The sequence below is a fragment of the Numenius arquata genome, chromosome 5, assembly GCF_964106895.1.
Source record: "Numenius arquata chromosome 5, bNumArq3.hap1.1, whole genome shotgun sequence".
Taxonomy (NCBI): Eukaryota; Metazoa; Chordata; class Aves; order Charadriiformes; family Scolopacidae; genus Numenius; species Numenius arquata.
The window spans coordinates 1-132,900 of record NC_133580.1 but is presented as its reverse complement, the minus strand read 5'-3'; the positions used below and the strand labels follow the sequence as shown (position 1 = coordinate 132,900).

Sequence of the window (132,900 nt, the reverse complement as noted above, 5' to 3'; positions counted from 1 at the left end):
CGGTGCCACAGCCTGGCTGAGCGAGGCCAGGAAGGGGTGCTGCGGAGCTGCCCTCAGAAGGATCTTTTGTGGCAGGGGACACCCCAGTGGCTAATGGGGACCTTCTCCTCCTGCCTGTTGCAGTCACACTGAAGGTAATGCCAGGCAGCAGAGGTGGTTTGCCTCAGCTTTTGGCACTGTCTCCCACAGCATCCTCACAGAGGAGACGGCAAAATCCGGGTCAGGTAAGTGGGCAGTGAGATGGGCTGGACACTGACTGAAGGAAGGGCTGTGATCTGTGGCACAAAGTCCAGCTGGAGGACAGTCCACGGGTGCATCCTGCAGGTTGGTACTGGGGGCGGTTCTTTTTAACATCTTCATTAATGACCCGGTCGATAGGACAGAGCGCACCCTCAGCACATCTGCAGTTGATGCAGAGCTGCGAGAGGTGGCTGATAATGCCAGAGGGTCGTGCTGCCATCCCGAGGGACCCCGACAGGCTGAGAGGGACCATGTGGAGTTCAGCAAGGAGAAGTGATGAGTCCTGCCCCTGGGGAGGAACAACCACAGGCACCAGGACATGCCAGGGCTGTCCTGGTCAACACCAAGTTGACCATGAGCCAGCACATTGCCCTTGTGGCAAAGGTGGCCAACAGTGTCCTGGGCTGCCTGAGGCGGAGTGTCACCGCAGGACCCCCTTCCCCTGGGGCCACACCTGCAGTGCCATGGCCAGCATTCTGGCTCCTGGCCCAGGCTGGCACACGTGGCCAGACAAGGAGACGAGTCCTCGTCCCCCTCAAACAACCTGCTTGACATTCACGGGATCTGCAGACCATGCTCAGGCTCTCTGTCCCATTGCCCAAGGAACAAACACACCTCGAATGAGCTGCTTTGTCCTTGTCACTGTCTCCCCATTCAACCCAGACCTTCTACCGACAGATTTTCATCTGCCTGATGGTGCAGTTGTCTTCATGTCTGAGAGCAAGCCTCTGGCAGGACTCCAGCCATCCAGGAACCTCCACCAGGCTCTGTCTGCGCTGGGGGAAGGGGCTCGTGGCAAGGGTGAGTCCCAGAGCTCAAGGTGACCTGGGCCCACAGATGGGGCTGGTGTGGGGGCACATGTGGAGGGGAGCAGGCAGGAGGATGCTCTTGGAGAGGTGGGGGGTTGCATCCAGGACAAAGGAGTGCTGCAGGTTAGGTGTCCCCAGGGAATCACAGAGAGAAGCAGGTGATGGTGCTGTGTTCCCTCTCTTTCTGACATAACTTCCCTTGGCTCCTGCCCCCCACGCTGGACTCATAGCCCCTGCATGCTCATGGCATTTCATTATTTTTTTTAATTTTTTTTTTTTCAGGAAATAAAAGCACCCTCCAGGAGGATGTCCCAGACCGTTCGGTGAGTGGAGGTGCCTCTCTGGCCTCGGGGAGGGTGTCCCAGAGAGACACTGCTGAGCAGGAGACCCCCATGGCCAGCTCCCCATGAGGTCCCAGCAAACCCCATCCCTGCCGGCCAGTTAATGGGGACTGAGGCAGTCCTGCTCGGGTGCCACACTGCTCCCCTCCCTGGTCCGGCAGTGAGGGGAAGGGGTTTGGGGGATGGTTTTGCCAGATGGGCACCACACAGGGGATGGGGCTGCTGTGCCGTGGCAGGTGGAAGACGTTGATGAAGTCCTATGGAAGATGGTGGCAGTGGGTGAGCGCCAGAGCCAGGGATTTACCGAGACAGACCAGGCCCCTGGGCAACCCAGCAAGAGAGGTGAGTCCTGGGACCTGACCTACCACTGACCTGCAGAGGCCATGGCAAGCAGGGGCCGGGCTTGGGGTGACGGGTGCCCATGGTTTGGGGTAGAGGGTGCCCATGATCTGGACTAAGGCATTCAGCTCCCGGGCTGCGCTTCTAGAACTGACTTCAAAGCCGAAGGAAAACCTGGGAGAAAAGATGGATATCTCCCTTCCTTTAAACTTTTCGGCTGTGGCTAAGCACTGCTGCAGCCCCTCGCATGGCTGTCTTCCTTTTTTTCCAGCTTGCTTCTGGAAATACTGTGTCAGCAAATGAGGGGTACGGGAGGGGCTCTGCCTGCCACCTGCCTGCCAGCCCGCTCCCTGCCACCGCTGCCTGCCGGCGGGACCATCCAGGCGTGACCCCGCACCTCGCTGTGGGGTGGTTTGCACAGAGCTTTGAAAGGTCTCCGGTCCCTTGGGGGGAAAAGGGGAGAGGGTCTGCAGCAGAGGAGGGGTGTCGTGGGGTACAGGGACAGTCCCATGAGGATCCGGGGTGCAGGACAGTGTTTCTCCCATACCAGGGAGCCTCCAGGACCCATGTCAAGGCAGAGCTGCCACCACGGCCTGGCAGACACACGCTGGCTGCCACCAGGAGCTGAATAAACCCTCTCACTGGAGCAGCGTCCTGTGGTTACTCCGTCCCCACATCGCGGGGTCCTGCACCCTCCCACCACCGCCTGCATGGCGTGGGCAGATGTCAGGGCTCCCCAGGGAGGGGAGGACATCGCTCCTGCAGGCAGGGCAGGGGCTGCCACCCGCATCCCAGCGATGGCAGAGACTGGGGTGTGCGGCTTCACTTATGCTAAATTTCAAAAGTGTTTCTGCCGCAGGGAAGCCCCCTCCGCCCCCTGCAGCACCCTCCATGCCCGGTGGCCCTGGCCCGTGCACTGACAGGAGACAGCAAGGCATATTAAAATATAGTTTATTGCTGTTCTTAGTTTAAAAAACCCAAAGAAACCAAAATCCATTAGTAACAAAACCCGTCCCCAAACCCAGTGCTATCAGAGGCAGGCTCGCGAGGACACACATTTTAGTGCAAAGAGGGAAGTGGCAGTGAGGGCTGGAGGGGTCTCTGCCATCACTGTGTCCCTGCAGGACCCACCTCACTCACTGTACAGTATTTTCTCCATGGGACTGGCTGGGGGGGGTGGAGCTGGCTGAATTCACAGCACTGGCAGGAGCCCCTGCCGGAGCCGGAGGGATTGGATGGGGGAGGACAGGATGTCATGGCTGTGCAGAGCTGCTTTGGCTCCTCTTGCACCAGCGACACTGGACGGGAAGGCACAAGGCTGAGCCAGAGACCACCAAACCTGCCCACGTATCTCCTACAGACACGGTGCTTTGCAAAGCAGCTTCTACCTGCTCTTTGGCTGCCTGGTACTAGGGTGCAGAAACCGGACAGATGCCCTACCCCGTATCTCCGTCTCCCAGTGAGGCACCTGAAGTGCTGGTGGGGACCGGGAGGGGTGGTGGGCTGGAGCTGCACGTGGCTGCGTCCCCTGCAGCGTCCTGCAAGGCAGGGAGAGGTTTCTTATCTCACAGGAGCCAGATGGGACCCTGCAGCCAGCAGCACATGGCCCTGGGTGCTGGCACGCATGAGAGAGATTCCCTAATCCTCAGCCCTCCATCCTCAGCCCTTCGTGAGTCCCTGCACCCCTCCTTCCCTCCGACAGCAGGTCCTGGCACTTTTGCGCCAGGCATCATCCCCGCCATGTCCCGATGGAGGGCTAGACACAGGTTACAGCTCTTTACCAGCAAGAACAATTTGTCACTGCAATAAACTACCAGGGCAGAGCCTTTCAGTGGCTTCAGATGGAGCCTGGATGCTTTGGTGGAAGGAAGGGCTTGCCCAAAGCAGGCTGCGGGGTGCTGTGCAGGAGGGTGACTGGGTGAACTCAACCAGCTCCAGCCCAGGCTATGCGCTGGGATCCCGGGATGCCTCTTCCCAAGCACAGGGGACAGCCGGGGCTGCGCAGGGCCAGCAGAGCAACTCCGGCAGCAGAGGGGGAGGCCCAGCCCCGGGGGTCTCAGCTCTGCCACCAGAGCTCTGCTGCAGAAGGCCAGCGCTCGGCTTTTCCCACGATGCATGGTCACAGGCCATGAGAGCCATTTTTGGGGACAGGGATGCAGTTGCCACAGCAGCCGGGCAGGGACTGGTGTGTCCACGCAGGTGCTTGGCCGGCGGAGGGGGAGGGGGCGGTGGGGGGCTGTGAAGCAAGGCGCTATTTCTGAAAGGCGGGGGGTAGCGATGCCGTGAGCCCCATCCAGTCCCTCCCTTGGCCAGGGCCCGGTTGTGCCAGGACTGCGGAGGTGGGGGGCTCAGCCGGGGGCAGCGCTGCCGGTGCACCCCGCGTTAGGTCATCTTCCTGGCGACGCTGGCGTAGGTGTGCTCGATCTCCTCGTCTGCAGGACACGTGTGGCTGAACTCGTCGCAGGCGTAGGCGTTGTTGAGGTAGCGCCAGACACCCGTCATGTCCTCTGGGATCTCAAAGTCACGGTACTTTTTGGCTGCGATCTAGAGAGGTGAGGAGGAGGCTCAGACTACCCAGTCCTGGGTAAGATTCGCTCTCTGGTTTGGGTGGGGGGGACACAAATACGGGACCCCCAGCCCCCTGTGTGCACCCTTTCACCCTCACTGCCCCTTGGAGGGGGTGCTCCCCCCCGGCCCCTGGGAGCCGGTGTCATTACCTTGATGATGTGCAGTTTGGGCAGGAGGTTGCAATCAGCCAGCGTCAGGTGGTCCCCGTCCAGGAATTTCCTCTTGGAGACGGTGATATCCTCCACACTGTCCTGGTCGATCTCCTCGGGGAGAGGCGTGTTGAGGTAGACATCCAGCCGCTGAAACTCCCGCAGCAGGGCCTTCTCGAGATCTGGGTGGGCAGGGGAAGAAGCGCAGTGAGCCCAGAGCCCAGGGCTGTGCCAGGGTGGCTGAGCTCCCCCAGGCCTTGCATACAGGGACAAAGCCCTCAGGCCCACACCATGGACCCCTGCCAGAGTCTCTGCTCCCAGGGGATCCCAGCAGCATCGCCCGCCCCAGCTCCCCTCCAGGACCGCTCTCCCCAGCGCATGCACCCAGGGCCGGAGCCCTGTGGAGATCAGGGCTGCCTTCACCCGTCCTGCCCGCTCCTCCACTCACTGAGGAGGCTTCAGGAGGATGGCAGCAGGAGCCCTAACCTGGTGGCAGGACTTGCCCACAGAGAAAAGCATCCCTCCCCCCACCCCGGCGTGGCAGATCATGGCCCCACAGCCCCCACACGCATTTCTTACTGATATTTGCTTCCTTGCGCGGGTTCTTGATGTACGCTGAGAACTTGGCAAAGATGTCACTCCCCACATCGAAGGACTCCTTGTACTTGGGGCTCAGGTGCGGGTACCTTTAAAGAGACACTGGTGTCAGCACAGGCAGGGATGGAAGCAGAGGTTCAGCCGTGGGGTCCTCAGCTGCGTTACCTCCTGGGCCGCAGTGCCCAGGGCTGGTATGGGAGGACGCAGGTGATGTTCAGCTGGTTGTGGGAGAACGGTGATGCTCTAAATTACTGCAGCTGCCACCCTGGGAGCTGTATGATCTTGGGTGTTTGCTGGGGGAAAATCACAGGGCAGGAACTCCACGGTTTGGGGATGCTGGTGGCAGCAGCTCTGGCCCAGCCTGGAGGATGTGAGTTGGCACTGGGGGGACGTGGGGGTGCCAGGAGCCCCCATGACTTCCTCAGGAACAGCCTCTTGTCTGCCAAGGCGTCCCAGGGCACGCTGCGAGGGCAGGCACGGCCCAGGAGGCAGATGATAAATGTGTCTGAAGCTTCCTCTTTCGCAGGCGAGGGAGGTCTTGGGCCACGCAGGGTGGGGGGGTGACTTGGTGCGTGTGAGCTCGGGGGGACTGCATCCTCTGGGCCACCTGCATGGCATCAGGCAAGCCAGGGTGCTCGCTTTGGTTCATCTGAGCGCACCGGAGTGGAGCGAGCAAAGGGGGGGTCTCAGTTCCCCCTCTGCCTTCACACCAACTGCCACAGCCAGCTGCAAAACCACCCGTTCCAGGGGTCCTGCAGGGCCCTCCCCAGGCCCCCCCAGCCCTGCCTGTCCCATTGTTTTCCATCCCAGCCTGTCGCTGTCCCCTCACAGCCCGACCCGCTGCCATCCTCGGGGACGCAGCCCCTCAGCATCGCAGACCCTGGCCCTGCAGAGCACGGCTCAGGGTGCCGGGTGGGCACACAGCCCCCTCCCCGAGCTGCTCTCGGGCACCTCCTGCCTCCATTTTCCGATCCAAATGAAACGCTGCGACCATCCGCCCCAAAGGGGGGAAGGAGCGACATTGCAATTACGTGGGTGGGCCCAGGGTCTGCTCCAGGAACTCCTCGATCTTAATGAAGTCTGTTTTCAGCTCCTTGTTGAACAGCAAGAAGGGTGGGTTGGTGCCCGGCGCTAAATCTTTCAACTCTTCAGGTTTTCTGGAGTGGAGAAAATAAGTGGGCTCAGAACCTGCAGCTGGCACGTGCCATCCTCCCCGGGGCGAAGGGACAGGGATGGGGGGGGGTGGAGATGGGACTGAGAGCATCCCCACTTGCGCTCTGCTGGGTTTGGGGGGCTGAGAAGTGCCCCCCAGCTTCTCTGTCTGCCCTGTGGTGCCTTTAACTCATACCCACATCCAACAGGACAGGAGGTCCCTGTGCCATGCAGGTGTTGGCATGTGGCTGGAGCTCCGTGCTGGCCCACCCCTGCACCCCATGGCATGACAGGCAGTGTGCAGGAGGGACTGTCACCCCCATCCTTCTCACGGTGCCATGGTGGCTGCTGTTCAGGTGGGAGGGAAGACAGTGCTGGTGGGGGGAGCTGAGCTAGGGCTGGGCTGTGGTGCCATCTCACCTGGTCATGTCCACCGTGGTGACATTGAACTTGACCCCTTTGAGCCACAGCACCATGAAGAGGCGCTGGCAGAATGGGCAGTTTCCGATGTTTTCTCCATCCAGACCAGCCTGCCGGGAAAGCAGAGAAACAAGGATTTAACCCATTGGCTGAGCTCACCCAGCCAGGATGGAATGCCTGGAGGTGACGAGCCACCAGAGCTGGTCTCACGAGGAAGGCACACGGAGGGCCCAGCACCCCAGGATTGCATATGGCAGGGACGCCCTGGCACCGGGGCTCGGCTGTAGGATCCTCCCCAGCCCTGCTGCCACTGGTAAACATCGTAGAGTATCCTCAGGACGGCCGGGGTCAGATCCTTCCTAGAAATGCGAGATAAAGCTGGGAGGAAGAGGAGAAGGAGGCGGGGGAAGGAGGTGGAGGGTGCTTGCTGATGGATGGGGAGGAAGGGAGGGTCTGCTTGGCTGGAGAGGGAGGCAGGAAGGGAAATGTGCTCATGTTTGCCAGGAAAAGAGCAGTTTGTTTTCATGTGTTGTTAGTGTCTGCCTCCGGTTTTGTGTGCATTTAACAAACCCAGGCATGACTTCCCCGGGCTGACGGTGGCCAAGAACCACCCAAGCAGGGATTCTCAGCCTCAGGGGAGAAGAAGGGGCTGGGGTGAGGGGGCTGTGCAGAGGAGGATTCACACTGGCATCCCACCCAGCATCAGTGGGGAACAGGGCCATGTGGCAGCCCCTAAAGCTTCGATCATGTGCAGACAGTCCCTTACAGCCCCTCTGCATGAACACAGCGACAGCCTCCCAGCACTCAGGGGGCTGCTCTGTCACCAGGATGGGGTCAAACAGCAGTGGGGATGCGGGACAACCTGCTTGAGTCCCACCAGGGCTCCCTCATCAGGATCCCACCCAGATGATGCCCGTTCAGCAATCCCAAGGGAAAGAAGCAGCAGGTGGAGTGAAGCCCATTTCCTTGAAATATCAGCTGAAAATATCCTTTGCTGAAACTCCTTATGATGAGCTTGGTCAAGAGGAAAGGGGCAGGTTCCCCCCAGCGCATGAAAAGTGGCATGGATGCTGCTCGAAGAGGGAAGTTGCGCTGTGGTGTGAGAGGTAAGATGGCTCACAGGAAACTCGACTTCTTTCAGAGAATTAACTGGTTCCTCAGCTGCCTGTGAACCACGATCCCCCGGCGTGTGTGACAGCCCTGCTGCTGCAGGGAGGAGCTGCAGGGGTCACACTGCTCCTGCACGGGGAGATGCTGCTCCTCTGGAGCAGCTTGTGTTGGCGCACGAGCCCTGGTGGGACAGCTCAGGGCTCTGTGCTACACCGTGGTATCAGTGGGCAAGCTGAAGTCCAGAGGCTCAGCAGGAGGGTGATGAGCTTTGGGAGGATCTGGTGGTGCAGAAGTCAAGTAGCAGCAATAATGTTCAGGGAGGGCAGCTGGAGGTGGCTCCAGAGCTCACACCTCGCTAGGGTCCCAAAGACAGGATGGCAGAGGATGCTTCATTAGCAGATGGTGCTGAGACCTCTGCCTGGCTCTCCTGGGCGGGAGGTAAATGCTACCAGTCACCTGTCTGTATCTACAGGTGCCCAGAAACCTGTGGACTCTGGAGTGTTCAGCTTCTCCAGGAGAGATACGCCAGCTTAAAACTCACCCTAAGGGAGAGGGTAAACTGATCAAACAACACCCCGGAGTGGTCAGCTGGGGGTGACCGTCTGCTTTTCCACTATGCCAACAGCTTTCAGTCCTTCCAGAGGAATTAAAATTACTTTTAACCAGTATTTCCTATGCTCAGCTGTCATGAGATGATGCTCCTGAGAAAGGAAATGGGAACTGAGAAATGTATTGATTCTCTGGGGTATACCCAGAAGCGAAGCTGAATTAGCACACGAGGCTTTTTCCTGGCTATTAATAAGAATGCTCTCAGGTAGCTGCTGGTCAGGAGTGTCCCGTGTCAGCTTATAACAAATCAGGCTTCTTTGGTAACAGGTCAGCCTGTGTATCTGGTGCTGTGAGGGAGCTGGAGGGGTCACAAAACAGCCATGAGAGCACCTCTGCTCCCTTGCCCCTCTCCCTCCTTCCTGGCACCTACAAGCCAAAACTGATGCCATCCTTTGGAGCATCTCCAGCACGAACAGCTCGGAAGGTGCTTTTGTAGCTGCCCAGCATGAGGACGGACACTCTCCCTGCTCTGCTGCGATGGCCCTCGCTGGTGGCAGAGGGCAGTGAGCCAGCCACGCTCCCGGTGCTGTCCTCACTCAGCACAAGGCTGAGAGTGAGGGGACTTAGTCATAATTTGTCTCCTTGTCCCACCAGAGCTGTTGAGCCAAGCCAAGGCAGCAAGTGGCTGCGGTGGAGCCGGAGGGGATGGTTGGTGGGTGGGATGCCCCTTGCCAGGGCTGTGCTCGCCCGCCCCAGGCTTCTCCAGCCTTTGCACAGCTCAGGCTGGGTTTCCCCATCGTCTTTTAAAAACAGAGAGGTGGGGAATTTTGGACCAGAGTGAGAGGAAAATCAGGATGGCCTCTGCAGGGGGAAAAAAAATAAGCCAGGCCCATCCTAGGATGCTCAGAGCCAAATGTTTATCTGGAGGAAGCGGAGGGCAGCTCCACCAGCACTCGGGTGCTGCCGGGGGGGACACCAGTCTCTGGCATGGCCCTGCTGGCAGCCAGGTGACCGTGGAGAGAGCCCTCCAGGACCCAGGGCAGCCCAGGGGAAAGGGGCTCAGGGACAGGAGCCACAGGCCCTCCCTCCCAGCAGAAGGCAAGCAGCATGGCGGGGAAACCATCGCTCTTCACTTCCTTCTTTCCCCGCTCCCCCCGCAGGGACTGGGGGGGGGTGTGTGTGCAGAGCCTGCAGCCCCCCCAAACTGACTTTTCTCACTCTTTTCCCCTCCAGATGCTGGATAAACCCAGCGTGGGCTACCACAGCATCTCCAGGGAGGTGCAGGCTTTTAGCCCCAACTCTCTGAAGCCCCACAAGGCTGCACGAGGCACTAATACCCCAAAGTTTCGTAGCAGTTCCTGTGGTTTCCCCTCAGTGAAACAGCTTGAGATGTGGCGGGAGGAGGGAGCAGCCCTGCGTGCACCCAACAGCAGCTCTGGGGCACCCAGCACCCACCGGCACCCACCCATGGATCCTGCAGCCACCCCAAAAGCTAGGAAGCAGCCTTGGGGGTGACTAATGCCTCACGGGGCTGAGTGGCAGAGACCCCCACCCGGTAGGATGATGCTGTCACCAGGAGCACGGCAGGGTGAGGCATTGCCAGCACGGTGGGGACTGCCTGCCCCAACCCGAAGGTGATGTGGGAGCTGCTCTGCACCCTCCTCATCCTCCCCAACCCAACGTCAGCGTTTGCCGAAGCAAAAACCAGGCAGAGCTGGCGCGTGGGGATTCACGGCTGTCGTGGGTCACACCATGTCTTGGGGCAGACCCCAGCCCAGCAGAGGTGTGAGGTGCCCATGGTCTGCAGCCAGGAGCTGCTGTGACTTTGGTAAAACTGAGTCCTGAGTGGTAGGAGGAGGCACAGCACATATTTGTCTGCTAGCAGACAAGCCAGAAGGGCTTTTTCATGCTAAATTAAGGCGTAGGGGAAGTCCTGACGACGCTGCGACTTTGTTTTCTGTTTCCCTTCCCTCCAAAAACCCCCTTAACATGCTGCCGCCATTGCAGTCACCTCATGTATCATTTTCCTCTTCTCCCCAGCCATTCCAGGGAAAAAGTGGTGCTACAAAGGGAATTCAAGACCCGAATTACTTTCAACGAGAAAATACACTTGTCTGGATTCAGCTGAGCCAAGCTCGGTGCCTGGCAAGCACCACCACAGCTGCAGTTTTGACAAGGAGATGGGGGAGATCCCTCCTGCGAAGGCTCAGATAACCCTTTCCCACACGAGTTTCCAACTACAACCCATGCGAGGTGCCGCGCAGTGCCCAGCACAGCTGGGTGGCTGCACCGGGGACACCGGCCAGGCACCATGGTCCTTTGGGGCACCAAGCTGCCCACAGAGAGGAGCGAAGCTGGCAGGGAAACCACCCCTAAACCTTCAATGTGGTGGCACAGGGAGGCACCGCTGCCTTGGCCACCATGACTTTACAGCCTGTCCCGGCGCCCCGCCGGCATCGCTGCTGGCACAGGCAGTTACCAGCCACCAGCTTCAGCTCCTCTCCTCCTACACCCTGCGTGTCCGCTGCAGATCATTTGAACTGGAGGGTTAAAGTGTTCCAGGGGAAGTGTTCGGAAAATTGCTTAACAAGAAGAAAAAAAAAAAAAAAAACCAAAACAACAAACACAACATTTCCAGCAAATAATCCCCCCAGGCTGCTCTGCGAAGCCGCCCCATCCCACCCACGCGTGGGCACCCGCCGGCTCCTGGAGCCCTCCGCACTCTGTTTCGCAACCTTGGCTGGCAGGAGAGGCTGGAGTGGTGGCTCTCAGCCCTCCCGCTTGCTGTTCCCAGGCTGGGGCTTGTCTTATCTGGGTTTTGAGAGGAGCGTGTGCGCCCGCTCCTCCGTCACACCAGCTGCCAGCACCGCTGCTCCCCAGGGTACATGATCACCGCCACACCAGAACATCCTCTGGGATACTGGGTGTGACACCCTGCCGGTCCCCTGCGCCACCGCCTGCCTGGTCCCCTCCTCTGGGCACCCGCTCAGCCAGCCCTCATGGTGAGGAGCCATCCCAAACTTGGTGCTGGTCTCCAGCCTCCCGAAACGTGAAGACATGAATTTCCACCGCCCCTGCCCAGCAGGAGCCTGCTGAGGATGAGCCTGTGCGAACTGTCAAAGAGCAACCGTCCATGCCGCAGGGACCTACCTTCACAAACAGCTCAATCTCAGGCTCCTTGGTGGCGTTGTGCTGCCGATTCTCCATCCTGGCAGCCTGGGGAGGGACCGCTGGCCGCTCACTGCTGTGGTGAGTTGGTCGGTCCTCTGCAGAGCTCCGTCAGGATGGCTTTGGGGGGGCTGGCGGCTGGAGCACCTCGTCTGCGCTCACCCTGCGGAGGGCTGGGGCTCGCCCTTTCCTTCCTTTTGAAGCGGGGAGGAGCGATGGGGTGTGCGCCGGGACCTGCCAGCGGGGAGGGGGAAGCTGCGGGGCCTCCCAGCCGTGACTCAGCACGGGTCTATCTGGACAAGTTCATGGGTCCCCTTCCAGTCTATCGCAGCCTCCCAGGCGCAGAGCCACTGACTCGAGCCCTGGGCTGGTGGCCCAGGCGGCCACAGAGCCGCTGCCGTCACCTCCTGGCTGGGAGCGGGGGGGTCTGTGGAGGAAGCGTCTTGTCATGCTGATCCGCTCTGGTCTCACCCCTTCGCCATCCTCCCACCCTCGTGCCCACACACCAGGGCTCAGCCACTTCGTTATCTCTTTGGGGTGACCCACGCTGACCTTCCCACCTTTCCCCTCCCGCTGCTGCATCACCACGGCCACCGCTCCTCTCCCTGCCCACCACCCCAGGGGTGCCCCTGGGTGGGCTCCCCTGAGCGCCCCCCAATGCAAGGAGCAGCGGCCAAGTGGGGCCAGGGGTCTGGGAAGCCGAGCAGGGCAGCCTGGCCACCAGCCACCAGCTCTTCGCAGTGAGCCCAGTGCTGCCTGGGTGCAGAGCTTGGGCAGGAAGGATTGCAAAACACCAGGGAGGGAAGGCAAAGCATCTGGAGCCTGTTGGGGTGCGGCACGGAACCCCAAGTGCCGGCAGCAGCCCAGCCAGGGCAGGGTGATGGGAAGGGATGTCCCCAAGGCTGACCCCCCAGCAGGGGCCCGTTCCTGGAATTTGGGCTGTTTCACAGGAAGGATGACCAGCTTACTCTCCTCCCCAGGATGGGAGGGAAACATTCGCCGTCAGCCTGTCCTGGCAGCTGTCCCAGCAGAGGCGGCTTCCCAGCACCCACGGGCTTGACTCCTCTCCTGGGCAAGTCCCGTCTCCCACCTTGGGACCCCAAAGCTGGTACCGAGCTTTGCACAAAATGGGGATCCTGATTGCTTGGCTCAGCCCCACCCCAGCTCGGGTAAGCTCAGACTTTCCTAAAAATAATCAAGCTCTGATAAGAAAGCATCCACCCTGAAGTGACTGGGCTGGGAAAGAGTTGTGCAGGCTCCTTGAGGAGTCTCCCCAAGGGAGGTGTTTCTCCTGGGTGCTGCTGCACAGCCCAGAGCGGGGCTAACGCTGGCGGCTCCTTGGGAGGGGCTGGGGGGCATTTTTCTTTCTGCCCCATCAAAGCTTTTGGAGAACTCGGAACTCCACCCAGTGTGGACAGGAAACTGCCTGAGGTCCTCATGAGCAAGGGATGAATTAACGGTGTTGTGGGTGCCAAGCAGGGCCATGGCAGCACCCTCAGCAGGCAGGAGCTTGGTACTCGTCTTGCACCCCTCCCTCCCCCCCTCCCCAGCCCTTGCTGCAGACCCTCAGGTGATGTGTGCTGGTCCCTGCGGCCCCCCACCCCTCCCGGGCCACCGCTGCCAGAGCGATGCTGAGCCCAGCCGGCTCCTGGCACTGCCGGCTGCTGCCATCCCTGCTGACCTCAGCCCCACAGAGCAGCAGCTCCTGCCCCTTGTGTCCCCTCCAGCTGGGCCAGGGATTCAGCTCCTGCAGGGCAGGGGACACGGGGGTGGCACGGTGCCCTCCTCGTGAGATGTCACAGCACCCAATATCTGGCCCTGCCGAGGCTGAGGGGGCAGAAGGGCAGCAGCAAAGAGGTCCCTGCCCATGGTGTTTGATGCAGGGATGAGGTTTGCCTCTTCTGCAGGAACAGCCGCCTTGGGACGCAGCGCAGGCAGCCCTTCCCTTCCTCCTCAGACGCTCAATGGCCGGACATTTGCTGAGATGGAGATTAGGGCACACGTGTATCCGGATTTGTGCCTCGCCATGTCCGTGAGAAAGCGGGGGGCACGTTGGAAACTTGGCCAAGCCCCATCCCTCTGCTCGGGGGGAACGGAGGTGGGAGGGAAGGGGCTTCCAGTTTCTCTGCCAGCAACGGTGATGCCAAGGCACGACACACACTTGCCTGCCACGGAGCGCCTTCAGAAGCATGTCCCTCCCTGTGGGAGGTGTCCCCGTGCTGAGGGTGTCCCAGCTGCCCAGAGCAGCCCCTTACCCTGGGAGCAGACAAAGCGGGCACGCAGGCGCCCCAGCGCTTTGGCAGGGCAGAGAAGCGAGCCATTGTCCCCGCACTGCCAGCCTCAGCACCAGCCGCCGCCGAGGACCGGCAGAGCTGCCTGGTGGGACACACAGAGCCGGCAGCAGCTGCACCATGGCCGGGCTGGTGGGGCCAGCAGCAACCCTGGTCCTCCTCTGCCTGGCCGTGGAGCTGGAGGCCAGCCCAGAGCTCTCTGGTGAGTTGGGGTGCGGGCACGAGGGATGCTGGGGACCACACACCAGTGTGAGGGGAGGGTGACCCAACAGCCGAATTGGTGGGGCAGGGGCAAGCAAGGCACAAGCCAGTGCAGGCCAGAGAGAGTCTGCCAAAAAACTGGGGGGTTTTATCTCCATGGCAGAGCTGGGATCTGAAAACACTGCATGCAAGTTCCATCACCCTAGTATGAGAGGGGAAGCATCTCCCCCCACTGCTGCCATGCTCCCTTGGACAGTTTTGAGGCAGAAGTGCAAAAAACCCAAACCTTAAGACAGTCCCCAAGCTTCCCTGAGACCCAGGAACCCAGACTTTTCTGGCCATGACGCTCATGCCCTTGGTGCTGGACGGTGCGTGGAGCTGAAGGCTCCCGGAGCACCTGGGGCTCCCTGGAGAAGGTGAGGGAGGAGATGGGCTGAAGCTCTACCCCATTCCTGGCCGGAGCCGGTGGCTGCAGTCCCCAGCCAGAGCCACGCGTGAGCAGGGGAGCTGCGGGCACAGCAAGGGCCACATCCTCTCCCTGGGACAGCACCCATGAGCCTTATCCGTGTAGCTGAGGCAGGAATTTGGGATCCCATGTACCCCAGTGCTTGGGACAGTCAGGAGGGGTGCGGGCAGGCTGGGCTCCCAGGGCAGCCCTTCCTCTGAGGGATCCTCCAGAAGCAGCCCTGCAGACCCTCCATCCCGGCACGGTGCCGCTGAGCACGGCGGGGCAGAGGATGTGATTTCATCTGGGCAGAGCCAACAGCACGACTGCACCGTCAGGGACTGAGTCAGCGGCACCGGAACCACTCGCAAAATCTGCCCATGGCCTCCTTGCCATGGTTTCACCCAAAAAAACCCATCTTCACAATTGCTCACTGCTCCAAAATGGTGTGATGGAGAAACCTCTGGCCCTGTTTGAGCCTTGGTTTTAAAATACAACCCCCCGGTGCTGCCAGCCGGCACGGCAGCAGAGGAGGGTGCCTGCTGCAAGGCAGGCTAGATTTGGGGAAACCCCTTTCTCTCCTTGTTCCTCCCCATGTCCCCCACCATCCGCAGGATGTGGTTCAGCTCTCTGTGCGCAGGGCTCTCCCAACAGGGGGGGATCTGGGCAGCCCCGCCGTCTCGGGGATGGGCAGGTAGGTTGGGAGTTGGTGCCAGGCAGAAGTTGAGCCCTGGGCAGCTCTGGAGCCAGCACAAGAGCCTGGTGGCTGCTGCAGCTGTGGGTGCAGAGGAAGGAGAATGGGGACCAGCAGCCCAGGCAGGGTTCCATGCCCCTCACAGCCTCCAGTGTCCTGTGACATGGGACAACCAGAGGAGAGGGGCAGGACAGGGCTTGTCCTGGCCCCCTCTTTGTGGGCACTGCACCCCACAGGACTGATCCAGCTCTGTGTCCTCCAGAGAGCATCTTTGCATCTCACTGGAGCTTTGATCTGGCTAAAAGAGCTCGTCTGCTCCCATCCACCCTCCTCTGCCTTTCCCCTCCTCCAGCGTGCAGAGGGGCGAGCAAGGGCTCACTTGCACCTGGCTGTGGCTCTCCCACTCCTGCATCCCATGCTTGCAAGGAGAAAGGACCTGAGAAATGCCAGTGGCTGCTTGTGCCCAAGGGAAGGATTAACTCAGATAACTCGGAGCTGGGGTAGGTCCCAGCCACGTCTACAGGCATCGCCGGGGAGGGATGCTGGCCACTGCTGCCAAAGGGTTAGCGGCAGCCGGGAAGGTGAAAGGGGCCTTTGTGCGGCTGAGCCTGGCACCGGGTTGCGGGGGAACGGAGGGAGAAGTGTGGAGCTGGAAGCCATCATTCCCACCTTCTTGTATTGGTTGGGGGGGGCTGACATGCTGCGGGTGGGGGGTTGGGGTGCGGGTCCCTCCAAGGACCCCAGAGCTGGGGACAGGTCTGTGGCTCACCCAGCAGCCCAGGGTCCTGCCAGGAAGAAACCAGGCTGCCCTGTCCCCACCTCCCAGCCTAAAAATGATGCTTCCCCTCTGCTCTTGTTTTATTCAAAGGCCTGATGCAAGCTGCTCTGTCCAGGGCCCTACACATCGTTTTTTGTCAGCTTGTCCTGATTCCTCAGCCTTCTCCAGCAAACAGTGCCTGCTCAGAGCACTCCGGCAGCTTGGTGTTTTATTACAACAGCCTCGTTGCTCACCCAGCACAGCTGAATCCAGTCAGAGCTGATAGCTGTGTGTTAACTCTCTTAAGGGCTGGGCAGGACAGCCCCACCATACTGTTCCCTGTAGGGAAAGCAACAGGGTGAGTGGTTTGGGACACAAACTAGGCAGGGTTAAAAGACAGAAATACCCCATGCCAGGAATTCAGGGAGAGAAGGGCCAGCGCCTGTCAGAAAGGCTGTGGTCTGGGAATGGTTCTCACCAATGCGCTGGGCTTCTGCGACAGAGAGACCCAGGGTCAGCTGGGCTCAGGTAGTGGGTGGGTGACTCACACCCATCTGTACTGACCCCCCCAACTGCAGGAGCTCGCAGCAGCTGCTGGACCCCTCTCTCCTCCAGCTCACGGCTCAGCATCGTGTGACAGAAAAGCATTCTCCTCTCCCTGACTCTGGGGACATCACCGGGTGATCACCTCTGGCTTATCTTTGCTTTCTCTTCCCCATGTCTCCATAACAAGCCTGATTTTTCTCTAAGCCCTTGACTACTCCTCATGGGATTCTTCTGTACCTGATTGTTCTGACCTGTTGTCCTGCCTCCACCTTTCACCTCCCTTTGCAAACCAGCTCAACTACTACACGCTGCTTTCCAGCCTCCTGACTGCAACACTGGGTGTAAGATTTGGCACAAGCCCACCTTCTCTACCACGGCCCCAGTCTGGTCCTGCTTGCCCCGCAGATGCCCCAGCCCAGGACATCCTCACTGCCACCAGCTGTCAGGAGCCCAAGTGCCACCACCGCCATGGTCGTGCTGTCTCCTCCAGCCAACACTGTCTGTGCTCTCCCCGTCCAGGGTACCTGCGCAAGGTGCTGAGGAACCACACAGCCCACACCTGCGACGGGGAGCAACTCCTCATCGTCTGCCCTCGCAAGACCACCATCAGCATCCTGGGCGCCTTCTATGGGCGCCGCGTGCCCAGCTCCAGCCTCTGCCCCAGCCCTGGCGATGCCTTCCAGGAGAGCACCGAGTGCTCATCCGCCACTGCCCACCTGGTAAGTGGGGGGGGGGGGGTCCCCAGGTCACTGGGCTGCCTCCTTGGGCTGGGTGGGGCCAGGCAGTGCAGCCTTCCCATGCCCCACCAGCATTCACCCCTGGGGTCCTTTTCCTGGAGCATTTTTGGGACATAAAGGGGGTGAGTCCCAGCGTGGGGCAGCCCTGCCAGAGGAACCTGGCAGGAGGCACCACCACGTCCCCAAGCTGGCTTTTGGGATAATCCCATGGGGGACAGTCCCTGGCAGGGTCCCAGGAGAGGGATGGTGCAGCTGCCAGGGTGCCGGGCTCAGGAAGCAGGTCAGGGACCCCAAGGGATGCTGCGGGTGCTTCCCCTGGGGTTAGAACAGAGCTCGGCTCTTCCCCAGCCAGGAGAAGCACCCATCCGTGCTAGCAGCTCCCAAGAAGTGGATTAATGAAGCAGGCCCAAAGTAGGGTCTGTTGATTGCAGTAGCTGGCACAAGGAGAGGGGAGAAAGGCAGGGGCTGGCAGAAGGGAAGGGACCTCTCCAAAGATGATGCCTGGCTGGAGGAAGCGCTTGCTGGGCTCCTGCAGAAGCTCTGCAGCCTGCTCCATGCTGTGGCTGTGCTTGATTCTGCTTTGTGTTTGAGGGAAAACCCTGTGCCTGGTGAAGACATCAGCCCTCCACCAGCCCCACATGAGGCATCATGAGCAGCTTGAGGAATGGGGCAGAGAGGAGCTGGGAGGGATGTCCCTTGGCATCCTGCAGCTTTTCCCTGGCTTCTGGCTCTCCACACCAGTATGGGTGGCCTCCACATCCCTGGCCTTGGGATGCTGTGGAGCAGACAGGCTGTTGCAGCTGGCAGCAACCCAGCCCGGGCATCACAGCAGTCACGCGGGAGGGAGCAAGGAGAGCAATAACGCTCATTCTGCCTGTCCTTTGCCAGCCAGACTCCTCCAGTTCTCAGCAACTTCAGCCTCGGCTGAACGTTGGAGCCCGATCTTCCGGGGGCTACACTGGCCTGTCCCTCCTCCAGGGCTGGAGTTGGCCTTGTAGTTGCAGGAACACAGGTTAGGTGTGGACCTGCTGGAGTCAATTTCTGAAGAGAAAGATCTGGGGGTCCTGGTAGACAGAAAAATGACAATGAGCAAGCAGTGTGCTCTTGTGGCCAGGAAGGCCAATGGAATCCTGGGCTGCATAGGGAAGAGTGTGGCCAGTAGGTCGAGGGAAGTCATTCTCCCCCTCTGCTCTGCACTGGTGAGGCCACAACTGGAATACTGCATCCAGTTCTGGGCTCCCCAATTCAAGAGGGATAGGGAACTACTGGAAAGAGTCCAGCGAAGGGCAACGAGGATGATTCAAGGATTGGAGCATCTCCCTTATGAAGAAAGGCTGAGAGAGCTGGGACTCTTTAGCCTGGAGAAGAGAAGGCTGAGGGGAGACCTTATCAATGCTTATAAGTATCTGAAGGGTGGCTTGAAGGAGGAGGGAGCCAGACTCTTTTCAGTGGTTGCCAGTGAGAGGACGAGGGGCAACGGGCACAAGCTGGAACATAGGAGGTTCCACTCAAATATGAGAAGAAACTTCTTTACAGTGAGGGTGACAGCGCCCTGGAACAGGCTGCCCAGGGAGGGTGTGGAGTCCCCTTCTTTGGAGATTTTCAAGACCCGCCTGGATGCAGTCCTGAGTAACATGCTCTGACATGCTCTGGGCAATCCTGCTTCGGCAGGGGAGTTGGACTAGATGATCTTTATGGTCCCTTCCAACTCTAAAAATTCAGTGAAATTCAGTGAAACCTGATCATTGCCTTTTTTCGAACCCTGCTCTGCCGGGCAACGCTCCTTGGCCCCAGCTGCAGATCACTGGTCCAGCTCCTTGGCTCTGACCATAGCTGGGGAGATGCTGCACTCACCGGCTGCAGGAGAGCAGGTGTGATGGGCAACGCACCGTGCCCGCCTTTCGCTCCTGGCCACCAGGCTCTGACAAACCCAGGGCAGCCAGGATGCATGGTGGGGGCCAGCAGGAGGGTCCCTCAGTAGGGACAGGGTTTCATGTCCTACTTTTCCTGCTCCAGCCTCTTGCTGGAGCTGGGGCAAAACAGCAGCCAACCCAGCTGCGTGCAGCTGCCTGTGGGGAAGGGGAACGTTGGAGCAGGACAAGAGGAACAAGAGCTGAGAGGCCAGTTCCCTGCTCTTGGGGCTCACGAGGCTTTGGTGCCTGGTCCTGCCCCAGCCACAGATCCCTTCCCGGTGTCCCGCATGTTCCAGGAGCTCTGCAAGCACTGAGCTGCACCATGCGGGCATGGCACCAAGCCAGCCCTGCAAACAAGGGTCAGGGTCCCAGAGCTGGTGTGTCAGGCGGAGGGTGGAGGATATGGCCCGGCACAGACATCTGGAGACCGAAGGGCAGGTCTGTGAGCGGGGTCACTGCTGCTCAGGTTTGCAGTGAGATGGAGCCGCTCCCCCGGGGACTGCGATCACACGGGGCTGGGTTCCCTGCATCCCGGAGGCTGCTGTGGGAGGAGAAGGGGTGTCTGGACAGCAGAAAGCAAGGCGGCTGCTGCAGCTTAGCACTGTTTAGCCAAAACCTGGGGAGGGACATTAATTACATTTCCTCCTCAAATTTCACGTCTAGCAGCCGGTGGAGACCAAGAGGAGGCTCAGCCTGTGCTGGTCCGGCGGGGACAGGGACAGAGGAGGGGAAGGAGACATGAAATGGGGCTCCATCGTCTCAGGTGGGGGGATCCCAGGGCCCGAGTGGAAGGGCAACTTCCCAGAGGGGCAGCACCGAGGGTCAGGAATAAGCCATGGCCCTGCCACCGCTGCCATCAGCAGCCTCTGCCCGGGCAGAGGGTTTGCTGCTGCTGGGGCCGGGGGGCCACTTCCCCGCCGCCAGCCCAAGCCCAGGCTGCCGGGAGACCCCTGCCGGGGCCACCCCGCGGGTCTGGCGGCGTCGCCTTTGGGCTGGCAGGGACACGGACACGGCCACCCCGGTCCCTGCCCGAGCCGCCCGGTGGTGCGAACCCCCGTCCCCATCTTGTGGCCGCGCCCGAGCATCGCACGGAGCCCCGGGGGCTGTGTCGGAGTGTGCGGGTGTTACACGGAGCTGTGTCGGTGTGCACGCCTGTGTGGGTGTTGCACGGAGCCGTGTCAGTGTGCACGCCTGTGCAGGTGTTACACAGAGCTCTGTCGGTGTGCACACCTGTGTGGGTGTTGCACGGGGCCGTGTCAGTGTGCACACCTGTGCAGGTGTTACACAGAGCTCTGTCGGTGTGCACACCGAGAGTGTTGCATGGAGCTGTGTCAGTGTGCACGCCTGTGCAGGTGCTGCATGCACGTGGTGTGGTGCAGTGCTGGCCTGCCTGCTGGCACAGGTACCGGCAGAACCGGGCTGGCACACAGCTCTGCGTGGGTGCAGGGGAGGAACTGGTTCAAGAACCGGCACACGAAGCGGGGTGACTGCAGCGGGGGTGCGAGCAGCCACGGGACACCTCTGCCAGGTGGGAGGCCATTTCCCTGAGCCTGGTGATGGCACCAAGGGAGAGGAGGTGAGAGCAACCTCAGGACTCCTCGCCCACCTTCATATCTGTCCTGTTTTGCTCTTCTGCTCTCCAGAAGCTGCTCTCTGAGTGCCAGGACCAGCAGTGGTGCCAGTTCTCCGTGCACAGCCAAGTCTTTGGCCCGGACCCATGCCCTGGGACACACAAATACCTCATCGCATCCTACAAGTGTCGCCCAGGTGAGGTGGAGGGCTCTGAGCAACATTGCCTGGGCTCTTACCCAGCCTCAGCTGCTCGGGAAGGGGCAGAGGGGCAGCCAAGCTGCTCCTGTACCTCGCAGCCCTCCTCCAGCCTGCCCTGGCAGCTCCCAGACACTGGGCTGGGCTAAGGGAGGAAGGGGCTGCAGGTGATTTGGGATGCATTGAGACACTCTGCAGTGTCACTCCCCAGGGAACCATCGGGTCAAGACTGTGTGTGAGAACGACAAGTTGAGGCTGCAGTGCCGATCAAAATCCGTCCTGGCCATTTATTCTGCAAATTACGGACGATTTCTGAGGGGCAAACCAGAGTGCGATGCCCTGAACACTGAGGGACCCCATATAGGTACACCGGAACAGTTCAAGCCAGAAATGGGGCCAGGGTCCATGCAGAGAGTATGGCACAAGTATGGTATTGGGCTGTACCTGTGCCTCTGGCCCCAGGCAGCTGGTGCCTGGTGGGCAGGGGCAGGCAGGTCTGCCTGCGGGTCCATGCCCTGTGTCTTTGCAGAGTGCTTGGCTCCGGATGCCCTGCGGAGAGTCTCCAAGAAGTGCCACCGCAAGGGGAACTGCACCGTGGCTGCTGACCAAGCCACCTTCGGGGACCCGTGCCTCCCTGGCATGAAGAAACAGCTGCGAGTCTCCTACACCTGCGGTGAGAGCCGCCCACGGGGCTGGGTCAGGGGGCCCACCGGCTGAGCCCCCGCTGTGCCCACCCCATGCCATGCTGGCAGGGGCACGGGGCTCCTGGGGAGGCAGGGGGCTGCTGGGGATGAGCAGAGCGGTGATGCTCGGTGTGTGCTCTCCTTGCAGTGCCCAAGCAGCTGCTGGAGGAGGTGGGCCCGGACACCTCTGACCCCTTCCTGCTCTCGGACTACATGCACGGTAACATGGGGGGAGGCTATGCCAAAAGCGGTACAGCATCGTGTCAGCACCCATGTGAACCCCCTCTTCCGTGGTACCCCCGCCGGCAGGAGCCCTGCAGCTCCATCCCAGCATCACTGCCCCGTGACTGAAGCTGCCCGTCGGTCGGTGCCCATGTCTGAGGGGCTGGAGAAATGTGGTCTGCTGGGAGCAGGGGAGAGGAGGACCCGCAGGGAACATCCCCGTGGGCAGAGGAGCCTGTGCGGGAAGGAAGGAGCGTGGCGTGGGGCAGCAGGCAGGCAGGGCAGGCAGCCAGGCAGCGGGGTGCTGGGGAGCACCTCGCGTCTCAGCCTGCATCCCCTTGTTCGCTGCAGGTGGCTGGTACAAAGGGCCCAGGTTCTCCAGGCTCCGGGAAGACCGGATGATTTTTACTAGCTCCCTGACAGCTTTTGCTCACCTTTGGGGTACGTGCCCTCCCCAGCTCTCACGCAGCACCCAGGGGAGCGGGATGGGCTTGGGAGGGTGGCTCAGGTCCCGTGATGGTCTATGCTCAGCCAGGGGCTTGAAGGCAGCCAGATCCCTCCACAGGGTCAGCAGGTATGTGAGAGAGAAGGGCGCCAAGCCCCATGCTGGGTTTGAGGGGGAACCGCATAGGGCAGGAGCTTGGAGGCTGAACGACCCCCGAGATCCTGCAGCATCACCGGTCGCAGTGCTGCTGTGGTCCTGCCTGCAGACCTTCCTTCTCTGACGAGCTGAATTACTCGCTGGGTCTCCTTCCTTCCTGCCCTGTCTGCAGGGGCACTGATGGAGAGCACCCCTCCGCAAGAAAAAATTTCCCTTGCCAGGGGAAATTACTCATCTAAATCCCTGGCAAGATGATTCATCCCCCTGTGCTGCCTACCCTGCATCCCAATGGGGGTTTCCTATAGGAAAAGGGGCATTTCGGGACACTGGTGGGTGCTGATGAAGCTCTGGGTGACGCTGCCACCATCAATAGGGCAGGGTCTGTCCTGCTCCTGCAACCTGGGTGCTGAGGGCATCCCTGCTCCCCTCCTCTTCCTCCCATGTGCCCGGCAGAGGAGGTTTTTCAGACAGTGGTACCCCCACAGGCTGTGGAGGTAGTTTGTACCCCAGTGTCTCTCTGCTCTTCACCCTTCAGGTGTCCCAGAGAAAGTTGGCCTCTACTTTCTCTGCGGGGTCTCGGGAGGCCTCATGCTCCTGCTGTGCATCATCAGCCCCAAAACCACCTTCCTCCAGGAGGTGGGGGAGGCTCTCAGAGACACGGAGCTGGGGAGCAGCTCTGAGCTGAGCAGGACCAAGCTGCGGGACGAGCAGGACGAAGACCTTCCTGATGACAGCTCCTCGGACTCCTCCTTCCGCCGCCTCACCTGCACCTACCGGGCCACCGACAGCATCTTCGGCCCTGAGCTGACAGCAGCCATGGAGGGAGCAGTGGAGCACCAGGGCCGCGCTGGGGAGGAGATCTGGATGCCCAAGGAGTCGAGCCCGTATGCTATCCAAAAGATCAAATCAGCCACCAAATAAGAACTGAAAGAAAATGGGCAGAGAGCAGTGGGGAGCAGAGACTAAGTGGGATCCAACATTGGAGGGACACAAGAGTTAGGGCTCCTCAGGGTGAGTGGGCATCCCGAGTGGCAGCAGGGCCACGGCAGCCCCAGTGTGGCCATCAACCTACTGCTCCACTAGCCTGGAAACTTCTAACCCGGGGGTAAGATGAGGTCCCTCGGTGTGATGAGGGGCGGGCTGCAGGATGGCTCATGGGGCCGCTGGCTCCTTTGCCGCCAACACGCTGCTAACGCTAAGCTAACCTCCCTGTTCTTGGCTCGCATCAGCTGGCTCTAGTCCTTAACCCCGCTCAGCCACGCAGAGCCCACCCTGAGTCTCTCCAGGCTGTTTGCTCGTCTTTATTCTTAGGTGCTGGCTTCCACCCCTGGTGTGGCAAACACCCGGCAGCACTCAGGCAGCGTGCCAGCGGCGGAGATGCAGGAATGGCCAGGATGCGAGGGGGGTGCAGGCAGAGTGGGTGGGAGAGCACCACAAGCATCACCCAGTGTGGCCCTACCACGCTGCATCCCTTGCAGCCCTGGTATCCCCAGGGGAGTGGCACCCCAGGGCTGGGGCAGCCGGCAGCTTGGCACAGTGCTGGCTGTCACCTCCCTGCAGGCACTCGGAAGCTCTGTCACCCTGTGCAGTTCTGCACTTTCCTTCATGCTTCCCCCACCGGCAGGAGAGCCCCAGGGTTAACTTGTTGGGGCTTTTTCCAGTAAATAAATGCAACAGCTCACAGACATGACTGTCCCTCCCTGACCTCTCCCATTAATAGTGAAAAGGGAGGAAAAAGGAAGCAGCAAATCTCAGCCCTCCCTGTGCAGATCAGCTCCTTGCCTGCCACAGGTGTTGCTGGCGCTGGGCCACGGGGAGCAACAAGTTGGGCCTGTTTTAGCTTGGGAAAGGATAAGGTTTTAGCCTGGGGAAGGGAAAGGGGGGAAAAGCAGTCTGTGTGGGTCCCATGAAAGATGCTTCCCTGCCCTTGCTCCTTCTCTTGGGCCTGAGGCTCTCAGTCTGGTAAGCGAACGTGCCCAGATGCCATGCAGAGAGGTTTCTCAGCAGCCCCACGGTGCCAGGGAGCTGGGCTGGGTCTGGGGCTGCTCCAGCTCCAGAGGGCAGCGTGGACTCCTTAGAGCTGTGGGAAGAGGCTGGATGGAAGCAGCAACCCAGCTCTTCTCATCACAGGGACACTCTAGGCACCGATGCTCTTGAGACAGCAGGTAGCGGGTTCTGGTTTTGCATCCACCACCGCACATGTGCGCCTGGGCTGGGCGCAGCGAGAGGGGGCTGTGGGGGATGTTGGTGCTCTGCAGGGGGCCGGGGAGGCACCGGCCCCACCTCTGCAGCCAGAGCTGCGCCGTGCTCAGCGGTGGATGCTCTCCCAGTGTCCTACCTGAGGGATGCCGGAGCCCAAGGAGAGTTTAGGGGGCTCTCACCTCAAACTGGCCCCCAGCATCCCTAGATAACAGGCAGGACTGAGACCAGACTCAGCTGGCACAACCTCTGCTGCAGACCCACGACGTTCACCTTGCAGGGCCCACTTCTTGCTCTTTCATCCATTACCCCCTGACGGCCGGGAGGGATTTTGGCGCGTGTGGTGTGAGCCACAGGCCCCGCCGAGGGGCTTCCCGAGAGCCTCCCAAGGAGCACCAGCACCCCAGGGACTGGAAAAGCTGGCTTCCCCCTGCCAAGCCTGGGCAGGAGGGGCAGATGTAGACCCATCCCAAAGTGGGCAGCTCGCCCAAGCGCCCACAGAGCCGCAGGCAGATTTGGATGGGGGTTTTTGGCTGGGGATCTTATCCCACACGCTGATGTACCATGTTTCCATTGGCAGTGGGATGTGTCCCAGCTCTGCCTGGTGAGTATGCACCCAACTTGTATTTTTGGCTGGAATGTGCACTGCCCCAACATATGCAAGGAGAGTGTGAGCCGATGCAGGCAGGACGCAGGAACAACCACAAAACCATGGATTAAAGGCAAAGAAAAAACTTAGTCTCAATACCTCATGGATCTGGGAATCTCCAAAGCAGCACCCGGGCAGAGGCAGGCGAGCAGGTGATGCAGGCACTGCGGAGTGGGAGAGAGTCCTTATGAGCAAGACAGTCCTTGTGAGCAAGGGACTGAGAGAACGAGAGCTCACACTTGTTGTTCTGGCCTGTATTTCAAGGATTTGGGCAGGCAGAGGTTTCCGCTGTGCTTTGATCTCTTCAACAGCAGGGCAGGAATCTCGGGCATGTTCCATAAGGTGCCCCTGAGTCCATCCCAGGCCTGTGTTACCCAAGTGCAGATGTTCTACTTGTTGAGCACACAAAACTAAACAACACTTAGTGTGATATATGTGTTTTCCAGCACCCCACATGCGAGTCACTTGAGTGTGTTTACAGTCCTCCTCGCCAATCTTCCATTACTTTCCCATAGAGGCAGACACCTGGATCCCACAAGGATCCCAGACCAACAGCGAGTGAACCTCGGGGAGCTCCCAGGCCAGGGACAGCAGCAGCAGCACCAGGGGCGCTGGGGCTGGAGAGGACAAGGTGCCGAGGAGGAAATAAGATGGGCTGGTTTTGGGGACCAAATGTACCTGGGATCTGTGGGACCCGGGTTTAAACCTCCACCGCCCTGTGAACACCCCTCAGCCATGCCGCATCCCAAAGCCATTCTGCTGCTCCTGGCTGTCGACAGCCCCAGGTCTTTCTGCTGGAGACGTGGCAGAGCCACCCGTACACAGTGTTCTGCCTGGCAGCGAGGAGAAGGGACTGATCCTGCCCACACGGGAACTCCGCTGGTTCCAATCTGTTCTCTGAAAACCCACAAAGGAGCAGTGGCACCGTGAGCACTGACACATATGAGCTTGGAACACCAATCATGCCATTAACACATGAGAAGTAGATAGGTTTTCCAAGACTCGTTTAGCAAGGAACAAAGTTGTGGGTACCTCATGCCTACCTTTCCCATCACTTGTCATTTTGCTTCGAGCCAACAACTTTATCCCATAAATACAACAGCCAAAGTGTGCCTTCTCCGAGCTCCCCCTGCCCGGCTGCGGGGTGCATGGTGGTGATCCCCCATGAGCTGGGATACCCTCACGGTGGCTCCTCGACGCAGAGCGAGCTCTCACTGAAGGCAGGGCTTTGGTGAGCAGTCAATGCCGCAGAGCCCTGCATTACAGTAACCCCGAGTTGTGCCTTGGCAACTTTGATTCTGCCTTGGTAGTTTTGAATCATCGTTCGAACGACTGTACAGTACAGGAACAGAGCAAAACTTGTTACTGCACTTTGTTAAATGGCGCAACATCACACCAGAACCACTTCTGCCGATACCTTTGGCAGCGTTCTCTAAGCCATGTACATCACCCATTGGGCTGGTGACCAGCCTGGTCTGGTGGGAGGTGTCCCTGCCCATGGCAGGGGGGTTGGAACTCGATGATCTTTAAGATCCTCTCCAACTCTAACCACGCTATCATTCTATGACACTGGGCCTCAGGAGCTGCGTGGCCAGCCCGGGTACACCCTGTCCCCAAACCCGGTGCCTGGGGGGCCGAGGGGTGACCCACAGCCCAGGCAGAGGACAGCAGACCGGGATGGAGGCCCCCGTGGAGGCGCTATCCCCTCCATGAAGTGTGGGAAAGCTGTGGCTGCTTCCCCAGAGAGCCCGGTCCCACCAGGGCACGGTAGCGGGTAGCGGCCGCTCCTCCAGCGGCTCCAAGCCTGCTGGCTGCCATGACACCCCCCCAGCGGCCCCCGCGAGACGGGTTTAAACGGCAACCTGGCCCACCAATCACCGCCCGTCTCGGCCGGACCGCCCCGCCCCCGCCGCAAGCTCTCCCTTCCATTGGTCGCCGGGGCTGAATTTTAAACCCTGCCGCCCTGCCCCTTAGCAACCGTATCTCTGCAAGCTCGGCCATTGGCCACCGTCTGTCCCCGCCCCGCGCTCTGATTGGGCAACGCTCGGCCAGTGCTGGCCGGCCGCTACCGAACTGCTACATTCAAAAGATCCGGGCCTGGCTGTGCGGCAGCGGCGGCGGCGCAGGTGAGCGGGGACCGCGACCGGGACCGGGGACGACCGGGGTTGGGGGGGGAGGGGGGAAAGATACCCTGGAGCTGGAGAAGGGTACAGGGACCCGGGAACTGCGATTGCGGAGTGGCTGCTCGGGGGGGGTCCCCTGAAGGCTGAGCCCTTCTCTCCTGGGAGGGTGTCTATCCCCCGCACCTCCATAAGCTCGTGCCCCGGGGGCGCACAGGGGCGCAGTCTCCTGTTCTGGGGGCTCCCCGGGGGTGCGAGGGTATCCCTGAGCCCGTTTCCCCACCCTGGGGTAAGGGAGCAGGAGCATTTATGTCCCTCCCTGGAATACAGGGAGCAGGGAACTGCCCCCCCCCCCCCATTTTTCCAGCAGGGTGGTTTTGGTGTCCCCCCCTCCTCAGGGAGGAGAACACCAACCTTTCCTGCACCCCTCAGCCAGATCTGCACCCTTCTCTGGGCACCATCTGCCTGCCATGCTGAGGGCTGGGATCTGTCCCTGATGTGCTCCCCCAGGAGGGACAAGTGTCCCATAGCTCTGCCCTGGCCTTTGGGGTGTCTCTGGGGCAGGCAGCCCCCCTGCATCAAGCTCTGCTCTGCCCCAGGCTTGCTCGTAGAGGCCAAGGGAGAGGATGCCATTGCCACGCAGTGCCAAGGTGCTGAGCACCAAGCAGCCCCGAGCAGGCAAGGTGCGCTCTGCTTTGGAGAATGCCAACCCCGAGAAGGTGAGTCCCCAGCCGGGTGAGGAATGGGAGGGCTCCTGTGGGGCAGCTGGCCCCCCATCTTCTAACAGCCTCTGTTGCAGGAGGAGAGCTGTCAGGCCAAGAGGTCTCCATCCTCACCTCAGGGCGGGCCCAAGAAGAGGTCGGCATTCGGGGACATCACCAATGTGAGTACTTCTGTGGGGCTGGGTTTTCCCCCCAGTAGGCAGAATTGGGATGTCCCATGCCCTGTCAGCAGGAAGAGAGGTCTCCCTGCAGAGCACACCTCGCTTCCCTCTGCGCACCCTTCTGTACGCCCCCATTCTCACCCAAACAGGCTCACAAGAACCAGGTGGTGGCTGGGAAGAAGGAGGCCTTGAAAGTGGCACCACACAAAGCACAGAAGGCCCATGCTGCCCTGGGGGTGGCCAAGAACAATGAGATCAACCTGAAAAAGTGAGTAGCCAAGAGAGATGGGGACAGGGACAGAGACTGGGGCAGGAGGGATGCTGCAGACCTAAACCTGCCCCATAGGGAATAACAGGCAGAGGTGGGGGCTTCCTTTGGATGATGGAGACCGTGAGCCAGGTGGGGAGGCCAGACAGTAGATGAAATAGCCTCAAGTTGTGCTAGGGGAGGTATGGATTGCATATTAGGAAGAACTTCTTCACCAAACGGGTTGCCAAGCACTGGAACAGGCTGCCCAGGGCAGTGGTGGAGTCCCTATGCCTGCAGGAATTTAGAAGACGTGTAGACGTGGCACTTAGGGACATGGTTTAGTGGTAGACTTTACAGTGTCAGGTTTACAGTTGGACTTGACGATCTTAAAAGTCTTTTCCAACCTAAATGATTCTAAGAGTCTCTATGGGGGTGTTTTAGGGGTGGTTTATCCCCTTTCTGAAGCAGCAAGGGGCTCTGGAGAACCCCTTTCAGCCAGGAGATGTGGCCTCCTCCCAGCAATGACTTACACTTTTCTCCTGTCCAGGTCAATGAAGAAAACTCCCCCAACAGAGGCTCCTGCAAAGCCCAAGGAGGATCCCGTGCCAGAGGAGCCAGTGCCTGCACAGGTACAGAAGCCCCCCGAGGAGAGGGCAGGGACCCTGGCCTGCAGCCTGGCCCCCAGGCTCATCCTGATGGCGCTGGTCTGCGTCTGCCACTGGTGATACTGGGGCACCAGGCAGTGCTTTGGACCTTGGAGATACATGGGCCAGTGCGATAGGAAGCTGGGGAGGGAGCCAGACCCCCCCACCTTCTTCTTTCAAAAGATCTCCCATGGGAAAGGGTGGGGTGGGGGCTGCAGAGTGATGGGGACAATGGGTCAGGGGTGCAGCAGCCTTGCCCTGAAGAGGTGACCAGCACCTGCAGAGGTTGAGGTCTCCCCCTTACCGCTGCCTCCATCCCACCAGCTACCAGCAGTGGAGGACGTAGACAAGGAGCAGCTGGGTGACCCCTATGCCAATGCAGAGTACGCCAAGGACATCTTTGAATACATGCGGGGAAGAGAGGTGGGTGATGCCTGGCCAGGGGCTGGCAACCCTGTCTGGGGAAGGGGTGGCCATGCATGGGGTGGGAGGGGGCTCGTTTGAGAGTGGTGGTGTCCAGTGAGTCCCTGACAGCTGGTGCCTCGGCAGGAGAAATTCATGCTCCCTGACTACATGAAGAAGCAGCCAGACATCAGCGGGGACATGCGTGCCATCCTGGTGGACTGGATGGTGGAGGTGCAGGTAGGTGGGCATGGGGAGGGCCATGGTCTTCTGCAGAGCAGCCCCCACCCTGCCTTTGAGGGACCTCAGTATGCTCGCAGAGGCTCCTGCGAGTGTCGCCAGTGCAGAGCTGACCTTCCCCCTTCCCCTCGCATCCCTCCCTTCAAGCCTGGCCCCATGGGCACCTCTTGCCCCTGGTGAGGGGACCTGCAGGAGGGCCAGGTGAGCTTAGCTTCTGCTTGACACCCCCTCCTATCCCCCTCCCTGCACCCATGCAGGAGAACTTTGAGCTGAACCACGAGACGCTGTACCTGGCTGTGAAGCTGGTGGACCACTACCTGGTGGAGGTGGTGAGCATGAGGGACAAGCTGCAGCTCATCGGCTCCACCGCCATCCTCATCGCTTCCAAATTTGAGGTGACTCGTCCTGCTCTGTCTGGGGATGCTGGGTCAGAGGGAGTTGTGCCTCACTGGTCCCCAGGGGTTGTTGGAGAAGGCCAGGTCCCCATAGTGCCAGGCCACTGCCCTGAGAGTTACTGGGGCAGTACGTCTGTCTGTCTGTCCTCATGTTACCTCCCCTATCTGAAGGGCTGGGAATGTTGTCCTGGTAGGCTGGATCCTGTCTCCTGGTGTCACTGGAGACCTGGCTCTGCACTGCAGAGGCCACCAGGACACCTGAGCTCACCTCATGCAAGCAAGGCTTGGAGTTAGAACCAAGGGCTTGGGGGAAAAATAGGCACACAAGCCCCACTGGACTGGTGGGCTTTCCTGAGTGTTGCTGGGATGAGTCCGTGTTAGGGTGCTGAGCAGTTGTGTCTCGGTAGGAGCGGTGCCCACCATGCGTGGATGACTTCCTCTACATCTGTGACGATGCTTACAAGCGGGAAGAGCTCATTGCTATGGAGATAAGCATCCTTAGCACCCTCAAGTTTGACATCAACATCCCCATTGCCTACCGGTTCCTGCGACGCTTTGCCAAGGTGGGTGCAGCAGGTGGGCAGGCTGGTGTCAAGGTGCCTGCAGACCCCCCTTGTGTTGGCTCCTTGGCGTGGCTTTTGCATCCCCAGGGCCATGGGCTCCCAGCTGGCACCAAGGAGGGTTTGGCCAGGCCCCATGTGACAGGGCTGAGAGGTGAAGATGCTGGCCTGTGGCAGGCTGGGGGTGTGGGATCTGTGTCCTGCACCCCAGGGGCAGCGCTCTAGATCCCAAAAAGGTTGGCGGGGTGGGTGGGAGGAGGGGCAGCATTGCTCAAAAGGCTGATCCTTTCCCTGTCTGCCTGGCTGTAGTGCGCCCGTGCCACCATGGAGACTCTGACGCTGGCCCGATTCCTCTGCGAGATGACCCTGCAGGAGTATGACTATGCCCGGGAGAGCCCCTCCAAGCTGGCTGCCAGCTGCCTGCTGCTGGCACTCACCATGAAGAACCTTGGTGGCTGGGTAAGTGCCTGCACAAATCCCTGTCTCCCCGAGACACACTGGGAACCACCAAGGGGATGCAGGAGTGGAAGGACTGGAGTGTAGGGGTGATGCTCTGTAGCTACGCTCAGATTTGGGGGGCTGGAGAGTGAAGATGGTGGCTGTACCACTACCAAGAGGACCCTGCTGTCCCTCTGCAGACCCCCACGCTGGAGTACTACAGCGGGTACCGCTCCCAGGACCTGCATCCCCTGGTGAAGAAGCTGAATTTCCTGCTGACGTACCAGCCCCGCGACAAGCTGAAGGCTGTGCACACCAAGTACTCGCACAGGTGAGGATCAGGGAGCTCTGTCTTGTGCCTGTCCCCTCTGCAGAGGGTGGCACCACCAGCCCACACCCTTGGGTGCTACGGAGAGCTGGGGAGCGCACTGGTGGGTGTTGGGGCTGTGGCTGAGCTCTAAGCCAACGTGGTTCCTTCTAGGGTTTTCTTTGAGGTCGCCAAAGTCACCCCCATGGACATGCTCAAGCTGGAGGAGATACTGAAGAGCTGCTAGCCTCAACTCTGTAAATAGCCTGTAAATAGCTGGGTGCTCTCTGGCAGGGGAGCACCATGTACATAAATAATAGCAATTTTAACTGAAGGAGAGGGAGGGGAGGAGGGGGGGGGGAAAAAAAAGTCATGTGGAGTTGTTAATAAAATGTTATGTTTGTCTTGTACACTGGTGGCAGCTGCTGGGGTAGGGAATGGCAGCAGAGATCACACGGAGCCCTGGAGCTGTGTTGGGGCAGAGGGTGAGTGGAGGGGCTTGCATGATGGGGAGCAGGAAAGGGGGGTGAGAGCTGAGGGGTGAAGGCTGGAAGGGGCCAGGTCGCCATCACCCTCCTCCCCCCTAAGTAATGACATTACACAAGCAGCAGCAATGAGTATCTTTTCTCCAAATATTTACACAGCTTAAATACCCAGGTGGGGAAGGGGGATCGTTGCTTTGGCCCCTGCCTGGGCACACATATGGCAGCCCAAGCTCCTGTCTTGACCCTGTGGGGGCTGGACTAGGGGTGAGGCCACGTTGCCTATAGGGCTAGACCTCTGCTTTAGTGTTTCCAGCCCACAGGCTTGGGAAGAAGCAGCGGCTCCAGGGACACTGGGGGATAATAGACGAAGCAAGGCAAGCAGGGGGTCTCCACACACACGGGGCACAGTGGGGACCGGGAGCCCCCCCTGCCTGCCCCTGGTCCAGGGGCCAGCAGCCACCCTAGGGTGGGCTGCTGAGCTCCTTAATGGCCTGAAGGATTCTCTTCATGTGGCCCACCTTGGTGATCCCCAGGTCCTGCAGGGAGGAGAGGGGAGCTGAGGTGCAGGAAGAGGCCAGCCCTCGGCTCTCACTGGCAGCAAGCGGTGGGGGATGAGGCTCCTCATGCTGAGGCCTCAGCACGGCCCTCGCCAGGAGCCCTGGGGTCTCTCACAAGCATGTTGCCATGCTGGGGCGCGGGAGAGGGCATGGTGCTGTTGATCCTGCTTTGGGCAGGGACACAGAGCCTTGCAAGCTGGGGGCCCAGGGCTACCCCCCTCCCCTGCATGCAAGCTCAGGGCTGGGGACAGGTGCAGGGTCAGCGCCTGCCTTCTCCCCCGAGGCGGGCCGGGGAGAGGAGGTATGGAGGACGCTGTGCTCCCCAAGGGCTGGGGGTCCCTCAAGGGGCACACAGAGGGTTGTACCTTCAGGTCTCTCCTCTCCAGCAGGATCAACTCAGAGCCCTGGATGTCATGCCGGACAAAAATGTCTCTGTACTCCCCTAAACCGAGTGCTTCCAGCCAAGCTGCCACCTCCTCGGAGCCCCACTTGTCTGCTGGCAGGGAGGAAAACTACAGAGGTGGACGGGACCGGTGGAGGCAGCCAAGGGCAGCTGTGGGGGCTGCAGCCAGTGTCCCCCCTCCCACGCCCAGCTCTAGCAGGGCCCGACCCATGGCAGGCTCAGGCTGGAGAGGCTTCTCCTCTCCTTGGCTTACAGAGCACCTGAGCTTCTCCCCATCACCAAGACCGCCCCAGCCCTGAGGCAGGGACTTACCCAAAGGGCTGAGCTGTACCACAGCTCCCTTCTCCCCCCTGCTGGAGTTAGAGGGCTGGGGGGCTCCGCCTATCCATTAGCAGAAGAATTTAGCTCTAAGGGGCTGGTGGTGACAAAGGTGACATCCCCAGGCAGCCAGGACATGCCCTGCCCCCCCCCCGCCCTCCCCAAGGGTACCTCTGCAGCATGCCCAGGTCCAGAGGTCAATGGACATGCTAGCACATGAGGGTCCCCACCAGTGTGGGCTGTGCCTGTCCCCCTCCCCACTGCGGCCCCCCGCTTTACCTGGGAGCGCGCTGTTGGTCTTCTGCTTTTGCACCTTGTCCTTGTCCTTCCTGGGCTTGGGGATGTTGAGACGAAGCTTGAAGCTTCCCTTGTTGGTGCTGCCGGCACTTTCCTATGAGAAGCCAGGCTGAGTGGGGTGCTGGGGGCACCCAGTGGTCTATCCCCCCCGCCCAGCGGTCCCTGGGCACCTACCTCTTCAGCAGGGTGGGCAATGGGTCCCAGCCAGTGGATGTCCAGCAGCCTCTGCAGCTCCTGGCCCAGCACACTCAGGGGGCCATGCAGTGCCTCCTCCTCCTGCGGCGAGTCCAGCTGGGGGGAACAGAGACCATCCCCAGCCCTGCTGCCACCCCCAGAGGTGCCGGCCAGGGGCATGGACCCTTCCAGTGAGGGTCTTGGGGTGCTCTCCATCCCCGCACTCACCGCCTTCCCTTCCAGGAACGCCCTGGTCTCGGCATACAGCTCCTTGATGCTCAGCACTACCTCCACAGCCGTGTTCCTGCTGAGAAACTGGGGGGCATGGAGGGGTGACCCCTCAAGTGGCGGGGCTCCGGAGTGGCCAGGTGCAGGTGGCATTGCCCCCCTCAGCCCTGGCTCACCTCTGAGGTGCCAGCGGCTTTGTTGGAGAGGGCTTCGCTGAGTGCCAGGGAGCTGGTGTTGACGGCGTACGCCAGCTCCTGCTCCACAGCTTTGTGAGCCTTGGCTGCCTCGTGGATCCTGCAGGTGAGAGGGGAGAGAGATGCCGGGAATCCTCAGGGCTGGACGGGACTAGGAGAGTGCTGGAGCTCTGGGGGGCCACAGCGAACATCCCCCTGCCGTGCCCACCACAGCCTGACCTGGCGATGAGGGTCTCGGCAACCCGTGAGACCTGCTGCAAGAGGCTGCTCTCCTCCTCGGTCAGGTACTCCATGGACTGCTGGGAGCTGAGCCGCGGCCGGGCAGCCGCTCGGTAGCTCTCCCCCTTCTGCTTGTCCTCCCAGGACTTGAGGGTGCTTTCAAATGCCTATAGGGGATGGAGATGGTCCCCCTCAGCCTGTCGCAGGTCCCTGTGCCCCAGCACGGGCCCACTGCACAGGCTGCGCAGCCCCGTGCTTACCCGGTCCCTTGTCAGCATCTGGGCTCGGTTCTTGTGCTGGATCTTGATGATGCCAGGTGGCTGGATCCAGGCTTCTCCATCCACCTGCACAGGGACGCCCTCGTCCCCCCGGATAGTGATCTTCACCATGCGGCACTGTGGGACAGTGACCCTGGCCTTAGCATTGTGGCTGACACTAGATGTGGCTTCAGCTGCTGTGCCAGGGCTGGAAAGGCTCCCAGTGCCAGCCCAAAGCCCTGCTGGGCTGCGCTGCCCAGGTTCCACTGGCGCCCCAAAAGCTTTCCAGCGCCACACAGGGTCCCTTGCCCCCACCTGTGCAATGCGATGGTGCTGGAGGTTGATGACCCGTGACACAGCCATCTGGATGCTGCCGAAGACGGCCACCACCTCCAGCTTCTTGTCATCGAAGGATGGAGCCCCAAAGTTCTGTAGAAGATTAGTGAGACCCCTAAACTGGGCTCGTTTTGGGACCCAGCTTTCTCCCCCATGTGTGCCCAAAGCAGAGATACCCCAGACCTCTGCCCAAGGGACCCCAGGTTCCCTGGGACCGTGGGAAGGATGTCATGCGCCCCCTCCCCACGGTGCTGGCACTTACATTGTCCTCCTTGGTGCCTCCCCAGAAGTTGATGCCACCGGCATAGCTGGGGATGTTGAGGACAGCGATGCCCTGCAGGCTGGGCAGCGAGATGGGCACCCCATCGCACTGCAAGAGAGGGCTGAGCCTGGGGGGCTGCCACACCGCCGCCACACTGCCCCATCCCTGTTCCCCCCAACTCCCTACCTCCAGCTGCACCCGCTGCTCCAGGTTCTTGTAGGTACGCTGCAGGAGCTCCTTGGTGCCCAGCACCCCATACCACATCATGTTCTTGGTGCGGCTGCTGCAGGGAGACAGGGGTGGGTGAGAGGGGCCACGGGCTCCCCCCTGCCTGCCCAGGGCTGAACCAGCCAGCCTGGACTGCTGGCCCTGCGCCTGCCTCAGTTTCCCCACCCCCCGAGCAGGGTGTCCCCGCTGCCTGGCGGGAGATGTGGGCTGCAGCATGTGGCACCCATACGTGCACCCTTCCACGCCAGCACACCATGTCTCTTCTATCCAGGTGCAAATAAACCCCACCAAGCCCTCCTGTGCCCACTCACACCTGCAGGGCATCGGCAGCCAGAGCCTCGCAACAGCCCTCCCCCTTCCCGGGGTGTTAGCCCACCCAGGGATGCTCACCATGGCACTGGGTGCAGGTGGAAAACGCCCCCAGCATGTCCCCATCCAGGCACCACAGCCCCGAGCCCACCCCATGGCTCCTGGCATCCTGGCACAGCCATCAGAGAGCCATGGGGGTGGTATGTTTTCCTGGGGGAATCTGGGGGAGGGCACAGTCAGCTAACCTGCACTTCTTGGGGTGCTCATCCCGTTTGTTGTTGAACTCCAGGGAGATCTTTGCATCCAGGCCGATACCGAAGTAGTTATTCATGACGCATTTCTCTGAGAAGAGGCTGAAAGCAGCAGAGAGGGTGGGCACATTGGGAGGTGGCTGCACACGGGCAACCATGGGGCTGGCACTGGGGAAGGGGCACATAACCCGCCAGAGCTGCAGAATGAGCTCCCAGAGGGGCTGGCACTGGGAAGCCAGCAGGGCTGGCTGGAGCCCCCTCAGTCCCCGTGGTGGGACACCCATGGTGCACCCAGGACCTGCCTGCACTGGGCAGCGGGGAGCCCCCAGCATGAGCATAGCGCTGGCCAAGGGGCTGGCAGCACTGGGCACATGGTGGCTTCCCTGGCATGGCCAGGCCAGTGAGGGCTGGGCACAAGGGATGCTGCACTGGTGGGCAGAGGTTGCCCCAGAGGCCATCTCCAAGAGGCAGCGTGGTCCCAGCTCTGCTCCCACTCTGTGATGGTCAGCAAGGGTGGGCTAGGGGCCCTGGCGCGAGCAGGACCCCAGACTTACAGGGCACTGGGGTCTTCGGGGAACTGCAAGCTGCCAAAGGTGTCTGGCCGGTCCAGGATGATGGAGGAAGATGCAGAGGTCACTGTCTCCCGCCGGGAGTCTGGCCGGGGGGAAGAGGAGGCAGCTGCTGAACTGGCTCTTACCCTGAGCCCATCCCACAGCTCACCTCCATGTTCCCCCCCAAAAAGCCACGTTCCCCATTGGCATCTTACTGAGCCTCTCCTCCTCCTTGTTGAGCTCCTCCGAGCTGTCCTTCCTGCTGGGGCCTGCGCTGCCCCGGTAGGCTTGGGTCTGCTTGTTCTGCTCATCCACAGCTGGATGCAAAGAGGGACATGACAGTGTGTCCCCGGCAGCCCCATGGCCCTGTGCCTTCTCCCCGGATCAGCCCTGTGGGCTCATGCCAGGCAGGGACCAGGGTGGCACCTCTGCCGTGTGTTGGGGACCTCCCTCAGCCACACCAAGTATCAGAGAAGGGCTGATTCCCCTGGACCACACAGCACTGCTGCCGGCCCAAGGATTCAGAGGGAGAAGCCAAGGCACGGGTCCAGCACAAGCTGTGGTGGCTCCGCAGCCCGTGCCAGGCTGCTGCAGTGCCACGCGAGCTGCCAGCCTCTGCCACCCCCTCACCCTTCTCTGCCTGCTCGATGATTTGCCGCAGGGCTTTCTTCAAGCTGTTCGCCCGCAGCATCAGCTGCTCCTTGGATTTGAAGATGCGAGGCACAGGGCTGGGGTTGAAGCTGCCACCTTTCTCCTGGTCCTTGGTGTCGGCAGGGATGGCCTGTGCCGTTCCCTCAGGGACCATGATGGCCTGAGCCTCCTCATTCAGCTCCCGCACCAGGGAGTCCAGCTTCTCGTTCAGCATGGCACACTGCGGGACACCCACCACGCTCAGCGCTGGGTGCCCACAGCTTCCCTGGGCACCCCAAGGGCCTGGGTACCCCAAGCACAGCACATCCCTATGCATGCAGAGGCCCTTGGAGCAGACCCTTCCGGGGCACCCTGCATGCCCCAGCCCCCCTGCAGCCCACCTTCCGCGCCATCAGCTCGGCCTCCTGCTTGTTCTCCGTTGCCCTCTTGTAAGCCCGGCCGACTTCGGCCACAAAGTCATTGACGGTGCCACAGAGGAACCTGCCAAGGGAAGCAGCAGGCACATGAAGAGGGGCATGGCATGACTGCTGGGGGGCTGCTGGGCTAACACCCCCCTGCACCAGAGTGGCAGTGCTGGGGTTGCCTGTCAGCCACCAGCACAGCCGGCAGCCGCTGGTGGCCAGACAGGGGACAGCCTGGCCTGGGGGGTGCTCAGCACCCCTGGAGGCATGCTCCCCACCCAGTGGAGGGGCTCTGGCACCCCTATGGCCAGCCGCCTCCTTACTTTGCAGATGAGATCACCACTGAGTGCTTGTCCGACTCCAGGATCTTGGCCAGGTGAAAGGCGACAGAGTCAGCGTAGTGGGAGATCTGAGCCTGGGGGGGGCAGGGGAGGACAGCTGGAGCCATGACACCCCACTGGGCACCCCAATCCAGGATGGACCTTTGCCCAGCCAGCCCTGGACCAGGGATAAACAGCCCTGCTCGATATGCTCCCCCAGCCCCGAGGGCAGCCGTGCCTGTGCCACCAGGCAGAAGGGATGTTCAGCCACGGCAGGAGGGAAACTGAGGCAAGGGCTTGAGGGGAGCACAAGGAAGAGTCTCCAAAATGGCCTGTCAGTAGCAGGCAGCTCCACTCGCTCCTGCTGCCTGCTCCCAAGTGCACGTGCCAGGCTGAGACCTGCCAGACCCAGTTCATCCCACGCAGCCAGCTGCTAACCCCCCCACAGCCCCAGGTCCCCAGGGACCCCCAGCATGACCTCCCGCTGTGCGATCCCGCCCTGCATGCCCCCAAACCGGCTGATGGGGTGAACGAGGACCTGCCCCCCAGCCTGTCCTTCCTCATCTCAAGCTCTCAGTCCCCAACGGTGCCCACCTGGATGTTGGAGTCCCCATTCTCCTCCTCCTTCAGGGCTGGGGGGGACTGCTTGGGGGCCTCATAGGTCAGCACGCTCCACCTGCCAAGCAGAGACCATGGCTGCCACCACCTCCTGGCATCCCAGCATGGGGACACACGGGCAGGGGACAAGGACAGGCTGCCTGAGAGGTGCCGCGGTGGTGGCAGGAGGAGCAGAGCTCCATGCTCACCGGTCCAGCATCTTGGTGGTGGCCCTTTCCAGCTTCTCCAGGATCTGCAGCAGCTGGGTGTCATCGTCGCACAGGCTGCCCCAGCCCAGCACTCGCGCCAGGTCATTGCCAGTCCCCAGGGGCAGGACACCCAGCTGGCACTGTGGGAGAAGGACAGGGTGGGGGGCTCAGCACAGCCCCCCAAGGCACCCACAACAACCACAAACCCACCATGCCCATTGCTCGCAGCAACCTGGGGACACAGGGGGGCTGCCTGCTGCAGCGCTGGGGATGCTGCCAGCCTGCGCCGGCAATGCCCAGCACTCACTCACTTGCTTGTGGAGACCAAGGGCGTCGATCTCGGAGAGCACCCAACCCACGCTGCCGTCCCCTCCACACACCAGGATCCGGAAGGTGGAGAACTTCTGGAAGAGGCGCAGCCTGTAGGGGGGGACAGGAGAGAGGGTCTGGGGGCCGTGCCAGGACCCCGCTGGGATCACCCCAGGGCGCCCAGGCCAGTGCTTACCCCAGATGCGGGCCCCCATTCATGAGGTCAAAGACTTGGGCTGGGTTGAGGAACTGCTTGAACTTGCGCAGGAATTTGACACCCTGGTTGTCCCCGCTCTTGGAGTTGACAAAGGCCAGGAGAGGGCTGGAGCAGGTCGAGGGACAGGTGGCCTTCCAGAAACCTGTGAGGAACTCAGGTGCGTGAGCCCCCCGCCCTGGCTCCCACCTCCCCAAAGGACACCAGTGTAGACACCTTAGGAGAGCAAGGGCAGCGTGGACACCCTGAGTGTGCTGTGCTCGACCCGCAGGGTGCTGGGGCCAGGCAGGAGGGACAGTGATCAGGGTGCCCAGGGCATGAAGAGGAGTGGGAGGAAGAGTCAGAGATGGGAATGATGACGGGGTGGGGTGGCAATGGGCAAGGCTAGCACTAGGGCAGATCCAAGTTAGGTTCCTGCTCCATCACGGTCCCTGCAGGCACAAAGCGTGTCACCGAGCTGACTCGTGCTCCCGGCTGCCACTCCAAAAGGCAGTGGGGGCACAGGAGGGCCCATTCCTCACTGAGCCAACAGCACAGCTGGGACCGACCAGGCCCAACCACACAGGAACAGGGCACCTGGGGGTGCCAGGGATGGCACTGGCAGCCGGCATGGCCACCGGCGACCACTCGCAGACCCAGGGGGCTGTACTGTCACACCCCAGCTCTGCCGCCTGCTCCTGCCAGGGCTCCGGCTGGTGGGTGCGAATGACGCAGAAGCCTCAGGAGGCTTGGCAGCCAGCACCGAGCTTTTAAAGAAATGAGATGGGGAATGAAATGTGCCTGGGGAAGAGGAGGATCAATGGCTGGCCCACAGCCCGCACCTGCCTCAGGCACATCTTGGCCATCCTGGGCCACAGGCCGTGGGCCAGTGCCCGCTGGCTCCTTCCCTTGGCAGACCTGGCAATGTTGCAGCAGGGGAAGCATCAGCCCTGGTTGCCACTGGCAGCGGCCCCACAGTCACTGCCCCAGAGCCCCCGGGGGGTGACCGGGAGCCCTGGTGCCTTCACCGCATGGGGAGCAGCATTCCCACAGCCCACCACCACCCAACATCGCTCCATCTCCACTCCCAGCCCGGCGGAGTGGATCAGCAAAGCAGAACACCGGGGGCTGCTGAGTCAGAGCGTGGGTTGCTGCAGAAGAGCCTGCTGCCAGCGGCACCCGTCCGCATGGGGACCATGCGGCAGGAGGAGGGGGCTGCAGCCCTGCCAGGCTGCTCCCCACAGGAAGCCCAGTCAGGCTCAGCCACGGTCACAGTCGCCGGCCCTGTGGCTGCACTGGCCTGGGTTGGCTGGGACAGAGCAGAGACACTACCGGGAGGCAGCCACGAGCAGCTGCGGCTCGGAAGCCGGAGGAGAAGCCGCGTGATGGTTACCCTGACAGCATCCCGATGAGTAACGAGAAGCAGATGAGCCACCAGCTGAGCTGAGCAGTGAAAATCATTAAAGAACGAGGAAAGAAATATCCGGAGGAGAAGAACAGATTTTGCTCAGCGGAGGCCAGTTGGGCCCCTCCGGAGAGGGCGAGGGAGGCGGTGGGGGGGTCCCCCCTGGGCTGTGCATTGCTTCTCCCCCCAGCACCCCGTAACCACCCGCACCAGGGGGAAGCTGTGCTCTGCACTACCAAAAAAATGAGAAATAACCCATGCAAGGGTCTCATCCTGCTCTGCAAGGTGCTGAACCATTGGGGTGCAATGGGGGGCACCCCACATCAGGGGCTCAGGACTGGTGCCACTGACCCCAGCACAGAGGGACCATAATGAAGGCCACCACTAGAGGCAGCCTGGCAGGAGCAACTGAAGCTACCCGCGGGGAAAAAGTGCCACCCCAAAGCATGGCACCGCTGCAGCCATGGGGCAGAGCGCAAGGCAACAAGCAGTTTTCAACCCATGGTGCGGCAGGGAGGGGCGTTGACTCTGGAGCCTACTGATGGTGGTGTTCCTGCTGCCCCTTGGGAAAGCAGGCACAGTGCCACAAGTCAAAGCCTGCAGAAAAGCTCAGAGAGCTCAGAGCCCTGTCCCAAACAGCCTGTCCCCCCCACCCGCAGCCCAGCCCTGTCCCCTCCATGACTCACCATCCGAATCAATGCTGTTCAAGGCAGTTGGAGGGATGATGGACACTTTGTACTGGCCCAGGGGGCATCTCTTGCCAAAGAGCTCCTTGCAGGCACTGTGAACCTGGGGACACAGGGACACGTGCATAAGCAAAGCTCGGGACGCAGGACCAAAGCCCCCAGCCTCAGTTTCCCCAGCAGTGCACCCAGGAGGGGCAGTGCTGCCGGTGCCGCAGCAGGGGGAGACAGGGAGAGACACATCCTTACAATGGCCTTGCACCAGAGGCACCGCCAGTCCTGCAGCCTCCGGACACTGCCGCAGGTGCGGTCGCAGACGGCGCAGCGTGCGCTGACAGGCAGGTTCCCCTCCAGCCACTGGTGGGGCATGGCCACCTGCAGAGAGGGGCAGTCGCCAAGGGCACATCACCCCTGCCACCACCCCACACTTGGGGGACAGCGACACAGGCCACCCCACTCCCCAGGCACCACAGAAGGGGTGGGCAGGGGACAATGTCCCACAGCAGGGCAGGGCAGCCCTGGGACCTCTCCTGTGCCTTCCCAGCCCCTTGCAGCCACCAGCGCGTAGGGCAGGGCAGGGGTGTTCCCCAGCGAACATTTGGGGGTGGCCCCACTTGGAGGGCAATAAGGGATTCTGATGCCGGGTGGCAGAGGAGGTGTCCACAGGCCATGTCCCCGCAGAGCCAAGCTTGGAGGCCACGCAGTGCAGGGGACAGCTGGGGGTCAGGGTCCTCCATGGTCCCAAATCAGGCACAGCAAGGCCAGCTCTGCTGGTGGCTCTGTTCTGCCAGGGTCCCCCCGTGGGGACTCCCCTGCTTACCCCATCCTCATCCTCGATGATGTCGGTGCCAATGGAGGCCAGGGTTGTCCACTTGCAGTTGTTGGTGGCTCTGACAGCGCAGCGCTTGTGTGCCTTGAACTTGCAGACTGTGCCGGGGGGAGCAGGGACAGTCCCCATGGGATGCACAGCCCTGGTCCCCTGCCCCTCCGCCACTGGTGACACTGCAGTCCCGGCAGCCGGTGGGCACCACCCCGCATCCCTCCTGTTCTGGGCCAGCTGGGAAGAGGGTCCCCCAGCCCACCCCCCAGCCGGACCCCAGCGCTGACCTTCACAGGAGAGGCCGTGGGAGGTGACCCCCGGCAGGGCTTCGCGGCACACGTTGCAGAAGGTGGGGCGGGCGTGGGAGCAGGCGTACCAGTTGTGCATGCCTGAGAAGTGCTCCATGTTGAACTGCGTGGCCTGCTGGGGGGCACAGCCCTGCCCCATCAGTCCCCTGGGACTCCCAGATGGCATCCCACCCTCCTACCCCCCTGCCAAGGCCCCCTGGCCCCGCTCCCGGTTCCTGACTCCCCCCCAGGCTGTGCTGAAGGCAGCAGCTCCTCTCTGGCAGCCGAAGTGTCTTCAGGGTGCCCCCCGGCTCCAGAGCGGTACCCACTCACTCACAGCCCCCCACCCGCATCACCTCATGGATCTCCCACTTCTGGACAGATTTCAGGGCACTGATCCAGTCCTCCATCTCCTTACGGTTCTCTGCACACAGGATGAGCTTCCGGAATGGCGTGATCACCTGCAACAGCCACCATCCCCATATGTCCCCTTGAATAGCCACCCCGCAGCCAGCCAGCCCCAAGGAGAGCAGCACCCAGAAAAGTCTGGCACACAGTGGGGTGTCCCACAGCTCTGTGGGGAGGGAAGGGGTTGGGGTGCCTCCCCACAAGGTGCTGAGGTGGAGAGGCGGGGCGGGCAGCCCCACACCTCCCTCACCGTGAAACTGTTGTTGATGTTCTTGGTGCTGGTCTCGGCCACGCTGGCATCAGACAGGTCCACCTCGTCGAAGATCAGAGACTGTGGGGGAGATATCGGAGCCCCAGTCTACCCCAGGCAGGGATTTCGGGCTCCTCCCCGGGCTTGCAGGCTCAAGCCCCCCGAGCTGAGCATGCTGGAAGCCCCCTCCCCAGCCTACCTTGGCATCCTTGGCATAATAGAGCGTTCTGCCCCGCAGCTTGAAGTATCGCCTCTTCCACCTCTGGAAGGAGCTCGTCTGCTTCAGCAGCAGCCCCTCCTTCACGCTCTTCTGCAGAGACCACAGGGTTGTGAGCTCCCACAGCCCCCTGGACCTCCAAAGCCACCCCCCTCCTCTGGTGATGCCTGTCCCTGAGTCCCCAGGAGCTAAGTGGTGCCCAGAGCATAGATGGGACATCCTGGGGCTCACATTTTGCTGGACGTAGCACGGTGACTGACCTCCATCACCTGCCATACCCTGGCCATTGGGCACTTCATGTGATTTGGGGGGACGCTGCCGGCCATGGCAGTGCTGGTGGCTGGAGGCCTCCAGCAGCACCGAACCACTGCCGCCAGTCACCTCCTCCCCATCCTCAGAGCTGTGCCCAGGACAGCCTGGGCCTCCTGCAGCTCCCCAGAACCCAAGGGCAATGCTGGAGCCAGGAGAGCTCCTTCAGAGGACACCAATGGCCCAGAGCCACCAGGACTGCACTGGAGGTGGCACTGGGGAGCAGACGGATGGGATGTGGCCAGCCCTGCCCGGCACCCACAGCTGCTGGAGGGGACAACGTGGGGACAAAGGCAGCCCGCGGAAGGCAGAGCATCTCCTCGTAGTGCAGTGCATCACTGCAGCCCGGCCACCCAGCCCCTGCTGTCCTCGATCCACAGCACCTGCCAATATTTACCCTCTTTGCAGTGGTGTTTACAAGGCTCAATTAATTAGTGTTTGCAACGCGGCCACGAGCCTGTGCCTTGCCCGGTGGCAGAGATGCTCTGGCACTGCCTAATCTTTGATTGTATCTCTTTAAACACCGCCGGCAGCCCCATTCAGCTGCTCCTCTGCAATTAGCCGCAACAGCGGTTGTATCAGATGCCGGCACACGACGACAAAGCACATTTAACGGTGAATTAGCACCAGGCACCAAGGGCACCGTGAGAGAACTGCAGCCCTGGGTCTCCATCCTCCGTGCCCAGCCCGAGTGCTGCAAGCGGTGGCACCCACCCACCTGCAAACACACCGGCCCCTGCCCTCGGTGCTCACCCACTGCCCCACGGCTCCAAACGAGATGGCCAGAGCACCTGGAGTAGCAGGAGCCTCCAAGGTCACAAAGAAGCCAAAACCTCACCTAGGGTACTCCCCGAGCCTCAACACTCCAGTGCCTGACCCCTCCCCGAGCCCCCCAGGGCACATACCAGGAAGTCTCTGGCTCCCTGCCAGCTTGTAGCCCAGAGTTTGGAGAGTTTTATGCCTTTATCTCTCCCTATCAACGCTTTGCGCCCCCAGGACTGGTTGACCCCCATGCAGCCTGCGAGTGTCGGGTGCAGGTGCAGACAGCTCTGGTGTCCCCAGGGCCAGGACCCACAGATCCACCGCGTCCCCTCCCCGGCCTCTCATCTGCCAGAGCACACAGAGGAGATGGTGATCCCAGAGCTGCCCTGAGCCCAGGCTGTGACACAGCCAACAAGGGCAGCAACCCCCAGATCCACAAACAAACCGTGTACCTTAGCAGTCCCTGCCCCACGTCAGGAAGGGACAGGGCAGGGTCCTGCCACAGCCAGGTGGGATCAGCCACAAAGGCCACTTCCACCACGTCTCTCTGTATGCGGTGGCCGCAGGCACGGGCTCTGGGTTTGCTGCAATCATTGCTTCTGCTGCAAAGGACAAGCAGCGTGTGACAGCAAGGAGCGGCGCGCGGAGCCGGTGATGGTGAGGAGCAGAACATGATGGCAAGGAGAAGGAAGAGGAGGCAGGTCCCTGACAGTGGCTTGGGGCTAATGCAGCGGGACAAAAGCCAGCGGGGCAGCGGGTGCTCAGCTCTGCCCGGCTGCAGGGACACCTCCTGGCAGGATTTGGCCAGGAAGGCTGCTGGGGGGACAGCATCCCCTGCTGCAAGGGGCTGGAGCTGAAACACCCCCAGCCCACCCCGCTGCAGCTGCTGCAGCAATTCCTCCTGGCAGCCAGTGGCAACAAGGCATCACTCAGCCCCAAGGTGTCACAGCCCCCACCATTTTGGGGACGGCAACACTGCTGCCAGCATCCTGCCAGTCTCAGGCTAGGGCAGAGCCTGAAAGGCAGAGCCCCCCACCATCTCCACCATGACACCCATAAGAGTTTTACAACACACACAGTGCAGTGCCTATGGGGGCCGTGCCTCAGTTTCCTCCCACTGCATACTAACCCACTGCCAGCATCCCAGAAACTCAGTCTCAGCCAGGTCTCAGCTGGTCTCAGTCAGGAGCACCCAGTGCCACCCTGTGCCAGGAGCAGCTCCCCAGTGGCTCGGTGGCTTTGAGTCCCTGCTTTCAGGAGAAACTGGGGGGGAACCTGATGTCCAAGGCCACCAGCAGACCTGGCCGTGCTGTGAGAAGCCACGCTGCAGTGGTCAGCACAGAGCAAGCCCACCGTTTCCCCTTCACAACCAGGAAAGGGGTGGGGAGGGCAAAGGCCAGCACTGGGGCGAGTGGCAGCGGGATGTGCCAGGGTGGCATTGCCCCTGCCGTGCTGGCTCCCCCGCAGCCCCAGGGTCACCGCAACAATACAGCCCCCCCATAGCCAGAGGCTATTAGGTACCCTATAGCGCCCAGCAGCAGGAGCCACACGCCCGTCATGCAGGGTAGGGGCTGCCTCCTCCTCCCGGAGAGCTTTCAGGGACATTGACAGCCCCCGGCCATTGCACAGCCCCGAGCATGGGGTGCCACCTGCACCCCGAACTGAGCCCCAGTCCCTCCGGTCATCCCAACCCCAGCTTTTCTGGCTGGCAAGCCCCAGCCAGTGCTGCAGGGAGTCACAGCGGAGCCAACACTGGCTCTGTCCCAGCAGGAGCAGCGGTGACATGGTGTGACAATGCCCAGAGCGATATGCCCGGTCACCAGCCCAGGGCTAGCTCTGCCCCAACCCTCTCCTGCCCTATCTCGGGGACCCTCCCTGCTCCCTCCAGCCCGGGGGGTTCCACATCACCTGGGATGTGCCTGGCACCAGGGGGTCCCAGAGAGGCAGGGTAGGGAGGCGAAGGCAAGCACAAAACCACCCGGGGTCTGCAGAGAAACCGCCACCTCCAGCTCAGCCACAGCTGACGGAGGGCAAGTGGCACCAGAGCCTCAGAGGGGACACAGCTAAAAATAGCCCTGGGAGGATGGCCAGCCACCAGCAATGTGCTCTGCCAGGACCAGGCTGGTCCCCAGGGGCCACCATGCCTGGGGAGGGCCAAGGAGGACCCCCTTGCTCAGCACAGGCAAAGGGGCTTGAGGTGCAGCCCAAGGGGACCCTCCAGGAGCCCACCCCAGCAGAGCACCCCAAAATGACAGCTCTTCCTTCAGCCCTAAGGCAGAGATGCTGCTTTGAATTCCCGCCCCACTCCCCCAGCTCTGCCACCGCCATCCCTGGGAAGAGCCCACAGTGCAGCCAGGTTTGACCACAGCACAGGCGGGAGGGTTTTCCTTCTGGGATCAGCTGGGATCAGCTTGGACAGCCGAGGAGCTGCTGGAGAAAAGCCAGGAAGGCCGAGTTACTCGGGAATGCTGGCATATATGGCTGGTGGGCACTGCACTGGCTGCCCACCTGGCTGGTAGCCCTGCACCGCTCCCAATGGGATCTGCTTGGCCCCGTGGTGACACGATGCCTTGCCCAGGGAGGAGGAGAGGGGACCAAACACCCGCCAACGCACCAACCTGCATTGCACCAACATCACCCCAGGCACCTCCTCCCAACGCCGCAGCCTGCCGGGAATGTGCCAGGGTCCAGTCAGGCCAGAGCTCACCCCCCTCCTGCACCGGCAGGTGCCAGGAGAGCAGGGGAGAGCCGGCAGCGCTGCAAACAGCCTGGCCATGGGGCCGCGGGCATCTGCTGGGGACCCTGTGGGCTGGAGTCGGTTGGAAACCTTATCAGGCTTTGCGATATGGCAGAGCTCTTCCGGGACCAGAGTGCTTGGTTCCCCGGGGGTGACACAGCTCTGCAGGCTCAGATGTGTTTGTGCTCCCCAAGGATGCAGCCTGCTGCCATTGCAGGACCTCAAAACCCCCTCTTCCCAGTGCTTGGGGGAACCTGGAAGGAGATTCCAGCACTGGTCCTGACATGCCCTTACATGGTGCCACAAGGCACCGCTCAGGCCATCAAAAGGGGACAGAGGATTAACAGGGAGGAGAGGAATGAGGGAAGCAGCCCCCAGAAGATGGGCGAACCCCCCCTACACCTCATCCTCCAGCAGTCACAACCTTCAGTTCCTTTTCAGAAACGAGCTCATGCTTCCCTATCTACAGCCACACCAGTGCCTGAGCATCCCACCAGCAGGCATCCCACGCCAGCCCACCCCACACCAGCCCCCTCACCTCGTGCCCGGGTACCACGGGCACTGCCACAGCTCTCCCACCCTGCCCGGCCACTGACGGGCGAGAGCAGCGCTTGCATAATGGAAAATGTGAGCGGGGAGAGGGCAGCGCGTCTGAGAAACCTCACAAACATCCGGCTGGCGACACTGGGGCTATCTTTACACCCCAGGCACCGGTGTGGCGAGCCCTGATGAACAAGAGCGAGCCCAGCCTTCCCTGCCCGGCTGCAGCCTCCTCAGCAGGGACGGTCCCCGGCAGCCTCGCTGTGCCCCGCACTATGGTCCCACTGCAGGGGTGACCCAGTGACTGGCCAGTCCCGTGACCAGCCCCCGGCAGGCCACATGCCACCGGGCTGGGAGCAACGCAGGCACAGCCAGGGCGGAGATGGGCTTTGGTGTCAGCTGGCCACAGCGTGGCTGGGCTGGCAGGGAGTTCTGGGATGGAGTCCGGGGGGTCACCTGGAGTTGCCCAGGATCATGGAGATACTCAACCCACGGGTTCTGAATATCTCCACGGAGGGAGACTCCACAGCCTCTCTGGGCAGCCCGTGCCAGTGCTTGGCCAATCTCACAGTAGAAAAAAGTTTTTTCTTGTGTTCAGATGCGATTTCCTACTTTTTCATCTGTGCCCATTGTCCCATCAGCAGACACCACTGAAAAGAGCCCAGTTCCCTCTTTGCTGCACCCTCCCCTTCAAATATCTATGCGCATTGCCGAGGTCCCCCCAGCCCCAGCCTTCCCCCCTGAGGCTGAACACCCCAGCTCTCCAAGCCTCTCCCCATACAAGAGATGCTCTAGGCCCTCACCAGTGTCAGGACAGGAGAATGCACTGCCCAGGAGCCACGTGCTACTCTCCCACTGCAGGAAGGAGGTTTCCAGGCCTGGCCCCAGGGGCCCTACCTGGCTTTCCTTGTTTTTTTGCCAGGGTCCGTCCCTCAGCGGGCAGACCTCCCCACAGCCAGACCTCCTGCAGCACCCCTACATCCACATCCACCGCTCATCCCATCCCTGGGGCACCCTGAGCCTGCGGGGTGCCCAGTGCCTCCAGCAAGGACCAGGAGCACTCATCCCTCGGGGTACCAATAACCCCACTGACACCACCCAGCCCTCCAGGAGGATGCTGGCAGGTCCCCCACCCTCACCAAGTAGCTGTAATGTACCCCAGTATCAGGAATTTGGGAACGTGATCCCCGCTTCTAAATGGCAGACAAGCCATGCCTCTGGCCGCCATGGCCATGCACATTGTGCCCACCCTGTGGGCAATGCTCCTATCCCTGGCATGCAGCCCTGTGCCCCCCTGGCTCTGGTGCAAGAACCTCAGGACCTGCTTGCTGCAGCTCCTTGCAGATGGAGTTGAACCGAGTAGAGCTGCCGGATTGCTCCCCGCCTCCGCTCAGCTGCCAGGAGAGCCCGTGCCGAGGCAGCGCTGGGAGCCAAGCGCCCGGCCCACACAGGCAGGATGTGTCGTGTGTCCCCCTCCCATTTTCCAGCACCTCAAATGTCTTCATGCACCCCAGTGCTGGCACTCCCTCCTTCCCCCTTTCCCCCCTCCCTCCATGCCCGGCCCTAAGGGGACCGGTGCCAGGATGCAACACAGAGTCTCCATCCCACTCTGCCCCCAGTGCAGGCAACCGACAGCCCCCGGCCACGGTGAGGAGGAGGAGGAGGAGGGGGCGGCAGCAAGACCCCATCCATCTTGGGGCCATTCAGCCCAGTGGGGGCACCTGTGCCTGGCAGCTGTCATTGTCACTGAGCACAATGGCCTCGCCGCCTCCGCGCCGAAGCCGGCACAAAGCGCCCCACGGGGCGCCCCGGAAATTACAGCCCAAAGAAAGCCAAGCTGGGGGTGTGGAGTGGGGAGACGTGATTGATGGGGAGGTTTGAGAAGGGGATGGGGGAACAGGCATTTGTGGGGGGGTGCTGGGAATGGTGAGCAGTGATCAGGAAGGATTCAGCAGATCCCAAATTGATCCTCACCTGTTCCTGTCCCCACGGGGCTGGTCAACACCCTGCCATGGGGGAAGCTGCTCGCTCCCATCAACAGGGACCAGGGTCCCCCCAGTCAGTGTGGGAGAGCAGTGGGGCAGGGGTCCCGACACTTCCTGGCTCCCCAAGATGCCAAGCTCCTATAGACCCCCTCCAGCATCCCAACCACCACCAAAAAATAGGCCAAGCACCCCCCACCGCTAACCCGGTTATCTCTCAGAAGCTGCAGCCCTGACACTAGACTCTCCCTTACTCATTAACTGTGTGCTAATTAGGTACCTGCCCCCGTCTCTGGGGTGCAGGCAACGGTTCCCCACCTCCTCCATCCCAAACCCACAGGGGTGCACAGGGGTGTTGAAGCGGCTCAGAAAGGTGCCTGCAGCTGTGGCCATGGCCAGAGGGACGGGCAGCACATGTGCCATGGCACGGCTTTGAGACCGGGACAGCCCAGCCTGGGGGGAATCATAGAATCATAGAATGGTTAAAATTGGAAGGGACCTTAAAGATCACCGTGTTCCAACCCCCCTGCCATGGGCAGGGACACCTCCACTAGAGCGGGTTGATCAAAGCCCCATCCAGCCTGGCCTTAAACACTTCCAGGGATGGGGCATCCACAACTTCCCTGGGCAACCTGGAAGCAATCGCATCCCAAAATCGTCATGTCCGTAGGGGAGAAAGGAGTCCATCTGGTGAGGAGCCAGGCTGGCAAGCGCGGTCCTGCCCATCTGGACCAAGGCAAAGGAATCCTTGGGGAAAACCCTGAACCCCAACACTGATAACACTTAGATTTGGGGAGGGGGAATGCACACGCGGCCCCCTCCCCTCCAGCACCAGCCCTGCCAGGCTCTTGCCCCTCTCTCCTCTCTCCCAACTCCGCAGGCATTAACCCAGCCATGTCCTTTCCACCTGCCCATCCATCACGTCGCCCGCCTCCCCCGGCACGCTGCCGGCATCACCTCCTGCATGGCTAATTGCCGATGCTGGGCAGGATGCAGGCAGCGGCGGCAGGCAGGGAGTCGGCAGCTCAGCCTTTCCCCATGCGTGGCCATGGCAAGTCAGCCAGCGGCACAGAGGGGCTTTGACGGCTGGGCTGGGGGCTCAGGGTGCACTTGTGTCTCTGTGCTGCTGCTGCAAGACATGGGCACAGCCCAGCCACCCACCCTCTTCTCTTGGTTCCCTGGCACTGACAACTCCCTGCAATATCCCCTGTGCTCCACAGCACGGCAAACCCTGCCAGCACAGCAAATGCTTCAATGGCAAATGCCAGTGGCTGCTGCCACCCCTCCAGGAGGGTGCTGAGGGCTCGCACACAGCACTATTCGTCCCCAGCACCCTGTCCACCATGCCCCCCACGCAGCACCCTGCACCCCAGCACACCCCCTGGCACCCACCTGGCAGCCAGGTCGGAGCAGGCAGAGGAGGTGCCAGCCTGCTCCAAAGAAGGGGAAACTGAGGCACATTCCTTGAGCAGACAGAGGGACTCAGCAAGAGCCCCCCCGGCCCAGCACTGCCTGCCCTGGAAATGTCTCCTGCCAAGCGGGAAAGCACCACAGTGCCAGGCTGGGAGCACAGGACTTCCGCACCCCTGGACAAATGCCCTTTGCCCCCCTCGTGCCCTGTGCCAGACTTCGCACAACAGCCAGCCCCGGGCCAGTGGGAAGGGGGCTGGACCCAGCCCCGAGCTGCCCCCAGACCCAGCACAATGCCCCATCCCTCTGTGCCCCCAGCACCCAACTCCAGAGCCCTGGGGTACACCCCCAGCTCCACAATGGCATCCCCCTGCCCTGTTTTCTCAGCTGTCCTCCCTTCCTGGGGGGGGGGCACGGCCACCAAATCCCCACCGAGGGGAGCCTGGGGCTGGAAGCTGGCTGTGGGGGGATGGTTCTGGCATGGCCCCACGGTGAGGGTCCCCCCGTGGCGCGGCAGCCCCTGCCTGCCCCACCAGCACTGCAGGCACTGCCTGGACTCACACCGCCTCCTCCCCACAGCCGGTGGATGCAAAGGGACCACTCATCCAGCACGTCCCCCAGCGCATCCTCCCCACACCGTGCCCAGGTCTCCCCTCCCTAAAACATCCCCCACCAACCTCCTCCTCTCCCCGCTTCCCACCTGGCCATTCAGCCCAGGTTATTTCTCCCTGCGCTTCAGGCAGGAGGTGCACCCCCACCTAGGGTGTGGAAGCTCCTGCCTAGGACCTATGGCCACCCACCTAGGACACCTATGGCCACCCACCCCTGCCTGGCCAGAAGGCGCTGCACCCTGCATTTTTGTAGGTCCTACCAAAATAGCTTCCTCTGAGCAAGCTGCACACACACACACAAGCTGCCCTCACACCAACAGCTGGGAGGCAAAGGAGTGTCACATCCAACCTTAAGGGTGTCCTCATCCACCCAGCACACCACCACGGGGGACAGGATCTAGGGAAGGCTGCGGGAGCCTTGCACAGCCAAATTTATCTGGGGTGCCAGGAAAGATACTGGCTCCATTTTGCCACCCACCCAGCCCCACATGCGTGCTGCCCGCGGTGGGGTGCGGGATCCCAGGAGCCTATGGCACCACGATGACCCTAAATCTCACCCCCAGAGCATCCGTGGGGCAGAGCCTTCCTGAAAGAGCCCCCTTTCCCCTGGGGCAGGCAGATTACAAACATGGGATGAAGGCAATTGGGGGGGGGACCTGGGTATGGGGCCAGACCCCTGTTACCGCTGCCCCGGGCACTGGCTGGGTTGGGTCTGCAAGCAGCAAGTGCCTGGCACTGATTTACACCCCAGAGCGGGCAAAACCCCACCACCACACCTTCTCTGCAGGGACTCCCACACACTGGCCAGCCCCTCGCCCCAGGCCCCCACGCCCCTGACCTTGCTTCTCATCTGCCCCGAGGTGGACACCTTCCGGATGAGCTTGTGGGAACTGTCCTCCTGCTCGCCCTCGCTGTCAGACGACTCCTCGCCGCCCGCCTCAGGTGAGATGGGTGCCAGCTTGTCCGAGTCCAGGGATGACACCGATTCCCGGGTCTTCCTCAGGAACAGGTCCCCGGGCACCAGCTTCTCAGCCATCTTCCCACCCAGCTTGGCTCAGGGCTCCGCCGCCTCCTGTGACAGCCCTGGGAGGACAAGGACACACAGGAATGGAGGAAGAGCCCTGAGAGGGGGTGCACGGCCCCTCACCCTCTATGGCTCAGCCAGCCGGGAGGTGCAATCCTGGAAATCAGGGGGGATGGTGCGTCCTCACCCAGGAACTCCGCTCAGGCTTCCTTTGGCTTCCTTGCAGGCAAAGTTTCCTTCCTTGCCTTTTTTTCGTGTCCCAACTCTTCCTCACCCTGCCTGGCATCACAACACTGTCCCTTGCTTCGCCACAGGAGGCTGTGGCCACCCCCTGCCCTGGCATCGGGGTGCACCTTCCGCGCCGCAGCCTGCACCCCCCCCACCTCTGGTGCCTGTCCCCAGGGTGCTGGGCTGCTCTCAGAGGCTGGGCGGGGTAGGGGGAGAGAGGGGGTCTCCATGAAAAGCAGCAGCTGCCTCCCACCATCCACCCTGCTCCGGTAGCCGGGAAGGGCTGGGAGCATCTCCCGGCCCCGCGCCGCTGGGTCGCCGGTCCCAAGCAGGTGGCTGCGGGATGGAGCGGGGGGGCCGGGGCTCCCTGCATGCGGGGGGAGCCATCTCCCCACGGCATCCTTGCCCGCCGCGAAGGCTATGAGCGGCCTGGGGCGGGGGGGGGAGGGCACCTACCTGGGCGAGCGAGCCTGGCCGGCTGCGGGGCTGCCGTGCCCGGGCCGGAGGTGGCGGGGGGGGCCCCCAGGGCGCCGTGCCCGGCCCCACGCGGCTCCGCCGTCGTCGTCCCCCCGCCCCCGCGCCTGCCGGCAAACGTGGTGCCGTCTCCCCGCGCAGCAACAAGCGTCTCGGGGTGGGGGGGGGAAGCGAGGGCACCGCAGCGCTGCCGTCCCCCTCCTCCCGGGCGAAGCCCCCCGCAACCCCCTGCTATGGGCCTCGCCCCCCCGCTCCAGCCCCGGGGCTGCCGGGCGCCGGGTCTCCGCCGAGCATCCCGCAGCAGGGCCGGGAGCGGGGAGGCGGAGCGGGCCCCCCCTCCCCGCACACACCTTGCGCACCCCGCGCCGCCGCCGCCGCCTGTGCAAGGTCGCTCCTCCTGCGGCCCCCGCCCGCCGCCCCGCAGCCCCCCCGGCCCCGCAGCGCGGCCCCGCCGGGATGTGCCTCTGCAGGCAGCCCCGGCCCTGCCCCTCGCCGCAAGCCCCGGCCTGCTCCGGCGCGGCGGGCGCTGCGGCGGCACCGGCGGCCCACGCACGGCCGGGCACGCGGGCAGGCGGGCACCCGCACCGCGCGCGGGCGGCGAGCGACCACCGGGCACGGGCGGGGGGGGCACCGCACCGCCACCGCGCACATACGTGTGCAAATGCCCACACATGCACGGGCGTGGGAGAGCACATGCGCTGCCGTGCACAGACGTGTGCACATGCACACGCGGGCACAGCCCCAGCACGGCAGAGAACATGCACCATCGCCGTACACATACGTGTGCGCCTGCCACACGTGCACGGGTAGGCACAGCCCAGGCATGGGCATGCACATGCACTGCTGCCATGCACATATGTGTGCACATGCCAATGCACACGCAGCCCCAGCACAGGAGAGCACACACACTACCCCCGTGCACATATGTGTGCACTGCCCACATGGGCAAGGGCATGCAGATGGATGGCACAGGCAAGCTTACACACTGTGGCCATGCACATATGTGTGCACGTGCCCAGGCAAGCGTCAGCATGCACAGCTCAGGCACGGGTGAGCACATGTACCACCTCCATGCAACTATATGTGCGTATGTATGTGCATGGGTATGCCCAGGCACAGGTGAGCACACGCACTGGTGCCTCCACACACTTGTACACACTCATGCATGCACACAAGCTATAGGAGTTGGACACGTGCACTCACACCCCAGAAAGCCCCCCGTGTCCTGGGCTGCATCCCCAGCAGCGTGGCCAGCAGGGCAAGGGGGGGATTCTGCCCCTCTGCTCTGCTCTGGGGAGAACCCCCTGCAGTGCTGCCTCCGGCTCTGGGGTCCCCAGCACAAGGAGGACATGGGGCACAGACACACACGTGTGTCCCCCTCCCTGTGTGCCTGCAGTTAGTGGTATGCATGGGCTTGCAGAAGTGGCCCTGCCCACACACACGTGTGCACACATTCACCCATGTGCGCTTACCTGCCTGTGCATTTGCTCACCTGCATGTGCACACGTGTGTATGCATTCACGTGCACATCACACATATGTGGACACGTTCACCTGTGTGTGTGTTCACTCATACGTGCAATCACCCACCACTAGTGCTCGTGCTCCCCGGCGTGGGGCTGTGCTTCTCCCTCTGCACATGTGCTCACATGTATGGTGTGTACTCACCTGTGTGTGCACTCCTCACATGTATGTGTGTGCATTCACCTGTCTGTGTGCATATTCATTTGTTGTGCTTACACCCGTGTGCCTGCATTCCCCTGTGTGTGCATGTGTTCCCCTGTGTGCACTGACGTGCACGTGTCTGCATTCCCCCATGCAGCTGGTTGTTCACACTCAGCACGCTCTCAGCTGTTCATCCACATGCTCCCATATGCATGCACGCTTTTACGCTGGTGTGTGCTCACACACATTCATACACACTCACCCCTGTGCACATGTGCTCACCTGCACATGCATGGGCTCATACGCAAGCATCCCTCCGTGTGTTCATGCTAACATGCATATGCATGAGCTCCAGCACATGTGCCCACCTACACATGTGTATGCTCAGCCCCCCCATGCTCATGCCCCCACATATGTGTGCGTGTGCTCAAACCCCCCTGCCCTCATGCCCCCACACGTGTGTGCATGCTGACACACATGTGGTGGGGCCACCCAGTGGCGTGCTCTGCCTTCGCACTGCGACTCCCCCCACCCTCCCCATGGCCACGGGGCTGCCATGCATGGGCAGGAAGCCTGCACTGCCCTGACATAGGGAGCGGGTGCCCGGCCCCTCTCCATGGCACCCGGCTGGCACGCAGAGGCCCTGGGAAAGGCATTTGGCCAGCAAGGGAACAGGGGCTGTGCCCACCCACACCTCCTTGCCATGCTGGGGTGAACCAGGGTGCCTCGCAGCCAGCTCGGCAGCAGCAGCACCACGCCACCCCTCTCTGGCACTGCCACCTGCACTGGGCCATCCCCTTCCCGGTGCCCCCCCAGACGTTCTGGCAGCAATGCCATAGCTATGAGTGCCAGGTACAATGCGCACCCATCACCCAAATGCTACGCCCCTCCCATCCACCCCTGGGGAGGGGTCCAGGCACAGGCCCATGCCCAGACCTAGCCTGGTGGCACTGGGTGCAGAAAACCCTCTGCCCACAGCTGCACCCCAGGTGCCTGCAGTGCCACAGGGGCATTTGTGGTCACCAGGGCTTAGCTCACCCCAGCTGGAGCATCCCCCAGCCCCAGTGCCACTGGCTGGGGACACAGGGACAAACCACACCAGACAGAACGCAGACAGTTGTGCAGCTGCTGCTGCTCCTTTACTGTGAGAGAGGCACAACGGCACAAGGCAAGGCATGGGCACCGGTACACACCCTGGGTGCTGAGGAGGGCTGCCGGTCCCCCCCCAAGAGCAGCATGTCCCCCAGCTCCTAGTGGGTGCGGTCTTTGGTCCTAGCAGTGTACCTGGGCAGGCACAGGGGTGGCTGAGACAGGGGACATGCAGGGGACCCCACTCCTGCCAGGCACCATCCCAGGGCAGGGCCAGGCAGGTGTGGGGTGTAGTGTTGAATGGGCTGGGGGAGCCACAAGGGGAGCAGCCACTCAGGGGGGCTGCTGCGGTGCCAAGGGGCTCGCTGGACCCTGGGGCTGGGCTCCCTGGACCCGAGGGGCTCGGGCTCACCCTGCCTCCCCAAAAATGCTTCCCCTGCCCCGCCGGAAGCTGCTGCTGGTTGCGTGAAATCCCTGTGCAAAAACACCATTGAGGTGCCTGCCCATCCCACGGGCACAGACAGTGGTGGGGTGGCAGAGTGACACAGGGTGAGGCCAAAGTGCTATTTGGGGCTGCTGCGGTACAGAGGAACAGGTGCCCTGTTTCGTCCTTAGCATGCTTTTTCCTCTATTAACCCTTCCTGGTGCCAAGGCAGAGGCTGGAAGCGGGGGCTGGATGAGGCCGGGTGGTCCCAGTGCCCACAGCACTGGTGGCTACAGCTCCCAGCACCCCATGCCCTGGCAGGGCACCATCTCAGGGGCACCTACCACAGTGTACCCTGGGAGAGGGGTGCACAGCAGCCACCAGCACCCGCCTCAGCCCCCCCATGGTGGCTGGGGGCAGTGGTGAAGGGGTTAAGGTCCCACTGGCCAGGGCCATTGTTTTGGACACAATGGAGAGGAAGAGGATGCTGGGGGCCAAAATTCCTCCAGCTCCCACCGGACAGATGGACAGAGCTGGACAAACAGACATGATGGAGGGCGAGGATGGTTTAACCCTTCCAGGCACTGTGTGGGGAATGCCCTGGGGCAGCCGGGGGACCTTTAAGGCACATGGTGCAGCACAGGCACTGCTGTAGAGGGACCCCCGCAGGCACAGAAAGATGGGAGGTTGCAGGATCCGTCCATCTGGTTCTGCTGGGCCACAGGGTGCTAGGCGGCCATCGAGCCCAGGGCAGGTCTGTGGCAGGACGCCCCCTGCCAGAGCCTGGACTGGCACCCCCTCCCCTGCTCGGTAAACAGGAAAAATAAATAAAAGGCAGGGGCTGGACAGATGGACGGATGCAGGGAGAGCCCCCAAGGGGCCGGATTCACTTTGGCAGCAAGCTGGGGCCGTGGCCAGGGTCCTGGGGGGAGGCTGGGCAGGGGGCTAGTAGCCCTTGGGGGCCTGGCCAAGGCTCTCGCGCAGGCAGCGGAGCTGCTCCTGGCCCAGCTTGATCTTCTCCTCCAGCTCCCGCTGCTCAGCAATGAGGGCTGACTTCATCTTGACAAAGTGCTGGTAGTCCTGGAGGTGCTCGGCGGGCAGGTACCGCGCCACCATGGCGCCCACTGCCTCCTCACGCCGCCCTACGTGCTCCTTCAGCTCCTTGGCGTCCTCCAGCTGCGCTGCCAGCAGCCGTTGCTTTTCCCGCAGGGCCACCTGCAGGCGAGACAGGTGGTGTTGGCAGGGTGTCCTGCACCCCAACACCCCGTGGGTGTCCCCCTGCCCCATGCCCACCTTGTCCTCAGTGGGGGCGTGCGGCCCCAGGCTGTCGAGGGCGGTCTCCACCCGGGCCAGGCGCCCCGAGAGGGAGAGCAAGAGGTTGACCACCTTGTCCAGGTCGCCCACGAAGAGGCGGTACTTGTCAAACTCCCCCGGGGTGCAGAGGGCTTGCAGGCGGGCAGCCACGTCCTCGCCCAGCGCCCCATTGGCACTGATGTCCTCCTGCAGCCCCCGCTGCGCCTCCCGCAGCACCGCCAGCTTGCGGCTCAGGCTCTCGATCAGCTGCAGCTGCCGGAGAGAAGGGGTCAGGGGCAACCGGGGACACCCCCTGCTGGGACTGGGGGATAGGCACACGGGTGCCGGTGTGCCATGCTGCATGGGACCCACAGACTGTGAGCACCTGACAATGCCCCCAGTTCCCATGAGCTACCAGCAACACTCCCAGTCCCTCCGAGCACCAGGCAGTCTCAGTCCCTGTGAGCTACCAGCAACGCCACCAGTTCCCACGAGCACACAGTGATGCATCTGGTCCCCACAAGCACCCAGCGATGCTCCCCATATCTGTGACCATCCGGAAACGTCCCAGTCCCTGCAAGCACTGAGCAATGCCCCTGGTCCCTGCGAGCATCTGGTGATGCCCTTGGTTCCCACAAGCCTTTGGTGACATTCCAAGGCCCGCAAGCACCCGACAACACCCCAGGTGCTCACATGCATCTGGCAATCCCAGTAGCCCCTGTGAGCACCCAGTAACATCCCTGGTCTCCACGGGCACCTGGTGATGTCCCTAGTTCCCATTAGCAACCAGTGCTGCCTCGGTCCCTGTGAGCATCTAGCAATGCCCCCAGTCCCCGCAAGCACCTGGTGATGGCAGAGGGGAACCCTGAGGGCATCGTCCCCAGTAGTGCCCGCTTTACCTTCTTCTCCACCAGCTCGCGGTCCACCTCCTCCTCCTCCTCTTCCGAGCTCCCCTCCACCACCTCCGGCAGCTCCTTCACCTTGCCGAGTGGCTCGGCTTTGCCAGCTGCCGTGCCGTAGTATGCCGGGTAGGCAGTAGAGCTGGCAGCACTCCCGGGGGGTGGCGAGATGGGCTCGAAGCCCTGCCTGTGGGGACAGGGGCTCAATGCCGAGGGCAGTGGGGGCAGCCTGTCCTCGGCATGGCGCCCAGTGCTTCACCAGCCCTACCTGTCCTGCACCAGGGCCTCCAGGTGCCAGTCCTGCTGGAAACGTTCCCGCCAGGCCTGCCGCTCCCCTGCCACCAGCAGCTCGCCCATCACGTCGGTGGTGGGGCCAAGGGGGGCCAAGGGGGCCAGGATGCTGGTCAGGGAGTGGTCCCTGCCTGCCACGTCCCACAGCAGCTCCTCCGAGCCCACGCGGTGGGGCTGGGGCTGGCCCCCCTGGCAGCTCACATCCTCTGCTGCTCCGGGGCTGGGCTCGGGTGCTTCTGGGGTGGTGGGGCCAGGGCCACCATGGAGGGGCAGGGAGCACTCACCCACCCCGCGGGGGGCAGCCCAGCCCCGCTCCTGGTTCCGGCCGAGCCTTTGGGGCTGCTCCTCCATCTCCCAGGGGTGCTTTGCCTTTGGCCGCTCCTCCCCAGCCCCCGCAGCCCTGCTGACACCCGCCCGGGGGCACTCACATCAGTTCCCCTGCCTGCCCGTCGGGGATGGGGACACACTGGGCCAGGCCACCCCCAGGGAAAGGTCAAGGACACCCCTCACCCTGAGAAAACCCCACAGCACATCCCAAGGGGTGGATTAGGAGGTTCAAAGGGCCACATGGCCCCAAAAGCCACCCCATGTCCAGGCTGTGCACGCAGCCCCGCTCCCATCCCTGCGCCACAGCGGTACTTGCCTGCAAATCTCGGCGCTGCCAGCATCAGGCTCAGGCGTCCTGTGGAGCGAGCCAGGGGGCTCAGGTCGGGGCCAGGCACCCGGCAGGGCAGGAGGGCGAGCGGTGTGGCCCCGGGACCGGCCCCCCTGCTCCCCGGTGAGGCTCTGTGACCGCTCACGCACGGCCTCGGCGATGCTGCGGGTCGGCACCGGGGCGGCAGTGAAGGCAGAACCGTGCCCAGATCCGTCTGGCAGGCGCTGGGACGTCCGGCGCTGCCTGTACTTCTCCCAGTTGGGGGGAGGCGGGCGGGGAGGTGGGGGGCCCTTCTTTTTCGGGACACCAGTGGGGTCCAGCTTGGCACGGAGAAGGTCCCTGCGGTCGCGGCCCCGGGGGCTGGCAGGCTCCAGGTTGAGGTGGCTCTCAGAGAAGGCTCTGCCCCGTAGCGGGCGGTGCAGGGGCTCTGAGGGGCTCTCAGGGGAGCGCGCCAGGCGGTCGCCATCCCACGAGAGGTCGTGCGTGGACGTGGCCCGGTAGCAGGGTGGCCACTCTGTCTCCGAGCTCTCAAAGCAGGGGCGGAAGGGGCCGAGCCTCGAGAAGCCCAGTTGGTAGTGGGAGAGCTCACTGGGGAGAGAAGGAGGCACCCATATTCCCCCCAGACAGTCACCCCCCCCGCAGTTCATGCCCACCCCCTGCCTCAGTTTCCCCAGCTGGAGTCACCATCACCCAGCCCCACTAGTGGGGGAATCCCGGAGTCGCCCGGTGCCCTCGCACTGGGCACAGCCCCCCAGAGATGCCCCCAGCCCCCATGGGATGAGTAAGGAGGGACCCACCCACACCCCCCCAGGCACCTCCTCGTACCCCCAAGCCCCGCTTGCCCATGGAGGCATGTGCACCCACTTCACAGGGCACAACGTGGCTGTGGCCAGGACACTAAGGGAGGCACTTTGTACATCACCAACTAAAATCACACTGGTCCCCACGCCCCACTGGCAGAGGTCCTTCCCAAGTGGCGTGTACATCCTGGCACTGGGCATGGGCTCACCTGATGGACTGGCTGGCTTTCCTGGTGACCGCTGGCGGTTCCCACTCATCCAGAGGAAATTCCTGCGTGGGGGAAGGAGAGAGAGTGTGAAAGTGCGGTCAGCATCCCCCTCCCCAGTGCCCTCAACCCATCCCCGTCCAGGCACAGGAGGCATGCAGGGGGTCTGCAGGACCCCGCCACGGGCACAGTATCCTTCATCCCAGCCCTGGGGGTGCACTCTCTGGGGGTGCAGCGTGGTGCCAGTGCTGCTGTCCTGCGGGGGGGTGGTTCACTTACCGGAGCGAAAGCTCTCCGGGGGGGCCAGGCATCACTCTCCTCCCGCCCAGGGCGGGGGGCTGGGCAGCAGCAGTCAGGGCAGCGCACCCAGGGCTGGGGGTGGCAGCGGCAGGCGTGGCTGCGGGGCAGCGGCGGGGGGCACAGGTCCCCCCCGCAGTAGTGGCAGGGCTCAGGGCGCAGGGAACCCCCATAGGGGTAGGAGAAGCCCCGCAGGTACTCCAGCTCCCCTAGCCTGCCCAGAGGCTTGTAGCAGGGGGGCTGCTCCCGGCAGCACTCGGCGTAGGGGCTGGCAGAGCCAGGGCGGCCGGCCGAAGGGGATCCGTAGGGCTGGTCAATAGAGAGGCGGCGGGTGTCCCGGCGCTCAGGGGGCTGGAAGGCACTAGGGTCGCCTGCCGGGGGCTTGCCATGCCGGGGTGGCACCAGCCGGCTGCTCTCCTCGAAGAACCGGCGGCGGTCGGCAAAGGGCAGGAGGACGGCCTCATCGCTTCCCTGCGGCGGGGAGCTGGTGGCCGCCGGCCCCTGGCCATAGCCCTCCAGCTGGCTGGGGCTGGGTGAGTGCTGCCGCTGCAGCTTCCGCTCCGGAGACCAGCGCCAGCGCCCCCGGCCCATCGGCACCACCCGCTCGGGGGATGGGGGCCCTTTGGGGACTGGCAGTGGGTCAGGCGTGGGGATACCCCGGTCCCCCAAGTGGCTGGGGTTCCTGCCATCCTCGCTCGGTGCAGGGCTGAGACGCTCAGCTGGGGTGCGGGGTCCCTCTGCCGGCACGCTGCCCTCGGGCGGCTCCTCTGCCTCCTCCACGGGCTCCTCGCCCGGCGGTGGGGCGCCGGGACCCCGGCTCTTCTGCAGCTGTGCCTTGCGCCGCTGTATCTCGTTGCGCAGACTGGTGGCGAAGCGGTCACTGCGGCGGCGCATCTGAGCAGAGCGGTGGGGAGGGCCCCCAGCCCGCCGGCCCCCCACCCGGCTCTCCTCCTCTGCCGGCCCCTCAGTGCTGCGTGCCAGGCTGGACCCCGGCCCGTCCTGCCCGCAGGCTTGCTGTGGCTCAGGGCAGCAGCGGCAGGGTAGCAGGCGGTGGCACGGTTCCAGGCAGACAGGGGGGTCCTGGGCAGCCGCCACGGACCCCGGCCGGCTGCCCTCTGGGTGCAGCGGGGAAAGGGTCCAGCGGTGCCCGTCGGGGGCTGGCGAGGCTCGCCCGCTGCTGGTGCCCACCTGGAGGGAGCGGAGCTGTGAGGCCAGCAGCTGCTCAGGAGCACTGTGCCGGTGCGGCGCGTGGCCCTTGAGTGGAGAGAGCAGTGGGTTGTCACCCACTGCCGCGGCATCTGGCGCTCGGTGCACGCTGCCATCTGGGTACAGCCGGTTTCCAGGCTCCGCGCTCTCCCCCCCGAGCGGCTCAGCTGGGCACCGCTCCGAGTGGGAGCTCAGCATGTAATACTGGTCGGCAGAGAGTCGGTCCTTCATGGGGTGCGGTGCCGGTGTCCTGCCGCCCGCTGCCTCCGCCTCCACGTCCCGCTGGCAGAGGAAGGTGTCGGAGATCCACCGGCCCTTGGCATGCAGCATGTCTGCTGACACCGACACACGGCGCCTGTCCCCTCCTCCGGACGGGGCTGCCCGCAGGCTGTCCCTCCTGACAGGGGGTTGGGGGGGCACGGGCGCCCGCCAGGCCTCAGGGTGCCTGCTGGTGGGCAGCTCAGTCCCCGTGGTCAGGTAGCGCCCATCAGGGGGCTTGCAGGGGCCTTGAAGGCTGGAGTCAACAGAGGCAGCCTCCTCGGGGCGGAGGGAGAGGGCGCAGTCGGAGGCGATGGAGCTGGCGGAGAAGGAGCTGTAGGCCGAGTCCCGCTTGCTGTGGTACATGACCTGGTCAACGGGCGAGGGGTCCCCTTCATAGTAGGCCTGGCCGGGCTGGTCCAGGCTCTCCATGCTCCCGATGGAGCTGCTCCGGTCGGTGCTGCAGTGCCGGGACAGCGGGTTCCACTGCAGGGACAGCTCGCTGCCGCCCGGCCCCACGCCGGTGTTAGGGGCGCCTGCCACCCCCCACCCAACTCCCCGCCAGCCCCTCCAACGGGCACGAGATCCTGGGGAGCCAACACCCCCCCACCACATACACCCCTCCAGGGACAGAGGGGCACAGGCCAGCACAGCCCCAACCTGCCCTTCACTGCCAGGTTTAGGGGCAGCACCAAGGCTGCCCTGGCACTGGCAGGAGGAGCGGGGACCGGGACACAGGGCGTGTGTGGCTCTGGCTACTCGGGACCTGCCGGCTCTGGCAGGGGGGGCACGGGGACTCAGCAGCTCCTGGTCGGCTCCGGGGGAGCCACCGCCCCTTCCTGCCGGGATCTGGCGAGTAAACAGTGAGGGGAAAGGGCAGCGCAGCAGCAGGATGGGGGGGATGCGCAACAGCAGCCTGGGGCGAGCATCCACCCTGCACTCCCCGGCCCAAGGGGGTGCCCCGTCCGCCCCCCTCCCCTTGCACGGTCCCAGGGATGCCCCGGGGGTGGGTCGGGGGTCTCACCTGACATCACACCCCGAGGGCCAGGAGAGGCTGAAGGCGTCAGCGGGGCAGTGCATGGTGGGGGCGTCGGGGCGGCTTTCGGCGAGCTTGGCCACGTGCCAGGAATGGGGCCGGAGGACGGGCACGCTCCTCCTGCCAAGAGCAACAGCGGGAGAGGACAAGAATGGGGAGGAAGCCGGGCCGAGGAACCGGGGCTGAAGTCACTTCCTACGGGGCTTCCTGTCCCCCCCAGGCCAGCACTCACCCAAGGGGGACGGCGGCGAGGAGGGTCCAGCCCTGCCTGGCGCTGGGCAGGGGGATCCCACAGTTCCCCACCACTGCCGGGGCTCCCCTGCCTGTAGCGTCCCTGCTGCCAGCATCAACAGGGGTCTGAGGACGTGGCCACAGCACAGCCCACGGGCAATGCCCCGGCAGGGTAAGGGTCTCTGCTGGGACTGGACCAGCTCCACAGGCACCCCAAGAGACCCTGGGGCCACATCTGTGTCCCCAACGCACGCCTGACCTTCCCCCCTTGCTCCTTGGTCCCTCAGCATCTGCAGCAAGAACCGGCCACATCACGTCCCCTGGGAGGGGTCCTGTGCCAGGCCCTGTCCCACCCCCTGTGCCAGTCAGCTGTGGGGGTTTCCAGTCACCCCCAGTGCATACAGACAGCAATGTCCAGTGCCACCACACAGACATGTGGGCAGATGCTACCTCCTGTACCCCCTAAGCGCCCGGTGCTGCCCCAGCCTCCACTGGGTGGGTAGGGAGAGTGGCGGGCACGAGCTGCGGGGTCAGCACAGGGGTCCCTCCCCCACAGAGCCCCCAAACTCACCATGGATGATGCTGAGCCCTGGCACAGCCCTGTGGCACCCCCTGCCCCGTGGACAATGCCCTGTGCCGCCCCAGCCCCGGCGTGCGCCGAAGCTGGAGTCCAGTCGGGACGCAGCCGGGGAGTGGATGTGGGTCGGGGGGGGGTGGAAGAACTGCCTCTCCTTCCTCTCCCGGGCAGGCAGTAGGCAGGCAGCAGGCAGGAAGGGAGAGGAGCGGCCACGCTCCAGGATACCGCCCAGCAAGGGGGTGGCGAGCCTGCCGCGCTGCCCCGGCTCTGCTGGCAGCACAGCAGGCTGGGGAACCCCCTACCACCACCACCATGGGGTGCTGGTAGCCACGGTGGGGCTCCCCACTGCTTCCCACCCCATTCCAACATGGGGCACCCCCAGGCTGGAGACAGGGGCACCACCAGCTCCCGCCAGCCCCCCAGGCAGGTGATGCCCCCCAGGCCACCTCCACCCCCCCCCAGCTCGCAACACTGCCAACCTGCGGACGATCATCTTCAGGGTGCGGTAGGAGCCCTTGATGAGGATGAGAGCCTCCTGGCGGGACCCATACAGCGGCGTCCCGCTGATGTTCACCAGCTCGTCACCTGGCTGCAGCTGGCGGGACAGCGCAGCCTTGCCCCCGTCCTCCACCTGGGTGACAGAGAGGGGCGTCAGCAGGGGCACAGACCCCCAGAACAACCTGGGGAGGGTGTTGCTGCCGCTAGGTGCCAGGGGAGAAAGAGGCTTCAGAAAAGGGGTGTCTGCGTCCTGGGCACCGCAGAGCGATCTGCGGCGCCGGGCTCCCCCCCTGCCCTGGTCACATGAATTTCTGAGCAAGAAAAGGGCATTGGGGAGGGGGGGGAGAAGAAAAATGTCCCGTCCCAGCAGATTCCCCCGCGGGCGCGGGCAGCACAAGGGCCCTTTGTCCAGCGCAGATGCCAGCCCCCCGACGCTGCTCCCGGCCCCACATCAGCCCTGCCTGGGCACCCGTGGTTATTTTGATGCCCAAAGGGTGCCATCACACTGTGCGCACCCAGGAGAGCCAACAGCAGGGGAAGCACCAAGCTGTGCCCAGCCCTGGCACCCACGGCCAAAGTGAGCCTGGTACCCAACAGTGCTGCGGCGTGGAGGACACAGACACATGCTGCTGCCGGCACAGAGGGGCCCATCCCATCCCCTTCACCCCAGCAGGTAGGTACAGCGCGGGCAGCCCTGAGATGGGCAGTGCCCAGCCAGGGCAGGCAGAACGCCCGGTGATGGCATTTATTTCTGCCCATCCTGCTGCTCCTGACAGCTGGGGATTGCTCTGCCCAGCCCCTCACACTGCAGGGCTGGCAAGCGAGTGGTGGCGGCGTGGTGGCAGTGGCAGGGGGCATGCAGGCGCAGGGGGCATGCAGGCACATGGGGCATGACCTGGGGTGCCCTGTGCCCCCATGCCCAGCATGGATGTGGAGCCCGACCCAGCTGGACCCTAGAGCTGCTGGCAGGGTGACATGCAGAGCTGGCCTGGCCCCATGCCAGGGCTCCTGTGCCCACCTTGCCCATGGCTCCTCACCCTGCCCTGCCACTCCCAGCCCGGCAGAGAAATGAGCTCTGCCTGCAGCACCGTCTCCACAGCCCAGGCTGGGCGGCAGCCAGGCCTCAGTGCTGGGGGGCACCTGTGGCTCCCCAGCCAGCTGGCCACCACGTAGGTGCCCCCAGGCACCCCTTCTCAGCCCTGCTGCCAGGCAGGGCTTGGGAGGCATCCCCCTCCCCTTGGGCAACATGGCACCTGGGGAGCCAGGCAGGGGCAGCCAGGCCTCCTGCCTAGCCCAGCACTGCCCCATGGCTCTGCCAGGCATGGCTGTGCCCAGTGCCCCATAGCCCTCCCAGTTTTTCAGGGGCATGGATTGCAATGACACTACACGATGCACAGACAGGCTGCCCTCCCATTCGGGAGTCAGCCGTGGGGGGGCTGCCTTCCTGGCAGGGGCCCCCAGCTGCCTTGAGGGCTCCAAGTCCCACCATGCACTGGCTGGAACACCCAGGTTTAACCCCTGCCATGCTGCTGCCGCTGGGCAGCCCCGGCAAAGCGAGCAGGCAGGGCAGGCTGCACCTTCACTCCAGTACTCTGCCCACCCAGTCCTACCAGCCACGGGGCTGAGTCAGTGGTGATGGGTCATCCCCCCCCAGTGCAGGACACCACTGGGGCTGCACCCGCGCCTGGGCCACCCCATGCGCCAGGACAGACACGACTCAGTCCTGGCATTGCTCACCAGGAGCTAAATCTGGCACAAACAGCCCCTTGTTCTGCCTTCGCCACCAGTGAACTCACCGCTGGCAGCCAAACCCAGTCGCCTGCTGCCCTGCCTGGCTGCGCCGGCCCCGGGCACTTCCCTAACACCGCTCCTGGCGTTCACTCTGAGCCCTAATGATGGGCATCAGCTCGCTCAGTATCTGCCTGCCCCAGGAGAGACTTGTCTTAGGAGGAGGCACAGCCATGGCAGTGCCCAAGCTGTGCCTACCCTGCCCCACGCAGACCGCCCTCCCTGCCCCTGACATGCCAGGGGGGACCTGTGCCGGCGGACACCCAGCAGCCCCACGAAGCCCACGTCAGCCCTGCCGTGGGATTCTGCCACAGGAAGGGATCCTGCCTGGAGCAGGCTCAGAGGCCAAACTGTCTCACTGAGCGCCAAGACCCTCTTCCCCTTTCCGGCGCGGGGCCCGGGGCCCCCTGCACCGCAGGCGGGGGCTACCCCCTCCCCGCACACACCTCGGCCGGCCACGGCGGCGGAGCAGGCGCCCCGGGGGACCCTCCCCTGAATGCACAGAGCGCTGGAACAAGCCCCCTTTGTCTACAGAGCACACGCGGCGGCGGCGGCCCGGCTGGGGGAGCGCGGGGGCCGGCACCCCCCAGCCCGCAAGGACCCTCCCCCCCCCCATTCTCGGCGGCGATGGGGAACGTCCCCCGGCTCCCCTATCCCCCCCTCCGGACCCACTGGCACCCACCGCCCCGGAGCCCAGCAGCGAGTCGCGGGGCGGGCAGCGGCCCTCCCAGCAGGGCCCCGGCTGCCGCCCGCCGGCGGTGCCACCCCGGGGCGCAGGGCAGGGACCGGAGCCACTTTTCCAGCTCCCCCAGCCAGACCACGCTGCCCGCGTCCCGGCGCGGGGCGTGGAGGGCCCCGGGGGGCGGCCAGCCCGGCTCGGGGCAGGGAGGCAGCCCCGGGGCCGCGGCGCAGCCCGCCCCGCCAGCACCGGGACCCGGCAGGACGGTGGCACCGGGCGGGCGGGCAAACGAACCCCCCGGTGACCGGCCGGGCTCTGCGGGGAACAGGGTGCCGGGGCACCCCCGGCTGCTGCTCGGCTCCCAGCGGGCTTCCCAGGAGGGCGACGCCCCGGCGGGAATCCGTGACCCCCTGCCTGGAGGGACGTCGCGGCCACGGGGCCCCCACCCGCGCTCCCGCGGCCGCGGAAGGGACGCGGGCGGCAGACCCCGCGCCTCCCCAGCTCGGCACCGGACCGCGACGGCAGACCCCTGTCCCGGAGACGGCCCTGTCCACGCGTGTCGGGGGTGCCGAGACCGGGCGGACTCCGGTGTCGTCCCCCCCGACCCCGTGGTCCCCGCCGTCCCCGCAGAGATCGGTGCCGGGGGTGCCCGTGGCCGCGGTACCCGCGGTTGGGCACGCGAAAGGGTGCTGCCCTCCCCGACCCCGGCTGCGCCCCGCGGGACGGGACCGGGGGGGACGCGGGGGGCTGCCCCCGCCGCCAGCCCAACGGATGTGCCGGAGGAATTTCTTCCTGCCGCCGGGCCCGGGCTGTCCCCCCGCCCCTCGGCCCCACAGCTCCCGCTCTCCCCCGCGGCTCGGGGTGGCGGGTCGCGGGGGTACGTGGGTGCGGCGACCGCCACGGCCCAGCTCCGCCGCGCCGGGACCGGCGACCCCACGGCCGGGGCTCCCCGTGCCCCCCTTGCCGCCGCGCTCCCGGTGTCCTCCCCACTCCCGCGCCCCGCCGCGGCTCGGGGGCCCCTGGCGGGGGGACACCACGGAGCCCACGAGGGACCGCGCCCGGCGGCGCCCACCTTGGAGACGATGAGGGGCTCGCCGTGCTCCAGCCCGCCGCGCAGCGTGAAGCCCCAGGGCGCGCCCCCCTGCAGCTGCACATGCACGTACTGGGGGGCGCCGGGCCGGCCCTCGGCCCGCTCCATGGCCGCTACCGCCCCATCCCGGCCCGGCCCGGCCCGGCCCGGCCCCGCGCCGCCGAGGAAGTGACACCCCCGCCCGCCCGGGCGGAGCGGAGCGGGGCCGAGCGGCGGGGCGGGGCCCGGCCGGCACCGGGGCTGCTCCGCCGCCGCCAATGGGGCGCGGGGGGGCGGCGGCGGTCGGCTCGGCATGGCACGGCACGGTATGGCACGGCATGGCACAGCACGGCATTGCACAGCAGGGCACGGCATGGCACAGCTCAGCTTGGCACAACATGGAACGTCTCAACTTGGCTCAGCTCAGCTTGGCACAGCTTAGCATGGCACAGCTCAGTTTGACACGGCTCAGCTTGGCTCAACTAGGCACAGCATGGCTTGGCTCAGCACAGCATGGCACGGCCTGGCTTGGCTCAGCCCAGTTCAGCACAGCCATGGCACAGCTCAGCTCGGCACGATTCAGCTCAGCTCAGCATGGCATGGCTCCGCATGCAATGGCACAGCACAGCACTGTGCTACTCAGCTCAGCTTGGCATGGCACGGCTCAGCTCAGCCCAGGGACCTGCACTGAGCTGCTTGGTTCAGCCTGGCATGGCCCAGCCAGCACGGTTTGACTCGATCCACCACAGTTCAGTTCAGCACAGCACAGCACAGCACAGCTCAGACCTGCACAACTTGGGATGGCAAGGGGTCCATCATGGGTTGGCTGGCCCGGCATGGCTCGGCCCAGCATGGTTCAGTGCAGCTCAGCTGGGCTGGCACATTCTGGCATGGCTCAGCATGTCATGACACAGAGCTGGCATGGCTCAGTTTGGTACCACCTGGCACAGCCAGGTACCTGACCTTCTCTGGCTCTACTTGGTTCAGTGCAGTTCAGCTTGGGCTGACATGTACAAGCAAGGCTGGCAGAGTTTGGCTTGGCACAGCGTGGTGGGCCTGGCTGAGCTTGGCCTGGCACAGTTCAGCACAGCACAACTCGGTTTGGCCCAGCACAGCATGATGTCACCAGGGACCAGCACCAATCGGGCCAACCTGGCACAGCTCAGCCTGGCATGGCACAGCTCGGTTTGCCACAGCTGGGCCCAGCACAGTGGCATGGTGTGGCCAGCGGTTCAGCAGCGCTCACAGGGATGCAAAGGGATGCCTGCTCAGTGGCAGCGGGGTGATGCAGCCCCTACCAGAGCCCTGGGGCAGGAGACTCCCGTGACTCCCCACCCTGGCAATCACACTGGCGCCCTGAGCCCCGCTGCCTGCGGGCGAGCACGCACTGCCGCCTCCTGTCTGGCCTGCCCGGTCCAGCCCCCACCCTGTCCTGCCGGGACACCCCGGGGTGTGCGTGGCTGTATGGCCGTGCTTCTCCTCTGCCTTTCCCCCACCAGGCCCAGGAGAGGCTGCTGTGCCCCTTTGAGGAAACTGAGGCAGGGGAAGGAAGTGGCAGGTGGCATCTGGGGGCAGTGGGAGTACATCGGTGGGTTCCCGGGAGACCCTGGGAGTCCTGCTCCTCCCATTCCCACCCGGGGCCCCAGCTCTTACTCATCTCCTTCCCAGACATCACAGCCGGCTGGAAAGCTCTGCCCTGCCAGCAACGCCTGCGGCCCCGGCTGCCTGCAGGCTGGCTGGGTGCAGCGCCGTGGCCAGGGAGGTTGGGCTTGCTGTGCCGGGCTGGCAAGCGACTGTGCCCAGGCTGGCTGTGCCCGGCCTTGCTCAGCCCCGTGCAGGACGGGGGCTGAGCAAGTTTGTATTGACAGCCCCCATCCATCAGTGCTTGCCCTGAGCCCTGCCTGCGCCCTGCCCTGCCCAGCCCAGCTGCAGGCAGCCCAGGACATGTGCCCTGTCCTTGCACCGGGGGGTCTCAGGGCATGGGATTGGGGTGGTACCCGGGCTCTTTGTGGCACTGGACCCCACCCAGCAGTGATGCACGGCCCGCCTTTGCTGTGCCCCCAACTCGTGGCCTGTTCCTGCCTTGCTTGGACTTTTCCCAGCCTCCTCCGGGCTCAGCTGCCCCCGTGCCCTTTCCCAAATGAGTAACCAGGGCTGCCTGGCCAGGCGTGAGGGCTCTGTGCCTTGGCTCATCACGTGGCCCCACACCCCATTAAACACCGCATCCGCCACCCCCACCCCGGCACCCCCCCCGAATGGCCCTCCCTACTGTGCCCTTATAGCACTGGGAAGGGTGGGCAGCACCCAGGGCAAGGCAGGCATGAACAGCCCCCCCCTGCCTGCACCAGTGGTTCCCAACCAGAGCGTCTGTGTGTCCCCCTGGCTCCCTCTGTCCCGGCAGGGGAGCAGCAGTGTCCTGTGGGGGTAGGCACTGTGACAGGCGCTTTGTGGGGCGCATGGGCTGCGGCTGCCTGCACCCTGCACTGTGGCGCGTCCGTGGAACCCACCTCGGGGAAGCACCACGGAGCCACAGAGCAGCACCGGGGCCGGGGAGCAGCCTTCCCTGTGAGGGCAATGCCTCAAATGACCTGTGCCAGCGAGAGAGTGGGCGTCAGCCTCACAACCCCTCAGCCTTGGGCAGGTGCCGGGAGAAAGACCTCGGAGATGGGATGGCCAAGCCCGGCGAAGTTGTGGGCACGGTGATGCCCGCAGGGTGGGTACCACCGGCGGAGCCGGCCGCCCTCTGCGCCGCCGGGCCCCGTCTGGCTCCGCCACGCCGTGTGCCTCGGTGGCACGGCCCCTGGGCTCGGTGCCCACCTCCGGCTGGGGACAGCGAGACACTGGGCAGCCTGGCTGCGGGAGCGGACCCCCAGGCTCTGTGCCCGCTTGCGGCAATGAGGACAAAGGTGCCGACCACCACTGCCGGAGGCGGGGGGCGGGCCGGAGGGCCTCTCACCGCAGCGGACCCCACGCCGGGCTCCAGCTCCCTCCCCTAGGACCCAGGGAGCTCCTGGCCCTTTAAACCCTGATTGGGGCCGTGCCTTTAAAAGGGGCCGGGGGGCTGGTCCCTCTCGCCCTGCAGGAGGAGGCTAGCCAGGAGCAGGTGGGCTGAGCGAGCTCGTCCTCCCAATCCACCCCATTTCACCCCCCTCCACCTCACTCTCCCTCCCCGGCACTTTTACAGCCCCTGTAGCCAGGCTCCTGGCCGTCTGGCTCTGCCCCGGTCTGGGTTTTAGTCGGGAATTTGCACCGCTTTTTGCATAAAGAGAGGCCCTCTCCCCCCCCCCCCCCCCCCCCGTTCCTGTGCCACGCTGAAGCAGCTGGCATGGTTGTTCTGGCTTGATAGCAGCTGGCAGCGCCCTGGGATCTCCTTTTGCTTGTGCCCACGACCAGTTCTGCCTCTCCGGGCTGGGGAGAAGCATGACCGCAGGCTCCCCCTGATCCTTCTGCCAGCCAGCCTCACCTCACCCCCCTCACCACCCCTCCACACCTATCATGGCTCTGCTCCGTCCCTTCACCAGCCTCCTCCTCCTCCTCACGGTGCCCCTTTCCCAGCCTGCAAACCGGTCCCTGCTGCCCCCTGGCTCCCTGCCTGCTGTCCCCTCCCTGCCCCTCCTGCAGGCTCTGCAACTGCGGGCACCGGGCAGCTGGGGCTGGAGAGCGGGGCCAGCAAGCAGGCAGCCCCTCCGCTACATGCTGAGCCTGTACCGGCGTGCTGCCGACCGCGAAGGCCGGCCCCGCCGTGGCCGCAGCCTGGGCACCAACACCATCCGCCTGGTCCGGGCCAGTTCCCATGGGGGTCAGCCCTGGGCAGGTAAGGAGCAGGGAGGCAACCGAGGGCAGTACAGGGGCTTAGCGGAGCCGGTGGGGTGGACTTGAGCCCTGGGGGGGTCTCTGCCTGCCTCCTTCCCCCTCTTCGGTGTCCTGGCCAGGGCTGGCACATCCTCTGCCCTGTGGGCCTGCCCTTGGCCATGGGGTCCCCCTTGGCAGGGGGCCCAGGCTCTCCCTGCCCCAGAGCTGAAATTGCATTGCTGGCCCTCTGTGCCCCTTGCTATCCTGCCCGATGCTTTGCCAGGCCAGCGGTGTTGGTGCAGAGGTTGGGAATTGTCCCTGCCCTTTGCCCATCACCCTGCTGGCACCTGGCTGTCATGGGCTTTGAAGGTGGTGGTGCCACGGGCTCTGCTGCACCATGTGGGGCTGCAACAGCACCCTGGGGGAAGGCTGTGCCGGCGTGGTGCTTGCTGTGCTGTACCAGGGGGCACTGACTGCTGCTTCCCTGCAGGTCGCTGGTACACGCAGCCCCTCACCTACCACCTGGAGGGCCAGCCCGAGGCTGAGCACCTTCTCCGAGCCACTATGGTCTACCTGCCCAGCCTGCCACTGGCTCGCGGCCGCCTCCTCTGCGCACTGGAGCTGGCATCCACTGGCAAGACACCTGGGACACTGCTCAGCCCTGCCACCCGTCCTCGTCATGGCTGGGCCGAAGTGGACGTGACCCCTTACCTGGTGCCAGGGAACAGCAGCGTGGGGAGCCTGGCACTGCGACACATCTGTGTGCATGCTGGCCGGGCAGGGGGCAGCGATGTCCCAGTGGCCCCCAGCCACCCCTTCCTCCTCCTCTATCTCAACGACACCCAGGTGGGGCTAGCACCTCCAGCAGCAGAGCCCCACCGGCACCGGCGCGACACGGGGATGCTGGCCCATGACCTGCCCGGCTACCTGCGGGAGCAGGGAGGGGAGAAAAGCGACTGCTCCCTGCGCCCCTTCCCTGTCAGCTTTGCCCAGCTGGGCTGGGACCACTGGATTATCGCTCCCCACCGCTACAACCCGCGCTACTGCAAGGGTGCCTGTCCCCACCTGCTCCGCTACGACTACCACGCACCCAACCATGCTGTGGTGCAGAGCTTCGTCCATCAGCTGGTGGATGCCAACGTGCCCCGGCCCTCCTGCGTTCCCTACCGCTACAGCCCCATCAGTGTCCTCATGATCGAGCGTGATGGCAGCATCCTCTACAAAGAGTATGAGAACATGATTGCAGAGTCCTGCACCTGCCGGTAACGCTGATGCCCTGGCACATCACCCTGGGCTCTGCCTGTCCCTGCTGGATCCGGACTTTAGGGTTTGTCTTGCTCTGCTTGGGGTGGGTTCGTCCCCCCTCCCCGCGTGGCACTGCTCTGCGGGAAGGTTTTACAATGGCAGTTTTATGTAAATTGTAGGTTTTTAAAGGCAGGAGCCTGTGCTGGGGCGGTTGCCCCATGGCATCTGTCCTTCCTGCAGCCCCACAGTCACTGCCTGTTTTTGGGGGGCGGGGGGGGCTTGGCCTGATGCTCCCAGGGAAGAGCTGGGTCCCTGGACTGGAGCACAAAGCTCTTAAGAGGTAGCTGGGGGTCTCCTGGTGGAGCCAGGGCAGGGAGGGCAAGTGGTCCAGGTGTCCCAGTGCTTGGCACTGAGCTGGTGCCGTCAGTATCTGGTGCAACCCTGCCCGTGGGACTCCTTTCCAGCTCGCACGCACCCCCTCCTGTCTAGTCCCAGCTGTGGTAGCACCTCACCAGGCTGGGAATTGGGCTGGGGAGGAGGGGGGGAAGCCCCTCTCCTCCCCTGCAGTTTTGCTCTGGGGGGCTGGGAAAACTGGAGGACCTGAGCTGCCAGCTCTGCTCCTAGTGCCAGGGCCAGGCAGCTGCCTGCACTGGGCTCTGCCCGCTGCTTCCTCTGCCACCCCTGTCCTTCACCTCCTTGGCTTGCCCTCTAGCAGGGCTCGGGTCTCGCCCTATCCCAGGGGTTAGACCCCCGTCGTGGTGTCCCTCTGCCTTCTCGCACCCTTGCTGTCCCACGGGGCTTGGGCTCTGCTGGACTCCCGGCCTGTCCCCGTTCTGGAGGGGTCGGTCCCACTTCCAGCACCCCTGCTGCCTGGCTTTTCTCTATTTATTGCTGACTGTGTAAATAAATAAATTGATGGATTTTGCTAAAGACCATCTTGGCCTGTTCTTGCTCTGCCCCCGGGGTGCAATGGGTACCCCCCTGGGACAGGCTGGTGTAGACTGTGTCACCGTGCTGCCACCCTTGTTCTCGCACTGGAGAGGATGGGTGCTGCTCCCTGCTGCATGCAGGGGGTGAATCCCAGCTGGTTCAAGCAGGAGCTGGGAGAGGAGGCTCCCCTGGGAGCATCGATCCTCCCTGGGGCAGGGGGAACCACATGTGGCTGCAGGCAGCTGCCTTGGAGGAGCTGGTGACAAGAGATGCCCCACATCCCCAGGGGACCATGAGTCTGTCACCACAGCCAAGGCATTTATTTGGCTGCCAGGGTTATTTTGGGAAGGTGTCTGCAGGCAAACCCGCCTGTACCTGTGTTTGCAAGTCTGGAGCAAAGTTCTTCTTTGAGCAGTGAGGCATGGGTGGCAGATGTAATCTTTGTACCCAGTGCTTGGTGGCACTGCCACCTGCCAGCTGGGTACTGCCTCTGCATCCTCAGCTTGTGGCTCCTGCCAGGGTCTCATCTCTCGCTTGGCCTCCAGCCCCGTTGCTGGCCCAAGCTCTGTGGGGATGTTTCAGCACTTCTTCCCTGCTGTGTGGCAGGGTGCTGCTGGCCCCTAGCCCTCCCCTACCTGCCAGTCCTGAAGTTTGTCCCCCATCTTGGCAGAGTGAGCAGCTGCAGAGTCCCAGGCTCTGCTCCTGCCCTTTGCCCCCAGTTGGCTGCATAGGAGCTGCCTCCAGCCCGGAGGCTGTGGGGAGGGGAACATCTTCTGCTTTTTTGGAAGCTCATGGGCCTGACCCCAGGGGGAAGATTTTCCCTTGTCAATCATTAAGCGTGTGGTGTTGACTCACCCGGGCAAGCAATGATGAAAGGCATGGGAGCTGGGCATGCTCCCAGCCCTGGGCACCACTGGATGCTGGTGTCTGGTGCTGCCCCTGGCAGGAACCTGCACCCCTCGGACCTGCTGGGTGCCCAGAGATGGGTGGGCACTGGGGGGGTGTCTGTCCTAGCCCTGTGTTCTCATACGTACCGTGTCAGTGGCTTTTGTGCCCGCTGGGCCGGACCCCTTCCCAGGGGATGCCCAGGCACCTAGGGGCTGCCCCAGCACTGCGATGTCCTCTGTGCTGGTGCTGGGGCAGGCACTGCTGAAGGGACAGAGGAGCAGCAGTTCAGGGAAAGAGCTGCTGTCCCCGACTGACCGCAGCACCATGCGTGTGTCAGTGCCGGGGGTGCCAGGGCAGAGCTGGGTGGAGGGAGCAGGGCCCCCGGCCATGCTCGGAGGTGGCTCTTCCTGGGAGTCTCACACCCATGTGAACCCCTCGGGCACAGCTTGGCACCTCACCAGCACCAGCCCTGAGGGGAGCACCAGTAGCCCTGGCTTTGGGGACAAGCCCCCCTCTGTTCTGTGGCAGGGGTCTTGCCTGTGGGGCTGCTGCCCGCGCTGGGAACTGCACCAGTGCCCTACTCTCCCCTAGACCAGCCAGTGCATCCCTGCCCCCTCCTGCCCTGCTCCCAGCCCCTTCTCCTCCCCCAAACCCCACTCTGGGGCTTTGTTCTCTCTCTACCCATCCCCATTCGCTACCCCACCTGCTGTCCATCCCAAGCGGGCACTGCCACCTTGCACACCCCATCCTCTGGGGTGACACCGGGCAGGGAGGGGGGGACCTGCACCATATGCCTTAGCAGCATCTGGGCAAATCGGAGCTGGGCATAGCATAGGGGTGGAGCTCAGCCAGCTGTGGGGTGCAGCTGCCCCCACAGGCACCCTGTGGGGACTGCAGCTGGAGGCAGACAGTGATGCCCAGGCACCAGGTACCTTGCAGGTGCCCCATGGATGCCCCGCAGAGGCGCTGGCAGCCCCAGCCAGGGTGTGGGGGGGTGACATGGGGCTGCCCTGCCACCTGGGGCCACTCAAATATTTGTGCAAGGCCGTGACCGGGGAGGAGCAGTGCCCAGTGGAGGCACTGGACGGACGGAATCAGCAGCACCATGGCAGCCTCAGCCCCTGTCGTGCCGGGTATCAGTCGAGGTGGCAGGACCAGCAGGGCCCTCTCTGCCCCCCCCCAGGCACTGCCACCGGCCTGGCGCTGCTCCTCTCCCTCCTCTTGCTTGTCCCCAGCTCCCTCCAGGTGGGTCTGGGCATGGGGGGTGGGCACCAGGGGCCAGGGGGCTTGGCACTCACCTCCCTGCCCCATCTGCCCCTCTGGGTGCTGCAGGAGCGTGGGGGAGCGGGGGGTCAGGCAGCCCCCCCGGCTGCCCCGCGTGACGCATTTCTGGAGGATGGTGGGCAGCAGACCCCTGAGTGCCCACCGCCAGCACAGCCTCGAGTGCATCACCAGGGCCTGCAGGTGAGCGGGGACCCCTGCCCGTCCCCCGCATCACCCCGTGCCCAGCCCAGCCTGCGTCCTTGGGATCCTGCACGTCTCCATCCCTACAGTGTCCCCAGCACTGGGACCTCCCCCCATGTACCTCGATGTCCCCAGCCGCAGAGCCCCACTAGTATCCCAACCCCACCAGCCACCTTTGCTTTGGAAATCTCCACGCTGGGACTCCCGCTGCCCTCGGGGGTTGCCCTCCCATGCACCCCAGCCCCTGTTGTCCCCCATGCCCAGCATAGGCACCCCTTGCAGCCCAGTCCCAGCGGAGCTCAGCTTTGCCCCCATCCCGGGGGTGCCCCCCTTGCAGGGACCCTAGTGCAGTGCTCACGGCTGCTCTGCCCGCAGGGCCGGGCGCTGTGCCCCACACTACAAGTGCTGACAGCCACCAGCAACCCCCAGAGAGTCCACTCCATGCTGGGACCACCGAAGACCGGGGTGCACCCTGCGCTCACTGCCGGGACAGGACTGCTTGGGGAAGGACCGTGTCCCTGAGCCCCCCGGGACAATGCCAGGCTCGGACATTCTGTGCAAGCAATAAACCCACTGCCCCCCTGCCTGCATCTGGCAGCTGCCTGCACCTGGGCAAGGACAGAGTACACGTGTGCCAGGGACACCTGGGTGGCACAGGGAGACAGGTGGCTCCTGACTCTTGCCTGATGGGTGCTGAGTCCGCCGCAGCACCCACATGGCCCTGCCCTGACCAAAGGGGTCCCCAGGGCAAGGGGTGCCGGGGTGGCCAGGAGCCCACCGCACCCACACACTGCCGGTGTGTGTGTGTGTGCGTTTGTGCATACGTCTGTGCCCATACATGTTTGTGTATGTGCCTGTGCATGTGCGTACATGTGTGTGCACATGGTTATGAATGTGCACAGAGAAGTATATGTGTATGTTCTGTGTACGTATGTCTATGCATGTATAGATGTGCGTGTGTGTGTATATGTGGGTATGTACATGTGTGTATAGATGTGGATGTACATATGTGTGCATGTGCATGTGTTCCTGTCTCTGTGTGTGTGTATATGTGTGTGCCTGTACGTGCCGTGTGTGTGTGTGCTGTGTACACATCGAAGTGCAAGGGTGTGTGTGCACAGACGTGCATGGATGCGTGTGTGTCCAGATGGGTCTGCCGGGCTGTGCCCGTGTGCCCATGCAGGCAGGTGTGCGTGTGCAGGTGTGCACAGAGCTACGTGTGCACAGCGCTATGTGTGCACGTGTGCGTGTCCGTGCCTCTGTCCGTGTGCAGGTCTGTGTGTCTGCTCAGGCACCCACACCAGCAGCGTGTCCGTGTGTCCATCCATGTGCACACACCGGCACTCCTGTCCATGTGTGTGTCTGCACAAACCCACGCCCGGGCGCGTCTGGCCGCGTCCCCGTGTCCGGCCGCAGCGCTGCGCGGCCTCCGCCCGGCAGGGGGAGCTGTCCGCCGCCCTCCCGCCATGTCGTGTCCCCCCGCGTCCGCCATGGCGGCGGGTCCTGGCCGCTCGGTACTGAGCCCCACGGGCAGGAGCAGGGGCCGGAGCCGCTGCCGCCGGCGGAGATCGCGGGGCAGCGCGGCTGAGAAGGCGTCTTTGAAGGTGTCGCGGTGCTCGGGGCAGCGCTGCGAGGGACAGCGAGTGGTAGGCACCGCGGGGCGGGGGCGCTGCCAGGACCCGGGGCGGGGCGGGGCGGGGCGGTGCCCGCAGTGCCGGTGCCCGCAGTGCCGGTGCCCGCAGTGCCGGTGCCCGCCGCGCCGGTGTCCGCAACCGCCGGCGCCATGCGCAGCCGGAGCAACTCGGGCGTGCGGCTGGACGGGTACGCGCGGTTGGTGCAGCAGACCATCCTCCGGCACCAGGTGCGGGGCCTGCCGAGGGGCGGGGGGGGCAGGATCCGCCTCGCCGCGGGCCCCGGTGCGCACCGCCGGGCCCGGGGGAGCCGCCGGCCGGGCCGGGCGGAGTTAACCGGGAAGGGGGGCCGCGGCCCCTCGGTGTGTCTCCCCTCGGTAGGACGCGGTGACGGGCCTGCTCCCTGCCAGCGCCGACCACCGGGATGCCTGGGTCCGGGACAACGTCTACAGTATCCTGGCCGTCTGGGGGCTGGGCCTGGCTTACCGCAAAAACGCCGACCGCGACGAGGACAAGGCCAAGGCCTACGAGCTGGAGCAGGTAGGAGGGAGCCGGCGGGAGGGAGGGTGGTACCGGGGAGCTGGCTGGTTCGCTTTTGGCACAGCCCAGCCCTGGGACCAAAAGGCGATGGGAGACTGTGCAGTGAGGACGGGGACAGGGCTGTCCCCAGGCACAGAGGGCAATAGGAAGGGATGTCAGAGTCTGCTCTGCCCAGAGCCGAGCTGGAGACCCCAGCCCTCTGGCACCGGGGTGATCTGGGGACGCAGCCCTTCTCCCAGGGGCTGGGGACCTGCATCCTGCAGCCATGCCCTCCCTCCCCTGCACGGCACAGCAGCTCGGCCTTGATGGCAGGCCAAGAAATCTTGCTTTCCTCTGCTGTCGCCTAGAGAGTAAGGGCCATGGAAATGTGAGCAGGGGCTCCAGTTACAGATGCCGGAGCCCTGCAAAGGTCAGGGGCCAGCTGATATCCTGAGTCAGGGCTTCTCTTGGCTGTGTGGGGATTAACAAGGCTGTTTTCCTTGTTCCTGCAGAGCGTGGTGAAGCTGATGCGAGGGCTGCTTCAGTGCATGATGAGACAGGTAGGGGCTGGGAAGTGCCTCCGAGAGTTTTGAGTGATCTCCCCAAGGGAGGGCCCCTTCCAGTGAGGCTTGAAATAAGCTCTGACTTGGCATCTGTCCCTGGTGTGATGGAAGTCCCAGTGCTGTGGGCTGGTGGCCAGCGGAGCCTTTGCCAGCTGCTCCCTGTCTTGTGGTCTGGCTGGCACTGGGACTCCACAGCCCTTCTCCCTGAGGGCGTTTGGGTTGACCCTTTTCTCTCCACACGGTTCAGCTGTAGCTGTGGGCCCTCCATGGCTGCAGCCCTGAGCGCGCGAGGGTGGCACTTGAGCCTGCATTCGCTGCTTTTCTGCGTGTAGGGGGTCAGCCGGGGGCCTGTAGGGTTTCTGCCCTGCCAGGCATGGCTCCACATGCTGGGCTAAAAGCATGGGGCAGCCCTTGGCTGCCAGACCTCTCTGGAGACAGGGTTTGATAAACCCCTGCATCTCCTTGTCCTTCTCGAGGTTGACAAAGTGGAGGCGTTCAAGTACAGCCAGAGCACCAGGGACTGCCTGCATGCCAAGTACAACACCCACACCTGTGCCACCGTGGTGGGGGACCACGAGTGGGGTCACCTACAGATGGATGCCACCTCCCTCTACCTGCTCATGCTGGCACAAATGACAGCCTCAGGTGATGCTGTTGGGGCACTTGATCAGCTTTGAGTGTGCTGGTCTCCAGGGCTCTCCAAGTTCTCAGTCTGGGTGGCAGACTGCTTGATGGCCTCCCAGACCTCCCTGATTTCTTATGCTCACAGCACCCGAGGTAGATTTGCACCCCTCCATGTCCCTCTCTCTAAGAGCACCCATTTGCCTGAAGCTGCAGCGCTGCCTTGGGTGGGTGGGAGTGGAGATGGGAGGATGTGGCTCCCGTGGGGCAGGCGTGCAGTGAGGAGGAGGGGTCCAGCTGGGGTTACTGCAGCCTCTTCCTAGAGATGCCTGTGGACTCAGAGTGATGAATGTAAATTCCTCCCCCTGCTTCAGGCCTCCACATAATTCACAGCCTGGATGAAGTCAACTTTATCCAGAACCTAGTGTTCTACATCGAAGCAGCCTACAAAACTGCGGTGGGTAGCCTGTGCTGGGGAAGGGGAGCATACCCTGGGGGTGCAGGTGGTGGGCTGGTGTCTGGGGGCAGCGGTGGGTCCCTCCTGAGCCCCAGTGGGCACAACCCCACGGTGTCTGCTGGGAGCACCACCAAAGGGTGGGATTCGAAGGGTTTCTGGGTGTGCTGTGAACTGCTGCCTGCTCCAACGTGGCACTGCCTCTGCGCAGGACTTCGGAATATGGGAGCGTGGGGACAAGACAAACCAGGGCATCACCGAGTTGAACGCTAGCTCTGTCGGCATGGCTAAGGTGAGCCAGGGAGAGGTGCTGGGCAAGCACCAGTGGCCCTGTGCTGCTTTTTTACAGGGAAGGCTGGGTATGTTGAACTATTGAGGCTGAGTGCCCCATGCAGTGATACGTTCCTGGGGAGGAAAACTTTTCCCCTTCTGAGCTGGGATAAAACTGTGCCACTCTTGCCTGAGTTTTGCCTGAATGGGGAGTGAGAAATTACTTGGGGTATGTGGCAGAAGTATCCAGGGTCCTGTTGATGTCTGGCTACCTGTGACTTTGGAGATGTGGTCACATTCTGATCAGGGGTGTGTTCTGCAGCCACAGCAGGGTTTAAATTTATTTAAATTTAATGTTACACAGAGTGGCTGGCATGGGGGGAGGGCTCTTAGAGATGAGCAGTGTGGTGGAGGACTTGCTGCTTTGAGTCTTGCCCTGCTTGCAGGCTGCCCTGGAGGCACTGGATGAGCTGGATCTCTTTGGAGCAAAGGGAGGCCCGCAGTCGGTGATACGGGTGCTGTCGGATGAGGTGCAGCACTGCCAGGTGAGACCTGCACAGGCTTTACACTGTTGCAGGATGAACTGTGATCTGCTGGGTTTGCAGTGTGAACAATGCCCAGCCTGGCAACCTAACCACCCTCCCTCCCCTTTGCCCAGTCCATCCTCCACTCGATGCTGCCCAGGGCCTCCACATCCAAGGAGGTGGACGCCAGCGTGCTCTCTGTCATCTCCTACCCGGCATTTGCTGTGGAGGACAGCGAGCTGGTGGAAATCACCAAGCAAGAGATCATCACGAAGCTGCAGGTGAGTGGCTCTGCCCTTGTCTCGCCTTTCCCGGGAGACAGCTGCAGGTCAAACTGTTGTAGCCCTTCTCTCCCCAAAAACGTGTTCAGGAAGGGGGTGCTGGGGCATGTCCTCTCCCAGTCTCGGTGTCCTGTGTGCTGTGGCCCTAGGCTGTGATCATGGTGCCTGAGCACTAGGTGAGCAAGTGAGGGGGTATTTGGCTGGAGGACACCACCCCCCTATACGTCTGCATTGAAGGCACAAGGTATCTCATGCTGTGCTTCCTGCTCAGCGCCTCTTTCCCTCCCTTCCAGGGGCGCTATGGATGCTGCCGCTTCCTCCGGGATGGGTACAGGACCCCCAAAGAGGTGAGTGTCCCCAGCCCAGCTGCCTGCCAGAACTTGAGTGCCAAGCAGTAGCTCCCCCAGGTGCAGTGCAAAGGCTGTGGTGGGGACTACTGGGGAGATGAGCGCCCTGAATAGCCCCAGGTAGTGTCACAGGTCTGGGCAAGGCTTCTGAAAATGCCAGAGCCCGTTGCAGAGATGGTACACCCCACTAGTGCTCATAGCAGATGGGCAGAGGCTGTCTCTGCCCCCATCTTGGGACCTGGTGGTATGCCTCTTAGGCTGGGGGAAGATGGGACCACTGCCCCGCATGGGCACCCTGCTGAGGTGGGCCCTTTCCCTGGCTCTCCCCGGGCTGCACAAGCCCTGAGCAAGGGTTGGAGGCCTGTGCAGGTGACCGTGCAGTGCTCCTCCCTGACAGCCTTGGCTCTGCGGCAGCACTGGAGGTCACAAAGATACTTCTGCCTCTCCCACCTCAGGAGGCAGCTTGTGTACTGCCATACTTGGCTCTCAGTGGAGCCAGCGGAGACTTTATTCTGCTGCTTTGGGGAGGGAAAATAGGAAACTTTTATAAGCAACAGTCGTATTTGATAACCACAGAACCAGGAGATGGTACTTGGAGGCTCTTAAATCACCACCAGCTGTTGCGCCCATAACCTTTGGGCATGAGCGTCTCTGAATGCTTCTCCTCTGCTGTGCCTCTTCAGACCTGACCATAATAGGCAGCAGAGCAGCAACATCTCCAGTCCGACTCTCCTAGCGCTCATGAGCTTTGCCAGCGCGCAAAGCCGCGGGTTACGTCTGGGGAGCTGGGAGGCTGGAAAGGGCAGTGCTGCCTGCAGAGGCCCTGCAGCTGACTGGAGTCAAATGGGAGCTTGTGCCCAGAGTGCAGGCACTGCAGGAAACATCTGCTCCCTCTGTCCTTGCTGTCCCCTCTGCCTGACAGCCTGCTAAGGCCAGCTCTCTTCCTTATCTGTAGCAAAAAGAGTTAAAGCGGTTAGCAGGGAGAGCTGAGCGTAGGTCTCTTGGGGCATTACACCATGCACATCTGTGATGGGAGGATTCAGCAAAGGCGGCTCTCCATCCTGGCCTCATGCCTTGTGACAGGCTCACAGTCACACCACGTGGCTGAGGGACCCTGCTCTCTGTCCCTGCGTGACCAAGCCCTCATACCCCGTTGGGCCAGCCTGGTGATGCTTGAGGCAGCAGGTGCTGAGGGGCTGGGGCAGAGCAGGCAAGGTGGCAGGGACACAGGTGTCCCCAGTGCAGCTAGTGGGACTGTTGTACCAGGCTCTGGGGTGCTCTCCTGGACACTGGGTAGGCTCCCTTTGCCCAGGAAGGGTGAGTCCCTTTGGCATCAGTGCCAGGGGGCTTGGGAGGGCATGTTTGATGGAAAGGACACAGCCTGGAGGTGAAACTGCTTTTGGCTCTGTCTCAGCCATCATCTGCAGAGGAGGACTGGGAGGGCATTTGAGTCTGGGGTCTTGGGGGGAGTAGGAGCCCTGTCAGTTTGAGAGGATCCTGCCACCCACCACTTGCCTTGCTGTTACGCCCTCCCTGCAGGACCCCAACCGCCTCTACTACGAACCTGCTGAGCTGAAGCTGTTTGAGAACATCGAGTGTGAGTGGCCTCTCTTCTGGGCGTACTTGATCATCGATGGGATTTTCAGTGGAAACATGGAGCAGGTAAGGGAGGCAGCACCTGCTGGGCTGGTGGAAAGAAGTCCCTGGCAAGGGAGGTGTAGGGGGGAAGGATGCAAGGAGCCATTACCGGGGGCAGATTCCCTCCCTTCTGTCCTCAGGTGCAGGAGTACCGGGAAGCCCTTGAGGGGGTTCTTATCAAGGGGAAGAATGGGGTGCGCCTCATGCCGGAGCTGTACAGCGTCCCGCCGGATAAGGTGAGTGATCCTGGGCTACGATAGGAGTGGGAATGTCTCATTACCAGATAATTAGGTTTTAATTGCTTATTAAATCATTAGTAAAGCAGCACATGTAGTGCGTGGAAACCCTGTGTGAAAAAAGTGTGGATTGGAGCTGTTATAAAACCATGTTGTATAAAAAAATAAACTGCTTTTTTTACCCAAGGCATTTCTTGCTCCCATACACAAGGGTGCTTTGCTGACAGTCTGCTGGCCTGGAGGCAGAGTCCTCTGAGAGCTCAGGACACGTAAAGCTGGGCTGAGGAGGTTGTGCTGAGCTCCCGTTCGGTGCTGAGGGTGTTTGTGTGGGCCTGAGCTGGGAGCAACAGCCTCCTGGTGCCCACGTGGTGCAGGAGAGATGCTCTCCCTGCCAGCATCTGAGAGCATTGCCCTGGTGCTCCTGGGGCATGTCAGTCGTTCCCATGGGATGGCCTGTGTTGGGAACGCAAACTCAGTCTGAGCACTTGGTCTGTCGTCTGACATGGGTGCCTGGGGCAATTGTGAGAAGAAGGGAGGAACGTAGCCAGGATGTTTTGGACCCTCTTTGGCAAATGCTTTTGTAGGCTCTTGTGTTAAGCCTTAAACTGCTGGACTTCAAAATGCAATGATGATGCTTCCTTCAGCATCCTGTGTCTGTGGATCCCTCACTGACCTCCTGGCTTGTCTTCCAGGTGGACGAGGAATACAGAAACCCCCACACTGTGGACAGGATACCCATGGGCAAGCTGCCGCTCATGTGGGGGCAGTCCCTCTACATCCTGGGCTGCCTAATGGCCGAGGTATGGTCACCCCTGGTGATGGGGAGGGCTGTGGGGCCAGGCTCTGAGCTCTGAAAGGGCAAATGCTGCCACCCTGAGCCACCTACCATGAGGAAGTTGTCACCTTCATCCCCCAGGACCTCTTAGAAGTGGGTTGTTTGTAAGCATCACCCATTCTGCCCTGCCCATGGAATGTTCATCTCCTCATATCTCTCTTTCCTCAGGGATTTCTAGCTCCTGGTGAAATAGATCCGCTCAACCGCCGTTTTGCGACTGTCCCCAAGCCTGATGTGGTGGTCCAAGGTAAGGGAAAGGGATCGATCTCAAACCCCTGTGCCAGGCAGGCCTGGGGACTCTGCCCATGCGGAATTCACGGGGGTGGCTCTAGGGTGGCTCTGCTTGCTGGTTGGCAGCCAGTGTAACCAGATCTCAGCCCTGGCGAGGTGGGTATAAGATGGGGTGCAAGTCCTTCCACTCCACTCTGTGTTACCCCAGAGAATATCACCTGCTACAGCCTCCTCTGCAGAGAAGTTGAAAACTGTCTTGTTCTCCTGCCACTCAGCAGGGAATGCTTGGGTGTAAGGAGTGTCAGGAGAAGCAAGGCAGACCTCTGCAGTGAGAACTGGTTCCCAAAGGGACCCCAGGCAGCTGCCTCTACGTGATGTGGCACCTTGTATGTGTCCACAAAGGCCGGGGTAATGCTGTCACCCTTGTGCTCCTGCTGTACTGAGCCTGTCCTCTCTCCTCAGTGTGCATCCTGGCAGAGACGGAGGCGATCAAGGCTGTCCTGAGGAAGGAGGACATTGATGTGGAGACTGTGGCAGAGGTCTACCCCATCCGAGTGCAGCCTGCCCGCATCCTCAGCCACATCTACGCCCGGCTGGGTGAGCTGGGCTCCCTCTCCTGCAGCAAAGGGGGTGCAGAAGGGTCTGTCCCATCCCCTGGTACTCCTGCTTATAGGTGATAATGTCCTGCCCTCCCGCTGCCTGCCGGGCTGGTAAGGGCTCTGCCACTCATTCCTGGGCCTGGTAAAGCTACTCCTGCACCAGGGGAACTGGGGTGGCAGGCAGTGCTGTTCAGAGTGATTCTGAAAGGGATAAAGCTTTGGCATTGCATTTTCACAGTGGGGACAGGCAGAGGCTCTGATCCATGTAGGATGGAGCTGGTGTGGGCAGGAGCCAGCTTCTGTTCCTGTACCCGGATCTCCATGGGGGAGGCAAGCGAGACCCCAGTCTGGCGGTCCTTGGTTGAGAGCACCTGTAGCTCAGGTGGGACGACTGTTGTTGGAGGGTTGCCAGGGCTGAGTGTGAGGGGAAGGTGTGCTCCAGAGCTCTGCACACTCGTTCCCTGACACTGCAACCCTTTGGGCATGGGGCTTGTTGTGCAGGAGCTGGAGATCCAGCCTGGGCCAAAGGAGAAACCTGACCCACCGCAGGCTGCATGCGCTGGCTAATTTAAGACACCAAAAGGCCAAGTGTGACATGGGCAAAGGGAGCAGGGGAGCAGCGGAGCAGCCTGGCAGCTGCCAGGGCTGACATCATCAAGGGGCAATGCTGCTGCTGCACTGTCCTGGGCTCTGGGAGTAATCCAGGAGCAATGGGAATGATAGAGCTGTCAGCTTTGCAGGGCCAGCCCTGTGCAGGGGGGATCCCCCGGCCCTGCCCCGGCTTCTGACACCCACAAAGACCTGGAGGTGTGGCATGTTGCGGAGGTCAGGACAGGCTGTATGTCCCTGTTTCAGCAGGAGTTCCTGGGGAGGGCCTGGGTGTCTCTAGCCCCCTGGGCAGGTCTGGGGGACAGATTGTCACTGTCCCCTAGAGCCGTGCCAGCTCAACACAGGCTTCTGGGGTACCCCGACCATAAACCAGCCTTTTCCTGCTGCGTGGTAGCGCTGGGGCCTGTCTCTCATTGCTGCTGCGTCCCCTTTCGTGAGGGGGCTTACACTGAAACCTCCTCTTCCTGTCCCCCTAGGCCGCAACAAGCAGATGTGCCTGACAGGTCGGCCCTACCGGCACATGGGTGTCCTCGGGACCTCCAAGCTCTACAAAATCAGGAAGAGCATCTTTACCTTTACCCCACAGGTGAGTGGCATTGCACAGGCTCGTTCCCAGCTGTTCTGCAGTCTGGAACTGGGCAGGAGGTTTCTCCACTGTCTTGAGCACTCGAGTTATTCTCTCTCATAACTCGAGAATAACTGGAGTTATTCTCAGAGGGTTCACCCTCTGAACAGCCTGGGAGGACAGAGCAGCCCCAGCTCCGTGGCGTGAAGCAGAAGAGTTGGTGGTCCTGGCGGTGTGCGTGCTGGGAGGAGATGGTTTCAGCCTTCTGGTGATCAGTGTTGGGTGAAAATCTCTTAGCTTACCATGACAAGGACATCAGGAGGAGGCTGATGGCAGGATAGGAACCCCTCTGTTCAGCATGGTGCGGGGATGAGCAGGGTTGTGAGAATTATGGGAAGCCCGTATTTGCTTGGGATAGGCACAGCATGGACCAGCTGTGTGGGGCCTGGCTGATGTTGTAGTGTTATCTCCTCATAGTTGTTGGTGGCCAGTAGCTGCCCTGGGGTTGAGGGTCCCTTGCTAGACTGTACTGGCACATACCAGGCGAGGTGGGATGAGCTGTGGGTGCAAAGGAGCATCTCCCCTGGGTGCACTGTCTGGTTGTCCTGGATGAGTGCCTGCAGGAAGGTGTGGGTGGCACTAAAGGAACCTGGTGGCTGCAGGATGGGCTGCTCACGTCTCCTGCTGTCCTTGCAGTTCATAGACCAGCAGCAGTTCTACCTGGCTCTCGACAACAAGATGATTGTGGAAATGCTGAGGACGGACCTCTCGTATCTCTGCAGCCGCTGGAGGATGACCGGGCAGCCAACCATCACCTTCCCCATCTCCCACACCATGCTCGGTATAGATCCTCCAGCCTCGCAAGGCATTTGGCTAGAGCAGCCTCTGCGGGAGGAAGGGGGTGGGCACATATGGGACTGTCTTGGTAATGGGGACACGGTGGGACTGGAACAGCCAGTAATGTCCTGCAAAGAGCTTACTGCTCAAAGGAGCCACATTGAGTTGGCAGCTGTCCTGGCAGCTACTGGGGCTGTCTGCCAAGCACTAGTGCCTGCAGCCCAAGGGGTGTTTGCTGCCATGGAGGTATTCAGTCTCTGGGCAGCTAGGCTTTTTGGGAGGCCTTTTGGGAGTAGGACCGAAAATATAATCCCCCTCTAAAAGTGTTCTTGGGGCTTTTCATGCATCTTGACTCTTCACTAAGACTGGTGAGACCTGCTTTCCTAGAAACAGGGAGGGGAGAACAGCAAACCGGAAAGAGCAGAGAGCTGCGCAATGGTGCAGAGCAGAACTGGCTTCTCTGAAGCAAAATAGGCTTCTCTGGAGCTGCTCACAGCTTCCCTATGAGCTTGGTGCAGGGAAGGGGCTCTGTGTTGCTTTGAGGCCTTTTTGGCTCTCCTTGTGTACTTGAAATTCCCTTACTGTCCCGAGCATGCCCTCTGCTGTGGTGTCTTTGCCCTTGACAGCAGCACCCCCTCTGCTGCCTCATGTGAAAGCCAGGGACAGAGCAGAGGGCTGTTGGGGTCCTGCTTTCTGCTACTGTCAGCTTCAGCCCAAGGTGAAATCTCTGGAGCCTGGCGTGCATCTTGGCCTGCCTTTGCTGGAATCCAGCCTGGACAGTCCTGAATTTCCCTTTTTGGGTGGTGCTTTTGGTACAAAGCCTGGCTGTGCTCCCCAAAACAAGGGTTTGGCTGATGCCATAGTGCTTTTCGTGTCTGAATGCCCACCTGGCCCTGTGTTACCTTCTGGGAACCTGACTGCCTGTGTCTCTGTCCCCAACAGATGAAACCGGCAGCAGCGTGCACCCCACAGTGCTGGCAACGCTGCGGAAGCTGCAGGACGGCTATTTCGGTGGTGCAAGGTGAGTGCAGCTTCCTGCGCTGCAGGAGCAGAGGGGGCCCATGAGGGTACCTGCTGGTCCTGAGTATCAGCTGTTGGGGAACAAGCTGTGGAGGATACATTGGGGTGTGCTAGGCTGTAAGTGCACCCAGGGGCTACAATCCCAACAGAGGAGATGCAAGAGAGGGCATATCTCTTCATGCCATTAAACTTATGGCTGCAGGATCCCTCTAATAGCTTTTGGGCAGCCCTTCCATGTCCACCTGCAGCTGGAGGAGTTGCAGGCAGCTAAAGCAGGCACTGGGGCCTGTGTATACTCCTTGGCGAGTGCATCTCAGCCTGCCCTGGATCCAGGAGGCAAAGCCAAGGGTATTGCCTCCCCCTTCCTCTCTGTGTGACCTCCCCTCCTCTTGCCCAGGATCCAGACGGGTAAGTTGTCGGAGTTCCTGACAACGTCGTGCCGAACGCACCTCAGCTTTATGGACCCTGGGCCAGAGGGTAAGGTCTTTACCAAGAGTTACGAGCTCAGCATTGACAGCTTTGAGGAGCTAGACGCCGAGGAGTGGCTGCATGGCTTGCAGATAGCAGAGGATGGTAAGGGGGAACAGGCCGGTCACTTCTGTGGCATGGCAAATGCCAAACTCACCCGTAAACCCGTAACACCCAACCTCCCTGCCAGTATCTGATGCTGTGTTCTTCATACACTTGGGTTTTCACCATGTGTCTGTTCCCATCCGACCCTCCATCAATTAACCTTGTCTGGGTGATGCTCATGGTGACACCGGTGGGGTGGGACTGGGTGAATTGATGCAGCTGTTGCAGCCTCCTGGCCAGAGGGGTTTCCCAGCCAGATGGGGCTGAGGTGGGTGGATGTGGCCATGGAGAGCGTGGAGGACGCTCTGGAATGAGCTGCTCTGACCTTTGTAGGCTGTTGTGTGGGAAAGAGACAAAGGCTCAGCAGCCTGCCTCGCTTGGGAGATTTGGCTGAGGATCTTTGGTGCACAAGTGTCAGTGCAGAGAGTGATGGCACAGTGCCCGAGATGGTGGGGAAGAGCCACTGCGTCCCCAAGCAATCTCTAAGTGTTTGCCTGAAGCCTTTGACCCTCTCTGGGCAGAGCTGCTCCAGTGGGTGCCAAATTGAGGCCTTCCTGCTGTGGACAGGGTGCCTGAGAGGGCCTTGGCCCATCACAGCATGATGGACCCACCTTGTCCTGAGACCATTTTGCTGCTCCCCTTGCAAGCACATCTGGGTACAGCCTTCTCCTGCGTGACCTAGCGTTGGTCATCTTCCGAGCCTTCCCATCAGTCTGCTCTGCCTCTGCTGCTCCTGTAGCCAATGTTTGCACTGCTGTGACTCTGAATACTTAGTTCTCTCACCTTCCTCTCACTTTGCCTGCGGTCTCCTTGCAGGCTGCACCTGGGCTTCCTCAAGGTGTCTGCTTCCGCCCAGCCCTGATGGGAGACAGGGTCTGCCTGGCCTCTCTACAGCAGCTAGAAGATACTCAATTTTAAGTTTTTCCTGTGATCAGATGCTGCAGCCAGGCAGGATAATGTTCTCAAGCCTGATGTCTGGGGGACTCCTCCGGCCAAGCCTGCAGGCGCTGGCACAAGGCATCCCCACCATGTGTGGAAAGGGGGTGCTGTGCTGTCGGCCTCGGCTACAGTCAGCAGCTCACCTCCTGGGGCAGACGCACCCTTGCCTCTCTGCCAGCTGGAGAGCAGCAAGGCTTTGCCCTTGCCCACTGGCTGGAAGTGCATTGGCACTGCATTGTAGTGCATTGCCTTGGCATGGGGCATCTACCGCCCAGGGCATCCCACTCACTGCTGGGCAGCGCTGTTATCTCCCGGTTGAGCAGAGACCTCTCCAGCCACCCTCCTCCATCAGCAGTTAGTGAGTGGTGGCTCTGGCACCCCTCGTGTTGCATTGGGAGCAATAAGAGCTGCTGGAGGTGGGGCAAAAAGCAAGGCAGGAGCCATAACTCCACCTCTGACTCCTAATTAGAAGTGACTGGTAATTTCTAGTTAGAAGTAACTGTTGCAGAACCCACCCTGCCTTGCTCCCATGCTGGACTGGCTCTTGCTGTGCTGGGGTGCTCCTGAGTGGTCTCTGCTTGGACAGGCTGCCCCTGGCTGTGCCTCCCCTTCTTTCCCGGAGGGACAGAGCGCAAGGGTTTCTCCATGGGGTTTGAGCAGACCCTGCTGTCCTTGTGCAGGCTTGGACCAGACATGCCACAGCCCCATCACTTCCTTTGTGCAGGCGGAACTCGGAGGGAGCCCCAGTTTAGCCCCAGCTGGCAGCCAGTGTCCCAGGCACTGGAGTAGTTCAGGAACAGGGGTGCCACGGCCACCATGCTTTGTGAGCCTGGCTGCTGGTGCTGGCTGGCTGGCTGCCAGCACTAGTCCCGCATTGTTGCTTTGTGCAGCCAGCAAAGCTTTGCCCTTGCCGAGGCACAGCTGGGGAGCTCTCCAGGGCCTGGGGGTGCCCCAGCACAAAGCAGCTGAACCCGTTCTTCTTCTGCCTCCCCTTCCAGCGGACACCTACGATGAGGTTGCTCAGTACTTGGACCACCTGCTGCAGCGCACAGCTCCCCAGTCGAACCTGCCTCCCACCGCCCAGCGGGGAGGGCTGAGCCGCTTTCGGGCTGCTGTCCACACCACCCGTGACCTCATGTCCCTGGCGTCCAAGGCCAAGGACCTTCATGTCCAGAGTGAGTAGCTCCAGCACCCTCAGCACCTTTGCTCAAGCCCTGGGGTGAGGCCGAGGTGCTTTGGGAGCTTTCCTAGCTGTGCGATGCTGGGGCCCCAGGGGACTGTGCCATGGACTGCAGAGCAACCCATGTCCATCATGTTAGTGCTGGCCGTGGAATATCTTGGAGTTGGTGCTTGTGCAGTCCTCATGAAAACTGCTGAGCAATAAGGGATGGCAGCTCCCCATGGCGTTCCTCTAACCGGGTGGGCAGGGGCTGCTTTTCCTACAGCCGGCTTCATTGCAGGGACCACTGAGGGAGCAGAGTGTCAGATGTGAAGTATTTTGGGGCACAACAGCGGTGGCTGGGGTTGAGGAGTGTGCACCAACGTTGGCTTTCTTTTAGATGTTGGGATGTACGTCCCCAGCAAGATCTTCCAGGCATCCCAGCAGTCAGTTAAGCTGCTGAGTTCACCCCACCAGCACGACATGGATGGCAAGGTGAGCCCTGTCCCTCCCGGACTGGCCAAGCAGGCCATCCTTTCAGCTGGAGCCAGAGGGCCCTTGCAGGGCTGCATAGGGAAGGCTTGGTGTTTGGCGAGGGGGAATATCCATGGGGTGAATGGCCTTGGCTCCATAACCAGACCGCACTTGGTGCGGGGTGCTAGTGGTGCTAACCAGGAGTGTGGGTCTCCATTCTCCCAGAGCCACACACTCTATGCGGAGATGAACCTGCCCCGTGATGAGCATGGTAACGTGGACTGCAAGGCACTAGTGGACCAGCTGCGTATCTGCCCCACGCTGCAGGAGCAGGCAGACATCCTCTACATGCTCCACATCCTCAAGTATGAGACGCTGGCTCAAGTCCTGCTGGCTCAGCCATGCATGCATCCCAACCCACAAAGCCTGGGGGCTGCTGCAGGGTGAGTGGCTGGCTAGAACCCGGCATCTCCCTTACTGCAGGGGGCCTGAGTGGCACACGGGACTTGACAGCGAGCCTGGCCCCACTGTCAAGGAGCTCCTCACAGAGCTGTACGTGCGTGTGGGGGACACGCGCCAGTGGGCACTGATCCGCTACATTTCTGGCATCCTCAAGAAGAAGGTGGAAGCTCTGGATGAGGTAACAGCCAGGCAGCCAGCATCTAGCGGGCTGAGGCCTGTTGGAGGGGAGGCAGCAGAGTGGGCAGGAAAACTATAGCTGCATCAGCTCTGTCTCCCTCTGCCTTGTGCCAAGGCCCCAAACCCTGAGCTGCTGGTGATTCCTGGGGTGACCCTTTCTGTCCTCAGGCCTGCACTGACCTCCTGTCTCACCAGAAGCACTTGACGGTGGGGCTACCCCCGGAGCCACGTGAGAAGACGATCTCTGCGTGAGTGTGGCACCTCTCCCTCCCCAGGTGTGCTAGGCTGGGGCTGGATGTGAGCCTGCTGCTCTGGAGTCTGTGGGCAGGAGCAGCTCTGGGTGGCTGTCCCCAGGCTGTATCGCTGCTCTCTGACTGTACAGACCAGGAGGGAGGCAGGGCTCGCTCTGCTCTCTCTCACCTGCTCTGCCATTCATCCCCTCCCCAGCCCAATCCCCTACGAGGAGCTCGTTCGCCTCATTGATGAAGCCAGTGAGAAGAACCTCAGTGTGTCCATCCTCACCCAGGTGAGGGACCGGGCTGGTGGGGGACACCACAGCTGGGTGTCTGCCTTGGCGAGCAGCAGTGGGATGATCTGCCTCTTCCCCTCCAGGAGATCATGGTGTACTTGGCCATGTACATGCGCACACAGCCTGCACTCTTCGCTGAGATGTTCCGCATCCGTATTGGGCTCATCATCCAGGTGATGGCGACGGAGCTGGCGCACTCCCTGCGCTGCTCAGGTGTGTGCAGCAGGAATGGTGCCCCAGCTGGGGCGGTGCTGCGGTGCCTGGGGCCCTCTCAGCCGGGAAGGAGAAGTGCTGTTAAAAATGGGCAGCTCGGCACCAGGATGAGACCCTGCATGAAAGTGCTGGGGTCTGCACATGGAACTGTTCGCGGGCAGCGCAGGCAGGTGATTTCATGGCAGTTTCTATTCAGGCATGTGTTGGGCTGGCATGGGTCTCTGTTGTAGGCAGTACCTCGCATTAGTGTATGTCCTTGGAGGATGAGCTGCTGTACCAGTGCTTCCCCTGGTAACAGAGCAGGGTGCAGGGTAGAAATGTCCCAGGCGTGCTGTGAAGCAGGGCAGAACCTCCCAACTCTGTTTTCTCCAGCTGGAGAAGCCACCGAGAACCTGATGAATCTCAGCCCGTCAGACATGAAGAGCCTCCTCTACCACATTCTCTCCGGCAAGGAGTTTGGGGTGGAAAGGAGTGGTGAGTCTCTTGGCTGGGTTGCGAGAGCATCTCTGGGCAAAGCTGGGTACTGGTGTGGGGCATGGCCAGCTCCCGGTGTTCCCAGCTGTGGGGGTCGTCCCTGTCTTCCTGCATGTTCAGCACAGTTGCTTCTGCACCGCATTGGTCCAGCGAGAAGCTGTGTTCTTCAGCAGCGTGGTGCTGAGCCAATTTCTGTGGATTGAGCCCAAGTCCTGTGGCTCTTGGGGCTTTGCTTACTTCGGCACTTGGCCCTGTCAGGCCTGAACCGAAGCAGTTCTGTGCTGTGCTCATGGATCTCTGGTGCTGGTTGGGATAGAGGGAAGGGTGTATAGAGGTACCAGTGCCTGAGCAGTGTCCATGCCCTGAGCCATGGTACCCACTCTGGACCTCTCTTCCCCTCCAGTGCGATCAGTTGACTCATCGCTCACCACTGCTGTCTCCATCTGTGAGGTAGGGGCTGTCGGGGCCACGAAGCCTGAGCGTGCTGGCATCGTCAGGCTGAAAAGTGAGATCAAGCAGGTGAGGGCATGGGGTGCAGGCTGTGGCTGCCAGGTTTTGTGGGTGACAAGCAGCTACAGGATGGGCAGGATTGATGGGAGAGCAGGAGGGAGCTCACTCCTGGGCTTTAGAGAGCTTACGGCTGCTTCTAGGAGCTCCTGTTGGCCCCGGTCCTGCCCTGGGGGGGACAACTGGGGTAAATCTGTTAGTGGGGGTGGGGGTTGCTCTGGACATGCAGTATGGGGGCAGCACAGGGGTACTTGAGAAGATGCAGGGGTGGGGAGGACCACGCAGTGTCCCAGGCACGGCTGGTGTCCTGGTGGGCCTCTTCCAGTAGCAGAAACTTCATTTCCTTCTTCTCTTGCAGCAACTGGATAAACGTAGGCAGTCTCTGACTGGGAGTAAGGTGAAGCCACTCTGGTCCTCCTGCAGCCTCAGCTTTTATCCTTCATGCTACATACCAGGGCAGCTCCCGAGCATGCATGAGTCTGAGCTTTCCTAAACAAACCCGCTGAGCGAGCTGCAGAAGCAATTAGCTGGCTTCCCCTCTCGACAGGCTCAGGGTTGCTCTGTTCAGGATGGGGAAGGAGGCTGGCTCCCTGGGAAGAGATCGGCATCGCTTAATATGCGGTGGGGGCCCAGGGCTGGCACTGCCCCACAGCCTTCAGGGAGCTCCCCTCTGAGTGGGACCGGCCGTGTTTGGACTGGCCAGGAGGAAGGCTTCTCTGAAGCTGTGGGTGTATTGGCATTACAACCAGCTGGGAGCTGTGCTCCATAGCTGCTATGGCTAATAGATCCCATTATACCAACAAAAACTTGCTGAGTGGGATGGCATGGGGTTCCCAGTGCCATGACCAGCAGTAGCCCTGGTGGGCAGGTCACTGGTAATCACTGGATCCTGCATGTAGCCTCCCCAGCTATTTCTTCTCTGCGGGAAGAGGCTCTTGCCCAGCTACAAACAACAAGGACCTTTTCTGGTGCCTGGTGTGTGTCCAGGAGGAGTCCTGAGCTCTAGGAGGGGGCCCATCCTCGGAGACAGGGCCTGCGGGGACCAGGCTGATGCAGCGGGTTTATGGCCAACCTGCTGCAGCGTGAAACCTGGCGTCGCAGAGGGACCACATATGTGGCGAGGACGGTTGTCCACAGGCAGCGATCTTGCTGCTGGCCCTCCACTCTGCCCGAGACTAAACCCCTGCCCGTACCAGCAGCCCAGAGAGCAGTAGCAGCCCTGCCCCTGTGCGCTGACTGGCACAAGCTCACTGCTGCCGCAGCACTGGCACATGGGGCCCCGCAGCTGCTCCATGCCCTGGTGGAGTCCTTCCCCTCTGATGCTAATCTGAGAATTTCCACAGCTCGCCTTTCAAAAGTACCTCTCAATCTCCAGCTAACTGCAGCCCCTGGGATAACTGCCCTGTGACCTGAGCTTGGTCCATGTTGCTGCTGCTCTGCTTGCTGTGATGGCTGCCCCGCTCTGGCACAATCTGAGTTTTGTCTCTCATTTTCCTTTAGCCCATCAGTTTACAGTCTGTGGATGCCGACCTGAAGTCCTCTCTGGTAACCTGCGTTTGTTGTCTGTCCTGTTTGGCTGCAGAAAGGAGCTGTGCTCTGGGGGGTGTCACAGTGAGCTGGGGCTGCAGGGTGTGCTTTGCTGGGGACAGGGGGTGGCAGCTCTGCCCTGGGAACCAGGCTGGGCGAGCACAAACTCTTGGGCACCAGCAGGCTGTGTTCTCGTGCGGTATTTACTTTTCAGCAGTCTCTGTTGTCCTTGTTTTGTTTGCCCAGTCTGCTGGGCACTCAGGGCTGCTGGGCAAGGGCTCCTTTTCAAGCATGCTGGAAGACCAGGGCAGTAAGGACAGCCGCCAGGGCCAGTGGCAGCGGAGACGGCGGCTGGATGGGGCCCTGAACCGTGTTCCTGGGGGCTTCTACCAGAAGGTCTGGAAGGTCCTGCAGAAGGTGAGCTGTGTGTCTAGCTGGCTCCTCTCCGTACATGTGAGCCTGTGGTCCCAGGCACCAGCCTTGCCAGGGACACCTTGGGCACCTGGGGCTGGTCCCTGATGTTGTGTAGATACGTGCTTCATGGACAAGGCCTGCAGCTGGCTCTAGAAAGCTGGGGAAGAGCTGGAGCTCCCTTGTAGGCACGTAGGACTGACCTCATACTGTGCTGACCTGTGCAGAGGGGAACTGGGTCTGCTCAGGTGCTTTATATATTAGGCAGGCAGGGGCAGGGCTGGAGCCCCAGCTGAAGCAGCTCCAGGCACAGCTCATCCTTGGCACAGTAAGTCCAGGAGCAGAATCCCTTTCTGTGTGTAATTGCTGGATCCTGCGTGTAGCCTCCCCAGCTATTTCTCTGCGGGAAGAGGCTCCTGCCTGGACCTTTTCTGGTCAAACAACAAGGACCTTTTCTGGTGCCTGGTTTGTGTCCAGGAGGAGTCCTGAGCTCTAGGAGGGGGCCCATCCTCGGAGACAGGGCCTGCGGGGACCAGGCTGATGCAGCGGGTTTATGGCCAACCTGCTGCAGCGTGAAACCTGGCGTCGCAGAGGGACCACATATGTGGCGAGGACGGTTGTCCACAGGCAGCGATCTTGCTGCTGGCCCTCCACTCTGCCTGAGACTAAATCCCTGCCCGTGCCAAACTGATGGGAAAGCCCGTGTGGCTGATGCCAGACTGGTGGGAAAGTAGTGATGCTGTGCAGCGAGTCAGGAGGTGGAGCTGGGGTGTGTGGGCAGCACCCACCAGTGCTCGAGTAGGAGCAAGCTGATGGGCTGGACCTATGTGTCCTCGCACAGTGCTTCTCCAGGCCATAACCATGGTTATTCCTTGTTTTGCAGTGCCATGGCCTCTCCGTGGAGGGCTTTGTTCTCCCCTCTTCAACAACCAGAGAGGTAGGAGGTTTATGTGAAGGGGAAACAGGGCAGGTGGGTTGGTGTTGGGCAGGTGGGTTGGTGTTGGGCACTGGATTGCCCTGGGTGAGTGTCTAGCATAGCACAGGACTTGTGCTGGCAATATGAGGCTCTAGATGCGTTTCCTTCTCCCTCCTCACAGATGACCCCAGGGGAAATGAAGTTTGCTGTGCATGTGGAGTCGGTCCTCAACCGTGTGCCCCAGCCAGAGTACAGGCAGCTGCTGGTGGAGGCTATCTTAGTGCTCACTATGCTGGTGGACATGGAGGTGCACACAATTGGTGGCATCATAGCTGTGGAAAAGATCTTGCAGACAGCCAACGACCTTTTCTACGAGGAGCAGGTAGGGGCCAGGCCTCACGCAGAGGCCACAGACTGCACCCAGGGCTGCTGGCTGCGTTCCTCAAAGCTCTTCAGAGTTCATCCTCTGGAGGGTCCTGCCTGTTGTTCCCGTTGTGTTTATGGGGCACAGCAAAGATGTAGCATCCTCCTGCTGCTCACCATTTGTGTGTCACACTGAGTGCAACAGAGGATGCTGGGGGGTAGAAGCTGGTGAGGGGTCTGCCCTTATTCCTAATGCTGCCTCTCTCCTCCCCTGTCCAGAAAGCCCTGGGTGCCGACGACCACATGCTGGAGAGGGACCCTGTGACAGGCATCTGCAGGCTGCTGTATGACAGTGCTCCGAGCGGCCGGTTTGGCACCATGACCTACCTGTCCAAGTCGGTGGCCATGTACGTGTACGACTTCCTGCCTGCTGACGGCTGCTCCATGCAGTAGCTCTCACAGCTCCTCTCCCCAGTCCGCAGATGCTGCAGGAGGGTTGTTTCATACAGCTTTTAAAGATGGGCATTAGGCTAGTGTGCGGGCAGCCTGCGTGGCCGTCTCTCCTCCCAGTCCTGGCCTCTCAGTGAGTGAGGGCTCTCCCAAAAAGCTCCGCAGGAGGCACACGTGCTAAGCTGACCTGTGCCTGCCTGCAGCCTGCAGAGCGAGGGCTGGCAGGGAAAGGCTGAGCTTTGAAGCCTGTTTGTGTTAGACGTGTCTGCACGGCTCCTCCCGGGCCATTGCCCCCAAAGGGGCCTGTGTTTCAGGGAGGTGGAAAGGGCCCCCTCACCAGGTGTGTGTGCTTTGCACTGCAGCTCAAGCTTTCCCTGCCTTCAGCAGATTTGAGGTTTTTAACCTGTTCTGTGCTGCTTTTTATTCCAAATCCACAGGGTTATACTAGTGTAGGCTGGAGCTCTTGCTCTTCCTGCTGCTAATGGAAAAGCTTGGTTAGGGGAATGCCACCTGAGCCTCTCCCAGCACACCCAAAATCAAAATAGTCCAGCCCAGCCACCACTGTGCTGCTTGGACGCAGGTACCCATCGTGTCTCCCTCAGGGGAGGCGGTGCACAGCTGGGTGGCTGTGGGAGCCAGGAGCATTCCAAGGTGGGAACAGTCCCCTGTTACCACCACACCACACTGTGAGCACAGGGTTTCTGGCTGCCTGAGGGATGCTGGTGGCAGTCCCTCTGTGCCCTCTGCCCTGTCTTTGGCAGTGTCGCTGATGGCTAAGTCGCAGGTTCCTGAGTGGATACGCGTCCTGTGAAGCAGCTCCGAGCTGGCTGCTTGGCTCGGCGTCAGCTGTGCCATCACAGACGTGCTCTTAACACTCAGTTGTGGCCTCTGCTCCAGCTCCCACAGCCTTGCACAGGAGAGGGGTGGCAATTTCAGAGTGAGTCCCGGATCTGCTCTATCCTGCTGGTCAAACCCCGCACAGGATAATGCAGTTGGACTTAACGGGGATCAGGCACACCCATCACAAAGTGGTGGGGGAGTGGGACTATCAAATCATAGAATAGTTTGGGTTGGAAGGGACCTTCAAAGGTCATCTAGTCCAACCCCTCTGCTGTGAGCAGGGACACCTTCCACTAGACCACTTTTCTAGTGGTCGGGCTCAGAGCCCTGTCCAACCTGACCTTAAATGTTTCGAGGCATGGGGTATCTACCACCTCTGTGGGGCAACCTGTGCCGGTGTTTCACCACCCTCAGTGTAAAACATTTCTTCCTTATGCCTAGTCTAAATCTTCCCTCTTTTAGTTTAAAGCCATTACGCCTTGCCCTATCACAACAGGCCCTGCTAAAGTTTGTCCCCATCTTTCCTGGAGCCCGTCCAGGGACTGGAAGGGGCTCTAAGGTTTCCCCGGTGCCTTCTCTTCTCCAGGCTAAACAACCCCAACTCTCTCATCCTGTCCTCACAGCAGAGGGGATCCAGCCCTTGGAGCATCTCTGTGGCCTTCTCTGGCCCCACTCCAACAGGTCCATGTCCCTCTGATGGTGGTGGTCCCAGAGCTGGGGTCTTCCCAGAGCAGAGGGAATCTGCGGAGCGGAGCAGAATCCACACCCCCCCCGGCCCTGCTGGCCACACTGCTGGGGATCCAGCCCAGGATGCGGGGGGCTTTCTGGGCTGTGAGCACACATTGCTGACTCATGTCTAGTTTTTCACTCCCCAGCACCCCTAAGCTCTTCTCCTCAGGGCTGCTCTCTTATCCCTTCAGCCCCAGCCTGTGCTGATAGCGAGGGTTGCCCCGACCCATGTGCAGGAGACTGCACTTGGCCTTGTGAAACCTTATGAGGTTCATAGGGGCCCACTTCTTGAGCCTGTCCAGGTCCCTCTGGATGGCATCCCATCCCTCAGGCATGTCAACTGCACCACTCAGCTTGGTGTCATCCACAAACTTGCTGAGGATGCACTCATCCCACTATGTCATTGATGAAGATATTGAACTGTACCGGTCCCAGGATGGACCTGTGCATTTCCTTGTGGCCCTTTAGTTTGACCAGCAGGTCTCGACTCAGCCATGCCGGTCTCTTGCCCTCCGTTCCTGATTTCTTACATCTGGGGATTGAGATCTGCCAGCTCTGTTCTGCTCCTTTGCCCCTGAGGGCAGTTTCCCAGGGGGTCTGTTGACTGACTCCTTGAAGAGCTGGAATTTTGCTTTCCTGAAAATCAGGGTCCTGACTTTACTCTTCCCCTGATCCATATCCCTTAGGACTGTGAACTCCACCAGTGCATGATCACTGCAGCCCAGGCTGCTTGCAATCTTGATGTCACCGATTAGCTCACTTGTGTTGGTGACCATCAGGTCCAGTGTCGCATCTCCTCTGGTGGGGGTGTCTATCACCGGCCTGAAGAAGTTATCCTCGATACACTCCAGGAGTCTCCTGAATTGCCTACAGCAACAGGCTGAGGGCCCTTACTGGCACCCCGTCCCTCTAACCTCGGTGTGTCGTTCCACAGCTTGTCACGGGTGAGCCTGATATTATCCCACTCCCCTTTCAAGCCCAGTTTAAAGCTCTGTCAATGACCCCCCCTAGCTCATGAGCAGAGACCCTCTTCCCCCTTTCAGAAAGGGCCCAACTGATGCCAGCATGCCTGGCACCGTGCAGGCCATCCCATTATTGAAAAATCCCAAATTGTGGCAATAATACCAGCCACGGAGCCACATATTAATAGTCTGGGTCTGACTGTTTCTTTCAATGTTGTTGTCCATCAACACCACCATTGGAAGAAATAGGAAGACCTAGTCTGTCTGTTCTGAGAGGAAAAACTAACCTGTGCTCCAGATTCCCTTACCAACTGTCCCAAAGCCCTGAAGTCTCTTTTGATCCCCCTTGGACTACGCATTGTGGCTTCTTCGCCACCCACATGGAAGAGCAGTGGTGGGTAATAGTCCAAGGGCTGTATCAGACTAGGAAGTTTCCTAGCGATAGCCTTAATCCAGGCCCCAGGGAGGCAGCAGACTTCCTGAGAGGAGGGTCTGGCTGGCACATTGGACCTTCTGTTCCCTTCAGAAGGGAGTTGGCTACAACTATAATCTGTCTTCTTCCTTGTGGAGGTGGTTGTGGTACAGGGGTCAGCCTTTCTGACCTTGGCAGCACCTCTGGTGAAGATGCACTGTCATCCACATCAACATCCGTACAGTGCCCTTCCACATCCAGAGCCTTGTACCTGTTGTACAGAGGCACCTGGGAAGGTGAGGTGGGCAAGGAGGGTGTTCGCCTGCCACTCCGAGTGTGGACTTGCCTCTATTCGCTCCTCTCTTTTAAGCTGCTGCCTTCAGCTTGGTGGGGGGGAGGATACAGGATCCTCTTGATCTTGGTTTTTTCCTGGTGGCTGTTCCTGTTTCTATCTCAGGGAGGGCAGAACATGGTTCCACCAGTCTATCTCTTTCTCGGACTCCCTGATGCTCCTCAGCCTTTTTACTTCCTCCTGTACCTCTGCCACCAGGCTGAGCAGATCGTCACCCTGGTCACACTTCACACCGCTGTTCCCACAGCTGCCATCTGTCACCAGCGGCAGACTGTGGCACTCCCTGCAGGCCGAGACCTGGGTGGCTGCATGTTTTCATGGGAGCTCTGTCTGGGTTGCCACATGCATTCTGGCGAGTGCTGGGGACATGGCTTTCTGCCTGGTAGGTACCACAGTTGACCTCCTGAGAGGGCGACGGCCCCTGACTGAGCTCACCCCTGGAGCTGGCAGGGTCACTGTCCCCTTCCCAGATGCGCTGCCAAGCTGTGCTCTGGTTGCCTGCTTTGGTCACCATGCTCCTGCTCATTCCCCGGACTGCTTTTATGGGTGTTGGGGAGGCTGTGGCTCTGTGGGCCAAGACCTGCTGCTCCGCTGTGGATCAGGCCAGCTCTGGAGCAGTCCCTCTCGGTGTGTTTTGTGATCTCCTTGTAGCCCCATTAAGCTCCTGTGTTGTCTCAGGGCCACTTCCTGAGGTGGCTGATTACTCTGTTTCCCGCTGATCCTGGTACACCTGGTGAGCCCTGCCCGGTCAGAGGGGGCTGTAGCCCCCGCTCCACTTCTCCCTTCCTCCAGAGAAACCCGGGAGGGAGCTGGTTTGGGAGCCAGAGGGGCTCTGGCCGTGTTTGGGCCTCAAACCAGGACAGCTCCTCTGGAGAGGGGCTGAGGGGCGAGTGCGGGCCTCGGGCCGGTTTTAATGACCGTTGTTACATTTTTAAAGATAATCCACCCCGCGGCCGGTGGGGACCCCCAATAAAACGTCTCGTGTGGCCAGTGTGCGGCCTGCTCTCGTCGCTGGGCGAGTGTGTGTGTGGACTACAGTTCCCGGCATGCCTCGGCGGCGCGGCGCCTCCCGGCGTGCCCCGCGGCCGGAAGTGCCTGCCGTGGCGTACCCCGGGCGGCCCTGCCCGGCGTGGCGGCTGTGATGGCGGTGGCGGCAGCGGCCCCGCCAGTCTACGTGTACAGCCCGGAGTACGTGGCTCTCTGCGACTCCCTCTGCAAAGTGCCCAAGCGGGTCAGCGCCGCACCGGGGGGCTGGCGGGGAAAGGGTGGTGGTGGTGTTAGCGGGACCTGTGAGACCCCGGCGTGGTGGCGTTGGGAACGCGGTGGTGAGGCCCGGGGTCAGAGGGGAGCCCCGGGGCTTTGGGGAGGCTGCCGGCATCGGGAACAGCGGGAGGGTGTGGGGCGGCGGCGGCGGCGGGGCCCTGGGCGGGGGGCGAGCCCGTCTGTCCCCTCACACGGCGGCTGGCGGCGGCGGGGGGGGGCTGGGACGCAGAAGTGGCACTTCCCGGTGCCCCCTCTCCAGAAGCCGAGCGCTGCCGTCCCTTTTCCCGAGACAGCGGGAACGCCCCTTACACACTGCTGTGCTGCACAGCTCCGGGCGGATGCCCTGTCCGGGCACCCAGCTGAGGCTGCTGCCGGTTCAGCTCTGCTACTGGGAGAGTCACCCCGACACCTTCCCTGCAAGTCATTTCGCCCCCGGTGGCTGTGCGTCTGTCACCTGCACGAGAGCTGATCTCATGGTGGTCATCTTCTCTTTTTAGGCCAGCATGGTACATTCGTTGATTGAAGCATATTCCTTACTTGACCAGATGAAGTAAGTGCTCCCATTTTCTGTGAAGAGAATAGTTTTTCTCTGCTAAGGTTTGGAAGATACTGAATAACTGCAGGTCTTACACTGTCCCTGCTGGCAACATGATTTTAGGAGCCCACGCAGTGTGTATTTCTAGGATCTAAGGAAAGTCTGCTTGTTCTGCTAACTGGACAAGATTATGGTAATTTTGGCAAGTGTAATTTACGGTTACCTTTTGTGGTCCAATGGAATACAAATTGCCTTGTGCTTTCTCCATAGAGTACGCTGCTCTCGTGGCTCTGAGCAGAAGTGACGACATAGAAACCATCCTTGTTGGTTTTGCTCTGAATCCACTGGCCTGTGCTGATGCTGAGGGAGGCTGTATTGTTTTGCTATGTTATGATTGATTTGGGAGACTTTTTGTGAGGTGTTGGGTGCTGTTCAGGAGAGAAGACAAGATGAGGTCTGAGGCGGAAGAGTGAGAACCCTCCAGCCCCATTAGGCTCTTGACACTGGGGGATATGAAGGGAGAGAAAAGGCTTAGCTCAGCCTCTTTTATGTAGAGTCTTATAAAATCTTAAAAAAATCCCACACTCCATCAGGGCCAGAAAATCCTACTGGTCCTTTTTTTAAAAGGATTTTTTTCTTTCTGGTCATTTGGTAGAGTGTGCTTGGGCAATCGCTGCAGGTACCATTACTGAGGTGGACCCAAAGGCTATTCGCCCTGGCTTGGGGTGAGAGGTGCTCGGCACCTGGGCTGGCCTCCAGCTGGGAGCTTCTTGCATCCTTCCTGTAGCAATGGAGCTGTACTGCGTTGCCTCTACACCTCCAGACTCTGAGGTTTAGAGAGGGCTTCAACGTGCTGCAAGGTTTATTTAGACAGATTGCAAAGCTCCCAAACCTGGGAAAGGTGATGTGCAAGTTGCTGAGGACAGAGGCAGCCTCTGAATGCAGGTGGAGTTAAGAGCATGTCAGAGGTGCTGCTCAGCTCTCAACCCAGCAGGCTGGTGTCCTGCCGCAGCGCTGGGCTGGGCCTGGGTGGTCTCCCTCTGATATTTCCTCTGTGTGTAACGAGAATGTTGGATCTCCTGGGGGTTGCTCAAATTGGAGAACATGCAGAAAAGAGGAAAAAACCTTGGAGCAAAGTGGAAAGGTTGATGCAGGCAGCGCCTGCAGATGTTCCTTGTCAGGGTGGGCACAGCAGACAGTGCCAAGTTGGTGAAAAGGTCTACTCCAGCTCAGCTGAGCAGCTTTTTCACTCAAAGTGACAGTCCAGTGCTTTTGTGTGCTTTTTCACAGAATCACACAGAATCACAGAATATTTTTGGTTGGATGGGACCTTTGAAATCATCGAGTCCAACCAACAAAAAAAAACAAACCAAAAAACAAAAAAAACCCACACACCAAAACCAAAACAAAAACCCCAAAAAATCCCAGAACACCAAACACCAAAACCAAACCAAACCAAAACAAAGACCCACAACCACACCCCACCCCACCCACAAACAGACACAAACCAACAATCTCGGCCACTAGAGCATGCCCTGAAGTGCCATGTCTACACGTTTCTTAAATACCTCCAGGGATGGCGACTCCACCACCTCCCTGGGCAGGCTGTTCCAGTGCCTGACCACTCTCTCAGTAAAGCAATTCTTCCTAATATCTAATCTAAACCTCCCGTGCCGCAACTTCAGACCATTTCCTCTGCTCCTGTCATTATTCCCTTGGGAGAAGAGTCCAACACCCACCTCTCTACAACCTCCTTTTAGGTAGTTGTAGAGGGCAATGAGGTCCCCCCTCAGCCTTCTCTTCTCCAAACGAAACATGCCCAGAACATTTTCAACATGGGAGGAGGAGGGCCTTTTTGCTTTTTCAACAGTAACTGCCAAAAGAAGGCTCCTTGTGCGAGGAGGTTAAAGCTGGGCATTCCAGCCGAGCCCCAGAGCCTCTTGTCCTGACGTGCTCCCTTCCTCCTCTCTGCCCAGGATAGTCAAGCCAAAAGTGGCCTCCATGGAGGAGATGGCAAGCTTCCACACAGACGCCTACCTGCAGCACCTGCAGAAGGTCAGTGAGGAGGGAGATGACGACCATCCGGAGTCTGTGGAGTATGGACTGGGTAAGGATGCATATCTTCAGCGAGAGATAAATGAGTGTCAGGCCCAGGATGCTTTTTGCTGGAGCTGAGGTTAGGTGGAGGGGTGAGCTGGGCTTTTTGTGGAGGGAAGCACTCTTTGGGGTGTCGCTGGTCCTCGTCAGCCAGCAGTCGCCTGTCCGGCTGGCGTTCTCACTCTTGCCAGCAGAGGGTACCATCAGCCTCCCGCTGCTGCTCCCTGTGGCTCTGCCTGTCCCTTCCCTACAAGGAGCCAGCGCCATTTGCTGCTGCTTTGAGGTTCTCCGGCAGGACAGAAGGCTCCGACATGGTTGGGGGGGAGCTGAGAGTGGCTTCCACAAGCCTGCTGTCATGGACGGCACACCTGAACGATGGCCTGAAGCTACAGCCAGGGACCAAAGCAGCTGCTGTTTGCCTGGTGACTTTGCTCTTGTGTTGAGCAGAGGGCTCTTGCCCACTTGGACTTAAGACAGCCTGAGCAATGCAGTGGTCCAAGCAGGCGAGGTGGCTGTGGGTGCTGTCTTAGTCTCAGGAAGAGGAGGAGTGACCCAGCATTGAGGCAGTGGTGCAGATTCTGCGCTGATGTCACGAGTTTCCCCTAGATCGGCTCATTACATTTCTGAAGCTGATCTGTCTGCGGGCAGAGGAGCAGCCATGGGGTCAGGCCTTGCTGAGGAACAGATCCAGGGAGGCTGCTGTAGGAATAGGTGAAGATCATATTCTGTCTATAGACCTGCAGCATACCTAGGCCTGTTTCCTTTGTGGATGTCTGTTTTTAGGGAGAGATACACCAGTGACTGTATCAGGGCTTGCCTGGTAGAGTAGCCAGAGAACTGAGAATGTTTTCGCAAGATTGGTATGAGGGACCAGTAGGTTGGGCTAGCCAGGCACACAGATCAGAAGCTGGCTCAAGACCCATCTGTGAATGATCTGAGTGCAAGGCAACGTTTTGATTCTTGATTTTTCTGGTGGGTTAACCTTGGCTGGCCACCAGGTGCCCACCAAGATGCCCTCTCTCTCTCCCTCCTCAATAGGGTAGGGGAGAAAATGCAATGGAAAAGATCATGGGTTGAGGTAAGGACAGTGAGATCACTCAGCAGTTACTGTCAGGGGCAAAACAAACTTGCGGAAATTAATTAAATTAATAACAGAGTGGGATAGAGAGAATTTAAAACAAAAGTAAAATCACTTTCCTCCTCATCCACCCTTCTTCCCAGACTCAACTTCACTCCCAGCTCTTCTACCTCCTTTCCCCCCAGTGGCGCAGGAAGGCAGGGAATAGAGGTTGTCAGTACATCACACATTGTCTCTGCTGCTCCTTCCTCCTCATGCTCTTCCTCTGCTGTAGTGTGGGGTCTGTCCCACAGAAGACAATCTAGGATTGGTCCTTCCCATAGGCTGCAGTTCTTCATGAGCTGCTCCAGTGTGGGTCCTTTCAACGGAGTGCAGACCTTCAGGAACAGACTGCTCCAGTGTAGGTCCCTCATGGGGTCACAAGTCCTGCCAGAAAACCTGCTCCAGTGTGAGCTCCTCTCCCTGGGACCACAGGTCCTGTCAGGAGCCTGCTCCAGCAGAGGCTCTCCATGGGGGTCACAGTCTCCTTCGGGCACCCACGTGCTCCACCGTGGAGCTGCAGGGGGATTCATGCTCCACCATGGACCTCCATGGGCTGCAAGGGGATGCGTGCTCCACCACGGACCTCCGTGGGCTGCAGGGGGATACGTGCTTTGCCATGGACCTCCATGGGCTACAGGGGAATATATGCTCCACCGTGGACCTCCATGGGCTGCAGGGGGATGCGTGCTCCACCATGGACCTCCATGGGCTGCAGAGGGATATCTGCTCCCCACCTCCCTCTGTGAGCTGCAGGGTGACAGCCTGCCTCACTATGGTCTTCACAACAGGCTGCAGGGGAATCCCTATTCTGGTGCCAGCAGCACATCCTCCCCCTCCTGCTTCACTGACCTTGGCCTCTACAGAGCTGTTTGTCTCACATATTCTCACTTCTCTCTCCTAGCTGCTGCACAGCTTTTGTTACCCTTTCTTTAATATGTTGTCACAGAATTGCCACCAGCATTGCTGATGCGCTCAGCCCTGGCCAGCAGCGGGTCTGTCTTGAAGCCACCTCTGTCTAACATGGGTGCAGCTCTCGGTGTCTTCTCACAGAAGCTGCCCCTGCAGCTCCCCCCGCTACAAAAACCTTGCCACACAAACCAAATGGATTTTTTTTTCCTACTTACACTCCCCGAGTCTGCTACGTGAGTGTGAATCTGATTCCTGTTGTGACGTTTTTTGTGCCATGGCTTTTTGATTGTGGCTGGAACAGAAAGTTAGAGCAGCAGTTAAAGCGAGAGAGCTCAAAACAAAGAAGATGTGCGTCCGCCAGAGGAAAAGGCCTGTTGTATCTGACACATGGGCTCTTGCCCACAGGTTACGACTGTCCGGCTACAGAAGGGATCTTTGAGTACGCAGCAGCTGTGGGAGGAGCCACCATCACTGCAGCCCAGTGCCTGCTGGACGGCAAGTGCAAGGTAGCAATTAACTGGCCTGGAGGGTGGCATCATGCAAAGAAGTAAGAAAACAATCTCTTCCCTTGTGTTTTGTCACCAGGTGTCTGAACCCTGCTTCCTAGGTCCCAGCTTCCCTGTGAACCCTCAGGGTGCAGGCATCCAGCTGGAAACAGAGCAAGGTGTGAGAGGGGTGAGGAAGGCAGGAGGTTGATAAGAAAGAAGCAGAGTGTAGGGCAGAGGCCTGAAAGTGGGCTGGTACTGCCCAGTCCTGGTGCTATCATGGACTGCAGCGCGAGTCTGGGGCAGATAAATTCAGAGGTGTCCCACCATCCATTGATACTTGGTTATTTCTGGGAGTTCAAGCGAGAACTGCATTTGCAAAGTCCGTAAAGAAGGGCTGTGGAGAGGCAAACAGTTGGTGTCGCTCCTGGCTTGGAAGAGAATGGGAACATGGCAACGTGTTGTCCAAATTGTTTTGTGTGGCTTTTTTGGTTTCTTAATAAGAGGATTGAAGCGGTGGCAGGACTGACCTCTGGTTTTCCCTGTGGTCTCTGGGTGGCTCTTTGCTCTGAGTTGTAGGGTCAATAGCAACAGGAATAACAGGAGAAGTAGTCAAAAATTTGTCCTTGAATCCTGTGATTCTGTAGTGGTAAAATAATTTGTTCCCATGGCTTCCCCATTTTCCATGGATATATGTTTTATTTTAACTTATGTCTCCCATCTCCCAAAACATGAGGCCTGTCTGCAGATGCAGGCAAGACAGCACCCTTCCTTGTCCCCAGCTAACTGGCCTTTGCAGTGCTGTTCTGTTTCCTGGGAAGCCCCAGAAATGAGCATGAACCACGTGTCTAACCCTAACAGCTTGTACATGAGTGCACAAGTTTCTCTTCTTGCTCCAGTGACTTTTCTGACCTGGCAGAGAAACTCTGGAGGTGTAATGGTGGTTTGCAAACTCCAGTGATGGCAGCGTACCCTGCCAAGCCCGCCATGGGTCAGGGTCTCTCTGCAGCAGGACCAGCTGATGCTTTACCAGCTGCCAGCAAGCCCAGGGTTGAGAAGAGATTGGCACGAGCAGTCGTGTTCTCTGTGTTTTCTAGCCATGCTTTGAGCTGCTCCTGACCCGTCCCTTGGTCGTTGCTGGGCATTGACTGGGTTCTTTGCCTTCCTCTACCCCTGCGAGGTGGAGACTCGAAAGTAAAAGTGACAATGCTGGGATCAGTGGTGATGGTATTGGCGATGTTCAACCTGACAGACGCTGTTTTCACAGAGATGAAGCTTCTGGCTTCTGTTACCTGAATGACGCTGTCTTGGGGATCCTGCGGCTGCGCCAGAAATTTGACCGTGTCCTTTATATTGATTTGGATTTGCATCATGGGGATGGTAAGGCACAGGGCAGGCTGCAAACAGCACAGACAAACAGACTCGGGGAGGAATGGGAGAAGTCAAGGTCTGTCGGGGCAGTAGGGCTTTACCTGCAGCAACCACCGTGGCCTTGCCTCCTTTTAGTACGAGTTCCCTCAATCTGTTTCTGCCTTGTCCTGCTTTCTGGATTTGCCCTGTGTTGATCATCAGATCTCTCTTGAGGGTCTGGGCAGCAGTTTTGTACCCAAAGCAACAAACTGTGAGTTCTCATCCCAGTAATCCCCTCTGCCAGGGGCTCTCCAGCAAGGACTTTCCCCAGTCCCTTGTCTCCCATCCTGGCAGAACAGCTGCTGACAGTACTTAACAGTTTAATGCCACCACGGCGAGAGGGAAGCAGTCAGCAGTAAATGTTGCTTTTAAAAGACGGCTTGGCGCTATAAAACTAGAGCTGGCCATGCTCTCTCCTTCAGGGACATTACTTCAACACCATTTAACATGTCCTACTCTCCTGAATTTTATGGTGTGTTTCATTTTCCTCTGTTTTCCCCCCACGTTTGGTTTCTGTTAAATTTCCTGTTACTTCTTTTTCCCTCCCCACCCCCACTATTTTAATGTCTTTAAGGAAAAGAAAAGACGTGTTGAACTGCAGCAGCGCTGAGAAAGAGCGAGAGAGCCCGGTAGCTCTGGTGCTAATCAGAGCCAAGCTCTGGCCAAGGCATCCCCCCTCGGCTCCCTCCCCCCGGCCTTGCAGGCCAAGCAGTGCAGTGAGTGCTGCTAACATGGGCGCTGACCTGAGGTATCGAGACTCATTCGTACTGATTAGCATGAGACCCGCCAAATTCATTTCAGTGGTGACCTTTGCTGCAGTTGAATTTGGGTCTCTGTTGATTAAGAACGGATTTATTTAGCCACATCTGGTTTTCTGCTTTGTTCAATCTGTTCCTGCTCTGCTTGGTGCCCCGTGTTTATCAAGTGGCTCATTTGTGTGTTGAGACTCTGTCATTTATGTGAATGATGCATGAAAGCTTTTTTCTCTTACATTTTCTGATAGGAGTTGAAGATGCCTTTAGTTTCACCTCAAAAGTCATGACTGTTTCTCTGCACAAGTTTTCGCCAGGATTTTTCCCAGGCAAGTTGAACTTGCGAGGTTTGTGCTAATTCGGTTCTTGCATCACTGGTAGGGTCCCAGCAGAGGCAAGTCCCATCCCTTTTGTCCGATGTAGCTTTCTCCCTGCCTCTTCTGTTGACCCAGGAGAGAGAATGAGGAGCGAACTACGTTTAGTATTTCCCCCTGGTTGTGGCTGAGTTCTGGGCAGCCGCCCACAGCCCTTCAAAGCTGCATGACAGAATTGGGCAAGGGGCAAGAACCAGGTTCATCCAACCCTTCCTTTATTGGTGGTGGCAAGTGGACCTTTCCGTAAGCATGCCAAGGGACCTGGCTCTCTGCTCTCATCTGAGACATCCCACGTGTTTCTCTTGCTGCTGATCCTCTTTCCCTCATAGTTAACCATGGGGTGTTTCTGTTTTTCAGGCACGGGTGATGTGACAGATATTGGCCTGGGGAAAGGCCGCTATTACAGCGTGAATGTACCTATTCAAGATGGCATTCAGGATGAGAAATATTACCAGATCTGTGAAACGTAAGCCCTCTTGCTCTGATACAGTTTTTTTTTTTGCATGGCATTTTAGAGAACAGAGACTGCACAGACCGCCCCGAGCTCAGTGGAGTACTTCGGGTGCAGTGACTGGCTAAGTTTCTTGCGGTGAGTGCTGGTAAATGCAAGCTCTTTGTCATGGCGAAGCAGCGCTCTTGATTGACACCACAGGGGTTTCTAATTGCATATCAAATAAGAACTGGTGATGCTTAGGTTCTCTTAACCAAGGCAAAAACTTTTATTCGAGGGATCACGTCTGTTTCTACTTTAGCAAAATAAAAACATTGTTGTGAAAGGAACATGTTTTTCCCCGTTATTTGCCTTGTATTTTGGGCTTTGGAGCACAGTGCTGGGAACAGGGTTATTCCCTTTGTGGTGTTTTTAACACTAAAAATCTTCTGGAGCAAAGCCAGATGCCTGACGTGCCCAGTTGCCTTCTGCAAGGGAGAATACTTCTAATAAACTGTCTCGAGGACACTGGCCCTGCTGCACCCCAGCATCTGCTACAGCCAGAGGAAATGTAGTTCTGCCTCAAGAGCCATATGGGAGAGAGGAGAGTGAGAACCTCGACAGAGCCTTCCTCTGTTCATCCTGTCCTGGTGAGAGGTGTCTGAGCATTTAGGATTGTTGTCTCACCAGACCCTCCTCTTCACTGTGACTTCTACAGGGGAGAAAAAAACGCTGGATTTGGTTTGTAGCCCTTCTGCTCAGGGCAGCCAATGTCAATGTGTGGTTTGATGCTACCACTAAGATGTTTAGGGCTAGATCCCCCTACCCTGGGTTCTCAGTGATGCTTTTGCTTTGTGGTGAGGGCTTTGAGAGCTAAACTTACTGCAGGAGAGTATTGGAGGCAGAGGGTTAACTGGGAGCAGAGGGGGTGGGAGCAGAGAATACAGAAACCTCGAGAGGCACCAGTGGATCTGAGGGATTAGGACTATGCTACCAGCATCCCTCTGAACTGCATTTGCGGTAACCCTCGTGGCTTCTCCTCCCCACAGCGTGCTGAAGGAGGTGTACGCCACCTTCAACCCGGATGCGGTTGTGCTGCAGCTGGGGGCAGACACCATCGCCGGAGACCCTATGTGCTCTTTCAACATGACGCCGGAGGGAGTGGGCAAGTGTCTGAAGTACGTCCTGCAGTGGCAGCTGGCGACTCTCATCCTGGGAGGAGGTGAGTGCAGCTGTTCACAAGGAATCAGGTTTGTCCTCCTGCAACCCTTCCTCGAGCGTGTGCCCTGGGGCTCAGCACAGGCTGGGGTTTGTCCAGGTGGCTGCTGGGCAGCATCAGGAGGACGCTCTGGCACAGTACTGTTTTCACACAGATCTGAAATCCTTGATACCAGCAGGTGCAAGTCTCAGTCCTGACCACAAGATCTTGAGTTAAAGACTGCTTGGTTCCTTCGAAGGAGAGCAGAGGCTGTTAACCCCAATGAACTGACTCTGGCTTCTCATGGGCACCTAATGAGTTTCATATTTGTCCTCTCAAACACGGCTGTGCTGAAGAGCTTACCAGCAAATGTCTGGGAATGTGTTTTACGCTTTATGGGTTGAAGACTGGCATTAAAAATCAGTAATCCCCCGTCTCCACTGCTGCCCTTGCACTTTCCCCCCTGGTACCTTCAAACATCTCTCCTTGTTGGCAGGAAAGAGCCCAGTGTGTGGGGCCGGGGGCCCCAAGGGTCCAACGTGGTGGCTGGAGAAGCCTGTCCTGTCCCACGCTGGCTGTAACTGAGGTTCAGTCTGGGAAAACAGGGCAGGTTCTGGGAGAACAAGGGCAGGTTCACAAATACATGCTTTGCTTCTTTAATATGTTGTCACAGAATTGCCACCAGCATTGCTGATGCGCTCAGCCCTGGCCAGCAGCGGGTCTGTCTTGAAGCCACCTCTGTCTAACATGGGTACAGCTCTCGGTGTCTTCTCACAGAAGCTGCCCCTGCAGCTCCCCCCGCTACAAAAACCTTGCCACACAAGCCAAATGGATTTTTTTTTCCTACTTACACTCCCTGAGTCTGCTACGTGAGTGTGAATCTGATTCCTGTCATTGGGACCTGACCTCCTGTAGCCAGCAGGTGCAAAATGAAGTTTTTGGGCACAGCTTGAGTGGGTGAAATAAGCTGAATTCATGTAAACTGCACGTGTGGCCTCTGTAATTTGTTCCTGCCACTAAAATCTCTCCCTCTCTCTTCCCTTTCCCCATTCTTCTCCCTCCAAAATCACAATTCTTGCTGGAGACAGGAGGCTACAACCTTGCCAACACAGCTCGCTGCTGGACATACTTGACTGGGGTCATCCTTGGGAGAACGCTGTCCTCCGAGATCCCTGATCATGAGGTAAACCTCTGACAAACCCTTCCTTCTCCTTGTGCGAGAGCTGAGTCATTCTACCTAATCCAAACAGCATCCTTGCCACTCAATACTCCGTATGCTTGCCCCACAGCAACCGAGCAGGTTACTTTGTTGTAGAAGGTGATCAGGTTTGTCAAGCACGATTTTCCCTTGGTGAATCTGTGCTGTCTTCCCAATCACATTCTTCATTTGACTTGTGAGAGCCCCCAGGAGGATTCGTTCCATAACTTTCCCAGGGACTGAAGTAAGACTGAAGGGCCTATAATTTCCTGGATCCTCCTTTAAGCCCTTCTTGTAGATGGAGGTGTCATTACCCTTCTTCCAGGCTTATGGGTTGTCCCCCGATCTGCACGGCTTCTCAAAGATTATGGAGAGCAGCCTCACAATGACATCAGCCAGCTCTTAACACCCTTGGGTGGATAACATTAGGGATGGATGTTGGTCTTCAGGTGCCAGATATGCCACCTCCAGTCTCATCTTTAAAGAAAACCCCAGCCTTGTGCATCATTAATCTCTTGGAAGACTATGATACTGTGAATTTCCCTATCTTTGGTACCATAGCTTTAAGTCTGGACTAGCTCTCCAGGGGTAGCAACAGGACCGATTGCAACTTCACTGCTGAATTTTTAAACCTGGTGTGTCTGCCTCTTTGCTCAGTGCTGCGTGCGTGTGAAATAAAACTGCTGGCAGCAATTTGTGATTCTGCATTATTGTGTAGAGCCCATGTATTGCAGGTTTTCTCATTCAGGCTCAGTTGCACACTATTGGAGCACTCAGGCAGGAATGAACCTTGAAGTACTCTGATTTTTCTCCTTGCAGGTATTTCACAGTCAGGTCAGTGCAGCACTGTGCAAGGGGGGCAGGGAACCAAAAGGAAGGATATCTGATAGGCAGCACTTGAATTTTGTTCATAAAAAAATCAGGTTTGCAGGTAACCATGTGTAAAATGAGTGTCAACAGCTTTCCCAAATAAAGCATTGGGATAGAGGTGAGATTGCTCTTGGCTGCACCGCTGAGCTCTGCTTCCCAAGCCCTTGAATTGGTAGCGGTTGCAAACTTCAGGCAGACACAGCAGAAGCACCTCTTTGATGTGGTTAAGCACCCCTCAGATGGAGAAAATGTTTTTGCCTTTTTATAAACAGGCACCCATGGGGAGCCTTCCCTCGAGCCTTAGCCAGCCAGAGACCTCTCTGCTGACTCTCCTCTCCTCTCCCCTGCAGTTCTTCACAGAGTATGGTCCTGATTACGTGCTGGAGATCACACCGAGCTGCAGACCAGATCGCAATGAGCCACAGAGAATTCAAGAAATTCTAAACTCCATCAAAGGTCAGTTGTCCAGGCCAACACTCCTGCTTTAGGCTTACAGGTCTTTTTAGAGAAGACTTCAGGAAAGCTCATTGAAGTCTGTCTCACTGACTAGAAAGATGAACCACATTCACTTGACTGCTCATCTTGTACAACATCTCCTGCTTCGCTTGGGAATCTCGGTGTTAGTAGTGCATGTCTCAGAGCTGTGGGTCCCTGTTAGCAGAAATTGCTGTTGCCTTTCTTCTGGCTGGGCAGAGGAGCACAGGGGCTTGTCCTTATTGGAACATAAAGGACTTCAAAGATCATCTGATGCAACCTTTCCTGAGATTATCTAGCACCCCGTCCAGTTGTATTTAAAAACCTGCCTTCCTGGGGAGGTTGTTCCAGTGATTGATTGTTCTCACTGTAAAAAAAATTATTTCTTATAACGAGGTGAAACCTGCTGCTCCTTGTCCTCTCTGTGTGGCTCCTTGTGAAGAGAGAGAGCCTGTGTTCTCTCTGTAGCTGCCCTTCAAATACTGGAATACTGTCATGAGGTCCTCCTGAGCCTTCTCTTCACCCAACTCCTGGGAGGAGGTGCAAACCCTCTAGACCGGACTGTGCCCGTCCTTTGGAGATGGGTGACTTCAGTGTGGTTGAAATGCTTCTTTGGAAGTGTTTGGTCCACCGTCTGATCATAACTTGCCCATCTGTCTTGTCCTTGTCCCCAGGAGGAGCTAGGGGCACCAAGACAGGGCTTGGCAACCGTTTTCATTCACTCTCTGTGCATGCTGTGATGTGTTGGTGTTAGAAGCAGAGTAGGAGGAGATGGGTGGGAGTTGTGATGGCTGTGGATACCCAGGAGTGTCCTTTCCCAAGCACAGGCCAATCCTAGGGAGGGGGCAACCCCCCTGACCTGTCCAGGAGGGGAGGAGGAACAGCATCACTCCAGAGCTGGCAGGGAGGGATCTGTGCTGAGCGCTCCTGGCAGCACATCCAGCCCTGAGGAAGGACAAGGCAGCAGGGAGTGAGAGTGTGCCCCCTGGAGCTGGCCCATGAACCCTGATAGAGCAATTAGCCCACAGGTGGAACTTGCAGCAGAGGCAGTGGCAGGGTCTCCCTTTGGTGGTTGCCCAGGTCTGGCTCGGAGAAGGGCAGCAGAGGCCAGGGGGGACTGGTGTCTGCACTGAGGCTGGGACTCCTCTATCGCTGACCGCTCCGTCAGGCATAGGAGTGGCAGCCCTGGCCGGGCCACTCCATCAGGCTGAAATATCAGTGGAAATACCATTTTCTGCCTCCTTTTGTTTGCAGGGAATCTGAAGCATGTCGTTTAGCAGAGAAGGAAGGCTCAGGTTTCCGCAAGAGCATTTCCCGTGGGGAAAACGGCGTGTTTATGTGAGCAGCTGGTGAAATTTGTGGCTGTGGGGGAAATTTGGAAGAAATTACTGTTGGTTGGTTGATTGTTTTCTCTTTAAAGAAGAAAAGCTGCTGTGTACCACGAGCAGCATGGCTCTCCCCAGGCAGGAGTGTGGGCCCTCCAGCCACAGTCTTATAGGGCTGGCAGAGCCTCCTTTGCTCCTTTCTCTCCTTTTTTAACACCACAGAGTTTAGTCTCACAACTGGTTTTTAATGTTTTTTAAGAGAGGGGCTGGTCAGAGCTGAGAATGCTCCCCAGCTGGAGCCCTGTGCCCCATTGCCTTCTGGCAGGAGCATAGCCCCTGAGCTGCTCCCCTGGGGAGCGGTGCCGGGGCAGGGGCTGTGCCTCTTACCCACAGAAAGGCACAGGTATTGTGTTTTTTCACTGGGAATTTTTTTTTTTAAATAAAATATTTGAAATACTCCTTCAGCCCTTTCCTTTCTTCCTGCACCCACCCTGCCTTGCCAATGCTCTTTTTCCACAGCAGTTCATGCGTTCAGTGGATGTCCAGCCAGTGCTGGAAAACAAAGACCTGCCGTTTTGTTTGTGTCTGTCCCTTCCAGCCAGCCCCGTCACTTAAGGCAGCACAGACCCCCCCAGGCAATGGGTGGGCTCCTGAAATGCTGTGTGGAGGGGCCAGACCTCGGGGATGCTCTCTAGAGTGTCAAGGGAGATGCAGGGCAGGGTGGCAGCTCCTGTCACAAGAGATCTTGGATGAACCTCTGGCTGCCCTGTGGAGCTGCCACTCAGTGTCTCGGGAAGGGGACGGGTACACAGGTATCTGGGGCAGATCCCTCACGGTGCCTCTGGCCGTGGAGCCTGGCCTCTCTGCCCTTGTCTCCTCTTTTACCTGGTCTGTGGAGCTTCCATTTATGCCGTTTCTTTTTGACAATGTCCAGGCACTGTGGGAAAGCGTATCTCCCATTGCTTTAATTACATCACACTGGAATAAATAGCAAGACGAAGGGACTCCCGGCCTGGCCTGGCTTTGTTTTGAGCTCTTGTTTTTCACTGCCGATCCAAACAACAGGAAATCCAGCATGGAGCGAGTTCAGCTGGATGAGGCTCCCATGTCCCTGCAGAGTGACTCCTGACCCCTGCCCTGCTTCTCCCCTGGTGCCTGCTGCAGTGGGGTGGGGGCGACCGGCCTTGTGGGGTGACCGCTGGCAGGAGGCTGGTGCTGCCACCAGCACAGCAAAGGCTCTCAGTGCCCAGGGGAGATGTCAGCCCTGCGGTTCGTTCAGCCAGGAGAAAAGTGGGGTATGAGAGAGCAGAGAAGCCAGCTGCCCCCTCCGACCCATCTTGGTGCCCTGTGTACTCTGTCCCCGCACTGGGCACAGATGGTCCTCTGAGCTGTGGGAGCTGCTTCAGGAACACCACCGGGGAAAAAAAGTACAGGAAATACCCCAAGGGTCAAACATTGTGGCACTAAATAGGGTTCTAGTGAGGTGCAGGGAGAGCTGCGCCTGGGGATGGGACTGTAGGGGTATGACACCCTAAACCAGGCAGGTTGCCCACCCACAGAGAGCTGGGGAAACTGAGGCATGGAGTAAAGCATCCCCTCTGCCATCTCCATCCACATCCACCAATGCAGAGAGACAACTGGAGCTCAGTTTGGTGCAAAGCAAGAGAAGTGCAAAGGGTGAGACAAAGGCTCGGAAGGTACCCCCAGTGCCCCCTCAACAGACCCTCTCACATGCAAATCCCCCTCCAGACGGCTGTGGGCACCAGCCCACGTCACCCTTGCCAGCCCTGGCACCAACTGAACCCCCTTCTTGCCCCACCCAGGGGGGTGCCCCAGCCTGGGTGGGGGATGTGGGTGTTCCCACCCAAGAGGTCGGGAAGCAGGTGGGAGAACATGGGGGGACTGGGGGTGTCCAGGCTGGATGGGAAGCATGGGAGGTACCAGCCTGGATGGGGTGACACGGTGGGTTCCAGCCTGAATGGGGAGGACGCGAAGGGACCCAGCCTGGAAGGTGGGAACACGGGGGTTCGGCCGGGGGCAGGCGGTGCCGGTGCCGCCCCGGGGGCCGCGCCGCGCCGCCCCGCCCCGTCCCGTCCCGTCCCGTCCCGTCCCGTCCCGTCCCGTCCCTCCCCGTCCGCCCGCTGGCCCCGCTCCGCTTCGCCTTTTCCCGCGGCCAGGCCGCACCGGAGCCGCTATAAATCCGCCGCCGCCGCTGGTGGGCGCCCGGTGCGTACGGGGAGCGGAGCCGAGCAGGTAGCGGGGCCGGCCAGGTAAGCGCGGAGGGAGCGGGGCCGCCGCTCCCCGCCCCGCCCGAACCCCCCGCCCCCGGCTGGGGACCCCGTCGGACCCCATCGGCCCGCGGGGAGCCGGGCAGCCCCCGCCCCCATGAGCGCCGCCGTTGTCCCTGCAGGCCCCGGACGAGATGAGCTCGCTACGGTCTCCCCCCCGGTGAACGAAGGACCGCGGCGACCCTGCGCTACCCCGCCGGTGCCGGCAAACTGCCGGCCTCCGCGGGGGGGGCTCGGTTGGCCCCCGCCGCCCCCTTGGCCCTGCGGGCGGGTCCCCACCTCCTGGCCAACCTGCACCTCCAGAAGCTCAACAGCCGGCACCGGGCCGCGGGAGGGGGGAGTGTCCCGTGGCCCCCGACCCCGGCTCGCCGCCCAGCCGTGGCTCGGGGACGCAGCTGTGGGGCGCGGGGAGTCGCCGCCCCCCCCCGGCCGCCGGCATCGGCATTATCGACTCGGACCCTCTGTACGAGGAGGTGCTGAGGACGCTGGTGCTGGAGCTCGGCTTCGACGCGGCGGACGAGCTGCCGGAGCTCTGGCTCGGCCACCACGAGTTCGACTCGCCCGCAGACCTGCCGGCCGGCTGCTGAGGCTGGGGGGCGCTCCCGCGCCGCCCTCACCGGGGGCCCGCGGTCCGGCGCTGCCGGGCGCGGGGAGCGCCCCGGCCTCCCCACGGGGATCTCGGGCCGGCGCTGCCGGGAGCGGGGGCGCGGGGAGCGCTCGGAGCCGGGGCGGGGGCGGGAAGGAGCTGGGGGGAGGGGGGGGCCACTCACCCCTCCCCCAACGCGCATCCGCCTCGCTGGACCGGGCGGGCGGAGGTCTCCAGCTGCTGTCTAATAAAATCTGGAAGGATCCTTGTGCCCCCGGCTGCGCCCCGTTCCCTGTCCAGCTCAGCTCGGCGGGGGGAGAGAGGCGACAAGGGCTTCCATCTCCGCGGGGGACCCCGCGGTGGTCCAGGGTGGGAGGAGGATCTGCCCCCCGCAGCTTCCGTGCCTCCTCCCGGCTTTACGGTGGCGCCAGGGGTGCCACCTGCGCGGTGTCCCCATCGTGTCACCCCCAAGGATGGGACCTCTGTCCCGCCCGCTCCCAGCTGCGGCAGCGATGCTGCAGGGACCCGCCGGGGGCCGCTCGGCGGGGTGCCGCTTCACTCGGCTGACTGGCGGGGCGCGAGGGGTGCCCAGAGGGGACCTCGGTAACCCGGGGGGACACCCCAGGCTCGCCCTGCAGCCCGGCCAGGGACCGCTGCCCCCCGAGCCGCCTTCGGGAGCGGGCGCTCAGGCCCGGAGTCGGGTTCAGGAGGCTGCGTGGGGTCTCAGCTCCACCCCGGGAGGGGCCGTGGGCGAGGGGAGGGCGGTGGACCGGCACGTGTGTTCCCCCCGACTCGGCTCCCGGGGCAGCCGGGGTACCTGGAGTCTCCGAGCTCCCCCCCGCGTTGTCTCCCGGCACGGCCACAGCCGCCCGCCGCAAGGAGCGAGGTGACCCCGCCGGGGACGCTGGCAGCAGCGAGGGGACGGGACACGCCACCTCGCCGGTGAGGGCTGCCCAGAGCTCCCTCCATCAGCAGGGCACGGTCCCGCGGAGGAGGGGGCGGGACGCACGCATCCCGTCTGCCGCTCCAGGCGGCATCGGCCGGCGCTGGACCTCCGGGCCGACAGGGGGCGCCGCGCGGCGCTGGCCGTCGCGTTCGCGGATATCGCGGCGGCCCGGAAGCAGAGGTCTTTTCCCGGCGGAGCGCAGCCATGGTGAGAGCGCGGCGCGGCCGTTCCCCGCCGCCATCCGCCGCCATCCGCCGCCCGCCGCGGGCTCCCGCCACCCCCGCGGCCTCGAGGGGCGTGGGAGGGAGCCCGCCGCCGGGGCTGGGGGGAGGGAGGTCGGGGGGTGCCGGGGAAGGAGGTCGGGGGGGGGGGGGCAGGGCCTGGCGGCGGCCCGTAACGCGTCCCCTCCCGTAGGCTCGCGGCCCCAAGAAGCACCTGAAGCGCGTGGCTGCGCCCAAGCACTGGATGCTGGACAAGCTGACGGGCGTCTTCGTGAGTAGAGGACGGGGCTGGGGCCGGGGCTGCGCCCGAGTCCGGGTCCGGGCTGCCCGCGGCAGCGGCACTTCCCGCTCTGTGCGAACGCCAGCGGCCGCGCAGCCCCAGCGAGGGGTTGCTCAGACGCGGTGCCGGGGGTGGCCGTGAGCTGGAGCGGGTGGGCAGTGCAGGGGAGAAGGGAGTGCTCTTAGGGGCCTTTGTGAACAGGTTTCGTGTTTCCCCCATTTGCAAAGGGTGCGGCAGGGGGGTAATTGACTGCTCTTTCTTAACCTGGTTGTTGCTGTGGTTTTCCTTCTCGGGCGTCGGTCAGTAGATGGTTGTACTGTGTTGGGGGCAGTGTTTCGTGAGGGTGGCAAGACTTGCGGGAAGGGTGCTGTGGATACCAAGAAAAGATATCTGCAGCCCACCGCTGCCTGCTTAGCAGTCAGGCTCCACACAGCTGTCCTCAGGTGCTGCTGTGAGAGCTGATGGGGCGGTAGCATTCTTCCCCTGGGGACAGTCTGTGCTGCTGTTGTGCTGGAGCACCCAGCAGAAAGCTTCTCTTTGCAGGCACCCCGTCCATCGACAGGCCCTCACAAGCTGAGGGAGTGCCTTCCGCTCATCATCTTCCTTCGGAACAGGCTGAAGTATGCCCTGACAGGAGATGAGGTCAAGAAGATCTGCATGCAGAGGTTCATCAAGATAGATGGCAAAGTCCGCACAGACATCACCTACCCTGCAGGCTTCATGGGTGAGCAGGGAGGGCTGGGGCAGGTACCTCAGGCAGCTCTGCTGCACTGGGGGGGATGTGTTGTGAGGCTGGCGTGATATGGGGGAAAAGATGCTTTCCCGATGGAGTTGAAAAAGTATAAGCAGTTGTTATTTAGTTTAGAGTTGCCCACTGCATTGAATACCAAAGCCAAATATCTGTAGCCTGTAACTGCCCACTTGCATACGCGTAAATTGCTGTTCAGACTTCAGCCTTTGGCAGTTTTTGCTAATTTGCACTGTATCACAGTAGAAGATGCAAGCCTGTGGTCCATAGGCAATACCGACCTCGTCATTCACGCCTGAAGTGTCATTCAGCAGTCCCTAGTTCTTCTTAATCATGAGCTCTGTGCCGAATTAGTGTGTTGAGTAACTTGGTAACAACTGCTATTTTATTTTCCTCTCTGAAATCAGATGTCATCAGCATTGAGAAGACAGGCGAGCATTTCCGCTTGGTGTATGACACCAAGGGCCGGTTTGCTGTTCACCGTATCACAGCTGAAGAGGCCAAGGTGAGAGGCTTCTGCTTGGCGTAAGCGTGGGCCCAGTTGGGTTTGACTGGGGCATGTTTCCTCTTTGGCATCTCCTGAACGGGAGCTGTTGGCTCTCTTCCCTGAGAGCTGAGTCCATGCCACCCTTGAGAAGGTCAGGGCCTTCAGGGTTGGGGTACAAACCCTTTGGCAGGGGAAAATCTTCTGGTGACGTGAGAGCAACTCCCAGAAGACTGCAGGTGCCTTGTCTGGTGCTTGAAATGACCGCTTTTGGAATGGGCTGCGTTACATTTGCAGGGAGCTTTTGGGGTTGGGATGGCTCTGCTGTGGTGTGGTGAGCCTTAGCGTAGGGCTCCTCAAGCTCACAGTGATCAGAAACATGGTACTGCCTGCTTTTGCCACACTGGAAGTGTTTACAGAACTGCCCACTGGCCCTGGGTGTCAGGGGATGACTCCTGCGCATGTTTCCTTAACCCAAGCACGTTGGCATGTCTGAGCTGCGAGTCTGTGCTCTCCTTCGCGTGTTCTTCCCAAGGGCAGGCTGTGCAGGCACACAGTGATGCTGAGGGGAGAGCTGGCTGTGCTGTAGCTGGTTGTGGTGTGCGTCTGGGGGCTCTCCGTCCCCCCATGATACATTGCTATCTCTGGCTACCACTCTGTGTTGACTCGTAAGTCCCAAAGTGGCTCTGAAGGAGTCGGGGGTGAAAGGCTCGAGGGAAACCAGGGTGCGCTGGAGGAGGGATACAGATCTCTCTTGGATCCTGAAGCAAGGCAGCCTCTACCTTCACTGTGTGACCATGGGCTTCAGGGCAAAAGGAGGAAACTGCCCTGGCATAGGCTTTCTGGGGAAACGCTGCCAGTGTTTGTGGTGAGGCTGAAGCCCAGGGTGGGCAACTGTTCCTACAGCATATGTGTTTTCCAGTGGGGCTGTAGCTTAGCCCTGTGGCAGCCCTATGAGAGGCACTGCTGGGGCAGTGAGCTGGGCAAGTCGCTGCCTGGTCTCCTGTTGCGAGTCCTCGAGTGTCTGGATGTTTAGCTTGGGGTCTGAGGTCTGCTGTGGCTGGCGGCTCTCTGGGGGACAAGAGTCCCCTGGCCCACGGTGCCGCGCTCTGCCTCAGCTGAGCGGTGTTGGGTTTTGTTTGCAGTACAAGCTGTGCAAGGTGAGGAAGATCTTCGTGGGCACCAAAGGAATCCCTCATCTGGTCACCCACGATGCTCGCACCATCCGCTATCCAGACCCCCTCATCAAGGTGAATGATACGGTCCAGATTGACCTGGAGACAGGCAAGATCACAGATTTCATCAAGTTTGACACAGGTGGGTCTTGCATCCCATGCAAAACACTACTCTTCCCCACTGTGGAGAGCAGTATGGAAGTTAAATACAAATGCCAGACGTCTTTGCTCTAAGGTAGAGAGGCAGTGGTGGCAGCCTTGGGAAAGGGGTTGTTTCCCTGGGGCACCTCCACCTGGAAGTGGAGCAGGGATTCTAGCACTCCCACTGTGCTGGCAGTGGGAGGCATTTGGCATAGGGGCTTGGAGCAATTCCAAAAGCCAGCAGGCACCAGGTAGAAGCAGTGAGCTGGTGGAGAGGCTGCTTGAGCCTGGCTCTCGCAGGGCTGTGAGCAGAAAGCTCTGCGCAGCTATAGGGAGATTCCTGGATCTTTGGTGTGGGAGAAGGTTTCAGTTGCAGAGCCATGAGCAGTGGCAGGACAAGAGGTACAGGAATGCCACCTCGGTGCTGTCACAACGAAGAAGGTGGTGGGGAGTGTTTGGTATGGGCCCTGGGGCCAGACAGCTGTTGGGTTCCTTGAGGTGTGCCAGGGTTCCTGTGGGACACGTAGGTGTCCCCAGGTGCTCCCGTGGCCACTCTGTCCCTGCCCTTCTCCAGCGGTGCTCTTGAAGGAGCCCAAGTGCAAGGCGTTCATCACAGCACTTGATGCCAGCTTGTCACACCTGTCTTCCTTCACTCCAGGTAACCTGTGCATGGTGACCGGTGGTGCCAACTTGGGCCGCATTGGAGTGATCACTAACCGGGAGAGACACCCTGGGTCGTTTGATGTGGTTCACGTGAAGGATGCCAATGGCAATAGCTTTGCCACCAGGCTCTCCAACATCTTCGTTATTGGCAAAGTAAGCCTGCATGGACACAAGGCGGGTGGGTTTTCTCCTGCTGTTGGGACTGCTGTGTGCAGCCAAGAGGCCTTGATGTCCCCTGCAGACAGCTGTCTTCCCACACAGTGACGCTCTAGGGCTGGCATCAGTTCTGTCCCTGCAGCTTGGGGTTCTGGCTGCTCTGGGCCGGCCATGCTGTGAAGGGGAGGCAGCCCTGTGGTTTTTGAAATATTCTGAGAGCTGGGAGCTGAGCAGGGCTCAGTGCTCAGATCCTGATGGAACCTGGACAGCAGCTCCCACTGAGAGGGCCTTCCCCACAACGCCTCTGCTGTCTGGCCATCCCTGATGGTTTCTTTGGCCCAGGGTGGAAAGGGCTGGTGTTTGGGTTTTGGCTGAAGCGCATTCTTTGTGAACGTGAATGCAAGAGACAGGTGTAGGCCTGGACACCTTTGGCACCTTCCTCGGGGGCTTCTGCTGGGCCAGTGTCACAGCCATGTGTACCTGGCCCGGCATAGGTAGGGGCTGGCTTCTGCTGCTTTTCCATGCTGAGGGAGAGCTCTGCCCCTGTCTGGGTTTCATGATGTGAGGTGGCTGCTTCTCCCTTACTGCAGGGCAACAAGCCGTGGATCTCCCTGCCCCGTGGAAAGGGCATCCGCCTGACCATTGCTGAAGAGAGAGACAAGAGACTGGCAGCCAAGCAGAGCAGTGGGTGAGCTCCAGCCTGGGCTCGCAGTGGTCCTTGCAGTATATTAATTAAACCATTTACCAAATGTCTGTGTGACTGGCTGGGGAGCATCCCAGGGCTTTGGGGAGCTGGGCTGGGCCAGTGCGAGGCCACACTCTGCTCTCCAGAAGGGTCTGCTGATCTGGGGAGACTCGTGGTGATCTGAGCAGCTACCAGAGCCATCTTCCAGAAAGGCAAGGAGGAGTGGTGGGAGAACCTCCAGGCTGCTCCATCCCTGGGAAGGTGCTGGCACACATGCTCCTGGATGTGGTTCCCAGGGACATGCTGGAGGAGCAGGGGATGGGGCCGAGCCAGCTGGGCTCTCCTCGGGGCCAGTGGAGGCAGGCAGGCTGAAGGCCCCCCTGGCCATGGGACTGAGCGGAGAGGGGAGGCTCTGTGACCAGTGCCAGGGGTGGGTGGTGTGTGAGCCAGTGGGTGGGCTCCCGGGCTGGGGGTGGGCAGCTTTGGGGAGGGACTTGGCCAGGGCAGAGGAATGGGCTGCAGGGCACCCCAGGTAGCGCAGTAACAGCAAGTGCCGAGTACTAGCCTGGGTATGAGCAGAGGTGGGTGCCATGGAGGGAGGCCAGAAGAGGCTGGGGGTGGTTGGGAGCTGGAGCGTCAGAGGCCGAGGGCTCTGGTCGGCCGGGAGAAGAGGGAGCCCAGGGGCAGAGTGAAGCCCTCACAATCCAAGGGGAAATGGTTAGTGACCCGCTGCATCACTTACAAGCGCTGCGGGCCCGGGTGAGATCCACCCGAAGGTAGTACCGAGGAGGCGGGTGGAACTGGTCACCGGGCGGCTGCGCGTCTGCTCGCCAGGCGGCGGCACCGAGGGGAACTAAGTGCGCCGCAGTGCGTATGCGCGGCTCCCCGCCTGCGGTTCCCGAGGTCGGTCGTCAGGAGGCGTGAGCGGCCGCTTGCATATTCGCTGCTCCCGGCAGCGGTGCCTGCTGTGGCCGGGGGCGGGGCGGGAAGATTGCAGGCGCCCGCTGTGGCAGGGTGCCGGTGCGCTGGAGATGAGCCGGGTCCGGGCAGCCCCAGGGAGTTACTCGAGAGCGGACGGAAGGCAGGAGGGGAAGAAGGCGGGCACCCCCCCGGGCGGAGATGCTGGGCGGCTCCGCAACTCGCCAGAGCTCCCCGGAGTCTCCCTCGTCAGCCCCGCCACCGCCGTGTCGTGTGTCGTCCCCTCCTCCCCCCGCAGGTGCTGGCCCGGCCGCAGCCGCCTCCCCGAGCGGCAGGAGCCGTTCCTCCCTCGAAGGGCCTGGCCCCAGGGAGAGCTGGGGGGGGAGGAGGGGGGGCACGCAACTGGTTTATTTTGTGCTGTCACACACAAATCTATAGTTTTGAGGAGAAAAAGCCAGGTTTGGGAGAATTCCCCCGCCGGCAGGCACTGCCCCGTTGCCGGGGCGTCTTCACCACGGCAACCGCTCCCGGGCGGGAGGGTGGGCCAATCACAGCGCAGGCACCGCGCTTCGATTGGTCGGATCGCCTCGCCGGGGTGGGGCGCGGTGGTGACTCACGGCGAAAATGGTCCAATGGAGTGGGGCTTCCCAAGGAGGGCTGCGGGGCGGCGGCCAATCCGCGCGCGGCGTGGGCGGGCCAGGGCGCTCCGGAAGCGGGCGGGGGAAAATGGCGCCCAGCTCGGAATCGGGGCGGAAAGCGGAGTGCTGCCGGCAGCTGCCGGGCCGGGCCGGGCTCGGCTCGCGAGGCCGCGGCGAGCACGTCGTGAGGCAGCTGCACCGCATCGAGGTGAGCTGGTGGTGGTGAACATGGCAGGGAGGGGTGGGGGGCCTGGGGGGGGGTGTTAAAGGGGTCCTGAGTGGGGCTGGGGGAACGGGGGGCCTGAGGGGGAGACTGTAGGGTCGGAGCGGCGTGTCTGGGCCTTGTTTCTCGCGGCGTCCCTTCGGCCTGGGGGGTTTGGGGTGCCGTGCTGGCGTTGCCAGAGAAATAAATCCCGGAATGGCGATAAGAAAGCGGTGCCCGGGCCGTGCCGGTGCTGACCCGCAGAGACGCGGGGCCGGGCCCTCCGTAGTTCGCCAGCGCTCCCCAAAACTGCCCGTGGGGCCCTCGGGGTGCCGGACTGTGGGGTAGCAGCGCTTCCTCCGCCCCTCGGCATGGCCCGGGAGGATGCAGAGGGAGGGGGAAGCAGAGAGGGTGAGCTGCTTTGGGCCCCGACACGGAGACCAGGTCTTGTGCTCCCGGGGCTGGCAAACCTGCTCGGGGAGCTGGTTTTGGGGTTCAGAGAGAGAGGGAGTCGTGTGGCTTTGGGCTCAGGAGCGGGGGTGGAGTCCGGTGTTTTGGGAACTTGAGCAGAGGCTCAGCGGCTGGGTTTTGGGGCTCGGAAGGGGGCAGTAAGTGATGCGGTTTGGGGGCGGAGAGCAGAAGCCGTTTTGGCTGGTTCTGCAGGGGGGGTGGGCAGGAGGGCGTTGGGGGCTGCGGGGGAAAGCAGGGGCTGGGTGGGGTGTGGGGAGGCTCCCCGGAGGCGGAGGGTCTGGTCACATTGGACCCTGAAGTTTGGGAGGCCGGCAGGCACCTGCCTGAACTCAATGTCTGAGGTGGTCTGTGGGGGGAAAAGGTGCTTTTCAGACCCCGCATGCCCTCTTCAGGTCCAGCTCTTCTCTGCACACCGCTTAGGATAGTTATTAGGTAATGAGTCGTACAAACTGGTTGACGTTTCTACCACCTATGGCGGTGATGTTTAATTGTAATGCTTGAGATATGAGGGTGATTGACTGAGGCCCTGGTCGAAAGGCCAGAGCAGTGCAAACAGCCGGAGCTTGCGGAGAGGAGCTGAAATGAACCGGTGCAGAGCGAGGGCTTGCATTAGCCAGAGCTGTGGCAAGCAGGAGGTGCAGTGAGATGGAGGCCAATCTTGCTCAATTCAAGGCCAGGCTGAATGGGGCTTTGAGCAACCTGGTCTAGAGGGAGGTGTTCCTGCCCAGGGCAGGGGAGGGTTGGAACTCGACGATCTTTCGGGTCCGTTCCAGCTCTAACCATTGTATGATTCTCTGGAGAGCCCACTGCCTGGAGCGTGTGTTAGCCGGAGGCAAGCTGCCGGCAGCAGTAGGGAGCGGGAGCTGCCATGAGCCAGAGCGTCTGATGGCTGGCTGTGACAACCAGGGTCATTTCTCTCCTTTTCCCAGGGTCACCTTCTGCAGGGCGGGAAGGAAGTCCTGCAGGGCTGTTTCTGCTTGCTGCTCAGGCAACTGCTCACGTGGGGCTGGGTGGGTGGGGAGAAATGTTTGCAAGTTCAGGGACGCTACAGATGCTCTACGTCCAACCCATGGAAAAGGCCAATTTGCTGCCAGTGAGGAAAAGCTGATGAGGAATTGCGGTTAATGGAGCGTGCCTCCTGCCCAAATCGGGCCCTCGGTAGTTAGGAATGGCTTCCTTTGGGGTAGAAGAACAAACTTTCACCTCAGCTAAATGAAGAGCCTGCCCGTTACCTTCCTTGGGCTCAAGTGTTTCTCTTCTGTTTGTTCCTACTACTTTTATGGGCAACTTGGAAACAGCCTTTTAATTTGGATTCATAACTCAATTTTTATTAGTATGTGGTGTCCGAGTAGTTGATTTTTGAGCACCTAGATGCCAGTAGAAACGTAGTGAATCAAACACAATGGAAACAGATGTGCCACTTGATTTTTATTCTTTTTTTTTTTTTTTTCCATTTGAGTAGCAATGGCATGTTTTTCTCTGGCTCAGTCCACATTGTTCCGAGGAGCCTTCAGTCTAGGGCTTTTAAGTAAAAAAAAATGAGTTTGTCGTTCCAGGAAAGGACCGGTCCTTCATAGGACTGAGCTGTAGACTGGGAGGATCTCTTAAGGATGTGATCAGGGCAAAAGCCAAATTTCAGCCAGTGTTCCTGCTGTTGATCTTCGCTTTTGTTAACACCCCCACAGCTCCCTCATGGATGGGAGCTCTGAATCATAATTTTTTTTCAGTCTGTAACACGTTTTTTTCCCCAAGGAGAGGCTATGTTTAAAAGTTAATGAGTTTCCTCCTGGACATGCCAGTGACTACCATCGAGTTAGGATTATTAAAAGCACGAAAGCGACACGCTTGTAGAGATGGGGACTACCTCTGGACGCGTGTTAATCCCGTGCAGGTGTCCTTGGGATACAGATTGTCTGCGCTTCCTGCTCTGACAAGACAGTGTGCCGAGACAGGGATGAGCTCCTGAAGACAAGAAAGAGGCCAGGTGCCAGGGTTTTTCTCTCTTTCTTTGTTTTGTAGGGGTGTGGGGGTGTGTGGTTTCCAAAACAGGGTGCGAGGTTGATTGCAGGTGGCAGCCTGCAGAGCTCTTTTCCTGCCTGATCTCTCATCTCTTTTTTCACTCCTCTTCCATGGCTGTAACTTTCATTTGGATCATTTTAGCAGAATAGTTAAGTGACTTGCCTGTGGAAATGTGCTGGTAATAGCAAGAAGGTAAAAGCTTGAATCAGTAGTGAGTAGAAAGAACAACAATAGCAGGAAGCAAATTGCAAGTTCCCAAAAAATTGTGTGTGTTAAACGCACACAATTGCCAAATGTTGTTTGGCAGTATGTTCCAAGTGGCTATTTTTGGTAAAAATAAAATTTCAGGAAATTCAGGGTTGTGTGTGGCAAAAGAAGTCCCTTTGTCTATGTGTCCTGCTCCATAAATGTCTGGCGGCAGGACCGTTGTTCCCTGCTCTCGGTATGTCCACAGTAGGGCTGCGATATTTAGACCTAACGGACAGGTTTAGGAATGGAAGGAGGATGCCTGTTTTATGTAAGAGCCATGAACGCTGACCCTTTTCTTCATCTGCTGCTTTCCTGTGCACCAGATGAAGCTGTTTTATTTTTCTCCCTTGTTCCCCAGTCTAGCTATCTCTGAAGCTGCTGCTGTGGGTTTGCAATTGGTGTTACTGGGTTTTTGTGGAGCTCTTGTCGTGGAAAATTCCTGCTGTGGCCAAGTGTGAAGATGGGGTGTTCAGTTTACAGCTTCAGAAGCCACATTCTCTGAAATGGGTGTGGGTGAAGCTGCCCTTGGGCCTGCAGCTGTGCTCGGGGGCTCCCCACCAAACAGCAGGGTGTGTGTGGGCACCCGCAGGGCTGCGCTCTGCTCTGAGACCTGCCCTGCTTTGGCTGTCGGGGGACAGAACAGAGCGTGCGTCTGGTAAATGCGAGGGCAGTCAAAAGCTGGGAGGGACCCTGAGCAGGTTTGGTGGTGCAACAGCAGTTTGAAAAGATCTTGACCATTGGGAGAAACAGCCTGGAAAAAAAAAAATTGCTTTTTTGAAAGGAGGCAGTTTACAAGGACAGGTGGATTGCTGTACCTTTAACAAAAATATTCAACTTAGGATGTATAGGGTGAGGAAACCTTGGCTCTACATAGACTTGAGAAAAGGTAGGTAGGTATCTGTGCCTGTCGGCTGTGTGTATCTGGGAAAGTGGCTCTAGTGAAACTGAAGCTGCCAGTGAGTCAAAAAAAGGCAGGGTAGTCGAAAAAATGCAAAAGCTGTACTGGCCCATAGCCACAGCTGTGCCAGAGGTGATGCCAAATAGAATCTTCTTCTTCTTCTTCTTGGTTGGAAGGGACTTTAGATCATCGCAGCATTCCAGTCGTGACCGTCATCCCACCACGTTTCCGTGATGGCGACTATGTCATAGCTGTCCTGCTGCACAATGGCTTCCAGCTCATCCTGTTTGTTGCCTGTGCTACGTGCATTAGCATAGATGCACTTGAGCTGGGCTCCCAATTTCACCCCCATCCTTGGCCCTTTACCCCCAGGTTCATTGCCAGTGGGCCTGGTTTTATCCCCTTCCCCCTCCACTTCTAGTTTAAAGCCCTGTCCATGAGCTTTGTTAACTCCAGGCCTAATACCCTTTTCCCCTTTCGGGATAGGATTTTCCCATTGTTTGCAATCAGAAATTTCTAAATGTCTATCCCTTTTCTTAAATGAAATGACAGAGCGAGAGTCCTCACTAATCCAGCATCCTTCAAGCCTTGGTGTTCTTCCCTTGGGTTTAATCCTGACAGGCCCAGTTAGCTCCCCTTCCCCCTTACTGTTCTTTGTATTCCTCAAGGTTTTACCCTTCCCTCTCGGCCGCGTTGACCGAGCGAGCGATGTGAGCAGCTGTAGCGGCAGCGCTGGGTCCGTCAGCGTCATTCTGGTCACGGCACAGCCTGGTCCTGCCCCTCTCAGGGTGATCTCCCTGCACCGCACTGGGAGGAAGGGGCCAGGCATTTCCCTGCACCAGGCAGAGGTTCACTGTTAGGCTGAGAAGGTGTTGCAAGTGGCACGGGTCAGTCTGAATAGGGACCTGAAGCATCGGGATGGCTCCGGCTTTGGCAGGCCGTGCCGTCTTTGGAGCGGAGCTGTTTCCCCGCAATCCTCCTGTAGCTCAGCTCCTGTCCTGTCCCTCGGCCAGAGGGAATTCCTCTACTCTCTTCGGTGCTCTTTCGTTTGATGATGCTGATCTCCGGTTGGGGTTTGCTGTTTGTTTTGCAGGTGCCTCGTTGTCCGCGTCTCGTGCTGCTCGACAGATGCCCCGGCCCGGGTTTGCAGCCGGTGGTGGAGCCGCCTGAGGGGAAGGGGCCAGCCCTGGGTCTGGTCGTTCGGTGCATTTTTTGGGGCGAATTAAAAAAACCGGTGCGTGTGTGGGGGGGGGGGTGGTGTGATGATGTCATTTGGGGCAGCCGGATGTCAGCGGGGGAGCGACGGTGCGGCGGAGGAGCAGGTGAGTGGGGGTTAAGTGGGGTTCCCCCCACAAGAGGGTGGGTCACGGCCCCCAAACGCCTGAAAACTTGGTGCGGGGCAGGTGGTTGGGGTTTTGGGCGGTGGTGTTTAAAAAATGTTAAAAGCTGTATATGCGGGGGTGAGGCATTGGAGTAGAGAACAATCTCTCATTTTTCTGTGTGTTGAAAAATAATATTCCCTTACGTATATAAAAGGAGTTCCAAATACCAACCCGTATCTCTAAGGATTCTGTATTATTTAATGGGAGTTTAGACGACGGAAAGATTTTTTAAAAGATTTATTTATAAAGAGAGATTGAAGCGTCAAAGCGGATGTCTGGACAGGTCGCTAGTCCAATTGGATGTTGTCTATCGTGCGTGTTAATCTGTAAGTCTAAACAGATGTGACTCTTAGCAGACGTTCTGTCGAAGTGTATCAAGAGCATCCGTTTTCCCTAAGTCTTACCCACGGGTCGGTCAGTGCGGAGGCGTAAACGCCTGTGCTGTAGATGGTTCCAGACTGCAAAGAGAGCCTATCGCTAGAAGGGATTTCCAAACTGGCCCTCCCCTCTGCTCTCTCTTGCCGGCGTCCAAGCGCTTTCAAAAGCGCTTTAAGCAGGAGTGTTGATTCCCAGGAGGATAGGGAAGCTCTACAGAGAGACTTAGGTAGATTGGATCGTTGGGCCAACATCAGTGGTATGAGTTTCAACAAGGGCAAGTGCCAGGTTCTGCGCGTGGGCCACAATAACCCCGAGCAGCGCTACAGGCTTGGGGAAATGTGGCTGGAAAACCACCTGGAAGAAAGAGACCTGGGGGTTCTAATGGACAAGCGGCTGAACGTGAGCCAGCAGTGTGCCCAGGTGGCCACGAAAGCCAACGGCATCCTGGCTTGTGTTAGAAACAGCGTGAGCAGCAGAAGTAGGGAGGCGATTGTGCCCCTGTACTCGGCACTGGTGAGGCCACACCTGGAGTATTGCGTCCGGTTTTGGGCACCTCAATCCAAGAGAGATGTCGAGGTGCTGGAGCGAGTGCAGAGGAGGGCAACGAAGCTGGTGAAGGGCCTGGAAAACGAATCCTATGAAGAGCGGTTGAAGGAGCTGGGACTGTTTAGTATGAGGAAGAGGGGGCTGAGGGGAGACCTCGTCACTCTCTAAACCTACTTGAAAGGACACTGTAGAGAGGTCGGTGCTGGTCTCTTGGCACAGGTAGGTAATGACAGAACGAGAGGGAACGGCTTCAAGCTCCAACAGGGTAGGTTTAGACTGGACATTAGGAAAGAATGTTTCACAGAGGGAGTGGTCGGGCATTGGAACAGGCTACCCAGGGAGGTGGTCGAGTCACCATCCCTGGATGTGTTTAAGAACCGTTGAGATGTGGTGTTGGGGGATATGGTGTAGGGGAGAACTTTGTAGAGTAGGGTAGATGGTTGGACTCGATGATGCCAAGGGTCTCTTGCAACCTAGACGATTCTATGATTCTATGAAAAGCAGCCCCTTCCCCCGTTTCCCCTCCCGCCCTGGGGAGCTGGATCGGTGCAGCGGGACAGGAGGAAAAAAACGCAGCCCCGTTTTCCTGCAGGGACGCAAAGCTCCCCGATGTCTCTGTGGTGGATAAGGCGGCACCCCCGCCTGCCTTCCTGGACGCCGGCGGACTGGCTGCTGTCGCCCCCACGGCCCCCGGGGCCACGCGCAGAGCGCCGCGGCGTCCCTGGGGCTGGTTGCGGGGCGAACACCGGAGGTTTTTGGCGCCGAGGCGACGGCTGCGGCTGCCCGGACTGCGAGCGGGGACAGGGCAGAGAGCGGGAAGGCCTGCCCGCCGGTAAGTGGTCACGGTCCCTGGGTGGAGGGAAGCGGGCTGAGAGCGGTCACCGCTCATGGCCCCGGTGAGGTCTCAGAGGGGGACAAGGAAGGGGGCGTGGGCGCTGCCCGGTGCTTTCCGCCCGCTGCGGACCGGTCCGCAGCGATTTCTGGGCTGGCCGCCGTTTTCCCCCGGCCCCCTCCGGTTCCGGAGCGGCTCGGCCCGCCCATACCGCGCGCCCATTGGTCGCGGTGCCGTAAGCGGCGTCCGTCCTCTAGGAGCCCCCGTCCCATTGGTCGATCGCGCCGTCAATCTCCAGCGCCTCCCAGTCCGGCCAATCGGAGCGCGGCAGGCGATCCGACCAATCGGAGCGGGGCGGTCGCGTTGTGATTGGCTCGTCCTCCTGTCAATCCGCCCGGGGGCGGTTGCCATGGTGAGGAAGCCCCGCCCGGTCGCGCATGCGCAGTAGTAAGGACGGCGCCGCCCTCACTACTGCGCATGCGCCACCGGGCGGGGCGTCCTCACCATGGCAACCGCCATTGACGTCCCACTCCGGCCAATCGGAGCGCGGGCAGGCGATCCGACCAATCGGAGCGCGGCGGTCGCGTTGTGATTGGCTCGTCCTCCTGTCAATCCGCCCGGGGGGCGGTTGCCATGGTGAGGAAGCCCCGCCCGGTCGCGCATGCGCAGTAGTAAGGACGGCGCCCGCCCTCACTACTGCGCATGCGCCACCGGGCGGGGCGTCCTCACCATGGCAACCGCCCC

The 132,900-nt window shown here is 60.8% G+C and overlaps 10 protein-coding genes across 15 annotated transcripts; 7 read left to right on the top strand and 3 right to left on the bottom strand.

Moving 5' to 3' along the window:
- Positions 1–2,663: 2,663 nt before the first annotated feature.
- LOC141464491 (chloride intracellular channel protein 2-like) lies at positions 2,664–11,613 on the bottom strand. The gene is made up of 6 exons (XM_074147445.1): positions 11,425–11,613; positions 6,616–6,725; positions 6,075–6,200; positions 5,026–5,132; positions 4,447–4,628; positions 2,664–4,273 (listed from the first exon to the last, which is right to left on the bottom strand). The coding sequence occupies exons 1-6, from the start codon at positions 11,479–11,481 to the stop codon at positions 4,112–4,114; spliced, it is 744 nt and encodes a 247-aa protein (XP_074003546.1). The 5' UTR covers positions 11,482–11,613; the 3' UTR covers positions 2,664–4,111.
- A 2,240-nt stretch (positions 11,614–13,853) lies between these two features.
- On the top strand, positions 13,854–23,220 carry LOC141465078 (protein eva-1 homolog C-like). The gene is made up of 8 exons (XM_074148271.1): positions 13,854–13,935; positions 16,896–17,095; positions 20,670–20,793; positions 21,005–21,157; positions 21,323–21,466; positions 21,625–21,696; positions 22,050–22,139; positions 22,835–23,220. Exons 1-8 carry the CDS (start codon positions 13,854–13,856, stop codon positions 23,218–23,220), a joined length of 1,251 nt encoding a protein of 416 aa, XP_074004372.1.
- A 4,673-nt stretch (positions 23,221–27,893) lies between these two features.
- CCNB3 (cyclin B3) lies at positions 27,894–31,794 on the top strand. The gene is made up of 11 exons (XM_074148073.1): positions 27,894–27,986; positions 28,067–28,150; positions 28,300–28,418; positions 28,948–29,029; positions 29,369–29,467; positions 29,594–29,686; positions 29,944–30,081; positions 30,489–30,644; positions 30,951–31,100; positions 31,280–31,410; positions 31,561–31,794. Exons 1-11 carry the CDS (start codon positions 27,894–27,896, stop codon positions 31,631–31,633), a joined length of 1,218 nt encoding a protein of 405 aa, XP_074004174.1. The 3' UTR covers positions 31,634–31,794.
- A 198-nt stretch (positions 31,795–31,992) lies between these two features.
- DGKK (diacylglycerol kinase kappa) lies at positions 31,993–52,592 on the bottom strand. The gene is made up of 29 exons (XM_074147073.1): positions 52,395–52,592; positions 43,188–43,298; positions 42,989–43,069; positions 42,687–42,791; positions 42,331–42,463; positions 42,044–42,150; positions 41,473–41,598; positions 41,227–41,329; positions 39,139–39,301; positions 38,945–39,053; positions 38,634–38,773; positions 38,422–38,503; positions 37,831–37,922; positions 37,487–37,586; positions 37,086–37,326; positions 36,671–36,772; positions 36,459–36,558; positions 35,899–36,006; positions 35,303–35,399; positions 35,117–35,224; positions 34,834–34,947; positions 34,522–34,656; positions 34,262–34,428; positions 34,025–34,142; positions 33,849–33,935; positions 33,621–33,737; positions 33,429–33,540; positions 32,794–32,924; positions 31,993–32,407 (listed from the first exon to the last, which is right to left on the bottom strand). The coding sequence occupies exons 1-29, from the start codon at positions 52,590–52,592 to the stop codon at positions 32,333–32,335; spliced, it is 3,462 nt and encodes a 1,153-aa protein (XP_074003174.1). The 3' UTR covers positions 31,993–32,332.
- Positions 52,593–56,058: 3,466 nt separating this feature from the next.
- Positions 56,059–68,371, bottom strand: SHROOM4 (shroom family member 4). Its single transcript, XM_074147799.1, has 10 exons — positions 68,246–68,371; positions 64,688–64,839; positions 63,389–63,520; positions 60,883–62,866; positions 60,607–60,668; positions 59,586–60,185; positions 58,920–59,342; positions 58,652–58,838; positions 57,753–58,025; positions 56,059–57,674 (listed from the first exon to the last, which is right to left on the bottom strand). Exons 1-10 carry the CDS (start codon positions 68,369–68,371, stop codon positions 57,405–57,407), a joined length of 4,209 nt encoding a protein of 1,402 aa, XP_074003900.1. The 3' UTR covers positions 56,059–57,404.
- Positions 68,372–71,737: 3,366 nt separating this feature from the next.
- Positions 71,738–73,300, top strand: BMP15 (bone morphogenetic protein 15). Its single transcript, XM_074148220.1, has 2 exons — positions 71,738–72,056; positions 72,525–73,300. Exons 1-2 carry the CDS (start codon positions 71,738–71,740, stop codon positions 73,298–73,300), a joined length of 1,095 nt encoding a protein of 364 aa, XP_074004321.1.
- A 5,016-nt stretch (positions 73,301–78,316) lies between these two features.
- PHKA1 (phosphorylase kinase regulatory subunit alpha 1) lies at positions 78,317–101,820 on the top strand. Of its 6 annotated transcripts, none has more exons than XM_074147689.1 (33): positions 78,317–78,422; positions 78,574–78,732; positions 79,224–79,271; positions 79,751–79,919; positions 80,270–80,352; positions 80,561–80,641; positions 81,066–81,164; positions 81,278–81,424; positions 81,718–81,771; positions 83,311–83,433; positions 83,550–83,645; positions 84,338–84,445; positions 84,649–84,727; positions 85,174–85,308; positions 86,396–86,505; positions 87,181–87,325; positions 88,264–88,342; positions 88,739–88,818; positions 90,852–91,028; positions 91,413–91,507; positions 91,712–91,851; positions 91,970–92,126; positions 92,294–92,373; positions 92,573–92,651; positions 92,738–92,867; positions 93,240–93,341; positions 93,745–93,860; positions 94,207–94,245; positions 95,349–95,393; positions 95,622–95,792; positions 96,670–96,723; positions 96,884–97,084; positions 97,345–101,820. In XM_074147689.1, exons 1-33 carry the CDS (start codon positions 78,345–78,347, stop codon positions 97,516–97,518), a joined length of 3,633 nt encoding a protein of 1,210 aa, XP_074003790.1. In that variant the 5' UTR covers positions 78,317–78,344; the 3' UTR covers positions 97,519–101,820. The 6 variants fall into 6 exon arrangements, with proteins under 6 accessions (XP_074003790.1, XP_074003786.1, XP_074003787.1 ...); XM_074147685.1 differs by having other exon boundaries at positions 78,345–78,422; positions 88,739–88,914; XM_074147686.1 differs by having other exon boundaries at positions 78,345–78,422; positions 88,739–88,914; positions 95,364–95,393; positions 97,345–97,915.
- A 112-nt stretch (positions 101,821–101,932) lies between these two features.
- Positions 101,933–116,252, top strand: HDAC8 (histone deacetylase 8). The gene is made up of 11 exons (XM_074147684.1): positions 101,933–102,041; positions 102,571–102,623; positions 104,585–104,715; positions 107,140–107,281; positions 108,487–108,599; positions 109,633–109,710; positions 110,113–110,221; positions 111,235–111,407; positions 112,472–112,566; positions 113,802–113,907; positions 115,180–116,252. Exons 1-11 carry the CDS (start codon positions 101,952–101,954, stop codon positions 115,200–115,202), a joined length of 1,113 nt encoding a protein of 370 aa, XP_074003785.1. The 5' UTR covers positions 101,933–101,951; the 3' UTR covers positions 115,203–116,252.
- An 891-nt stretch (positions 116,253–117,143) lies between these two features.
- On the top strand, positions 117,144–118,125 carry LOC141464525 (cbp/p300-interacting transactivator 1-like). Its single transcript, XM_074147490.1, is given in 4 exon segments — positions 117,144–117,503; positions 117,661–117,708; positions 117,710–117,889; positions 117,892–118,125. Coding segments are annotated over 4 exon segments (822 nt in total).
- Positions 118,126–119,208: 1,083 nt separating this feature from the next.
- On the top strand, positions 119,209–123,691 carry RPS4X (ribosomal protein S4 X-linked). The gene is made up of 7 exons (XM_074147328.1): positions 119,209–119,277; positions 119,485–119,562; positions 120,115–120,295; positions 120,727–120,824; positions 121,949–122,120; positions 122,778–122,935; positions 123,529–123,691. Exons 1-7 carry the CDS (start codon positions 119,275–119,277, stop codon positions 123,628–123,630), a joined length of 792 nt encoding a protein of 263 aa, XP_074003429.1. The 5' UTR covers positions 119,209–119,274; the 3' UTR covers positions 123,631–123,691.
- Positions 123,692–132,900: the final 9,209 nt, after the last annotated feature.

What these genes read in the sequence shown, in the direction of transcription:
- LOC141464491 (XM_074147445.1), bottom strand. Translation starts at nt 11,481, where the DNA reads ATGGAGAATCGGCAGCACAACGCCACCAAGGAGCCTGAGATTGAGCTG. An exon ending in AGATTGAGCTGTTTGTGAAG is followed by an intron (nt 6,726 to 11,424) that starts GTAGGTCCCTGC and finishes CTTTCCCGGCAG; the next exon opens with GCTGGTCTGGATGGAGAAAA. An exon ending in CAGACCCTGGGCCCACCCAC is followed by an intron (nt 5,133 to 6,074) that starts GTAATTGCAATG and finishes GTCTCTTTAAAG; the next exon opens with GTACCCGCACCTGAGCCCCA.
- LOC141465078 (XM_074148271.1), top strand. Translation starts at nt 13,854, where the DNA reads ATGGCCGGGCTGGTGGGGCCAGCAGCAACCCTGGTCCTCCTCTGCCTG. An exon ending in GGCCAGCCCAGAGCTCTCTG is followed by an intron (nt 13,936 to 16,895) that starts GTGAGTTGGGGT and finishes CTCCCCGTCCAG; the next exon opens with GGTACCTGCGCAAGGTGCTG. An exon ending in ATCCTACAAGTGTCGCCCAG is followed by an intron (nt 20,794 to 21,004) that starts GTGAGGTGGAGG and finishes GTCACTCCCCAG; the next exon opens with GGAACCATCGGGTCAAGACT.
- CCNB3 (XM_074148073.1), top strand. Translation starts at nt 27,894, where the DNA reads ATGCCATTGCCACGCAGTGCCAAGGTGCTGAGCACCAAGCAGCCCCGA. An exon ending in AGAATGCCAACCCCGAGAAG is followed by an intron (nt 27,987 to 28,066) that starts GTGAGTCCCCAG and finishes CCTCTGTTGCAG; the next exon opens with GAGGAGAGCTGTCAGGCCAA. An exon ending in AGGAGCCAGTGCCTGCACAG is followed by an intron (nt 29,030 to 29,368) that starts GTACAGAAGCCC and finishes CCATCCCACCAG; the next exon opens with CTACCAGCAGTGGAGGACGT.
- DGKK (XM_074147073.1), bottom strand. Translation starts at nt 52,592, where the DNA reads ATGGCTGAGAAGCTGGTGCCCGGGGACCTGTTCCTGAGGAAGACCCGG. An exon ending in CCACGGCCTCTCCTGTGAAG is followed by an intron (nt 42,151 to 42,330) that starts GTCAGCGCTGGG and finishes CCCCCGGCACAG; the next exon opens with TCTGCAAGTTCAAGGCACAC. An exon ending in GACCAACAGCGCGCTCCCAG is followed by an intron (nt 32,925 to 33,428) that starts GTAAAGCGGGGG and finishes CCTCCCTGCCAG; the next exon opens with CAGACAAGTGGGGCTCCGAG.
- SHROOM4 (XM_074147799.1), bottom strand. Translation starts at nt 68,371, where the DNA reads ATGGAGCGGGCCGAGGGCCGGCCCGGCGCCCCCCAGTACGTGCATGTG. An exon ending in CCCTCGGGGTGTGATGTCAG is followed by an intron (nt 62,867 to 63,388) that starts GTGAGACCCCCG and finishes GCCGGGCGGCAG; the next exon opens with CGAGCTGTCCCTGCAGTGGA. An exon ending in GAGGCCCTGGTGCAGGACAG is followed by an intron (nt 58,839 to 58,919) that starts GTAGGGCTGGTG and finishes CTGTCCCCACAG; the next exon opens with GCAGGGCTTCGAGCCCATCT.
- BMP15 (XM_074148220.1), top strand. Translation starts at nt 71,738, where the DNA reads ATGGCTCTGCTCCGTCCCTTCACCAGCCTCCTCCTCCTCCTCACGGTG. An exon ending in TGGGGGTCAGCCCTGGGCAG is followed by an intron (nt 72,057 to 72,524) that starts GTAAGGAGCAGG and finishes GCTTCCCTGCAG; the next exon opens with GTCGCTGGTACACGCAGCCC.
- PHKA1 (XM_074147685.1), top strand. Translation starts at nt 78,345, where the DNA reads ATGCGCAGCCGGAGCAACTCGGGCGTGCGGCTGGACGGGTACGCGCGG. An exon ending in GCCTGATGTGGTGGTCCAAG is followed by an intron (nt 84,728 to 85,173) that starts GTAAGGGAAAGG and finishes CTCTCTCCTCAG; the next exon opens with TGTGCATCCTGGCAGAGACG. An exon ending in TACATGCTCCACATCCTCAA is followed by an intron (nt 91,852 to 91,969) that starts GTATGAGACGCT and finishes CCCTTACTGCAG; the next exon opens with GGGGCCTGAGTGGCACACGG.
- HDAC8 (XM_074147684.1), top strand. Translation starts at nt 101,952, where the DNA reads ATGGCGGTGGCGGCAGCGGCCCCGCCAGTCTACGTGTACAGCCCGGAG. An exon ending in TATTACCAGATCTGTGAAAC is followed by an intron (nt 110,222 to 111,234) that starts GTAAGCCCTCTT and finishes TCCTCCCCACAG; the next exon opens with CGTGCTGAAGGAGGTGTACG. An exon ending in AATTCTAAACTCCATCAAAG is followed by an intron (nt 113,908 to 115,179) that starts GTCAGTTGTCCA and finishes TTTTGTTTGCAG; the next exon opens with GGAATCTGAAGCATGTCGTT.
- RPS4X (XM_074147328.1), top strand. An exon ending in TTTCATCAAGTTTGACACAG is followed by an intron (nt 122,121 to 122,777) that starts GTGGGTCTTGCA and finishes CCTTCACTCCAG; the next exon opens with GTAACCTGTGCATGGTGACC. An exon ending in ACATCTTCGTTATTGGCAAA is followed by an intron (nt 122,936 to 123,528) that starts GTAAGCCTGCAT and finishes CCCTTACTGCAG; the next exon opens with GGCAACAAGCCGTGGATCTC.